The sequence below is a fragment of the Kogia breviceps genome, chromosome 8, assembly GCF_026419965.1.
Source record: "Kogia breviceps isolate mKogBre1 chromosome 8, mKogBre1 haplotype 1, whole genome shotgun sequence".
Lineage (NCBI taxonomy): Eukaryota > Metazoa > Chordata > Mammalia > Artiodactyla > Physeteridae > Kogia > Kogia breviceps.
This window is the reverse complement of record NC_081317.1, coordinates 33208837-33315665: the sequence shown is the minus strand read 5'-3', so window position 1 is coordinate 33315665 and position 106829 is coordinate 33208837. Positions and strand designations below refer to the sequence as shown.

General features: G+C 45.2%; 1 protein-coding gene and 1 pseudogene across 2 annotated transcripts; both read left to right on the top strand.

Annotated features, from left to right (window-relative positions):
* Positions 1-27535: 27535 nt before the first annotated feature.
* Positions 27536-28126, top strand: LOC131761034 (protein TEX261 pseudogene; annotated as a pseudogene).
* A 9499-nt stretch (positions 28127-37625) lies between these two features.
* BICD2 (BICD cargo adaptor 2) lies at positions 37626-94037 on the top strand. Of its 2 annotated transcripts, XM_059071273.2 has the most exons (8): positions 37626-37995; positions 77271-77483; positions 83993-84145; positions 85970-86404; positions 87045-88052; positions 88306-88457; positions 89817-90027; positions 91927-94037. In XM_059071273.2, the coding sequence occupies exons 1-8, from the start codon at positions 37756-37758 to the stop codon at positions 91930-91932; spliced, it is 2418 nt and encodes an 805-aa protein (XP_058927256.1). In that variant the 5' UTR covers positions 37626-37755; the 3' UTR covers positions 91933-94037. The 2 variants fall into 2 exon arrangements, with proteins under 2 accessions (XP_058927256.1, XP_058927255.1); XM_059071272.2 differs by lacking the exon at positions 91927-94037 and having other exon boundaries at positions 37627-37995; positions 89817-90215.
* The last annotated feature ends 12792 nt before the right edge of the window (positions 94038-106829 follow it).

Below are 106829 nucleotides of genomic sequence, written 5' to 3'. Positions count from 1 at the left end.
ATTATGTTTGACATGCTTTCCACAGGTGGCTTCATTTAATCATCCAAATCCAGGTCTTTTCACCCAAAGCTAGCACTCAGATGTCTCTCAGAGAAAGGCTTCTTCGCAATCTAAAATATCGAAGGGGGCCAGCCCTGCAACATTTCTGGGGTTCAACCCCAAGTCTTTCCCTGGGAAGAACCACTCACCCCACCAAGAAAGGCTGACCTCGTGCAAGCCTGTCCCGGTGTCATCTGATAACTCAGTCCCAACGGGCCTGGACACATGGTTGCCTTTTTAATTTTATTTATTTATTTTTTTTGCGACACGCAGGCCTCTCACTGTTGTGGCCTCTCCCGTTGTGGAGCACAGGCTCTGGACACGCAGGCTCAGCAGTCATGGCTCACGGGTCCAGCCGCTCCGCGGCACGTGGGATCCTCCCAGACCGGGGCACGAACCCACGTCCCCTGCATCGTCAGGCGGACTCTCAACCACTGCGCCACCAGGGAAGCCCAAGGTTGACTTGTTTGTTAAAAAAAACTTCAGCAAAAAAAAGGTGTCTTTATGTGAGGTTTGAGCAGTGTGATTTTCCTGTGGCATGTAGAAAAAATGGCAGAAATACCATAGTTCCAAGCATTTATCTGCTGGGTTTAAAAATATCCAAGCAGCTGTCCCATCAATGGAATGTTTCTCCTTTGCTAACCAGGAGAATAAAGGGCAGAAATGCTTTGTCCCCAGAAAGTATTTTCCCTTGACATGCTTTCTTTTCTTTGCAGCATTTGCCTGTAAGCTTTTGACATTTCATAGAAGCACAAATCAAAGCTTCCTATCACTCAGCAGACTCAGTCTCCTACCCACTCCTGCCAGTCCCCACCCCATGGGTCTGATCCTGGAGGAGAAAGAACAGGTGGTGGCATCAGTGCATTCCAAACTCCTGTGCTAGTGGGATGAGCTAGCACAACGCACACCTTCAGCATGGGGTGTGTGTCAGACTTGCCGGGCCAACAGCCCAGAAATCAGCCTCCCTTGGACATGCTGAATCAACCACCCAGACACACAGGAACTCTGCATAAACTATTACTGTATATCAAATATAAATGAAATAAGAACTGTTTGCTAAATATTTACATTCTGAATACGTAACGAATCCGTCGTTTTGAACACTTGGTGCGTGTCAGGCCCTCACATGAGGATATCATCATTTGCCCCCAGAGAGGTGGGCATCATTAATTCCATTCATAGATGAAGATGTGGCAAAGCATGTAGAATGCCTCAGGAAGAGCAGTTCTGGGTGAGATAGAGGTAAGTGCCTCCTGACTCAACAGTTCAGCCCTCCTTCCTGAGTTCCTGATCTCACCAACCTCGGCAGGGGCACGAAGGCTGGCCCACCTGGGTCCTATCCTGACAGCAGGTGAGCGGGAGCCATATGCACACCCCCACACATGCACACATGCACACACATGCACACACATGCACATGTGTGCTGCCACTCCATGTGCCACAGCACCCTCCTCAATCTATCGGTTCCACCACAACAAACCCAGAATTCTCTGAAGGATGGTAACTAAGAAAATAGGAGACAAACTGCGCCAGGCCTGTTTTAGGCTCGGAAGGAAGTGGTGAGCGAAACTGACACAGAAAACCTAGAAGCAGCAGGACAGACACATCCTGTGCCATCTGATCCTAACAGCCCTGATGTAAAGCCAGTCTCCCAGCACGGCTGCCGGAGGCCAGCGCCTGGCTCCCCTCCTGCCCTGGGCCACATAACTTAAGGCTGGCCAGTCCCCGGTGGGCAGGACCTGGTGAGTCCCTCTCTCCCAGGGAGGCCCAGGCCCAGCTGCTCAACCCATCAGCCTGGGGACACCAGGGTTTCTAAGAAGCCCTTCCCCAGGTGACTTCAGGAGTGCCCCCACACCTGGTAGCATGGACCCCCTCCCCTTGATGCCCTTCCAATCCATCTGGTGACAGTGGTCCCTGGAGCATGGTGCCGAGGCCTGAGGATGGATGGATAGATGGAGGTGGCCACCACAGCCCAGATGAGGGAAGCCTGTTATGTTTGCTAAGGCCTCATCCATAACATGGGAAAGACAGACACTCTGCGTTGCTCCAGACAGGGCCTCAGTGGGAACAACATGCACAACTTCACAGGAATTTTGAAGTTCAGATCTGTGCTTCACTGTCCCAGGCCCTCCTGCTCCCTTCCCAGCTCTGGCCTCAGCTCCAAGCTCTTGGGTTTTGCATCCCAGATCTCTGATCCTCTCATTACTGTCTGTGCCGCCGAAACACACAGAGCACACAGAGTTTGCTCCGGGCTGGTGGTCCTCTGCCACCACCGCTGACATGTTTTCACCACGAACTTAAACGATGGCAAGTGCAACTTCAGCCACTGAAGTTTAATGCTCCAAGAATATGGTGTTTAAAACCCGGACCAACTCTTCCTTGGAAAAAACAGCATATTCCAAATCTCAATTTTGGATACTTCCTTCACTTAGCCAAGAAGAGCACCAGTGGACAAAGAAGCCCATTTAGACCCTGCTCTGATGTCCACAAGCTTCAGATTCCATCTGTACCTGCAGGGGGGCTGGGGGCTTGAACCTGAGGGCAGCCAATCCCACCTGGCTTCCAGCTGCCAGCCTTCCACCCTGCAGCCCAGTGCAGCTCAGCCCAGTGCAGACCACCTGAGCTCAAACAAACAAACAAGATGGGGCTTGTCAATAGAATTCAGGACCTGACCTGGAGGAGCTCCTACTTGCCAAAGCTGGAATAATTCGAGCAACAAAATTAATGACGGTGTCAGATTTAAACCCCCAGAATAAAATAAATATCCATGAATCTGTACTGATGTTAAAAACTGATGAAGTCAATAAACAAATGCAGGAGAAGAGGCAGATCTTCCTTCTAGAATTTCAAGCCACAAATGGAGATGGAAAGAGGGACATGAGAATCCCCATCAGGCAAACGCTAGGAACAAATGCTGTGGACAACCTGTCCCAGTGGAGGCAAAAGGCAAATGGGGAAAATGTGAAGAGAAACAGGATTTGCACCGTCACCCCCAATATACTCATCAACTACGAAGGCAAGGGAGGAACATTACAGCAGAGAAATTTAACCAATTTAACCAAGTGACCAAGCTAAGGTAACCAGGGATATGCTGAGTCACAGATGCCCTAATAGGATGCACTAAGGGACCTTCAAGATGGCAGAGGAGTAAGACATGGACATCACCTTCCCTCCTGGGGCCACTCTGGTTTCCACCCATCCAGAACTCCCTACGCTATCACCTCTTTTATTCCCAGCACTCATCACCATCTGATCTAATCTTGTTTATTTGCTTCCTTTACAACCTATACCCAGCCATGTGGGCAGCTGAGCTGGATCCTCCACAGGGCCCCCGTCACACCCAATTGTCCTTGTCACTGTCTGCTTCCACTGACCTTAATCTTACCCAAACCAACCAGCTCTTCCCTGCCACTGAGCAGGGAGATCCTTCTGACCGCTCGTCTCCCCTAGCCATTGCTCCCATCCAGGGCCTTGTTTCATTTCCGCACAAGCTCTTCAAAGCCAGCCTTATCTTGTCTACTTGTTTCCCACCTCTTCCAAAATGTAAGTTCTGTGGCATCCCAGGGCCTGAGCAGCAGGCTGAGAGTTCAATGATCAGGTATGGCCACTGCTGCTCCCCGCCAGCCTAGAAGACCTAGTGATTCTGATTGTGTCCAGCTGGACAGCCAGTGTGGACGTGTGACTGTTTCCTGAACTTAGAGGCCTTCCCAGCCCCAGAACCAGAGGTGATCCACCAGGGATGCTCTCCTCAGTGGTGGCAGGGTCATTGATGATGTGACCTCCCACATGTCCCCACCTGGGGACCCTCACAACATCCAGAGGCTGAATGGCTCTCAGACAAGTCACAGATTGTGCCAGGTCACTGAGTCCAAGATGGGTGGCCCACTGGGGTCCAAATCCAACCCCCTCCACCACCTCCCAGCCAGGTTCTAGGGTTCTTAGGTGGGGCCAGGGGTTTTGCTGACCTACTCTGACCCCTCTCCCTTCTCAGTTTCTCTGGGCCTCTCCCCGCCTCAACTTCACAGGGACTCAGCCCTCCTCCTCAGCCCTCTTGCTGTCGGGGGAGGGAGCAGGAGGTTGGAGGAGGGGAGGAGAGGGTGAGAAGGGCCTTGGGAGGAAACTCCTGCCAGACCCTCTCCCATTCCTCCCCCAGAGCCCCATCCCTTGCCTGGGCTGTCCTCTGCTGTCCCACCTTCTCTCATCTCCCCACCTCTGTGGACAGATCACATCAGCAGCCAGCACAGGGCATTATGGGACTAAAGGAGAGTGCTGAGCACAAGCCTGTCCTGAGAGGGACTCCTACTCTTGTCATCACCACCATTACCATCAACCATCAACCCTTACCTCCACCATCACCACCACCACCACCACCATCATCATCACCATCATCAATGCCAGGCCAGGGTGAGGGGTGTGACTTTGCTGAGCTCTCAGGAGAGGAGGGAGAGTGTGGGGAGAAAGGAGGTGCCCCCAGGAGGATGGTGCATGGGATGTGCAATGCAGGGAGGACTGAAATGTGCAGGCTGGGCCGAGAGCAGGCCATACACTTATCAGTGCCCCTGCCCTTGGCAGGATGGGGTTTCTTGTCACTTGGTGTTTTGCTTTCCAGAGCCCATACCCTAGCAGTGATGTGCCCTGCAAGCATGCAGGCAGATATATGTAAAACTAGCCACTGCACCAGTGAGCTCAGAGCTCCAGGCTGTACACACCACCAAAAACTCCACACAGCAAGAGTCTCTGCTTCTAGAATGATGTTCCAGGGTCAGCAGAGGCCATCATGACAATGTGCAGCTTCAAGGTCAGAGGTCATCACAGCACCCTGGAAGGGGGCTGGCAAAAGAGGTCAGGGAGGCTTTCAGAAATCATTACTCCCACACTCATCCCCCATCTCAGCCAGCCTGTGCCAGGAAATGGGGCCACAGAAGAATGAGGAACCAGACAGATGAGGTTCCCGTCCTCGAACATGGGGCTCATGTTCTTGCAAGGGAGACAGAATAAACAAATGAAACAGAATGGTTCTGGACACAGGTACTAGTCCCCTCCACCAGGAAGCCTACACAATCCACTGATCCAACCTTAGCCACTGGGAACAGACACCAAAAACAACGGGAACTACGAACCAGCAGCCCGTGAAAAGGAGACCCCGAACACAGTAAGTTAAGCAAAATGAGAAGACAGAAAAACACACAGCAGATGAAGGAGCAAGGTAAAAACCCACCAGGCCAAACAAATGAAGAGGAAATAGGCAGTCTACCTGAAAAAGAATTCAGAATAATGATAGTAAAGATGATCCAAAATATTGGAAATAGAATAGATAAAATGCAAGAAACATTTAACAAGGACCTAAAAGAACTAAAGAGGAAGCAAGCAAAGATGAACAACACAATAAATGAAATTAAAAATACTCTGGATGGGATCAATAGTAGAATAACTGAGGCAGAAGAACGGATAAGTGACCTGGAAGATAAAATAGTGGAAATAACTACTGCAGAGCAGAATAGACAAAAAAGAATGAAAAGAAATGAGGACAGTCTCAGAGACCTCTGGGACGACATTAAATGCACCAACATTCGAATTATAGGGGTCCCAGAAGAAGAAGAGAAAAAGAAAAGGACTGAGAAAATATTTGAAGAGATTATAGTTGAAAACTTCCCTAATATGGGAAAGGAAATAGTTAATCAAGTCCTGGAAGCACAGAGAGTCCCATACAGGATAAATCCAAGGAGAAACACGCCAAGACACATATTAATCAAACTGTCAAAAATTAAATACAAAGAAAACATATTAAAAGCAGCAAGGGAAAAACAACAAATAACACACAAGGGAATCCCAATAAGGTTAACAGCTGATCTTTCAGCAGAAACTCTGAAATCCAGAAGGGACTGGCAGGACATATTTAAAGTGATGAAGGAGAAAAGCAAACAACCAAGATTACTCTACCCAGCAAGGATCTCATTCAGATTTGATGGAGAAATTAAAACCTTTACAGATAAGCAAAAGCTGAGAGAGTTCAGCACCACCAAACCAGCTTTACAACAAATGCTAAAGGAACTTCTCTAGGCAAGAAACACAAGAGAAGAAAAGACCTACAATAACAAACCCAAAACAATTGAGAAAATTTTAATAGGAACATACATATCGATAATTACCTTAAATGTAAATGGATTAAATGCTCCCACCAAAAGACACAGGCTGGCTGAATGGATACAAAAACAAGACCCATATATATGCTCTCTACAAGAGACCCACTTCAGACCTAGGGACACATACAAACTGAAAGTGAGGGGATGGAAAAAGATATTCCATGCAAATGGAAACCAAAAGAAAGCTGGAGTAGCAATTCTCATATCAGACAAAATAGACTTTAAAATAAAGACTATTACAAGAGACAAAGAAGGACACTACATAATGATCAAGGGATCGATCCAAGAAGAAGATGTAACAATTGTAAATATTTATGCACCCAACATAGGAGCACCTCAATACATAAGGCAAATACTAACAGCCATAAAAGGGGAAATTGACAGTAACACATTCATAGCAGGGTACTTTAACACCCCACTTTCACCAATGGACAGGTCATCCAAAATGAAAATAAATAAGGAAACACAAGCTTTGAATGATACATTAAACAAGATGGACTTAATTGATATTTATAGGACATTCCATCCAAAAACAACAGAATACACACTTTTCACAAGTGCTCTTGGAACATTCTCCAGGATAGATCATATCTTGGGTCACAAATCAAGCCTTGGTGAATTTAAGAAAATTGGAATTGTATCTAGTATCATTTCCGACCACAACGCTATGAGACTAGACATCAATTACAGGAAGAGATCTGTAAAAAATACAAATACATGGAGGCTAAACAATACACTACTAAATAACCAAGAGATCAGTGAAGAAATCAAAGAGGAAATCAAAAAATACCTGGAAACAAATGACAATGGAGACACGATGACCCCAAACCTATGGGATGCAGCAAAAGCAGTTCTAAGAGGAAAGTTTATAGCAATACAATCCTACCTTAAGAAACAGGAAACATCTCGAATAAGCAACCTAACCTTGCACTTAAAGCAATTAGAGAAAGAAGAACAAAAACCCCCCAAAGTTAGCAGAAGGAAAGAAATCATAAAGATCAGATCAGAAATAAATGAAAAAGATATGAAGGAAACGATAGCAAAGATCAATAAAATTAAAAGGTGGTTCTTTGAGAAGGTAAGCAAAATTGATAAACCATTAGCCAGACTCATCAAGAAAAAAAGGGAGAAGACTCAAATCAATAGAATTAGAAATGAAAAAGGAGAAGTAACAACTGACACTGCAGAAATACAAACGGTCATGAGAGATTACTACAAGCAACTCTATGTCAATAAAATGGACAACCTGGAAGAAATGGACAAATTCTTAGAAATGCACAACCTGCCAAGAGTGAATCAGGAAGAAATAGAAAATATGAACAGACCAATCACAAGCACTGAAATTGAAACTGTGATTAAAAATCTTCCAACACACAAAAGCCCAGGACCGGATGGCTTCACAGGCAAATTCTATCAAACATTTAGAGAAGAGCTAACACCTATCCTTCTCAAACTCTTCCAAAATATAGCAGAGGGAGGAACACTCCCAAACTCATTCTACGAGGTCACCATCACCCTGATACCAAAACCAGACAAAGACGTCACAAAGAAAGAAAACTACAGGCCAATATCACTGATGAACATAGATGCAAAAATCCTCAACAAACTACTAGCAAACAGAATCCAACAGCACATTAAAAGGATCATACACCATGATCAAGTGGGGTTTATTCCAGGAATGCAAGGATTCTTCAATATATGCAAATAAATCAACATGATACAGCATATTAACCAATTGAAGGAGAAAAACCATATGATCATTCAATAGATGCAGAGAAAGCTTTTGACAAAATTCAACACCAATTTATGATAAAAACCATGCAGAAAGTAGGCATAGAGGGAACTTTCCTCAACATAATAAAGGCCATATGTGACAAACCCACAGCCAACATCATCCTCAATGGTGAAAAACTGAAACCATTTCCACTAAGATCAGGAACAAGACAAGGTTACCCACTCTTACCACTCTTATTCAACATAGTCTTGGAAATTTTAGCCACAGCAATCAGAGAAGAAAAGAAAATAAAAGGAATCCAAATCAGAAAAGAAGAAGTAAAGCTGTCACTGCTTGCAGATGACCTGATACTCTACATAGAGAATCCTAAAGATGCTACCAGAAAACTACTAGAACTAATCAATTAATTTGGAAAAGTAGCAGGATACAAAATTAATGCACAGAAATCTCTGGCATTCCTATACAATAAAGATGAAAAATCTGAAAGTGAAATTAAGAAAACACTCCCATTTACCATTGCAACAAAAAGAATAAAATATCTAGGAATAAACCAACCTAAGGAGGCAAAAGACCTGTATACAGAAAATTATAAGACACTGATGAAAGAAATTAAAGATGATACAAACAGATGGAGAGATATACCATGTTCCTGGATTGGAAGAATCAACAGTGTGAAAATGACTCTACTACCCAAAGCAATCTACAGATTCAATGCAATCCCTATCAAACTACCACTGGCATTTTTCAGAGAAAAAGAACAAAAAATTTCACAATTTGTATGGAAACACAAAAGACCCCAAATAGCCAAAGGAATCTTGAGAACGAAAAACGGAGCTGGAGGATTCAGGCTCCCTGACTTCAGCATACTACAAAGCTACAGTAATCAAGACAGTATGGTACTGGCACAAAAACAGAACTATAGATCAATGGAACAGGATAGAAAGCCCAGAGATAAACCCACGCACATATGGTCACCTTATCTTTGATAAAGGAGGCAGGAATGTACAGTGGAGAAAAGACAGCCTCTTCAATAAGTGGTGCTGGGAAAACTGGACTGGTACATGCAAAAGTATGAGATTAGAACACTCCCTAACACCATACACAAAAATAAGCTCAGAATGGATTAAAGACCTACATGTAAGGCCAGAAACTATCAAACTCTTAGAGGAAAACATAAGCAGAACACTCTATGACATAAATCACAACAAGATCCTTTTTGACCCACCTCCTAGAGAAATGGAAATAAAAACAAAAATAAACAAATGGGACCTAATGAAACTTAAAATCTTTTGCACAGCAAAGGAAACCATAAACAAGACCAAAAGGCAACCCTCAGAATGGGAGAAAATAGTTGCAAATGAAGCAACTGACAAAGGATTAATCTCCAAAATTTACAAGGAGCTCATGCAGCTCATTACCAAAAATCAAAAACTCAATCCAAAAATGGGCAGAAGACCTAAATAGACATTTCTCCAAAGAAGATATACAGATTGCCAACAAACACATGAAAGAATGCTCAACATCATTAATCACTAGAGAAATGCAAATCAAAACTACAGTGAGATATCATCTCACACAGGTCAGAATGGCCATCATCAAAAATCTAGAAACAATAAATGCTGGAGAGGGTGTGGAGAAAAGGGAACCCTCTTGCACTGCTGGTGGGAATGTGAATTGGTACAGCCACTATGGAGAACAGTATGGAGGTGCCTTAAAAAACTACAAATAGAACTACCATATGACCCAGCAATCCCACTACCGGGCATATACCCTGAGAAAACCATAATTCAAAACGAGTCATGTGCCAAAATGTTCATTGCAGCTCTATTTACAATAGCCAGGACATGGAAGCAACCTAAGTGTCCATCAACAGATGAATGGATAAAGAAGATGTGGCACATATATACAATGGAATATTACTCAGCCATAAAAAGAAACGAAATTGAGTTATTTGTAGTGAGATGATGGACCTGGAGTCTGTCATACAGAGTGAAGTAAGTCAGAAATAGAAAGACAAATACCATATGCTAACACATATATATGGAATCTAAGAAAAAAAATGTTATGCAGAACCTAGGGGTAAGACGGGAATAAAGACACAGACCTACTAGAGAATGGACTTGAGGATATGGGGAGGAGGAAGGGTAAGCTGTGACAAAGTGAGAGAGTGGCATGGACATATATACACTACTAAACGTAAAATAGATAGCTAGTGGGAAGCAGCCGCATAGCACAGGGATAGAAGCTCGGTGCTTTGTGACCACCTAGAGGGGTGGGATAGGGAGGGTGCGAGGGAGGGAGACGCAAGGGGGAAGAGATATGGGAACATATGTATATGTATAACTGATTCACTTTGTTATAAAGCAGAAACTAACACACCATTGTAAAACAATTATACTCCAAAAAAGATGTAAAAATTTAAAAATAAATAAAAATAAAATAAAATACACAGATGATTTGACCATGCCATCTGCATCCTCATCTCCTTCTCCAATGTCTTGGCTCACCCTTTTCCAGGAAATCAAATCATAGCCTTAGCCGGCCTCTATTTCTCTGGGCCTTTACATCTAAATAATACTCTTTTATGCTGTATCCTACATGTATTGCCAGAGCATCATTCTAAAACACAAGTCTGATTATGCTCCAAATTCTCTATTTCCTATGTAAAATTTAAATCTTAGCACAGTACTGAAGAACTTTACAACCCGACACTAGCTTTGTCCTATCCAGTACCTACTCTTATCATACAACCTACTCGATATTCCCCAAACATTTCATGCATGTTGCTATGGACTGGATTGTGCCCTCCCCCATATTCATATATTGAAACCCTAACCTCCAAAGTGATGTTTTTGGAGATGGGGCCTTTGGGAGATAATTAAATTTAGATGAGGTCATAAGTGTGACCCTTACAATGGGATTCGTGCTTTTACAAGAAGAGACACCAGAGCATTCTCTCTCTGTCTTCCATGTGAGGACACAGTGAAAAGACAGCCATCTATAAGCCAGGAACAAAGGCTTCACCAGAGAGTAACCATGCTAATACTTTGATCTTGGGCTTCTAGCCTTCACAACTGTGAAGAAATAAATTTCTGCTGTTTAAGTCACTTAGTCTATGGTATTTTTTAATGACAGCCTAACAATTCTCTACCAATTCCAATGTGTGTGTGTGGAGGGAGAAGAGTGGTTTCACCACCAACAACAAATCTTGGACACCAGCTGAAAGTCCTACAATTTAACCCAATTCTGACACTATTTACTTGGAGATAGCATCAGATTCCACAGGGTAAGAGCTCAGTCCCACATGACCGCCCTCTAGTTCAGGTGTCAATTGCAAGTCCGTGTTGTCACCTGTACTTCTAAACATCTGGCTACAGAATGGAGGTTCCCATGACTCCCTGCTAATATTTGATTAACTTGCTAGAGTGGCTCACAGAGCTCAAAAAAACTGCTTACTCACTGGATTACCAGTCTATTACAAAGGATATAAATCAACAGCCAAATGAAGAGATACATAATGTGAGGTCCTGAACAAGGAAGCTTCTGTCCCCGTGGAGTTTGGGATCCAGCATGGTGGTATGTGGAACCATTCTGGTTCTCCAACCCAGTTCTCCAAATCCCCTCCTTTTGGGTTTATATGGAGCCTTCATTATATAGGCATGATTGATTAAATTGTTGGCCATTGGTTTTTTCTTATAAATCACAATATTGCACAGCTGAAGCTGACCAAGAAACATGTTTATATCCCCAAGAAGGAGTGTTTGCTGTTCCTTCTGTTTATTACTGCCTGGAGGTCCCTACTCATTTTCAAGACCCAGGTCAAATGTTACCTCCACGATGTAGCTTTCCTGACTTTATTTTTCCTCCCGCACATACAGGACCTGCAACATAACTGTAGCCCAGTACAAATGAAAATTCATGACCTCTTATTCAGCAAGCAGCAAAAAAGTGCTGTGAAAGGTACCAATACAGAAAGTGCTTTTCTTTCTTCTGCTTTCTCTTGCTTGTTTTTATTTGCTACCTAATGTCATTCTAAGTAAAGAAAAAATAAATTTTAAAATTATAGTATAAATTTTACCATTTATCTTTATATTATGTGATGCCAGTTTTAAATGCAAATATAAGAACATTCAGCTCATATGTAGAATCACTGAAATTACACAATCCATTGCTCATATGTGCATACAGATTCCATTCTTACCTGGGCAGAGGAAATGCTGCACAAAGCTAGGTCAACTGTTTTTATTTCACTTCTTGATACACTCACATTCTGCCAAGTCTTTCATCTTTCTAGTGAGTGAGGGAAAACTAAAAAAAAAGCATCTGTGAGCAGCCCTGTCTTCCCCTTTCCTTCCATGTCATCATTTTCAGCTAAGTGGTTGGCCAACATGGGAGAAGTAACACAGATAAGAAAAAATAATGATAGGTCATTGATGTTTCCTTGAAGCCACTGTCTTCTTTCTGTGTTTGAAGCAAGTTCTGTGTTTAAAGCAAGTTCTGCTTGAAGTGGCTCTCAGGCAGTCCCCCCAAAGCCCAGTTCACCCAGCTGTAACCATCACAGGCTTACCTCATACGTCTCCACTTGGTTCCTTTGGATGTACACCCAAGCCCTCTCCATGCACGACTACACCATACTTGTTCTGCTGGGCAAGAGATGTGTCTCTAACTGGGCTTCTCTGAGGGCCTGGCCCTGTCCTTCTCTTCATGTGCCAGGCACTGCGCTAGGTATGGGCATACAGCTGTCAGCAACATGACCAAGGCCCTGCTCTCATGGGACTTGTGTTCTATAGGGACAAGCTGGAGGTCGATGAAAAGGAGAAGAGAGAGAAAATAGATAAACAAAAAAGCACGGTAAGTGCAGTGCCACTGCTCCCCAAACCATGCAGGGTGAGGGGAGGACAAGGCAGCAACAAGAGGTCCCATGAAGCTGGGACAGGAGGACAGAGAGGAGGAGCCATCAGAAAGGTTGGAATGAGCATCCTGCTGGAGGAACACAGCACCCGTATCCCTAAGTGAGTAGCAGCTGGTGAAGTGGAGCATGCAGGAGGAGAGGGGTCCATCCAGGCCAGGCAGGACCTCTGAATAAGGATAGGACCCTCGAACTCCTTCTCAGAGCAGTGAGGGCACTGAGGGATGTAAGGCTTCAGGCCTTCCACCTGCCTTATTTTTTGTGGATCACGGTAATTCCTGGTGGGGGAAGCATGGAGAGGCAGAGCAGGAGGTCTTGATGGTGAGCTGGCTGAGGAGGTGGCAGTGGAGATTAGAGAAGAGGAAGGAATCCTGTAGTCAGCACACTGTGGGCACCACAAATACTCTGAATGCATTGCAGTAAGGTCAGAGCTGTCAAGTACTTCTTTCTGGGTAGACTTTCTTTCGAAATTGGGCATGTAGTTATATACTCCTGTCTTCGGTCCTCCTTCAGATGCTTCTTCCTCCAAAATAGGGGTTGACAAAGCACAGCCCAGGGCCAGAGCCAGCCTGCCACCTGTTTTGGTTCTACCTGTGATGTAAAATGATTTTCACAGTTTAAACTGGTTGAAAAAAATTAAAAGAAGAATATTTCATGAGGTGGAAATTATATGAAATTTAAATTTCAGTGCCTTTAAACAGTTTTATTGGAACACAGTCACACCCATTCATGGACGTGTTGCCTATGCCGCTTCATGCTAAAAGGACAAGTTGAGTAGTTTGTGATCCACAAGGCCTAAATATTTACTACCTGGCTCTTTACAGAAAGTTTGTCAATGCCTCTCTAAAACCCTGGGAGAAGGCAAATCTTTCCTTCTCACCTAGTAATGACCAGAGATGAACATAAGGAAAGAACACAGTGGTACAGAGGACAGCATGCACTAAGGCATGGAGATAGGAATGAGGTCAGCATCCACACACACCAAGAGCCCACTCTGTAAGAAAGACCCTGTGGGGACTTCCCTGGTAGTCCAGTGGTTAAGACTCCATGCTTCCAATGCAGGGGGCACAGGTTCAATCCCTGGTCAGAGAACTAAGATCCCACATGCCACAGGGCATGGCAAAAAGAAAGAAAGAAAGAAAGAAAGAAAGAAAAAGAAGATAAGCCTTGTGGAGGAGGGAATGAGAGTAGATGGGGTGAGTGGGCCATGTCTTGTCAGGAAGGGGCAGAAGAAGGCAGTGTTGTGGTACCATTTGCAATCTGAACCATGGGCTTAATGTGGAAGCCAAGCCACAGAAGGTCTCATGAGGCCAGTATGTCATTCCAGCAAGATGTGAGATCCTAAAGGGGCAGATGAAAGATGTGTCCAAAAGTGGAAGCAATAAGAATTGGTTCATCTTCAAGGAATTCATGGAAAAGACTCTGACAAGTACAGGTTTCTGGTAACTGACTATACTGCTGAACTGAATGAATAAGCATTTTCAGATCTCTAATGGAAAACTGATGAATTCATAAAAGTGCTAACAAAAGATCAAGATTAAAAAAAATAATTACATGGGACTGAGTGAACTGATGAGGATGATTATAATTTTTGTGACTTTCTGTTTGAATAAAAAAAAAATCCCACAAGGACTCAGAGGCAAAAAATATACAAATCAATTTTCACTGCAAAGTAAAGGAGCTGTTACAGCGGAGGATTACTGGACTGGATGTCAATATTATGACATAGTATGAGTGTGTTTCATGTTTGGTAATTGTAATCATTGTTGTTTTTGTTGTGGTCATCCATTTACAATGTTTGGTGTCAGTTTATTTAACTCTTGTAATAATAAAATACAGTGTGTGTGTGTGTGTGTGTGTGTGAGTTGTGGAAAAAATTTTTATAAAGGTTAAAAAAAAAAGAATTGGCAACTGACTGTTTAAAGGGAAAGAAAGAATTGAGTCAAAATTGACTCCAGTTTCTAGCCAAGTTTGAACTGGGGAAAAAGGATTCGCCACAGAGAGAAGAAATAAAACTTGTTTAGATACAATGGAGGTGAGGTAACAGTGAGACAATTTAAAATATCCTTTAAGCAGACATGAACTAGAAGTCAGGACAAAGGGTCTAGAAAAAATGTTAGGCAGCCATCAATTCAGAAACAAATGTAGTCTCCAGGGCAAGAACTTGAAGCAAGGAAAGCCACAGAACAAGCCCTGGTTTCTATTAGGAGGTTAGAGGGGAAATCCATAGGAGGAAAGAGAAGCAGAGACCAGAGAATCTGGATATTATCACACCACAGAGGCAGAGGGAAAAGACCCTCAAGAAAGGGCCATCACTGTAGGGGCCAGAAGGCATCCTGCAAGGAAGACTTCCTTGCAGTCAACACCTTGCAGTTACGTGTGAGAAGGAAGGTGGAGCAGACAATATGGAAGTAGATAGTTGTGACCAATGATGGCACATGGAGGAGAATAAGGGGGAAATCACTAACACGAATGCATGTGTGTGAAAAGAATATTAAAGTTAAATTACTAAGTGAAAAGTTAAAATTGTAGTCTAATATCTCACATTAGAGGAGTAAAGCAAAACAGAAATTAGAGTTTTTGTTTTTTGTTACTAAGAAAAAGATTAAAGTCACACTATAACAAATTTTAGACTTCCATAAGAAAATAAGTGACAGAGATGAAGGTTGAATTGAACATTACATAATTAAGAATCCAATTTTACTGGACCTGAGATGAATAAATAAAACATATACCAGGTTTATTACTTTTTTCCCTTAAGTTTTCAAATTGAACAGGGTATTCTTAAATTATATCCCACATTAAACTAAAGAATGTAGGTTTAAAAGCTGGAAAATAAATTAACAAGTGATAAGGGATAGGACAGAGGTCAAAGACAGAGAACACTGATATCACATAGACAGATGGAGAGGGCTCACTCACATGGAAAGCAAAGTATCTGTATAATGCTTATTTGCTCTCAACACACATTCACTGAATGTGAACTACACACAATGTACAAAGTAAATGAGAAATTGCTCTTCCTTCAATAGATTTACTGTCTAAAATGCTGTATTTATAAAACAGAACCTATTTTCTTAGTGAATCTGAGAAAGAACTCTAGTAACCTGATTTACTTTATAATCATTCAACCTAGTTTTTTGTTGACTCCATAATAGCAAATCTACTGGTTGGAACTAAGGGGGTAAAAAAAGCACAGTCTAAAACGTAAATTCCATAATGACATTAACTCTCAGCAGTGTATGCAAAAAAAATCTTCATTTTGTGTCAGGAAAAGCCTAAACTCCTAAAGTTCTTACATCTGAACTGTGGAAGACAGAAGCCCTGATGTTATCCATATTCAGCAAGTGGAACATCTTGAGAGCTCCTTTCAATTAGAAGCTTTGCTCTTCTCTCTACTTCTCAAATACAGGCAGAAAAGATAACTTGTAAAATGTAAAAACAAAGTAATTGGAAGAGAGAGAGAGAGAGGAAGGGAAAAAGGAAAGAAGGGGGGGAGGAGGAAGAGAAGAAGAAAAGAAAAGAGAGAACACTACCTAACATCCTAAAATGATCTGACAAGGACTTTTCCTTAGATTTATTTTTGTTTCCTTACCATTTCTGTGGTCTTCAAAAATGAGTTATTTCAGCTTGAAAGTAGACATGTGGTGTGGAGTTTTAAAGTAATATAGAACCAAGTCATACTTTCTCCCTTCATGATCCACTTCAAAGCTATTTATGATGTGTCAGCTCTGGTGTGAGGTCAGCCATTTGCACTTCATATGAACCAAGTTTAATTATGGGAATGTTAGAGAAATATAAGTAAATTAAAGGTGTGCATCTCAGAAAGAAGGTGCATATTCCCACAGAATTCATTTATGATTCTTTTATGGAAGTTATGTCACTGAGTCCAAGCAAGCTCACTCTGCACGCCGCATGACAGGCCGATAAATCAGGAGATGAGGTGTTGAGGCAAGGAATACGACTTTATTCGGAAAGCCAGCAGACGGAGAAGATGGAAGACTAGGGTCTCCCCCCAAAAATCTTATGGGGTCTGGATGCCAGTTTCTTTTATAGAATCAGAGAGAGAGAGGCGGTGAAGAAGTAAAGTAAAAAGGGCCATCAGTCTTGCAAAACATCTCAAGGAAAGGCCAGCCTTGGGGAGGGGATATGTTAATTTCTTCCTTTCCGCAGCCATTCACAGGTGGGTAGGGTCAGATTGTCTCCCTGTGAGCTGAACAAAGGCACTTTAGTTTCATATTCAGGCAGAGGGGCAGGGTTACCTGAGACAGACCGTTATGTATGATTATAATTAAAGCAAAGGTTAAAGTCAAAGAAACAGATCCAAGATGGGGTTGAAATTGGCTCTTCCCTGTCACAGTTAGACACTGAAAATGGGATATATTAATCTGTAGAAAGATATTGTATAATCTATGAATAGTCACAATTTATTTCCTATACTAAGGAATGCCAAATCCTAATTAGATGCTCCCCTCTTGCTATTTTAGGCATTTATACAAAAATACTAAAACTGTCAGATTTTTTAAAATGGAACATAATTTTTAAACTGTGCTTAGCAGCTAGATCTCTGAAAACACCTTTCAAAATAGAAACAGGAAATTTTTGAAAAGTGATATAGAAATTAAAATTATGTGTTTAAAGAATTATTTCTGCTTCTAAGATAGAGTAACACAAAAACAGATGAAGTATATGAAACAATTATTTTTCTGACATTGGCTCTCAAAGGTGAAGGAAAATGACCCTGAGAGAGGGGAAGCAAATAAGGAGAGACCTATGACTGCCCACAGTTCACTTCCTGGAGAGAGCATCCAGTGTGCAGCAGGAGGAGGTGACTCCAGGGGGAACAGATGGTCCACCTGAGTTGAGGAGAAGGAACTGAGAGTCTTGGGAGAACCAAGCCACTAGAGTTTACAGAGCAGAGTGCACAAGAGGAGAGAACTACATGGAGAAAGAGCTCTGAAGAATTCCAGAAGGTCCCCTTAGAAAACAGAACTGAGTAGTGTGTGAGTGTGGGGATGCCACCCAAGGCTAGGGAAAGAACTACGAGTGAGGAGTGAGAGAAAAATCACCAGAGATTTACAAGGCTGGGAATAGTTCCTGCTCCACCAGTCAGAAGAGAAAACATTGCAATTCTCAAGCTTTTAGATAGGGTACTCAGCAGGTTACTTCCTTGGTGGTATAGTGGAATCAGCGCTAGAACAAAGGTTGCTCTGGTTGTTACCGAATGCAATTCATGTGCCTGACTCACAGTGAGGCCAAATATACCAAAACATCAGCATTTAGAGCAGAGAAAAGTTTATTGAAAGGCCAAGCAAGAAGATTGGGTGGCTCATGCTCAAAATCCCTGAACTCTCTGATGGTTTTTAGGGAGAAGTTTTTATAAGCAAAATTTGGAGTGAGGGCTGCAGGGTGTGTGACTTTCTTCTGACTGGCTGGTGGTGAGGTAACAGGGCAGTGTTCCAGGAATCTTATGTTTAGCCTGAAGTTACCATCCTCTACCTGGGTGAAGGACTTAGTTCCTACAGAAGAACTCAAAGATATTGTTATGTATATTCCTTGAGGAGGAACCAGGACACTTCCTCAAGGTTACACTATTGTTTCTTGACTGCTCCTCCTTTCTTTCTGCATTCCCTCCCTTCCCTAATTAGCAACTACTTGAATCTGCCCTTTGGAACTCAGGGAAGGTCAAGGAGGCTGAAGCCTTTTGCTTGCAAATAAGAAACAGGGGACACAGAAGGGATTTGTACCAGGGAAGGTCCCACAGGGTCTTGCTCCATTTCATGGTCTTACATAACATCTCTCAAGAGCAAACCTTGAAAGATCAAACTGTTACCAAGTGACTTAGCTGCATCTCTAAACAACGTTCACTAATGTTCACAGGAACCCAAAATTAGCCAGCATTCAGCAAGGTAAAACTCACAGTGTCTGTCATGCAAAGAGTTAGGAAAATATGACCCATAATGAGAAGAAAAAAATCAATTAATAAAAATAAGCCCAGAGATGATACAGTTATTAGGATTAGCAGATAAGGACATTGAAATAATTATCATAGCTGTATTCCATGTTCAATGTTCAAGAAAGATTGCACAGGTTATTAGGGATAGGAAAAATATGAAAAATCCCAAAATCAAGCTACCTAAAATGAAAATACAATCTCTGAGATGAAAAATACTGGATGGGACTAACAGCAGATTAGACAATAAAGAAGAAAAGATGGGTGAACTTGAAGAAATAGCAGCAGAAACTATCCAAAGTGAAACACAAAGAAAAAAGATTGAAAAAAATTAATGGAGCATCAGTGAGCTGTGGGACAAATTCAGTCAGATTAATACACATATAATCGGAATGAAACAGGAGGGAAGGGGGAAGGGCACAAACTTTAAAGGAATGACACAGCCCAAGGACATGACATAAACTGATTAGAACAAAATGGGTCTAAGATGGCCAACAAGTTGACTTCCATTAGGCCTTGAGCCTCAGTATATACTCACTGTTACACATCAGCAACCTAAATGACATACCCACAGGCACCATGACAGTTCCAAGGCCAACCATAAGGATAAAAAAGTGGGCAGTGCCCCATTTCCTGGAAATCCCCACCCCTTCCTGAAATAGCTGGAATATTCCTCCCATTTATTAGCCTATGAAATTACCCACCCCTATAAAAACTGAAAACCCCATACCGTGGTGCCTTTCTCACCTTCTGAGATGGCCCTCACTCTGTCTGTGGAGTGTGTTTCTCTCTAAATAAATCCACTTCTTACCTATCACTTTGTCTCTCACTGAATTCTTTCTGAGATGAGACATCAAGAACCTGAGCTTCATTAACTCCTGAAACCAGTTGTGTGATTTCAGTTGGAAGACTGTGGGTTTTGGCCGGGTTTGAGTTGCAGTCAGGCTTTTGGCCAGGTTTGAGTCCTGGCCACATGGGTTCGAGTCCCAATCAGGGTTCTGGCCAGGTTAGAGTCCTGGCCTCGTGGGTTCAAGTCCCAATCTGAGGTGCATGGTTTCAGGAGTCCCTGTAGGAGAAAAGAGGTAAGGGTAATATTATTGAAAAAAATAACATCCCCTAAATTTCCAAATCTGATAAAAACTCTAAACCAGTGGTGCTCAACTGGGGGTGACTTTGCCCTTGAGGACATTTGCAATGTCTGGATTCATTTTGGGTTGTCACAGAGGAGAATATTACTGGAATCTAGTGGGTAGAAGCCAGGAATGCTAAACATCCTATAATGCATAGACAGCCTCCACCAGGCCCCATAGTGCTGAGACTGAGAAACTCAGCTCTAAATCCGCAGGTCCAAGCAGCCCAATCAGCCTCAAGCACAGAGGGGCGGTGGGGTGGGGGGTGGGGGGGAGAGAAGAGAACAACATGAAGGCATGTCATAATTGGATTGCCTTAATCTGTGATAAAGAGAAATCTTAAAAGTAGCCAGAACAAAAAAAGGCATATTATGTCACAAAGTCAAAGATAAGAATGAAAATGAACTTCTCTTCAGAAACAATGAAAGCCAGAAGATAGTGCAGCAACGTCTTTAAAGGACTGGGCTCTAAATGTGGGGCTGTAAACCTTACATTTCTATAATCAGCAAAAATATTTAGAAAACTAAGGCAAAACAAAGACTTTTTATGATATAGTGAAACTGAAAGAATTCATCTCCAGCAGATTTGTAGTAAAGGACATAATATTTAAAGTTCTTCAGGAAGAAGAAAATCATACCAGGTTGAAATCTGTGAGGAGAAATAGACAAATCACAATTGTAACAAGAGATTCCAACACCCTTCTCTGAACAACTGAAAGAATGAGTAGGCAGAAAATCAGGAAAAGCATAGAAGACTTGAACAAGACTTGAACAATATTATCAATCAGCTTGACCTAATTGACATTTATAAAATACTCCACCCAACAACAGCAGAATACGTATTTTTCCAAGTGCACATGGGATGTTTACCAAGACAGACTACATCTGGGCTATAAAACAAGTCTTGATAAATTTAAAATAATTTAAATCATACAAAGTATGTTCTCTGATCACAATAGAATTACTTTAGAAATAAATATTAGAGAGATACCTAGAAAATCACCAAATACTTGTGAAACCAAGCAGGACCCTGTGGGACTCCTGGGCACAAAAGACTTTCTGTGTCCCCCGTTTCTTGTAGGGAATAGACTCCAGCCTCCACGACCTTCCCTGAGTTCCAAAGGGCAGATTTGAACAGTTGCTAATCTGGTAAGGGAGGGGATGCAGAGACAAGGGAGGAGCAGTCAAGAAACAATAGTGCAGCCTTGGGGCAGTGTCCTGGTTCTGCCTCAAGGGACACACATAACATCTTTGAGCTCTTTACAGAACTAAAACCCCCAACAAGTAAAAGATGTTAGCATTCTTCATTCCAAAGAAGACCACCTGAGGCCAGATTAAAGGAAGCAGAGAAGTTCATCAAGAGACTACCTGAGACCAGATTAAAGGAGTGCAGGCCCTGCACACACCCTAATCCTTATCAGCAAACTTGCCCTTGAACTCCTCACCAAAGCCTCCTGGGTTGGGACACACAGTTTTGAGAGGCATGAACCCACTGTGTCCCCCTTTTCCTGGCAAAGCAATAAAGCCATTCTTTTATACTTCACCCAAAACTCTGTCTCTGAGATTTGATTCGGCACTGGTGCACAGATGCCGAGTTTTCAGCAGCAGTTTTAAGTCAAGGTTAACTTTTTTCCTATGGATATCTGGTTGCTCTAACACCATTTGTTGGAAAGACTATTTTTCCTTCATTGAATTGCCTTTGAATCTATATTAAGAATCAGCTACCCATACTTGTGGGGTTATTTCTGGAGAATCTCTTCTGTTCCATTGACCTATGTGTTTATCCTTGCACCAGTGCCACAGTCTTGGTTACCATAGCTATGTAAAAAGTCTTGAGATTGCTTCCCAATTTATTCTCCTTTTTCAAAATTTTATTAGATATTCTAGTTCCTTTGATTTTCCAAATACATTTAGAATAATATCATCTATATTGACAAAAAACTCTTGCTGGGATTTTGATAGAAATTGCCATAAATCTGTATATCACTTTAGAGGCAATTGACATCTTTATTATGTTGTCTTCCATACATGAACATATTATATCTCCATTAATTTAGATGTTGTTTGATTTCTTTCTTCAGAATTTTGTAGTTTTGAGCATTGAAGTTCTGTGCATGTTTTCTTATATTTACATCTAAATATTTCACCTCATCTTGAGCTATTGTAAATGCATCCTTAAGTATGATGCTGTCTGTAGGTTTTGTAGATACCTTTTATGAGGTTGAAGAAGTTCCTTTTACTCCTGCATTGCTGAAAGTTTTCATCATGAATCTGTATTGGGTTTTCTCAAATGTTTTATTTCTTTCATGAATTGAGATGAACTTATGATTATATATTATTCTATTACTATGTATTACATGAATTTATTTTTAGATATTAAAATCACTTTAGAATAAATCTCCCTTGGTCATGGTATATAATCCTTTTTATGTATTGCTGAATTTGACTTGGGAATATTTTGTAAAGAAATCTTGTGACTGTGATAAGACTGGATATTGTACTAATTTTTTTTTTCTTGTGATGTCTTTGTCTGGCTTTGGTATCAGGGTAATAATGGCCTCATTGAAGAAGTAGGGAGTCTCCCTCCTCCTCAACTCTCTAAAGAATTTGTGATATATTATTATTATTTCTTCTTTAAGTATTTGATAAAATTCATCAGTGATGCCATCTGGGCCATGCTTTTCTTTTTGGAATTTTTTTATACCTTATTAAACTACTTTCCTTGTTATACGTCTATTCAGATATTCTATTTATTCTTTTTTAAAAAATATTTTTCACCTCCTTTATTTTAGCATTGGTGTTTTGACTGTAGATTTTTTTCTTTTTTTAAGAATTAGGGACTTCCTTAGTGGTCCAATGGTTAAAAATCTGCCTTCCAATGCAGGGGACATGGGTTCAATACCTGGTCGAAGAACTAAGATTCTACATGCCATGTGGCAACTAAGCCCATGTGCCACAACTAGAGAGCCTGCATGCCGCAACTACTGAGCTCATGCACTCTGGAGCCAGTGAGCCACAACTAGAGAGAAGCCCATGAGCCACAATGAAGGGCCCACACGCCACAGAGAAGAGACTGTGTGCCATGATGAAAGATCCCACATGCTGCAACAAAGATCCTGCACACCACAACTAAGACCCAATGCAGTCAAATAAATAAATACTTGAAGTATAGTTGAATTACAATGTTGTGTTAATTTCTGCTGTACAGCAAAGTGATTCAGTCATATATATATATTCTTTTTCATATTCTTTTCCATTATGGTTTATCACAGGATATTGAATATAGTTCCCTGTGCTATACAGTAGGACCTTGTTGTTTATCCATCCTATATATAATGGTTTGCATCTACTAACCCCAACCTCCCACTCCATCCCTCCCCACTGCCATTGGCAAGGACAGGTCGGTTCTCTATGTCTGTGAGTCTGTTTCTGTTTCATAGGTAGGTTCATTTGTGTCATATTTTAGATTCCACATATAAGTGATATCATATGGTATTTATCTCTCTCTTTCTGACTTACTTCACTTAGTATGATAATCTCTAGTTCCATCCATGTTGCTGCAAATGGCATTATTTCATTTTCTTTTAATGGCTGAGTAGTACTGCATTGTATATATATGTACCACATTTTCTTTATCCATTTTTCTGTCAATGGACATTTAGGTCTTTCAGATATTCTATTTCTTCTTGACTCAATTTTGGTTATTTGCATCTTTCTAGGAATTTGTCTATTTTAACAAAGTTGTCTATTTGTTGCTATAATTAGTTCAGAATATTCTCTCATAATCATTTTGATTTCTGTAAGGTCAGTTGTGAAGTCCACTCTTTCATTTCTGGTTTTGGTAATTTGTGTCTTGTCTCTTATTTTTTTGGTTAATATTGCTAAGTTTTGTCAATTTTGTTGGCCTTTTCCTAGAATCAAATTTGGTTTCGTTGATTATCTCTATTAATTTTTTTCTGTGTCATTGATTTCTGCTTTTAATATTTATCATTTATTTCCTTCTATTTGCTTTATAATTGTTTGCTCATTTTTTCTAGTTTCCTATGGTGAATGCTTGATTTGTTGGGTCGAGATACCTTTTTTCTTTTTTGACTTAAGGCAATAAATTCTCCTCTAAGCACTGCTTTTACTGAATACCCTATATTTTGATTTTTTGTGTTTCTGTTTTAACTGAGTTAAATCTTTAAATTTTAATCTTCTGCTATCTTGTTAGGGGCCATGATTATTTAGAAGCTTAATTTCCAAATACTTGAAGTTTTCCCAGATTCTTTCAGTTATTGATTTCCATTTTAATCCCATTGTGTTCAGAGAACATACTTTGCATAATCTTTATTTTTTTCAACTTCGTGAGGCTTGTTTTGTGTCTCAACATATGACCTATACGGGAGAATGTTCCATGAATTCTTGAAAAGAATATGTATTCAGCAGTCATTGGTGTATGTTCTGTAAACGTTACTTAAGTCAAGTTGCTTGATAGTGTTGTTAAAATCTTCTTCATCCTTTCTGATTTGCTGCCTGGTTGTTTTTTCAATTGCTGAGAGTAGAGTACTGAAATTTCCAACAATTATTTTTGAATTGTGTATTTCTCCTTTCAGTTCTGTCAAGATTTGATTCATGTAATTGGGGACTCTGTCATTAGGTGTGTGTATTTTTAAATTTTGTTATGTTCCTTGTGTATTGATAATGAATTTTTTGTCTCTAGTATCAGCTGTTTCCTTAAAGTCTACTTTATCTGATTTCAAGACAAACTAGAATATAGCCCTTCCAGTGTTCTTGTGGTTATTATATGCCTACTATATGTTTTCCACACAAATTTGTTTGAATTTAAGATGTGTCTATTGTAGAAAACAAAGTTATATCTTGATTCTTCATCCAGTCTCACTATCTGTGCCTTTTAAGTGGGATGTTTAACACATTCACATTTAATGTAATTATTGATATGCTTGGACTTAATCTACCAATTTGCTACCTTTTTTCTATATGTCTCATATCTCTTTTCTTCCTCCATTCCTCTTTTACTATCTTCTTTTTTTCTAAATGAAACTTTAGAGAGCACTATTTATTCCACTATTGACATTTTAACTATTTTTTAAGTTATTTTATTAATGATTGCTTTAGTGATTACAATATGCATCTTACCTTATCATGGTTTACTTTAGAATAATACTAACTGAAATTTGGCCAAATGGAGAACATCTGCTCAAATTTATCATTTCTTTCCCTGGCCTTTACACTATTATTGTGACATCTATTGCATTTATATATATATTATAAATCCAATAATATAGCTTTAAAATGTTATGCATTTTAATTAAGAGAAGAAATGAGAAAAAATACATATAAAACCTTTGATATTTACTTATGTACTCCTTCATTTCTTCCTGTGTATTTCAAGTTACTATCTGGTATCATTTTCTTTCAGTCTGAAGGACTTTCTCTTTGTATTTCTTGTTAGGCCAATATGCTAGCACCTCTTGATCTTTATTTATCTGGAAAAAACTTTTTCCATCTTCATTTTTAAAGGATAGTTTTGCTGGATATAGAATTCTTGTTTGGCAATCTTTCCTTTGGCACTTTAAATATGTCATTCTACACTTGTATGTTTTCCATTGTTTTTGATGAGAAGTCATTTTATCATTCAAGTGTATGTCCTTTTCCTCTTGCTTTCAAGATTTTCATTTTGTATTTGGCTTTAACAGTTTGGCTATGAAGAGCATGGTGTGGATCTCTTTGTGTTTATCCTTCTTGGATCTCTAGGTTAATGGTTTTCATAAAATTTTTGAAATTTGGCCCATTATATCTTCATATATTTTTCTGTCCCTTTCCCTTTCTCCTCTCCTCTGAGACTCCCATTACAATTATGTTGGTACACCTGATGTTGTCTCACACATGCCTGTGGTTGTCTTTAACTTTCTTCAAACTTTTTTTCCCTTTGTTTCCAGATTAGACAATTTTTATTGATCTATTATGTTTGCTATTTCTTCTTTTAGTCATCTTAATTCTGCTTTTGAGCCCCTTTATTAAAGGTTTCATTTCAGTTATTGTGTAATTTTCCATTCAAGAATTTCCATTTGGTTCTTTTGTATAACAACATCTTTATTGAGAGTCTCTATGTATTGAGTGATTGCTGTAATGCATTGCTTTAGTTATTTAAATATGGGTTCCTTTAGCTATTTCAATTTATTTACAATAGCTGTTTTGAAGGCTTTGTCTGCTATATCCAATATCTGGTGATAACCAGAGCCAATAGCTATTGGCTATTGGCTATTAGATATTGGCTATCTGGGTATGGGCCACACTTTGTTGTGCCTTTGCCTGTTTCATGATGTATTATTGAAAATATAATGTATTGTAGCAACTCTGGATTCCAATGCATTACTGTTGTTTTGTTTGTGTACTCTGTCTCCCCAACAGTGTATGGCGCCTGATTTATCTGCTCAGTTGTTTGTTCTTAGTTTTTGTTTAAGCCCTCATTCCCAGGTTTTGTCCTGGTGACTACATAGCTTAGCATTCAGGTAAAGGTTAATCAGATTATTCTCAGAGCTAATGAGGTTTCCACCTTCTGCTGATGGGTCTGTGTGTGGGCAGGGGAGCACCCTCTAAGCTCAAGTGACTTTCAAGTCTACCCTGGCTTTCACATTCCACTGAAATCTCTTGCATCTTCGTTCCATAAGAAGGCATACTGTGATGGCTGGAGATGTGCAAATGTCTTCAGTCTGCTCTAGTCTTTCTCATACATGTGCACACACTCTGGGATATGTTGAGAATTTATCAAGTCCCCATTGCTGTCTCACCTCCTGGAGCTCCATAGTAAATCCTCAGCTTTCCTTCTGGTCCATTGCTTGCTCAAAACAGTCCTGAACTGTTAGCAGAGCTTCAGGTCTTCCCTGATCAATTGCCAATGAGGTCTACTTTAACTGAAACAACTCCAGATCAAGTGAGATCTCTCTAGCAGTGGAATCAAAGGTGATAGTTTTCTTGCCCTGCCTCCATATTTAAAAAAATAAATTTATTTATTTTTGGCTGCATTGGGTCTTCATTGTTGTGCATGGGCTTTCTTTAGTTGCGGCAAGCTGGGGTTACTCTTTGTTGCGGTGCACGGTCTTCTCATTGCAGTGGCTTCTCTTGCTGTGGAGCATGGGCTCTAGGTGCGTGGGCTTCAGTAGTTGTGGCTTGTGGGCTCCAGAGCGCAGGCTCAGTAGTTGTGGCCCATGGGCTTAGTTGCTCCGCGACATGTGGGATCTTCCCAGACCAAGGCTCCAACCTGTGTCCCCTGCATTGGCAGGTGGATTCTTAGCCACTGCACCACCAGGGAAGCCCCTGCCTCCACATTTATTGAACTATGATGATGGGAGGTGACAGCAGCTTCCCCAAGAAAGAACGTCACACACTCTTGCTGTTTGTAATTGAATTTCAGTAGTTTTCATGAATAAAATTTTCTCAGTTTGATGTGTGAATTTCCAAGCACTGAAATAGTTGTTTGACAGTTTTGATAGTTTTCTCCAGCTTTGATAAATGATTTATGGGAAGAGGATGTGTGGACTTGCTAACAGGTCATGTCAAAAATCCAAATAGCAAGCGTGCAGGTCTATCCCAGCGGTCAGTGGGAAGGCAGGGCGTGGGCATCATGTGGCTCATGTACCTGCTGAGCTGGCTGTTGCTCTTCATCCAGGTGGCCTTCATCATGCTGGCCATCATAGCCAGATTCTATTACCTGGCAGAATTGATAGAAGAATACACAGTGGCCACTAGTAGGATCATAAAATACATAACCTGATTCTCCACAGCTGTATCGATTGGCCTCTACCTTTTTGAGTGCTTCCCTACCTGCATGATTGGCATGGGTCTCTGCACCAACCTTGTCTACTTTGGCCTCCTCCAGACCTTCGCCTTAGTCATGCTGACCTCGCTTAACTTCATCCTGTTGTGTGGGCTAGTGGTGGTGAATCATTACCTAGAGTTTCAATTTTTTGCAGAGGAGTATTATCCTTTCTCAGAGGTCCTGGCTTATTTCACTTTCTGCCTGTGGATAATCCCATTCGCATTCTTTGTGTCACTGTCGGCTGGAGAGAACGTCCTGCCCTCCACCATGCAGCCAGGAGACGACATGGTCTCCAATTACTTCACCAAAGGCAAGTGGAGCAAATGCTTAGGAATCCTGGTTTTCTTCTCCTTCATCAAAGAAGCCATTCTACCCAGTCGGCAGAAGATATACTGACCCCCTGGGGAGGGGATGCTGCGCCAAGATCAGGAGAGTCATGTCTCTGGGCCTCTGCACTAGGTGGGGGCCAGCAGCTAGAAAGCACCTTCCCCCAGCCCTGTACCTCCTTCCCTGACTCCCCCAGATGCCCCCATCCCCACCCTCCTCACGAGGTTCAGCTTGGCTCAGATCTGATGCTGCCAGAGGCTGAGACTTCAGAGGACACCAGGGAGGATTCTGTGCCTGCTTAGCCAGGAGGCCGTGGTCCACCTTTGGGGGGCAAAAGCTGAGCTCCTGTGGCCCTCCTGCCCCCTCCTGTGATGGGTCAGGAGTTCTGGCTCAGCCAGGGCAGGCAGAGCAGGGGCTGTGAAGCTGGAGAGCAGATGGTGATAATTGCTGTGGCAGATGGCTGTAGGGAGGGGCCGTGGCTTAGCACTTGTAAGAGAAAGTTTTTGCTGTTGAACTGCGATTTCTGTCCAAGTGCTGATTGCCATTTGAATAAAGATGCTAGATGGCACTATTTGCCTTAATACCCGGAAAAAAAAATCCAAAGAGTATTTTTGTTGCAAGAATTCTCTTGCAATGCTAGACATTGTTTATCTTTACTCACCATCCATTTCTACATTTATCCTTCTACTCCTTGTGAAGGGTGGGAAGGTTAAAAACTACATTTCCCAGAGACTTTTGCTCTTAAGAGTCTGGATTGATTGACTTGGGTTCTGCAAATGAGATGTGATTGCATGAGATATGGAAGGCAGAAGGGAGGAGGGTGCCATTCTCTTGGCAGAGATGGCACTGATGTGTAGATTCTGGCAGATGTGAACTTTTGCAATGGCCCAATTCCATGTCCCACTCACTTTCACCCAGTTTCATGGGTGTGGCAGCTGTCTGTGACCTTGGCAATGGTTTCGTGCAGCTTCTTGATCTCTGAATTACAGATGCTATGGCATGACTTAGAGGTCTAGTCATAGCCCCACTGACTTCAAACCTTAAAGTCCTTTCCATGATATTGCAAGCAACTGATTCCCTGTATTAAATCCCTGTTTGAAACATCTAGAGTGATTTCTATCTCCTGAACTACAACTTCATCTATACAATTATACTTTGGAGAATTTGGGATGATTAAACTCTTCTTTTAGGCAATGGTTACTGTCCCTTGAGGGGCTATTATCCAGGCCTGACTGAGAAAATCACAAATCACCCATAGTTCCTGGACTGGGATGTGGCAATTGTATGAGACTTGGATTGTCTTCATTGGGCAGGGTTGATATGTATTTTATGTAGGTGTGGGCATTATTTAAAGTGTGTATATGGGAAAGGGGTGGTGAGAAGAGTTGTTTGTTGGTGAAATCTCAAACATTTCAGTTCAGATACCCAGATCCCAGCTGCGTGGAGCCTGGGAGGTGAGGATCGGCCCCTTATTTGAGCTTCAATACTGGGAGGTTGGCTCGTCTTCCATCAAAACTCACACGATGGGGGCATTCTCCCAGCACAGGAAAGGGTTCTGATCCTAGGGGCCCAGAAATAACACAGATTTGTCACAGTGGTAGTTGGATGAGAGTCTGGAAAGATGGGGAGGCCACATGGGGGAGCTATGTTTAACACAGCCTTGGAAATTCATCTGGAAATGCCATGTTGGCTGGGGATCCTGGAGGACCCAGAGGTGGAGTAAGACATGAAGAACAGTTTAGGTGGCAGTCGGGTGATGATGATGAGTGAGAGTGTAGATTCCCCTCCTCATCTCCCAGAGCTCAGGGGTTCAAACCCATGTCCATATCATTCTCTGTTCCTCAATTTCCTCATCTGAAAAATGGGGATAATAGCTAGGCCATTAGGCTTTTGTAAGGATTAAATAAGATAAACCAGGCACATGAAAGCAACCAATGGATTCATTTAAAACAAGAAGTAGGTCGAAGCAGGAGGTCAGAATTCATGTCCATTAGCAGGGACAGTCACCTAGAAGTCAAGTGGCACTCAGATGATAGCCATTCAGAGACAGGTAAATGACCCTTTTTTTTTTTTTTTGTCTTCTCATGCTTTATGAAGAAAATATCATTACAACATTAAAACAGTTGAAATTTTTTATCTTAAAAATTTCAAAATAGACCCAAAAGTCAAGAGCATAATGTAGCACCCACCCAGCTTCAACTACCATCAACAACTTCTGCAATTTCATTATCCTCATCTCCCCTTTTCTCTGGAGTATTTGAAAACAAATGCTAAACATCATGTTCTCCACTTATACATACTTGCAGGTGTATTTACATCCAAACAGTCATTTTTCTACATAATCACACTTTAAATTAACAATAATTCCTTTATCAAAAAATGTTTAAAGAAAAATAATTCCCCATACTCCCATCACTATTTAAACCACAGTGATTCCACTTCTCTTCCAGTTCTGCAGGAAGTGTGCAAGGCCCAGCTCCAAAGTTTCAAGCACAGGAACTCTCTCTTCTGTTTCTTCCCCCTCTTAACATTGTATCATGTTCAGTTCCATGTAGCCCCACTATCTTAACCAGGGGAGCTGGGTGAGTTAATATACCTTTAAAAATACCTTACAGACCATTTAGCTCTTATGAATATTGATGCAAAAATCTTCAACGAAATACTAGCCAACCAAATTCTGCTGCATATTAAAAGGACTACACCATGACCAAATGGAATTTATTCCCAGAATGCAAGGATGATTCAACATATGAAAATCAACCAATATATCACATTAACAGAATGAACAGGAAAAAAAAACCCACACACATGATCATTTCAATTGATGCAGAAAACCTTTGACAAAGTCCAACACCCTTTAATGATTAAAACACTCAACAAACTAGGATAGAAGGGAACCTCCCCAATATGCTAAAGGTTATATATGAAAAAATCCACAGTGAACATCATACTCAATGATGAAAGACCTAAAGCTTTTCCCCCTAAGATAAGACAAGGATGCCTGCTTTTGCTACTTTTTTTCAACATAGTACTGGAAGTTCTGGCCAGAGCAATTAGGCAAGAAAAAGAAATAAAAGGCATCCAAATTGGAAAGGAACAAGTAAAATTATCTTTGTCCATATCTTATACATAGAAAATGCTAAAGATTCCACACCAAATAAACAAACCCCCAAACCTATTAGTGCTAATAAGCAAATTCAGAAAAGTTATAGGATACGAAATCAACACACAAAAATCAGTTGCATACACTAACAATGAACAATCTGAAAAAAATATTTAGAAATTAACTTAACCAAAGGGGGTAAAAACTTGCAGACTGAAAATTATAAAACACTTCTAAAAGAAATTAAAGAAGACACAAATATGGAAAGACATTCTGTGTTCATGGACTGGAAGACAATATTGTTAAGATGTCAGTGCTACTCAAAGCATTGTACAGATTCAATGCAATCCCTATCAAAATCACAATGTTTTTTTTGCAGAAATTTAAAAAAATCCTAAAACTCATATGGAATCTCAAGGGACCCCAAATAGCCAAAGCATGTTGAAAAAGAACAAAGTTGGAGGATTTACACTTCCCTATTTCAAAACTTACTTCAAAGCTACTGTAACCAAAACAGTGTGGTACTGGCATAAAGATAGACATACAGACGAGTAGAAAAGAAATTCCAGGGACTTCCCTGGTGACGCAGTGGTTAAGAATCTGCCTGCCAATGCAGGGGACATGGGTTTGATCCCTGGTCTGGGAAGATCCCACATGACACGGAGCAACTAAACTACTGAGCCTGTGCTCTAGAGTCCATGTGCCACAAATACTGAGCCCACACACCGCAACTACAGAAGCCCACACACTCTAGGGCCTGTGTGCTACAACTACTGAGGCTGTGTGCTGCAACTACTAAAGCCCATGCACCTAGAGCCCATGCACCGCAATGAAGAGTAGTCCCCGTTCGCCACAACTACAGAAAGCCCGTGTGCAGCAATGAGGACCCAATGCAGCCAAAAAAAAAAAAGTCCACATCAAAAAAATAAAATTAAATTAAAACAAAAAAATACTAAGAAGAGTGTAAAAAAAAAAGAAAGAAAGAAAAAAGAAAAGAAATTCCAGAAACAACCCCTTGCATATAAGGTTGATTGATTTTTGATGTGGGTGCCAAGACCATTTAACGGAGAAAGGACAGTCTTTTCAACAAATGGCAATGGAAAAACTGGATATGCAATATATGAACCCCTAAGGCCTGGCACAGAGTTTATCAAATGAATGACTAAACATCATATTCAAAGACTCATCCTACGTTACACAATATGAATACATGGGGGATGCCATGCCATTTACTCTGCTGTCAGCTGAGCTAAGTATGCCTAGGCAGGGAGTCACCAATAGGGGATGGCTTTGCTCCTTGGTCTACAACCAGATAGCCACAGGCAGAGAGGAGACAGGATTCCAGGAGGAGGAGGGGCTTTTGTGAGCACGAAGAGCTCCTGAGCAAATAGCAAACAAGGGAAGCTAATAGCAAATAGCTTTTGAGCAAATAGCTTTGGTAGCAAAAAAGGCTACCAAAGTGGCCACCTCTAGGCCAGGTCCCAGCCCGGACACTTGTGCGCATGAGCATCCTGCCCCTTTGCCCTGGATGGGAGGAGTGGGGGACCTGGAGCCTTTGCTTATGAAGGTAGAGCAGTTTTCTGAGAGGCTATCACTTACCTTTGCCCCCAGGCTAAGGGTTACCCAGTCATTCTTGGCAGGGGGGTGCACCATGGGCACCTAGCATCCCAGTCTGACAAAGGCCTCCATTCTCCCATGTCTTCCATCCTGGCGAAGGGGTATAGGGTCCAGGGAGGGGGGATAATAAGGACAGCCTAGTCTGCTGAGTCCTGAGCCCCTGCAGGACCCTGGCTGAAGGCACTGGTGTGTGGGTCAGGAGACTGCTGAGGCCTGGTCAAGGTCCCTGCCTCCTGGAGCTGACATTCCAGGGGGAGACAAAGGTGCAAACATGAATAAGCACAACATGCAGGATGCCATGGAGGAAGATAAAGCTAGGAAGGGAAACAAGTCAGGAGGGCAGAAGGGCCACTTTCCAGAATGTGAAGGGTCTCAGGGGGTGGCTGCCGTAATTAGGCTTTGCCTCTGGGACGGCGCTATGATCTGAAGTTTTGTGCCCCACTAAATTCACACATTAAATCCTACCCCCCAAGGTGATGGTGTTAGGATGGTGGGGTCTTTGTCGTGATTCGATCATGAGGGTGGAGCCCCCAAGATAAGTGGCCTTATAAAAGAGACCCCAGAGAGCTGCCTTATCCCTCCTGCCATGTGAGGACACAGTGAGAGAAGAGGAAGCCGGTTCTCACTAGATACTGAATCTACTGACACCATGGTCTTGGACTTCCAGCACCTTAAGAAATAAATGTCTTTTGCTTATAAGCTTCCCAACTGTGATATTGTTACAGCAGCCTGAATGTACTAAAGGAAAGAGTTTTGAGCTGAGGGGGTATGACTTGCCTTGGGTCTAAGGATCCTATTGCTGCTGTTAGAGAAAAGGTAGGGTGAGGGGGCTGGGGGAAGGCCAATAAGAAGATGACTACATAGTCCAGTTGGGAGGCAATTGGGTTTGAGCCAAATAGGGGGCAATCAGGAAGGCAGGAGGCCAAGGCTAGGTCTGGGTCTGTCGTTTGCTCACAGACTGACGAATCAGATGGAGGGTGTAAGAAGCCAAATGTGATAACTAAGGATTTTGCCCTGAGCCTGTTTTCTCATTTGTAAAAACATGTAGCATAAGCCCCATATCCTGGGGTATTGGGAGGACTCGATGAGATGATGGACGTGAAGTACCAGGCTACGTTGGAGGCCCAGTTGGAGCCCAAAATGCAGCAGCCCTGCTTCTCTTATCTTTGCCAATCCCCTATTCCAGCAGCCTGACTGGCCACTTCCTGTGCATCTTCTGGGTCTCCACTCAGGTGTCACATCCTCAGGGAATCTCTTCCTGATGACTATTCCCCCAACACTGTCACGCATCATGGCTCCTCCAGTGACAGGTCCTCTGTCCCCAGCACCTATAAGAGTCCTTGACTGTGCCCTTCCACCACCACCCTGTCTCCGTGGTCAATGCCTGCCTGCACCAGATTCCCACAGCCTTTTCTCTTCTCCCTCCTCAGGCCAGCCTCATATGAAGGCATGGAGTTGGGTGGGAGTTTGGAGTTTGGCCAGCTTGGGTCAGAAGGGGCCACCAATTCTCAGAGCATCTTCCTCTTATGTTTCTTCTCCCTTCTTTTCCCTGGCATCTCTCCCACTTAGACTGAATGGTGAGCCTAGGCCTGAGGGTTTCCTACGACTTGGGACTCTCAGTGCTAAGACAAGGACGGGGCATCTTACTCCTACTGTGATTGGATGCCCTAAAAATTATTTTTTAATTTCGCAAGTAAAATTATGACATATTCTCCTCATACAAATAAAACATTAAACCACTAAAAGGAATCAGGGCTCCTTGGAGAAATGGCTGATTCCAGGTCTGGGTCCAGAGTACAAGATGATCCTGGAAAAACTTTGCTAGAATGTAAGAAAATTCTCAAAAATCGTGACATGTTGAAAGGATATAAAGCCAGCTGGCGGAGCTCCCACTGGCCAAATCTGCCACATTTGAGCATCTAAGTGAATATGGAGAGTAATGGATTATAACTCATTAAGTAAAATAAGAATCCACAGATCCATACCACTAATGAATGTAATATCTTCCCTGGAGTACAAAGTTAGTAAGTGGAAAAGGAATGATGGAAATAGAATAGTCTGATATATACACTACCAAATATAAAATAGATAGCTAGTGGGAAGCAGCCATATATAGCACAAGGAGATCAGCTTGGTGCTTTGTGTCCACCTAGAAGACTGGGAGGGAGACGCAAGAGGGAGGAGATATGGGGATGTATGTATATGTATAGCTGATTCACTTTGTTATACAGCAGAAAATAACACACCATTGTAAAGCAATTATACTCCAATAAAGATGTTTAAAACTAATAATAATAAATAAACATATAGAAAAGAATAGTCTGGTAATAATTCTTTTAGGCAAGAAATATCAATGAAAACTACTGAGTTAAAAGTTTAAGGAGCTCAGCCTAAGCCATTTTGTGATCTAATCCTGGCTACAGTGCTTGTCCTTGAACAGGTCTCAGTAATTAATGATCTTAAGGGAACAAAAGAATGAAGAAACATTACCTGCTATCAGGCAAGAGAAGTAACAGTAGCAAAGATAATATATCAGTTGTGAAGACTGCCAGTTATCTTTCAGTGGTAAAGGTTAGCCTGAATCATTCAACCACCAGATCAACCAGAACCTAAGGGATGATGATGTTGACCTTTTCTGACCCTGGTGACTTCAATCAACTAAAGTTTGGATTCTGTCAACTGTCCAAGCCCCTTCATGAATATGCATGTACCCTCAGCTTAAAACTTCCCCAATTTTACTGTTCTGGGAGATGCTGCTTTAGGAAAGATCCCCGGTGTTCTCCTTACTTGCTGCAAGTAATAAATTCTTTCTTCTCCTGATTAAAAAAAAAAAGTCTGAGGAGCTCATATAACTCAATATCAAAAAAACAAACAACCCGATTAAAAAATGGGCTGGAAACTTGAATAGACATTTTTCCAAGGAAGACATATGGATGGCTAACAGGCACATGGAAAGATGTTCAACATTGCTAATTATCAGAGAAATACAAATCAAAACAACAGTGAGATATCATATCACCTCACACTTGTCAGAATGGCTAGCATCAAAAGATCACAAACAACAAATGTTGGTGAGGATGTAGAGAAGGGGGAACCCTTGTACACTGCTGGTGGGAATATAAATTGGTGCATCCACTGTGTAAAACAGTATGGATGTTCCTCAGAAAACTAAAAGTAGAACTACTATATGATCCATTAATTCTACTCCCGGGTATATATCTGAAGAAAATGAAAACACTAATTCGAAAAGATACAATGTGCCCCAATGTTCATAGCAGCATTATTTACAATGGCCAAGATATGGAAACAACCTAAATGTCCATCAACAGATGAATGGATAATGACAATGTGGTGTATACACACACACACACAAACACACACACACCCAATGGAATAGTATTCAGTCATAAAAAAGAATGAAATTTTGCCATCTGCAACATGATTGGACCTAGAGGATATCATGCTAAGTGAAATGAGACAGAGAAAGACAAATACTGTATGTTATCACTTTTATGTGGAAACTAAAAAACAAAACAAACTAGTGAACATAACAAAAAAGAAACAGACTCACAGATGTAGTGAACAATCTAATGGTTACCAGTGGGGAGAAGGAAGCGGGGAGGGGCAGGGCAGGGGTAAGGGATTAAGAGGTACAAACCACTACGTATAAAATAAAGCTACAAGGATATATTGTACAGCACAGGGAATATAATCAATATTTTATAATAACTATAAATGGAGTATAATCTTTAAAAATTGTGAATCACTACATTGTACACCTGAACTCATGTATTATAAATCAAGTATACTTTAATAAAAATTTTAAAAGCTTGAGGAATGACGGGATATTTGCAAAGTCTGAATTGTCTTCTCACAGGATAGTATCAATGATTACAAAGGAGCATCCAGCAGCATCCGGGCCATGGGTTTGCGAGTCTCCTAACAGGATTCTGTGAGAATATAGCACCACCTCGTTGATATTCCAGCCAAAGTGCATAACTTAATGTAACCGTGGGGGTGCATCGGTGTGTACATCTCTGGCCTGCACGCCTCAGAAAGGTCAAAGTCATAAAGACAAAGAGGGAGAAAGTCTCCCAGATTGAGGGGCAGTAAGGACACCTGACTGCCATTAGAGGCGTGACACAGGACCAGAACCATGCTACGAGGATAGCGCAGGGAAGCGATGTTGGATTCGAGGCCCCGTCAGTGTCAGCGGTCCTGAACTGGATCATCGTAGGCGCACGGAAATGCCTAATTCTTAGCAAACACGCACAAGGTTATTTCGTATTTAGCTGGGGCGAAGGCGTCTCTTCCGCTAGTGGTTTGACCATCCGTCCCACTGGATACGTCTTGGGCTCCGCAGGCCTCGCCCGTCTGAACCGTCGGGTTAATAGTCCCCACCGCCACCCAGCCCGCCGTTCCCCCAACGCTCCGAGCGCTCCACGTGGGATGGTTCAGACCGGTGGCCGGCTCCACCCAGGTCCTGCACAGCGCAGTCCGCGTCCTCCCAATGACCTACCGCACCACCGACCCACGCCTCGCAGGCCCGGGGGCGGGCACCGGAAAATACCAGTTTCCGGCTCCGCGACGGCGGATGCCCTGGCCAATCACGGACGGGGGCGGGCGGGCGTGTGGAACTAAGGGCCTTGTAGTCGGCGCACTGGTGGGCCTACGACCCCCACAATGCCCCGCGCGGCAGCAACGGAGGCTACAGCATTGGAAGGGGCCTACCGGCACGGGGCGCGGACCAATCACGGGAGGGGGAGGACGGGCGCTGGGCACGACGGGCCTTGTAGTTGCCGCGGGAGGGACTATGGCCCCCACAGTGCCCCGCGCGGCGGCGAGCTCACGGCGGCTGCGTGGCGGCGGCGGCCGGGGCGCCGTCGGGTTGGGCGGCGGCGGCGGTGGCAGCGGCGGCGGCGGTCGGGAACCCGGCCTGAGCCTCGGAGCGAGTGGCGTGACCCCAGCTGTGGTCACCATGTCCGCGCCGTCCGAGGAGGAGGAGTACGCGCGGCTAGTGATGGAGGCGCAGCCGGAGTGGCTGCGCGCGGAGGTGAAGCGGCTGTCGCACGAGCTGGCCGAGACCACGCGTGAAAAGATCCAGGCGGCCGAGTACGGGCTGGCAGTGCTCGAGGAGAAGCACCAACTCAAACTGCAGTTCGAGGAGCTCGAGGTGGACTACGAGGCCATTCGCGGCGAGATGGAGCAGCTCAAGGAGGTAAGGAGCAAGGGCCGCCGGCGCCACGCCCTCCGCGCCCCCGGCCAATCCCGACCCCGGACCCGGACTGACCTCAGCACTGACCCCAGAGCCGGCCCTTGACCCTGGCCAAGACTACCCCCGTGCGGACCCCCAACCGGCCTCCGACGCAGGCTAAACTGACCCCTGACCCCGGGCCAGGTCGACCCCCCAGCCGACCCCTGACTCCAGGCAGGCTGGACCAGCACTGGGGCGCCCAGGGTCAGTGTGCCTGGCCGGCCGGGAGGCGGCCCTGCGGTGGGTGACGGGTCCCAAGTGTGGTGGGCGATGCGCGTTCTAGAAACTCTGGCCTCCGCGGCAAGGGCTGCGGTGGAGCCGTGTGGTCAGCTTTTCTGCTGCTGATGGCAGGTCTCGGGCACGGTGGGATGGCGTCCTCTGCGGTGTTTGACTTTCCGAGTGCGGGGGATGGGGACGTGGGATGGGTGCAGGTGACCGTCTGGGAAAGACCGGGCGTGTGTCTCCATCGTCTCCAGGCACATCACCTCCTTTCTCTGGGCGCAGCTGTCTTCAGAGGTTTCCGCGCCGGGAGACCAGGAAAAGGCGAAGTCGGCTGTTTGCCTTGCATGTGTTCATCACAGCTGGCGGGGGTACTCCACAGCCCCTCCCCATGCTCAGCTCGCTGACCACCCCGCTAGTTACTTCTCTGTGTTACAGTGCTTTTGTCCACTTCCCGTCCTGGTTGCCCTCCCAGGCCCTTCCCTGAAGTTGGGGGACAGGTCTGTGGGTGTTTGTCAGGGAAAAGCCTTGTGTCTCCTGTGTGATTTTTACTCCGGGGTGAGCAGGTTGGACCCCCAGTCTGCCAAAGAGTCTTGCAGCGAGAGAGCTGCGCAGTCCTGCCGTGAAGTAATTCTCTTGGGTGATTTAAGCACCATTTTCTCTCAGTCCTTCTTGCCTCCCCAACCTTGTTGTGGTGGGGGGGAGGGAGAAGTTGCTTCCTGGGTGGAACACCCAGGTTTGGATCCAGGTCTTGCCCTTTGCTGGTGATGTGGCTATGAGCAGGGATCTTAGCTTCTCCCTCTGCAACATCCCACCCAGAAAGGGTTCGTCTGAGGCATATTTAAAGAGCCTGGACGAGGTGTTAGGTATCTAGCCTGTCAGTGCCTGAAATAGTCTGCCCCTTCCCTACTTGATTCTTACCTTGTTCAGGTAGGCTCCTGGCCCTTGGTCTCAGGATACACCATGCTCGCTGCTTCCCGGACTGCCCACCTCCCAGCACCCCACTCCCAGTGGCCTCAGGAAGGTGCCTGGGCTATTTCGAGCTTCCGTGTCTCACTGGGGAGACCAGTTGGGTCCCCTTCTGATAGTGCAGGGAATTAATTCATGAAGGTACTTAAATCTGTGCTTGGTGGAGCAGGTGCCCTGTAGAAGACAGATAGGGGTCCCAGGGAGGGTGGCGGTGGAGCTCATTCGACCCGAGGTCTTGTATCTGTCAGCATGTATTGGTGCCTACTCCAAGCCAGGCTTATCAGGCACTAGATCTACAAGACGGGTGACATGTGACCCCTCTGGCAAGGGCTTCATCTTAGTGTGTGGGTAGGGGAATGTGCCCAAGATGGAAGGATGCTGAGGGGGCCTTGAGAATATGGAGTGGGAGAACTTAGGCTCACCCTCTGCAGCTCAGAGGTGAGCCTGGTCTTCCCTAGCCTCTCCCCTCAGAGTTCATAGTGAGCCCCCACTGGCAGCATGTTCAGTCCCCTTCTGTGTTCACAAGCTCGAATTCACGTCCGATGTAAGAGCAGACCGAAGGGAAAGTTGCACAGGAATTAACCATTCCCTGCTTAGGGACCTTTCAGTTGTCAGCTCTTTACTGTCACAGACATTTGGCCAATGAAAGAATCTTGACTCAGTTTTGTGGCATGTGTCTGGAGGATGGGTCCCCAGGGGAATTGGGAAGAAGGTATATCGGTATTCACAGGTGTTCTTCAGGTGGCTCCTTGCTTAGTTTGATGTTACCGCCTGGCTCTTGCACACACTGGCCACATGGCCTTGGACACATTGTCCCACTGTCCTGAACTTCAGTTTCCCTCATTTTAGGTAGGATAAGAACAGTTCAGCTGGAAGTCTCAGCAGAACTAGAGGAAGGTGCATCAGAGCCTCAGTAGATGTTGTCAGAAAGCTCACACCAGTTTACTCAAAGCCATGTCAGCACAGGCTCTTGTCAACCTCTTAGTTCTTGTTATTGTTATACTTGGAAATATTAACTCTTATTTTAAAAATCAAGATTTAAGGAGACCATATCTGTTGGGTCTTTTTAAAATTTTATGTTTTCTCCTGTAGAGAGATAAGGCATCTTCATTCTTTTAAAACTTTATTTCTTTAACTAAAGTGGGTTCAGTTACTAACAAATTATGCTACAAACAGAGGGGCCTGTATTCCTGTTGAGCATTTGTGGATAATACTGTCTTAGAGGGAGAGAAGCTGGCTGGTCTGTCCCAGGTGACTGGGTTGTGACCAGACCTGAGGGAGGGTCCTCTGTGGGGCCAGTGGCAGTGGTGCTGGCCCTACAGCCTTTCTCACTTGGTGAGTGTATGTGTGTCTGCGTCCTACTGACACCATGGTGTGCGGGAGGAAGGGTACCCAGTTGCCCATTTTGCCTAACCATTTTGCTAGTGATTGAGCTTGGCTTAATAAGGGCCCTGTTTGTCCCAAGTTCTGCTGTGCCCCCTTCCCCACTGTGGTGACAGATTTTGGTCAGCCATGTGATGTTTCCTGTCCTCAGTAGCCATGGAACATCTCACTCTGTGTCCTTAGCTGCAGTTTGAAAAGGACAGGTGTGCTGCCCTTTTCAAGACAGTTCCTGTCTGCATGGCTCAGGCAGGTACCATGAGTGAGTGGTCCTTGTAGGTTGGGAATGTGAGGACTGGAGGGCATGCCCCAGGCAGGTGGTGGGGGTCCTGGTGCAGTCTCAGCCCCACCCTTGCTTGGCTCCCAGAGAGAGCAGGAAGACAAAGTCTGGATGCCCTTGCTGACTTATGTGCTACCTCAGGATCTTGTCTGTGCAGTATACTTATATCGCAGGAAAGCCGAGGGTGGAATTTGGTGAGCTGAAGCCTGTCACAGGCTGGGACTGGTGCCTGGCACACAATTAGTGCTTAAGCAATAAGTGTGTGTTGGCTGGTGTCATCAGCTCCTTCCTTCCCTCCACCTCACCCAGGCCTGGATCCCCTCCCTGCTGTCCCTGTAGTCACCTTGTCTCTGCTCCTTGTTCTTGCAAGGTCTGGAGTGGCCCCGCTGCATGTCCCAGAGGGCGGCCTGAGCCTGCTGCCTCGGGCCTCTGGCCTGGCTCAGCCTGCACTGCTCTCTGCATCCTGGTTGCCTTCACTGCCCTCACCATCCCTGCCTCTTCCCAGTCTTGGATCTTGGAAGCCCTGCCTGCCCTTCAAGGCCTGAACACTTTTCAGAGCCTCCTCTGGACTTGCCTGAGCCCAGCTCCCAATATCTGGATATCCCTCCCATCCTGCAGGTACAGTGGCTGCATGAACAACTGTGGCAGAGCTGATGGGAGCAGCTGCTCTGTCTTCTTCGCTTCCTCCTTCCCATCCCTCTTGTAATTTCCTCGCTCAGAGGATGGGGAAACCAAGGTAGGGATGGGTGTGAGTGATTGAGGAAGGTCCAGTAGCTCAGACCAAGTTGGAAGTTGTCTTTGGGCACCAGGTTCCTGTCCAAGTCTGTGTAGAAGTTCTGGCCATGAGCTGGCTTCACAAAGGAGGGTGGTGTGAGGGCTGCTGCTCAGGCCTCACCCCCGTTGGTGAGCTGTTCCTGCCATAGCCTCCGCATGCCCCACCAACTCCTGCAGTCCTTATGCCAGCCCTTGGGGTCACCACCCTGTTATGTCTGTTGTACTGCTGGGGAAACCGAGGCATAGAGAAGCTGAGTTTCACTCAAGGCTCTGAGCCTAGGAAGCCTGTCCCCAAGAGAGCAGGCACCTGTGGAGGAGGGAAGGGCAATTGGAGGCCTCTGTGCAAGGCGCATCCTCCTCAAGTGTTTGTTTTGAGACAGGAAAAGTCCTGATTTGGACAAAACCCTGTGAGGATTCTGCTCATCTGATACCACCCTAAAACTTGGAGCAGAGAGCCATTGCGTGTTGGGAGACTCTAGGAGACCTGTGGGCCTTTCAGGGCAAGCTGTGTGGTGGTCTGCTGTCAGCATGAAGAAGCCTGACTTGTGGTGGAAGTTGGGTTCCAGGGAATCTTGGAGGTGCTGAGACAGCCCTGCTCCCAGGGGTCTAACAGCTGGGAGAGGCAGCTACCAGCATCCAAAGGCAATGACCACACGCCCCACTGTGGCTGCATTGCTGGGCACTCCCCACTTTCCTGCCTGCAGAGCTTGTGTCTGGCAGGGTGTTGTGAAGCAATCTTGAGGGCTCTTCCATTTTTAAAAACTCCCAAGACTCCTGTGTCACCTGGCATTCTGTCTTCCTTCAGGGCCTGGGGGTTAAGCAGCTGTGTACCTCAATGTTCTCAGGGCGTGGCTTTGGACGGGTGGTTGGGCACACTGTGAAGGAGCTGCTTTTCCATAACGGGTGCAGGAGGGAGGCCAGGCCTAAGAGTGGCACTGCCTGGGCAGGTGAGGAGGTACTGCATGTGCTGTCCAGGGCTGTGGTTTCCACACTTTGGCTCCAAGGGAGCAACTGGACCCTTCCTGGGCCCTCAGGAGCTATGTGGCCCTGGAGGAATGGCTCTGCCCTCAGGATCAGGCTGGTGTACCTGGGGCACTTGGGCAGGTAGTGGCTGAGGCTCCTTAAGTTTGAGCAGCTGCCTCAGAGAGAGCCATGGCCAGGTAGACACAGACTCCTGCTGGGCCTTCCCACCTCAGGGACCCCAATCCCTTACTGTGAGGGAGGAGAGATCAGTTTACCCTTGTCAGTTTGGGGCATCCACCCCTCAGTCAGACCTACTTCTCCATATCCGTGCACTGGATAAAGGGCCACTACACACGCTGAAGGTAAAGAAAGATTTGGTTTCTTCTTAGACAGCCAAGTGAAGGTGGCTAGCAGGCAGGGGCTGGCCAGGACCCTGCAGGCTCTGATGGATGAGACCCTCCTGGGCCCCAGGCCCCATATTGTCCAGTGTTTGAAGTGTGGCCCCTCAAGCTGTCCCCCAGAGCCGGAGAGGGCCCCGTGTGACTGCCCAGCCGCTGTCCTGGGCATCAAATCTTTCTGTCCCAGCCCTGCTCTGCCATGGGAGGTGGACTGACAGATGGGGCTGCAGGGGCAGGGCGCGTCTCTGGGACATGTGGTGGAACAGGCAGTCCAGGCTCAGGCAGGTGATGGCATCAATGAGGATAGGGGCCTGGCTTCTTCTTTAGAGTTTAATATGTTTTAAAAAATTCTTCATTCACTTTAAGAAAGTCAAAATGTAGAAATGAGCATGTCTCTGTAGGAATCATGGAGTATGTTTGGGGAACTACCGGGTTTTTCTACTTGCCAGCTTTTTTTTCTTGTGTATGTATGTGAGATACATATGATCTATAAAAACTAGAAAGTGCTTTGAGCATCTATAACAGTTGTTTTTAAAAAGACACAGAGGGAGGGTGACGCAAGAGGGAAGAGATCTGGGAACATATGTATATGCATAACTGATTCACTTTGTTGTAAAGGAGAAACTAACACACTATTGTAAAACAGTTATACTCAAATAAACATGTTAAAAAAAAAAGACACAAGAGTTTGGTGTTACTCTTTGAGTGCAGAAAAGTAGGTTTCATTCAAGTGGTCGAAGACAAGGTTTCCAGGGGTTTGGAAGGTTCTGTGCACTTCCAGTCTATTGTTGTATCATGTGAGATAGTTGTCATAGTTTGAGTTTTATGGGTTTGCTCTTTTTTTTTTTAACATCTTTATTGGAATATAATTGTTTTACAATGGTGTGTTAGTTTCTGCTTTACAACAAAGTGAATCAGTTATACATATACATATGTTCCCATATCTCTTCCCTCTTGCGTCTCCCTCCCTCCCACCCTCCCTATCCCACCCCTCTAGGTGGTCACAAACCACCTAGCTGATCTCCCTGTGCCATGCATCTGCTTCCCACTAGCTATCCACCATATGTTTGGTAGTGTATATATGTCCATGCCACTCTCTCACTTTGTCACAGCTTACCCTTCCCCCTCCCCATATCCTCAAGTCCATGCTCTAGTAGGTCTGTGTTTTATTCCCATCCTACCCCTTGGCTCTTCATGACATTTTTTTTTGCTTAGATTCCATATATATGTGTTAGCATACGGTATTTGTTTTTCTCCTTCTGACTTACTTCACTCTGTATGACAGACTCCAGGTCCATCCACCTCACTACAAATAACTCAATTTCGTTTCTTTTTATGGCTGAGTAATATTCCATTGTATATATGTGCCACATCTTCTTTATCCATTCATCTGTTGATGGACACTTAGGTTGCTTCCATGTCCTGGCTATTGTAAATAGAGCTGCAATGAACATTTTGGCACATGACTCGTTTTGAATTATGGTTTTCTCAGGGTATATGCCCGGTAGTGGGATTGCTGGGTCGTATGGTAGTTCTATTTGTAGTTTTTTAAGGAACCTCCATACTGTTCTCCATAGTGGCTGTATCAGTTTACATTCCCACCAACAGTGCAAGAGTGTTCCCTTTTCTCCACACCCTCTCCAGCATTTATTGTTTCTAGATTTTTTGATGATGGCCTTTCTGACCAGTGTGAGATGATATCTCACTGTAGTTTTGATTTGCATTTCTCTAATGGTTAATGATGTTGAGCATTCTTTCATGTGTTTGTTGGCAATCTGTATATCTTCTTTGGAGAAATGTCTATTTAGGTCTTCCACCCATTTTTGGATTGGGTTGTTTGTTTTTTTGTTATTGAGCTGCATGGGTTGCTTGTAAATTTTGGGTATTAATCCTCTGTCAGTTGCTTCATTTGCAACTATTTTCTCCCATTCTGAGGATTGTCTTTTGATCTTGTTTATGGTTGCCTTTGCTGTGCGAATGCATTTAAGTTTCATTAGGTCTCATTTGTTTATTTTTGTTTTTATTTCCATTTCTCTAGGAGGTGGGTCAAAAAGGATCTTGCTGTGATTTATGTCATAGAGTGTTCTGCTTATGTTTTCCTCTAAGAGTTTGATGGTGTCTGGCCTTACATGTAGGTCTTTAACCCATTTTTAGTTTATTTTTGTGTGTGGTGTTAGGGAGTGTTCTAATTTCATACTTTTACATATAGCTGTCCAGTTTTCCCAGCACCACTTATTGAAGAGGCTGTCTTTTATCCACTGTATATTCTTGCCTCCTTTATCAAAGATAAGGTGACCATATGTGTGTGGGTTTATCTCTGGGCTTTCTATCCTGTTCCATTGATCAATATTTCTGTTTTTGTGCCAGTATCATACTGTCTTGATTACTGTAGCTTTGTAGTATAGTCTGAAGTCAGGGAGCCTGATTCTTCCACCTCCATTTTTCATTCTCAAGATTGCTTTGGCTATTCGGGGTCTTTTGTGTTTCCATACAAATTGTGAAATTTTCTTTTCTAGTTCAGTGAAAAATGCCAGTGGTAGTTTGATAGGGTTTGCATTGAATCTGTAGATTGCTTTGGATAGTGGAGTCATTTTCACAATGTTGAATCTTCCAATCCAAAATCATGGTATATCTCTCCATCTATTTGTATCATCTTTAATTTCTTTCATCAATGGGTTTGCTTTTTTAAGGCAGTTTTTCTGCACTGTTCCCCTTCTAAAGGTCTTCTATCTTTAGAAGTTTTAAGCATAACCAGAGCAGAGAGATTGGCCTGCATGTTTTCGCACCCACTTTGGCAGCTCCAGCTTTGGCATCCTCCATTCTGTGCCTCACTTCTACTGAAAGTACATTGGTGTGTTGTGTTGAGAAATTAATCTGTGATTCTGTTTTTTATAAAAACAGAATCACAGATTAATTTTCATACCTCACAAGATTAACAGTGACTCTTTAATGTCATCTTCTATCTGGTCAGCATCCAGATTTCCCTATTTGTCTTATAGTTGTTTTACAGTTGTTCTGTTTGCATTGGGAGCCAAGCAGGGTCCACTTGGTGTACCTGGCTGAGGGCACCACTGCTTACAGGGCCTCATGTGACCATCCTGAGGCTTCCTGTCCTGCTTCCACACTGGCAACCTGGAGTAGCTGTCCCTGCCCCTGTGCAGGCCAGGCACCTCACTCTTGTCTTGTCTTTCCTTTTTCTTTTTTAAGAAGTGGGCCATAGTGCTACCTTCAGCTGATACATGGCCTTGCCCTTGCACTGCTGGGTCATTGTTGCCCATCCAGTTCATTCATTAAACCAGCTTTTATTGTGCCACTGAGGCTCATGGTCACCTGTCAAGTGTATTCTGACTGTGATGCTGAGAGGTGTCCAGCTCTCTCTGAACCAGGAGGGAGGAGCACTCTTTGTCCCAGTTCCATAGGTGAGGATGCTGGGCTTCAGAGTGAGGGCTAACATCCCACACTGTGTGCTAGCAAGGCTTGACATGATCTTGAGTGGTCCTCTCCCTGGGCCTTGGTTTCCTTGTTTTAGGCCAGCACATCCCTGAAGCCCTGGCAGTGGACCAGATTCTCCCTCAGTGATGGTGTCAGGGCAGGCCTGGGACCTCACCTTTCTAGCTCCTGGCGTCCCCTGGGCATTCTCCTCCCACCTTCCCCCTCACATCCTGCCCCAAATGCTCTGCAGGGGTCCAGGCTTGTCCACCAACCTGAGAGATTGCCTGGGTGTTGTGGAACTGTGACCCAGGATGATCAGAGGGGATGTAGGCCCCTGGAAGTTGCTGCGTCCAACAGTCATGAACCCAAGGCTGTACCTAATGTTGCCCTGTTGCTGGTTTGGAGAGGCTGGGATTGCAGTGAGTGCAGCAGCAGCTGACAAGCAAGTCTGCATTCTCATCAGCACTTAGTGTTGTCAGTTTTGTCATCGTGGCCAGCATGATGAGGGAGAAAGGGTGTCTCAGAGGGTTTGATTTATTTCTTATGGGAGCAGTCAGTTCTGCCATAACACTGATTTTGAAAATGCAAATTTTTTCCAGAGTGATTGATATTTGAGGGAATAATATGAGCATAATGAGAGTGTATGTGTGATTTTGTCCTCAGAAAACACCAGGTGAACACAGAACCTGCACCCAGTGACCCACCCACCTGCATCTGGTGCAACTTTCCATCTCATTTCAGAAGGCCTGCTTTCCTCCTCTGGAAACATCATATCCACGGGCAAACCTCAGGGTTTTGTCCAGATAAAGTGCCATGTGTTGCAGCATTTGTGTTTTTAAACTACCTGACACTTCTAAAACTGTGCTGCCTTTTTTCATTAATTTTAAAAAATAAACTACTTTAGATCCCCTGGCTGAGGTGTTTGTCAGGCATCTCCACTTCAAGGTGCTCTTTCATCCTTTCCAAACTGCACAGCCGCCACCCTAAGGAGGGGGGGGGGGGGCGAGAGACGGTCATACTCACTGACTTGAGGGGAAGCATGTACATACATTGTTCTCAATTTTTCCCCATGGGAGACATGTCTTTTCCCAATTTATTTGTTTATTCATCTCATTCATTTATATTGGTATGGACTCACAGATATTTATTTTATATTTGGGCTTTATTTTGTTGCTCAGCTTGTTACAGCTTTGGCTCCTGGCAGCTCTTTCATTTGGCTCCTGTGCCCCTTCAACATACCCATCATTGTGATTGTTTCCTTCCTTCCTTCCTTCCTTCCTTCCTTCCTTCCTTCCTTCCTTCCTTCCTTCCTTCCTCCCTTCCTCCCTTCCTCCCTTCCTCCCTTCCTCCCTCCCTCCCTCCCTCCCTCCCTCCCTTCCTGAGAGCCTCTTTACTTTCTGGTGCTACAGGATTCTCCAGAGTCATCCTGTATGTTCCCTGCCCCAGTACAGGAGTAAGCATTCTCCAAGGAGTCCTGGTTCCTTTTATTGGAGAATGGTATTAGAAGCCAAGATCTGGGTGCTGGGTGTTTGTTGCTGCTGGAGTGTCCCTGCTTCTAGGCCCTCTCAGCCAACAGAGGCAGGAGATAGATGTGGCCCACATATACACACACATCTATAAACATTTCTAGATGTAGTCACAAGTATTTATATTAAGCTGAACATGAGTTCCTACTGATGTCTCCAACTCTGATCTATCACCACGTAGATCATTCCCACCACCTCCCCTTGCTTATCTGTATGTAACCTCTCTCCACCAGTGTGACACCTGGCTTCCCCATCCCCCACACAGCTACATAATTGTTCCATTCCAGCACACATCACAGTAGTGTCAGAACTGTTGACCTATACCCCTTTGTGAAATAATTTATCAACTAGAGTATAGTGCTCATGTGCCATTCTTTTTGACTTTGGTCTTATATACTCCACTGATTTCCAAATACATTACTTAAGCAAGCACCTTATTTGCTATCCCCTTCAGTGAGGTGGTTTCATCTATCTCTAACGCAGTTAGATTGTTTTACCACATTCTGTGTTCCAGCTAGGATCCCCATACCTCCTAAATGATTTTTTAAAAACTTTTTATACATTAAGGTTCAATCTTTGTGCGGCAGTTATATCTGGGTTTTGACAAACAAGTAGTGTCATTTATCTACTATTACAGTATCATACAGAATTGTTTCACTCTGTTAAAAAAATCCCCTGTGCTTAATTCAACACCACTCCACCCCAAAAAAAGAAACCCTGGCAACCGCTGATCTTTTACTTTCTCCATAGTTTTGCCTTTTCCAGAATGTCATATAACTGGAATCATATAGTATGTAGCCTTTTCAGATTGGCTTCTTTTACTTAGCAATATGTGTTTAAGATTGATCCATGTCTTTTCATTGCTTATTAGCTCTTTTTTTTTTTTTTAATCACAGAATGACATTTCATTGTTTAGATGTACCACAGTTTGTTTATCCATTCAAAGTGGGCATCTTGGTTACTTCCAGCTGGGAGCGATTATTAATAAAGCTGCTATAAAACATCCATGTGCAGGTTTTGTGTGGACATAAGTTTTCAGCTCCTTTAGGTGAACACCAAGGAGTGTGCGACTTGCTGGATCACAGGGTAAGAGTATGTTTAGTTTTGTAAGAAACCGCCAAACTGTCTTGCAAAGTGGCTACACCATTCTGTATTCCCACCAGAAATGAATGAGATTTCCTGTTGCTCCACCTCCTCACCTGCATTTGGCATTGTTACTAGAGTAGGTGTATAGGGGCATCTCATTGTTCTCATTTGCATTTCTCTGCTGACATAGGATGTGGAACATGTTTTCATGTGTTTGTTTGCTATCTGTATATTGTCTTTGGTGAGGTGTCTGTTCTGATCTCTTGCTCATTTTAAAATTGAATTGTCTCCTTATCTTAGAGTTTTAAGAGTCTTTTATCTATTTTAGAAACAGGTCCTACTTTGCAAATAAATAACCCAGTCTGTGGTTTGTCTTTTCATTCCTGTAATAGTGCCTTTCACAGAGCAGTTTTTAATTTTTTAAAATTTATTTATTTTTATTTTTGGCTGTGTTGGGTCTTCGTTACTGCGAGTGGACTTCTTCATCGTGGTGGCTTCTCTTGTTGTGGAGCACAGCCTGTAGGCATGCGGGCTTCAGTAGTTGTGGTTCGCAGGCTCTAGAGCGCAGGCTCAGTAGCTGTAGCTCACGGGCTTAGTTGCTCCATGGCATGTGGGATCTTCCCGGACCAGGGCTCGAACCCGTGTCCCCTGCATTGGCAGGTGGATTCCCAACCACTGCGCCATTAGGGAAGCCTGAGAAGTTTTTAATTTTAATGTCATTTTGCTTTCATGTTAAGATTGTCCTCACCAAACCCAAGGTCATGTAGATTTTTTGCCTATGTTTTTATCTAGAGGTTTTATTAGTTTTGCATTTTATACTTAGATCTGTGGTTCATTTCAGGTTGGTTTTTGTGAGAGGTATAAGGTCTTTGTCCAGATTCATTTTTTCATACATGGATGTACAGTTGTTCAGCGTCATTTGTTGAAGAGACTGTACTTTCTTTATGAACTTGCTTTGCTCCTTTGTCAAAGATCAGTTGGCTATATGTGTGTGGGTCTACTCCTGGGAGTTCTGTTCTGTTCCAGTCATCTGTGCAATTATACTTTTTCCAACACCCCGCCCTCTTGAATGTATCTTGCTGATTTTTTTAGGTTTCTGTCTTTTTATGTGTTAATGGTGAATCTTTCCCTTAAGCCCTGTGATTTTTGTTATGTGACTTGGCACACCTGACTGGGATCTGCTGGCCTAGGTCTTCAGCCCTGGGTTGGCAGGGTTGGTCCTGGTCATAATCAATTGATAGTCCTTTTTTTTTTTTTTTTGAATCTTGAGAAAAAGTAATAGAATGCAAATTGTTAAAAACAAAAATCACTAGTACAGTTGGTTAGATTTTTGATAGATGAGTGTGATACTTCTCTGTGTCTTTGTGTCACTGTTATCAAGGTGGTCCATGGGACCTTCTGTTTGCGCAGCTCAGTCAGGGTTGACTTTACTCCTGGGAAACCACCCAGAAAGCTGCTTAACTTACTAGCCTTATGCATTTGACCCAGGCAGTAGTTAGGGGAGGGGTGTGGACTCAGCCACTGCTCAGATCTGGGATTGAGTCCCACTTGTGCATTTACTAGCTGCTTGCCCCACAGGCAGAAGCTGGTGGCTAGGTCCCTCCAAAACTGTGACAGACGCATCCTCATCTTGGTTTCAGGTACCTTCACTATTATTTAAGGTGCTCACCACCCTATGTGAGCCCCTTTCCAGCCTGCCAGGCCTCTAGGTCTGGCCCTCTTCTTTGGTGCTAGGGTCAGACTCCACCCCAGAGATGCTTTCCCAGCCTTTCCCTATGCCAGCTCTGACTCTTCACTACCTTTGGAACAGGTCTGTAGGGACCCACAATGGATTTATGGTTGGTGTGGGTGGTGTATGCATGCCAGGCAGCCAAGTCTGCATCTCTCACAGACTCTCACTACCAAGCACACCTCTTTTTCCTCATGCTCGCTCATCAGTGTCTCACCTCCACTGTGGGATGCCCCTTTGTGCCTGTACTGGTTGAAGTCTGGAACACATCTCTGTTTTCAGGACCCACAGGAGCCTGTGAGGCTTTGGGGAGAGGTAGCGTGCCTGGGCCGAAGGCACAGGGCGGAGGGTCAGTTCCTGACGTGGCACTTTCTTTGGCTGCGATTTGCACGGTGGCTGCTGCAACTTAAAGCAATGTTGATGCTGTTGTGATTGGGCTGAGAAATGGCCCTGGGCAGCCTACTGGAGGGTGTCCAGGATGAGTCAGGAGTGTTAGGCTTTCATGCCCGAGCTATGATGAAGTGAACCATATGTGCATGTGTGTGCATGTATTCACATGTGTGTGTGTCACAGACAGCACAGGAAGGATCCTTGCAGGTCTCACTCTTCTGGGTGACCCCGATGTGTGCAGGTTGGAGGGGCGAGGCAGGGAGACCAGGTACCTGGCTTCACTACAGGGTCTCAGCCGCCCACCCTGAGCCTCAGTTTCTCACCTCTTTTCATGAGCAGTGCAGCATCCTTGGTTCCTCGGGGTGTGGGAGTCCTTCATGACAGGGACTTACCCTGCCAGGGTGGCTGACAGAATGCCAGACTTGGGGGACACTTGGCTCCTGAGACCCTTTATCTCATCATGGCTACAGCTGCTGACAGGCCCGTCTGCCTTCCAGAGCCTCTTAGGGCAGATGTGAGAATTGAATCATCATTGCAACCCATGCCCATACATAGTTCCATTGGCTCCACTCTTGTCTCTAAAGCTGCAGACCTCTGGGTTCTTGAAGGGACATGGCCTGAGTTACAGAGTCTCTGGTCACTTGCTGACTGTGAGACTTGCTGGATGTCCCTTCCTAAATGGGGCTAATAACGTGAGGACATGTGTTGAGATTAGAGATGAGGTGAGAAACCACAATCCACTCTCCTGGTGTTTCTAGCCGGGTATAGTCCCGGCTGCTCTACCTACCAGATGTCTTCTGAGGCTTGGGATAGATGGGAGCTGGACAGCTCCCTCGACTGCAGGCCATTGAATAGAGGTTTGTGTCCGGTAGCCAGCTGCCTCAGAAGACAAGGGCTTGTCCCCAGGCCCCAGGATTGACAGAGGAGCCAGGGTCTGTGGGGAGTGCCACGAGCTACAGGGCTCAGCTGGCCAGAAGCCGGTCTGCTGACACTGGGGCAATTAGAGTGTAATCTTCTCTAAATGGCACCGATTCTGGCTAAATCCCTCCTGCTCAGGAGTGGATTCCGTTTTCTAAAAGCAGCTTAGTGTTTGGACATTGCCCAGGGCAGCTGGGGTTTGTGGTTGGTGATGGGATAGATGTGGACCTGTGGGACGCATGTGGGGGTTGGGGGTGATCCCTGTGTGAGTACCACCCCTTGGGGCCAGTTCTTCTGATCCCTACAGCCAGTGCACAGGTGTTCTGATGGGAAACTGAGACAGGAAGCCACACAGTGGGAAGGGCAGGCCAGTGGAGAACAGCTATCACACACGTGCCCCTCCTGGGCCTTTGGAGGGAGTCTGGGACAGGGTTGGGCCCTTGGCATGCTCATCTGATGGATGAGGCTTGTTTGCTTGGGCAGGGTGTATGCAGGTGTGCTTGTAGCCTGTGTTCTGCTCCAGTTCCCAGGTGGAACCCTCATCCCTAGGAGGCCCCCATCCTATCCTGCAGGGGATATCTGTGCAGCCTTCCCCAGCTCCTCCCTGCCCTCCTACCAGGTGAGGCTGCTGGGGGCTCTTTGGAGCGCAGCTCCACCCTCATCCCACCCCGCCCTTCCCAGCTCCGGGAATTACTTTGCTGCAAAGAAGAAAAGTTGTTTTTGGAGTGGGAAGCCCTGTGGTGCCATTCGGGGGAATCATCTGACCTCGCTGAACCTTGGTTTGCTCACTTTTGAAATGGGAGTGATAAGTTTGTACTTTGAGTGGCTGTTGTGAAGATCCCAGGCCTTCCCAGGCTGCCTTCAAAAATGTCTAGGGGCCTGGGGCCATGCCTGCCACCACCTGTCTGTTCAGGAAACGTGTGAGACAGGGAAGAGGGAATGGGTCTGGGGTAGGGTGAGAGCAGATGAGAAGAGCTGGCTGAGGGTGGTGAGCTGAGTTCTCCCATGGAGTGCATGGGGGTCCTTTTGTGTGGGTTTGCATGTCTCTTGAGGGCCTGCGTAGGGAATGGGTCTGTTTCTGGTTTGTCAGCTGGCTTGGGTTCCCTGGGAAGCTCATGCAGAGCCAGTGTGGTGTATTGAATTTCCTGCACGCCAGGGTCACCTGGGAGCTTTCAGAAATTCCAAAACATTGGCCACACCCAGAAGGATCAAACAGTTTCAGGGTGCGACATGGGCATCAGGAGATTTCATGTTTCTGGAAGGATCCCAGTGGGAAGATGCATTTGGGAAACCTATCATGTTACTGCAGCTTATGCTAGGGATCTGAACCCTCCCTGGCCACATGGGTGGACTGTCGTTCTGTACTTCTGCACAGCTACAGGATTTATCTGCATCTCTCCACCTTGGTGCACAGTGGGGGCCCAGGAATGCCCTTGGCTGTGTCCACGTGCTGGTGGGAGGGCCTGCCTCTTTGTCTGCTTCCCACGGCCAGGTCATGGGCCACTGGCTACCCTGGGCTGGCCCTGGAAAGGACCCCTCTCTGGAGGTGTGCATGAGCCACAGGCAGACCCAGGTAGAGGGGTGAGCCTAGGAGCCATTCCTGCTGCCAAGTCACTGGGGGTGTGTCTCCTGCTGGCTGGGGAGGAGCGGTAAAGAGGAGATGCCTGCAGGGCCTGCTTCCCAGCTCCCGCAAGCATCAAGCCTCATCCCGCACCCCTACCACCTGTCTGTCCATTCACTGGACCTTCTGTCCCTGTCCACCCACTTCTGGTGTGGGCCTGTCACCCCATTGCGGTGTCCCCACATCCTCCCTATTCTCCTGTCAGTCCGCGTATGTTTACTGAGTGCCATTCTCTTGCCGGGAGTGGACTTGCCCACTCCAGGCCTGTACCCCACTTAGGAGGCACAGACTCCTTGGGCACAGGACAGGCATGGGGTGCCGTAAGGTGCACCACTGCTTGCATTCCCACAGTCCAGGCCCACCTGCCTGTGTGAGAAGCCACCTCACCCCCACTGCCCTGGCCTGTACTATGTGTCTAAAGAGTTTGAAGCCTGCCTCCCCCCAGCCCAGCTCTGCATCTGTGAACTCAAATGGTAGAGCACCAGCCCTAGGATGGCTTTCTGTAGGGAAGGTGGAAGGTCCCAGGGTAGCCCCTGACACTTTTTTTTTGCCTGTCCCCTGCTGTCCCTGGGGCTGACTGCCCTGAGTGCCCCCCCAACCCAGGCTCCCTTGACCCCTGGTGACACCCACCCTAGGTCTGAGATATAGCCTGATGGGGACCCAGTGGGGATGTCACTGGGCTCTCTTCAGCCCTCCAGAAGGTTCTGTCCTTGTGTGTGAGCTTGGCATGTCAACCTCCCTCCCCACCTTGGTTTCTCTTCCTGGAAGCTGCTTCTGGCCAGTTTGGTCTCACCCACTTGTCGGAATTTGGGTGATTCACTGCGAGGCGAAACTGAGTCCCTCTTCCAGTGGCAGACTGCATTGTTCAGGTACACCTCTGACAGATGCTTCTGGAGTGACAGCTCTGGCTGCTGCCCAGATGATTCTATGTGTAATCAGCTCTCATTTTAAAATTGGGGCATAATTTACCTATTACAAGTCACAGAGTTGTTTGTGCTCCTGTGGCTGCCCTGCCTGAGGGTCGTCCTCACATGCCTTCCAGCCCACCCCATCCGAGACAGCCCTGCCGACCTTCTGCTGCAGTGATTAGGTTCTTTCCTAGACTTGCATATTGACGGGCTGCACCCAGGTGGCCTTTTTGTCTGGCTCCTCTGAAAGGCATCAGAGCTGTGAGTGAGTGTTGGTGGTTGCTGTCCTCTCTGAGCAGCAGTTCCTGAGTCACCAACACCTCCCCTTGGAGGACATCAGGGTCACCTGTGCAAGGCTCTGTGTGGACCTGCATTCTCAGTTTCCTCGGTGATACCCAAGGAACAGAACTCACCTCCTTTTGTCCAGGACAGATACATACAGTTGGCCACCTTGGTCCCTTGGCCAAAAGGTCAGCTCCTTTGCTGCCTCTGCCCCTTTATTTAGCTAGTGCTTGAGGGTGGCAGGGCTGTGCCAGGAAGGAGGTAATCTCCATAAGTCATGTGAAGTAGGACCAAGGACCATCACGACCAGCCTCAGCCAGATCTGGGGATTAACAAGCACTGCCCCAGTAAGCTGGAACATTCCAGATTCCAGGCTTGAGACTGGCAGGGCTGACTGACAGGTGGGCCTGTACTTGGGAAGGTACATTTCTGGCTCGTGGTGTGATTCTTAGGTGTGGGCAACTGAACAGCAGAGTCGTGGGTCCAGGTGCTGGTTCTGCTTTCCAATCTGTTATGCCTCCTTCCTGCCTTTTCTGGCAGTCCCACCTGGGAAATCATATGGAGTTGCTTGTTCTCAGAGTTCAGTTTCTTACCTGTGAAAGGAGATCCCTCCTGTGAGAGAACCTAATGGGCTCATGTTGACGCAGATTGTGAAGTGCACAGGCCTCGGGTTATTGCCCGCCCTCCTGGGCCTCTCCCAGCTGGTTCATCTCTTGCCTGGACTCCCATCAGAGCTGGAAGAGGGGCCCAGGAAAATGGGCCTTGGAGCCACTCTGTTTCTGTGTGCCGTGTGATTCTCAGGGTCTTTCTCAAGGACATCTGTCCTGGATGCATCCTCATTGATTGCCAGCTCTAGCCCTTTTTATGCCCCTCTCTCCCTACCCCATCTGGTCCTCCATCCAAGCTGGTACTTTGTAGCTGTTGTAACTTGTTTCTCTCCAGTGGCCAGCAAGATTGTGTTCCTGTGTGGGGCGATTGGAAGCATATGGCCCAGAGTGAGCATGCAGTCCATTTTTTTGTCCCATTTCCTGGCTGGGCCTTGCATTCTTATATCAGGTTTTTGCTGAAGTGCATTTATGGAAAGTTGATCTCTCATTGTCTCTCTGATACCTTCTGTTTCATTAGTAATGAGTAATTGGTCTCCCTGGGCTATATTCAGATCTGGGGTACATTTGGTTTGGGTTTTGTTAATCTTATAACTGTAATTACATACAGTAAAATGCACAGACTTTAAGTGCATGTACACACCAACCCTTGGCACATTTGCATCCTGCTTTCTCATCACCAGGAGTGGTGGTAGCTAAGGTTCTGAGCATCTCACCTCTAGCATTGTACATTTAGGTAACGTTGCAGATGTTGCATCCTTTTCAATGGTTTGATTCTATTTCAGTATGCAGTTTCATAAATCATTTTGTTTACTTTTTGAGATATAATTTACTTCCTATTTATTTTTAAGCCCTATTTATGATAGTTTTGACAATGGTTAAAGTTAGTTTTTATTGGAGTATAAAATATAGAAACTACACAGATCATACTTTTTACAGTTTGATGTTTCCAAGCAGCTCTGCAGATGGAGCAAGGAGCATGTTGTCAGCATCCCAGGGACTGTTCTCTAATGCTTGTCCAGGGTTAATAATTCAGACACTGCCCCATAAATTGACCTTACCCATTTTCAACTTACTATAGGCAGTCCTACAGACCTTGGGTTTTGTGTGTTCACCAGCATTTTCTATCTAGAGACACTGTTAACCTGAATTTGCAGATTGTCGGCACTCATCACTGGCAGGGTTCCATGTGGACACACCCTGCTTCCTTACCCAGGTTTGTGCTGTTGGACTTTGTGCCTCTGTGAGCATGCATGTAGATAGCACCCAGGGTGGGCATTGGCATTTTCCATGTTAAATTCTGGCCTTTCTGATCTTTGTGTCCTAGTCGCCATCCTGGTGCTAGTTTGCATTTCCCTGTGGACCTTTCCTGTGTTGACTGCCTATTTGGAAACCCTCTTTTGTGAGGAGCCTGTTCAGGACCTTTACCCTTTTTTCTGTGGGGTGTCCACTTTTTTCTTCCTGATGTGTCAGAGTTCTTGATATATTCTGGACATGGATCTTCCTGCCCTCCAGCAGTAGTTCTGACACTGGTGCAGCAGAAGGAGCTGGTGTGAGGGGGTAGGGATGACCCAGAGTCCCAGCTGTGCTTCTGCCCAGGATAGCTGAGCATGATAGCTGACAGCTTGACATGGCCCCAGCCTCTTGGACCCTTAGTTTCTTCCTCCATAAAATGGGAACCAGAATTCTCCTGAGAACTTTGAGCTAGGCATTAAGTGAAATAATAGATTTAAGGAAAATTATAAGAGTGGTAGCTATTATTGATACTAATATTAATCTTTTTTTAAATGGGAGGAGACCTTACATCTACTAGGACAGGTAAAATCAAAAGACCAACAATAACAAGTGTTGATGAGGCTGTGGAGAAATCAAAACCCGCACTGGAATGGAAAATGATATGCTGCTTTGGCAAACAGTTTGGCAGTTCCTCAATGTGTCAGACATAGAATTACCATGTATATGTACCATCGGTTCACTCCTACATATATACCCAGGGAAATGAAAATAGGTGTCCACACAACAACTTGTATGTAAGTGTTCACAGCAGCATTATTCATAACAACCCCAAAGTGGAAACAACACAAATGTCCATCAACTGATGAATGGATAAATAAATGTGGTCCATCCATACAACGGGTTAGTATTTGACAATAAAAAGAAGTGAAGTGCTGGTACACGCTACAACATGGATGAACCTTGAAAGCATTATGCTCAATGAGAGAAGCCAGTCACAGAAGATAACATGTTGTGTGGTTCCCTTTATATGAAATATCCTGAATAGTCTAAGCCTTAAAGACATAAAGTACATTGGTAGTTCTTAGGGTCTGGGTAGGGGAGCTGGGGAGTGAATGCTAATGGGGAATGAAAATGTGAAATTAGATGGTGGTGATGTTTGCTCAACCCTGTGAATCTACTAAAAACCACTGAATTGTACATGTTAAATGGGTGAATGTTATGGTATGTGAATTATATCTTAAATTTTTTTTTCATTGGAGGCAAAGGGGAGAGTCTCTTTGCTAAATCATCTGGATAAATTGCACTATTGCTCTCAAGTAATCCCAGAGGATTTGGGGCAGCTTCCTTCAGCCTTATAGCTGTGGTGTCCCAGACACATGAGTTCCAAGTGACAACACAGGCACCTTACCCTTTTAGGTTCAGCTCTTCTTGTGAGTGTATTTGTCATTTTCTTTGAATATCATTTTCTGGTTAAATTAATATTCAAGGTTAATGTTTTTTGATGTTGAGATTACAAATGTAATTTTTTTTTTTAAGTATGTTTTCCTAATTTAACTTGGGAGGATTGGAGATTTCTAAATGACCTTTTGGAGGTGTTTCTTAGCGCATCTTCTGGAGAAAATCAGACAAATCAGACCTGCAGACAATATGGAATTAATATATCCTTTCTTCTGTTTCTTTCTTCCAGTCTCTGAAGTGTGGTGAGAGGTTATCTTGCCTTGTCCTTTTAAGTGGAGTGACTCTAGTGCTAGTCCATTATTTATTAACGTGTTCTGTTCCTTATTAAGTTGGCTCTCATTTTAAATCTGTCTAGGTAGATTTACTACAGCTGTAGGTGCTCTTTCTATGAAATTAATATCCATTTTTCTAAAACTTCAGTTGAGGAGTGAATTGAAAGCATCTTAGTGCAGATGACATTCTTACATCCTTTCTAAACGTTAGTTTGTCTGTGACAGGGATGTTGATAGTTCACCTTCTGACAGCACTGTATGGTTTACTTATGGTGCTTGCTTATCCTGATCCTGGACAGGTGCCAAAGCAATATTTTTAAATTGAATTAAATTAGTGCCACTGGTTTTGTGTTCCTGCGGCAGGTGAATGATTCTCAAGGTGAACTGTTGGCTTCTGTTTGCTGAGGTCTCACCCAAGTTTTTGCATGCACAGTCAGCCCAGGTGTCCTCGGACACCCCCCACCCCCGCCAGCTTTTGAAGGAAGGATTTGTGGAGCTCCTCTATGAGTTACAGGGTGTCCATTGAGCCTGTGATGACTGCCCCTCCTTCCCCTCCCCCCATCCTGTCTTGTGCTGTGAGTGGACATGGAAGTGGACAGAGAAGTCCCAGGTTCCAGTCCTGCAACACAGTTCAAAGTCCCAGGGAGTGGGGTGGCAGGGCGGAGGGGACTGGCTTGCAGCTCCCTGTTTTAGGGGGCATGTGCTTTTCCTATGGATATAATCATCACCAGCTTGAGAAAATACACTAACTTAGTGGCTTTTGTTTTTTTTTCTTTTGTTTTGGGTTTTTGTTGTGTCACTTCCCCTTTGTGAGACCTTTGCCTCATTACTTTGTTCAGTTTCTGTTTCTTTTTATCATTAATATGTATTTTTAGTGTAACCCATCCCACAGCACAGTACTACTTTGGCAGTGATCCCCAAGTTCTGTTATGAGATGTTTCTGTTTTTTGTTTTATTTGGTTTCCTGTTGTTTGTTCTGTATGCCCTCTCCGGTCCAGACATTATTTAAGAGATCAACTTCCATGTGTTTGGGTGTGAACTGATTTTATTTAATAGCTTTTATTTTCTAGAACAGTTTTAGATTTACAGAAAACTTTTTGAAATATATTTAAAAATGTTTCTTCTACAATGATGCACACGTATATGTAGTTATCTTCCCTTTGTCAGATTACTGTGATATCACTCTGTCCCATTGTGATACCATTTCCTTAGGAAAAAGCTTGAAAGGAAGCGTGTGCCCTTCATCCTTCTGTTGAGTCTTCTCTACGTTGATGCTAATTCTGACTCATTTGAACCCCAGTCAGGTTCTCTGCCAGCTGACACATTCTTGCATGTCTACCATTATACAGTGTTTTGTACCAGGCCGTTTTGGCCAGTGAATTAAGTGTTGATAGGTTTAATCAACCTTTGAGAGACTTTAATCTCCTAATGCTATAAACTCTTTATCTCATAATATTATAGAGCTTGTTATCTGTGTCCAGTTCATAAGCCTGAGTTCCATTTTGAGGTTAATGAGGCTCACGTGGTTTCTTGGGGCTGACAACCTCACACAGAGAGTGTGTGGCCCCATATCACAGGTCCCCCCATCATGTCTTCTTTCCATTTCTCAGAGTTGCCAGATCCCCCTTGACTCAAGCGAGTCGTGAAGCCCTGTGGTTTGTATGTACTAGTTTTGGGGTAGGGGGAAATCCATCAGCTGTCACTATCTGCTGAACAACTTCTGCGGCAGTCTGCACTGAACTTGAGTTACTGGTTCCTCTTCCTTGCCTAGCTCCCTGCATACGGATTGGGAGGGAGGCCAGCTCCCAAGGCTGCTCCTTCCTGCCTCAGAGCAGAAGCAGACAACTACAGCTTTCTACTGATTAGTAAGTGCTCTGTGCTCCAGGTGGGGCTGAGCCTGGGCCGCCAGGTCCAGCAGGCACAAGTGTGCCAGCAGATGGTGACCATGTGGAGTGATACTGGAGGGAGTCCTCCCTCCCTGAGCACCAGCTGCCATGTGGCCCAGCTCTGCCCCAGACTGGTGCCCTGCACCTTGGGGTTCTCAGCACACATTTGCTCTGAGGATCTGCTTCCCAGGGTGAGGTTCTGGTAGGGACACCACTTAGAACCAGAAAAGAAGTGAGGGACACTTTAGGGACTTCTCACTCTGGTTGGGGGATAGAGAGGCTGTGGTGCTGACTGGTTATAGTAATCAAGACCATTGGTGAGCTGAGGGTGGGCGGTGTTTCTGTCCTTTCAAGTGGTTCCCCAGGATGCTAGGCTTTGGAGTCCCAGCTGGGATAGAATTGGGTCCTGAGGGCCTGACAGTGTTGGCTGTCCTGGTACCACTGGCACCCACCTGAGGCCAGACACTCAGTAAGCATGCTCTCGCTAAAGGCGAGCTGAATGCTACCTGGAAAGGTCCTTGTGAAGCTAGCCGGTGGGGTTTCCTATAAGCCTGCACAGGAAGACCATGTGCGGTGGGTACATAATGACCATCCGCAGCCCCTGGTCCCAGGAACAGGATTAGGCAGGAAACCCAACAGAGGGGCCTGGATGGGCAGCTGATAGAACTCAGGAATTTCCGGGATGCCCACACCCTGTTTGGTAGCCCTTCAGGAAGAGGTGGGAACTGCTGTGAGTGGATGCGGCTGGGTCAGCCCAGGAATTCCAAAGAAGTTGAGAATCCCAACTCCCAAGCTTCATTGTGAAAACTGCTTCCTGGAAGCACGCCTTACCTCCTGGAAATGCTTATTAGTCCGGTTCTCCTTGTTTGGCATGTATTGTGCCTGCTGTATCAGATCATCACCTGAAAAACTGGTTCACCTCTTGGTGGATATCCAGCCAAAAGACACGACCAAGCCAAAGAGCAGGAGAAGGAAGGGTTTATTACTTGGCAGCAAGTAAAGAGAGCACCAGGGACCTTTCCCAAAGCAGTGTCTCCCTGAACATCAAAATTGGGCAAGTTTTTTTTTTGTTTTGTTTTGTTTTTGTTTTTTTTTTTCTGTACGCGGGCCTCTCACTGTTGTGGCCTCTCCCGTTGCGAGCACAGGCTCCGGAAGCGCACGCTCAGCAGCCATGGCTCACGGGCCCAGCCGCTCCACGACATGTGGGATCTTCCCAGACCGGGGCACAAACCCGTGTCCCCTGCATTGGCAGGCGGACTCTCAACCACTGTGCCACCAGGGAAGCCCTCTTTTCTTATTCAATATTTTTTCACTTTATTACTCAAGAATATTTCTGAGCTGGATAGTGTGGCAGAACCCCTATCAGATTTGTCAGTGAAAAGAGACGAGGAAATGTAATTCTGCAGGCAATATAATAAAGATACAGTTTTAAAGAAAAAGGGCAAAGAAAATGTAAATTTGGTCTGTCTTCTTACCTATAAAGAAGGTAGGCACAGGAGTAAATTATTTTTTATGTTACATTTATTTCTAAAGGTTTATAAGATATGATTTCAAAAGGGGTGTATTTTATGTTTTTTATATTAATTGATACAAACATAGCAAAATACCTATGTGTATAAATTATTTGGCCAGTATCCGCTCACTTCATACCTTTAAGAAAGAGAATATAAGGTCATTTGCAATAATATTTAACTAGTTAATAACATAAAGCAAGCTAAAATAATTTTTAAAGAATGTTGACCTGAAAAAGTGTAATGATTCTCAGTGTAGGCGTTCCTATGTGGAACAAATTAATGTGTGAATTACAATACAGTTTAAAAGTACACATGCATATAACTATCCTCTAAAGAGCCTTATAATTTTTGAAGATAAATCTACCACTTTTCTGAATAATGTGTTTCAGTCCATAATAATCATCAAAAAACGATCAAGGCTGCCTTCCGCATAAGGCGCCCTCTGCTGGACAATATGGGGAAATGAAGAGCTCCATCAAAATGACACTGCCATCTGCATTGTGAGATTATGCTGCACAGAAAAAAGTTCAATTCCTAAGTGATATTACATTGTATTGAACAAATATAGAGAATTCAACAATCATAAAATTCCCTCAAAAATTGGGGAAGTTTTGGGCTTCCCTGGTGGCGCAGTGGTTATGAATCTGCCTGCCAATGCAGGGGACACAGGTTCAAGCCCTGGTCCGGGAAGATCCCACATGCCGCAGAGTAGCTAAGCCCGTGCAGCACAACTACTGAACCTATGCTCTAGAGCTCGCGAGCCACAACTACTGAGCCCATGCGCCACATCTCCTGAAGCCCATGCACTCTAGAGCCCGTGCTCTACAACAAGAGAAGTCACCGCAGTGAGAAGCCCGCGCATTGCAAATGAAGAGTAGCCCCCGTTCGCCACAACTAGAGACAGCCCGCACGCAGCAACGAAGACCCAACACAGCCAAAAATCATAAACAAAAATAAATAAATTTATTTTTTTTTTAAATTGGGGAAATTTTAAGATAAGGGCACATGCATATTCATGAAGGGGCTTGGGCAGTGTATGCATATTCGTAAAGTGACCAGAGCAAAGGAGAAATCAGTGTAGAATTGGGGCAAAGGTCGTCAGAGTCCAAGCATTAGTTGCAAGTCACAAGGGTCAGAAAAGGTCCATATCATCATCCCTTAGGTTCCAGTTGATCCGTTGGTTGAGCACTTCAGGCCAATCTCTACCATTGAAACAGAACTGGGAGTCTTTACAAATATGTATTATCTTTGTTATTATTACTTCTCTTACTTGATAATAGGGAATAATTTGTTCCCGCATTCTTCTCTTCCTTTAAGATAATTACTGAGACCTGCTCAAGGACAAGTGCTGTGACCAGGCTTAGATCACAAAATGTCTTAGGCCAAAAGTGGCTTCTCTTATGTCAAGAAAGCCATGCCTGATTCTTTCTCCAGGGACCCCCTACCCTATCTGCTAACAAGATGGCCAGGCAGGGTCGGGAAGAAAGGTCCTCCAGAGCAGCCCTGCTTGCAGCTTGGTTCCCACTGCTCCTTCTGCCTTGCTAGGGTCAGGAGCCAGGCTTGTTCTCAGTCTCCTCATGCAGACTTGTTTCTGGCCCCTTGTAGGTGTGTCAGAGACTAAGGATCAACCTCTTTGAGCTAGGACTGGTAACCAGTGCTCATTGCAGAAATGCTCACATCGTTCTCTTAATGGGAAGGGGAGTGGGCAGTGAGGACACAGCAGAGCAGACGCTCACCCAGGGTCACTCTTCAAGCCCTGGCAGTCTTCATAAGTGGACTCAATGTGGCTTATTTTACCTGGGGCTCAGGGCCCATCAGCTGGCTTGGGACTGGGCATTCTACACACAGCCCAGTTTACAGTTGGGCTCAGCGAGGGGAGGCACTTGTCCAGACTCACAGCCAGGATGGAGCAAAGGCAGCAGACGCCACAGTGCGCATACCTTCTTTCCGGCCCGGTGAGTGCTAGGGTCTGCCATGGCCGAGGAGGAAGGGGCCTTCTTGTTCAGGGCTGAAAGGCATGGCATAAGGACCCAGCTCTCCTCCTAGCCCACCTTATCCTGCCTTGGGCTTTCGTCATGCCCATCCCTGCACCTGCAGCACCCCTCATCCTTCCAGGCTCTGATCCGATGCACATTTCCTCCTCTGCACCTGGCTTAGGGATGGGCCCCTTCAACATACACTTAATAGTTTTTCTATAGTGAGCCACAGAAAGTGGATGCCAGGTGATGACGAGGTGCTGGCCCAGACTAGGGGTCAGCAAACTGCTGCCTGAGGGCCTTATTTGGCTTTCAGTCTGGTCTTGTAAATAACATTTTACTCATTTTTGCCTCTGTTGTCTATAGCTGCTTTCATACCACAGCAACAGAGTTGAGGGTCATTGCAACAGACCCCATGCCTATGTGATGGTTAATTTTGTGTGTCAACTTGGCTGGACTAAGGGGTGTCCACATAGCTGGTGAAACATCATTTCTGGTTGTGTCTGTGAACATGTTTCTGGAAAAGATTAGCATTGATTCAATAGATGCCTCCCCAAGTGTAAGTGGGCATCATACAGTCCACTGGGGGCCTGATTGGAACAGAATGTGGAGGAAAGGTCAGTTCACTCTCCGCTTGAGCTAAGATGTCCATCTTCTGCCCTCAGGCATTGATGCTGCTAGTTCTCAGGGCTTTGTACTCAGACTGATTATGCCACAGGTCTACAACTTGCAAACAGTAGATTGTGTGACTTCTCAGCCTCTGTAACTGCCTAAGCCAACTCCTATAATAAGTCTCTTCTTACGTATATCTACGTATATTCTCTTGCTTTCATTTCTCTGGGCATCCCTGACTAATACAGATTTTGGTGCTGGGAGTATGGAGCTGTTTCAGCTCTCTTCCTTTTTGACTCCCTGTTCCCTCCCTTCTGTCCTTGTCTCTGCCCTGGGTGCCCCACCCAGAGAGCCTGTGTGGCAGCCAGGGCTTCTCTGGAGGGACCTTCTGTGTCCAAGGGTTCCTGAGGTCTGTGCCCTGAGCCAGGCAAGTTAGGGAGAGGCAGATGGGGCCTTTTACCTGGAAAGTCCACAAACTCCCTGTGGACACCAGGCTCTTGGTCCCTGTCCAGTCACTGACCCCCGTGTGGGCTATGTGGTCCCTGTGCGGGCCATTTGGGCCACTGGCCATGTGTGGGCCTCACACCCATGGACTGAAGGCAGAAGCCCCAGCATCATGCTAGCCTGCTTCAGCTTTCCCATTTAGCTGTGCTCCAGTGCAACTTTAGTTGTAGAATGAGGCTTGGACCAGACATGGGCCACAGTGTGCCGACCTCCATTCTTCTCATTAGGTGGAAGAGGCAGGAGGGGGGCTGTTTGTCCACTGGTGGGTCCCAGCCCTTGGTGGAAGCAGAGGTTTGCTTTGTTGCATGAATATCCTCATGGGAGTCCCCTCCCTGCCAAGACCCCACCCTCATAAACGGTTGATGGTCTGCTAGTTGTCACCCTCCCTGCACTCACTCCATCCCCTCTGTGTCCTGCTCTCTGGGAGCCCTGTGCTCTGGACCATGCTGCCCTCGACACCTCACTGCCAACACACCGAGATTGGTGGCTGCACTGGGCAGCAAGGTGGGGCAATGCAGAGCCTGAACTTCGTGACAGGAACTCATCCTGCCTTGTCTCGAAGGGCTCCCGCAGTGAGACTTCAGGCTTGAGGGAGGGAGGGTCAGGGTGGTACTGGTCTCGTTTACCAAAGTGTGCAAGTGCCCTGGTCTCTGAGCCCTCACCACTGTTGCCACTCCACAGAAACTAGGCAGCATGCTAAGTTACTTGGGGAAGCCCCCAGGCCTGACTCCCATCCCCACCCAACCCCTCTGCTCCCCACTTGAGTCTTCCTGCCCCGGCTGTCCCTGTGGTCTCTGAGACACCCAACTCCTCCATTCTCAGAAAGCGGCTCCTGATACTTCCCAGAGAACCTGGGATCTCCTGCCTGGCATGTGCTCACACTGTTCCCTGGGCTTTGGCCCGTCTTCCCACCACATTTGCCTCTGAAATCTTACCCCTGGAACCCTGCAACTCCCCTTCCTGGGCTGAAGCTTGCCCTTGGCCCCCTCCCCATTTGGCACATGCATCCTCCCCCACCATGTCTGGTTCTGGCTCCAGGGGTCCACATGAATGTGGATGTACTTGAAGCGAGGCCCGGCGTGACCTCACAACTGAGCTCACTGGGCCTGGGAAGCTTTGGAGCAGTGGGCAGGGTATGGGCTGCAATCCTGTGTCAAGAGCAGCGTCAGCCTGCTCACAGCTGGAGCAGCCCTGAGGGGACATCACAAAGGCACTGCCACCGCTGCCTCAAAGTCCAGACAGGCACGCTGTGGTCCGAGAGGTCGTTGCCTTTCTTCCCCAGAGTGGCCAGGGAATTTCGTGGACAGACCTGGGATGGAGGTCAAAGCTGGGCCCCTGAGCTACCCAGGAACTTTTGGAGGCCCTCCAGTAGGCACTGGCCTGGGATGTGTGCAGTGAGACGAGGACAAGCATATCTGCAGCTGGACACCCCAGTCAGATGGTAAATGGTGCTTCTCTGAGTTCTTCCTGGGATAGGGAGGCAGGTTTTGAGATAGACTCAAGCCTGCACAGGATGGGGGCAAGGTGGGAGTAAGGATGTTTTGGTCAGAAGAAATTCAGACAGGTGGGCTGAGTGACCAGGGGCATAGATAGTCTCAACTCCTCCCAACTTCAGCCTCCTGGCCTGTGAGCTGGGGCAGTGAGCATAAGGGTGGAGTCTCCAGGTTGATGCTTCAAAGACATCCATGTTGTTATCTTAGCTTTATTGAAATATAAGTAAAATACAATAAATTGTATCTATTTAAAGTATTCAATTTGATAAGTTTTCATATAGGTGTATACCCATGAGGTCCACAGTGTGGTCAAGATAATGAAGGTATTCATCATCCCCACGTGTTTCCTCATCCCCATTTGTAATTTCTTTGCTCCTCATCCCCAGGCGACCATGACATATACATTTGTTTGCACTTTCTAGTTTTAAATAAATGGAATCATACAACACATACTGTTTTTTTGGGTCTGGCATAATTTTTAGATGTACCTTTGTTAATGTGCATATTAATAGCTGTTCCATTTTGATTGCTGAGTAGTATTCCATTGTGTGGCTGCTCCACACTTTTTAAAATCTATTTTCCTATTGGTGGTCATTGGGTTGTTTTGAGTTTTTTATTTTGTTTTGACTGTTACAGATATACACAATCCTATATGAGTCTTTGTATAGACATATGCTTTCATTGCTCTTGGGTAAATACCTAAGAGTGGATGGCTATGCCATATGTCAGATGTATGCTTAACTTTTTAGGAATCTGCCAGATTCTTTGCCAAAGTGGTTGTACCATTTTACTCTCCCCATCAGCAGTGTAGGAGAGTTCTAATTGCTCCACCCTCATGCCAACCTTGGTAGGGTCAGGTATTTTAATCTTCAGTGTTCTAGTAGATACGTAGTGGCAACTCATTGTAGTTACCATTTCCATTTCCCTTGTCACTTAATATGTTGAGCATCTTTTCATGTGATTCCTTCTCATATATATATCTTCTCAGGTGAAGTATCTGTTCAGTTCTTCTGCCCATTTTTTATTGGGTTATTTTTCTTACTGAGTTTTGAGAGTTCTTATATTCTGGATACAAATCCTTTATCAAATGTGTGATTTACAAACATTTTTTTTCCCAGTCTATGACTTGTCATTCTCTTAACTTGCCTAACAGCATAAATTCGTAGTTTTGGAGTCCAGATTACCAGTTTCTCCTTCTGTGGGTCATGTCCAAAGTCACAAACATTTTATCTTGTTTTCCCCTGGAAGTCTTATACTTTTAATGTTTAAGTCTATGATCCATTTTAAATTACTTTTCATATATGCTGTAAGGTATGGATTGAAGCTTTTTTATATATAAGGATATTCATTTATTCCATCATCATTTGTTAAAAGATTATCCCTTCTCTACCAAATTGCCTTTGTACCTTTGTCAAGTCAGTTGGCCATACGTATGGGTCTATTTCTGGATTCTCTATTCTGTTCAGTACCTCTGTCCATCTTTATGCCAATAGTATGCTCTCTTAATTACTATAGCTTTATAATATTGAAATAAGTTAGTGTTAGTCCTACTCCTTTGTTGTTCTTTTTCAAAGTCATTTTGATTGTTCTAGGTCCTTTGAATTTCCATATGAATTTTAGAATAAGATGTTCAATTTCTACCAAAAAAAAATACTGAGATTTTGATTGGCATTGTGATGAGTTAAAAGATCCCTTTGTGGGGCTTCCCTGGTGGCGCAGTGGTTGAGAGTCCGCCTGCCGATGCAGGGGACACGGGTTCGTGCCCGGGTCCGGGAGGATCCCACATGCCGCGGAGCGGCTGGGCCCGTGGGCCATGGCCGCTGAGCCTGCGCGTCCGGAACCTGTGCTCCGCAACGGGAGAGGCCACAACGGTGAGAGGCCCGCGTACCGCAAAAAAAAAAAAATCCATTTGTGGAGAATTGACATCTTAACAATATTCAGTCTTTTGGCCCATGAATAGATATATCTCTCCATTATTTAATTTCTCTCAGCAATATTCGGTGGCTTTTAATGTATAGCGCAGGCCCAGCGGCCATGGCTCACGGGCCCAGCCGCTCCGCGGCATGTGGGATCCTCCCAGACTGGGGCACGAACCTGTGTCCCCTGCATTGGCAGGCGGACCCTCAACCACTGCGCCACCAGGGAAGCCCCCTAATATTTTTAATGCTATTGTAAATAACAAAAATTTTTTCACTTTCTGATTGTTCAATCCTAGCATACAGAAATAAGCTTGATTTTTGTATGTTAATCTTGTGTCTTGCAGCCTAGCTGAACTCACTTATTAGTTCCAGTGGCTTCTTTGTAGATTTCTTTGGATTTTCTATACAGACTGTTATGTGATGTGTACATAAAGGCAGTTTTACTTCCTCCTTTCCAATCTAGATGCCTTTGGTCTTTCTTGTTTCATCGCACTGTAGGCTGGGAGCTCCAGTGCGAGGTTGAACAGAAGTAGGGAGACTCAGTTTTTCATCATTAAATAATATTAGCTGACAGGTGTTTGGAAGATGCCCTTTATCAGGTTGAGGATGCTCCCTTCTGTTTGCTGAGAGTGCTTATCAGGGATGAAAGTTGAATTTTGTCAGGTTTTTTTGCATCTTTTGAGATGATCCCATAGATTTTCTTTTTTTGTCTTAATATACTGAATTACATTGATTTTTTTTCTAGTGATTGCTAATCAACACTACATTCTTTGGATAAGCCCCTCTGGATCATGGTTCCTTATCCTTTTTATATATTGGTAGATTTTTGTACTGTCTTTGGTTTTGGTTACAGGGTAATGCTGGTCTCATAAAATCAGGTGGAAAGTATTCCCTGCTTTTCAGTTTTCTGGAAGAATCTGTGTACAGTTGGATTTATGTCTTTCTTAAATGTTTGGTAGAATTCACCAGTGAAGCCATCTGAGCCCAGAATGTTCTCTTTGAGGATTTTAACTACACATTCAATTGCTTTAGTAGATATGGGACTATTCAGATAATCTGTTTCTTCTTGAGTGGGCATTGGTAGTTGTCTTTCAAGGAATTTGTCCATTTTGTCTAAGTTGTCATGTTTGTTGGCATAAAGCTGCTCATGATATTCCCTTATTATGCTTTTTACTGTTTGTGGTGCTCCTTACTCCCACCCCAGTTATTCTGGCTAGAGATTTATCAATTTGATTAATCTTTTCAAAGCACTTGCTTTTGAATTAATTTATTTTATCTATATTTTTTCTATTTCATTCATTTCTACTCTGATCATTACTTCCTTTTTTTCTTTGAATTTCATGTGCTCTTCTAGTTTTTTGTTTCTGTTTTTACTTTTTATTGAGGAAAAACATATAGAGCACAAAGCATAAGTGTGAACTTCCAGATGCTGAACACACCCATATAACGAGCACCCAGATCAAGAATCAGAACACCTCCAGCCCCAGAAGCCTCTTTCAAGGGCCCTCCCCCAACCCAGTGGTCACCACTGCCCTAATACCAGCAGAGATTAGTTTTACTTATTCTTGGAACTGTATATATAAATGGAATCATACAGTATATCTCTTTTGTGTCTGGCTTCTTTCACCCAATATTATATGAGATTCGTCTCTGTTGTCTAAATAGCAGTAATTTACTCATTTTCATTTCTGTGTAGTATTTCATCATGTGACTATATCATAATTTTTCCATCTGTTGACAAAACTTGGGAACTTTCTGGGTTTTTTGTAAATAATGCTCCTATAAACATGCAGGGTCAGAGAACAGGTGTGTGCTTAGTGTTAGTAGATAATAGTTTTCCTAAGTGGTTGTACTAGTTACACTCCCACTACCAGAGGATAAGAGGTCGTGAGGGCTTTAGGCAGGGCATAACAATATGTGTCCTAGTCCACCAGCCTGCTGTCCAGTGTTTGTTGAGCAACTGAGTGAATACACAAGCACACAGCTGAAAAGAGAGACAGTTCTGACTGGGGCTGGCTGAACTCTCATCACATACCATGTGGGCCCAAAGACTAGCTGTAAATAAGAAACAGCTCCTCCCCTAAGTAATAAACAGTCTATAAGGAGGGTTTAAAACTATGCTCCCAGTGGGGTTTATAGGATCTGTGTTCAGTACAGAATTTGTGTCTGGGACATAGAGGTGAGGAACGTGGCAGCCACCAGGCAGGACTTGAAGGCCTTCATCCCTCGGTCTGTAGAAGGCCCAGAGAACGTTTGGGCAAAGGCCTGGAGGAGTGTTGTCTGGAGAAGACCAAGCATGGTGAGCTGGGGCGAACGTGGGGCTCTTACAAGCTATGTACCTGGGGCCTAGGCTCTTAGCCTTGTGAGCCTCAGTTGTCTCATCTGTAAAAGGGCTTAACCCCACAGGGCTTTTAGCTGTACCTTGAGCTTTGTGTCCATTACCTGGTCTAGTTTTTAAAATGGAAGTGAGGTTATTGATTGGATTGGTGTTTGGTTTTTGTTTTGGGGGGTTTTTTTTCCTATAACATAGTCATTTAGTGCTATAAATATCCTCCTAAGTCCTTGCTATAGTGGCATCCCACAAATACTCACATTCATTTCATTTTCATTTAGTTAAAAATACTTTCTAGTTTCACTTTTGATTTCTTCTTTGACCCACGTATTGGTTAGGTGCCAAATATTTGAGGATTTTCTAGAGAGCTTTACATTATTGATTTCTCATTTAATTCCCTGTGGTTAGAGCAAATTCTCTGTATGGCCTGAATCCTTTTGGGGCATGTTTAATGGCCCAGAATATGGTTTGTCTGGGTAAGTGTGTCCTTGAAAAGAATGTGTGTGCTGCTGCTTTCGGGTGGGAGATTCTACACATGCCAATTAGGTTGACCTAGTTAATAGTGTTGTTCATATCTCCTGTGTCCTTACTGATGTTCTGTCTACTTGTCCTGTGAAATCTTGAGAGAAATATGAAGAGTTGGATGTTGAACTCTCCCAACTATAATTTTGGATTTATCTGTTTCTCCTTGCAGTTCTATCAGTTTTTGCTTCATAGAATTATAAGGTTCTCTTTTGTGACTTAGACTCCTTTTTTTGTTTTTTGGCTGTATTGGGTCTTTGTTGCTGCGCGCAGGCTCTCTCTAGTTGTGGCGAGCGAGGGCTACTCTTTGTTGTGGTGTATGGGCTTCTCATTGCAGTGGCTTCTCGTTGCAGAGCACGGGGTTTAGGTGCGTGGGCTTCAGTAGTTGTAGCACGTGGGCTCAGTAGTTGTGGCTTACGGGTTCTAGAGAGCAGGCTCAGTAGTTTAGTTGCTCCGCAGCATGTGGGATCTTCCCAGACCAGGGATCGAACCTGTGTCCCCTGCATTGGCAGGCAGATTCTTAACCACTGCGCCACCAGGGAAGTCCCTAGACTCATTATTATGAAATGACCCTCTTTGCCACTGGTGATATTCTTTGCTTTGAAATCTACTTTATCTGATATTAATAGAACCATTCCAGCTTTCTTTTTGTAAGTGTTAGTGTGGTTTATCTTTTTTCATTCTTTAACTTCTTGGAACAACTTTAACGGCTTTATTTATTAATGTAATTCACTTAACATACAATTCACTCATGTAAAATGTACGGTTCATTGGCTTTTATATTCAAAGTTGTGCATCTATCACCACAACCAGTTTTAGCACATTTTCATTAGCCCCAAAAGATACCCCCTTAACTGTCACCTACTCCAACCTCCCAACTCCACCCCCTGCCATGGGCAACCGCCATGGGCAACTTTGCCTGTTTTGGACATTTCATATAAATGGAATCATAAAATATGTGGCCCTTTGTGACTAGCTCTTTTCACATAGCAGAATATTTTCAAGGTTCATATATGTTGTACCATGTATCAGTAATTCATTTCTTTTTATTACCAAATAATACGCTACTGTACGGATAGACCACATTTTATTTATCCCTTCATCAATTGCTGGACATTTGGATTGTTTCCACTTACTGGCTGTTACGAACATTGGTGTACAAGTTTTAGCGTGGATATATATTTCCTTCTATTTTTTTTTTTTTGAGTCTGTACCTAGGAGTGGAATTGCAGAATCATATAGTAATTCTATGTAACTTTCTGAGGATCTGCCAGGCTGTTTTCCAGAACAGCTGCACCATTTTACATTCCTACTAGCAATGTATGTGGGTTCCAGTTTTTCCATACCTTCACCAGCACTTGTTATTTTTCTTTTTTTAAATTTTATTTTTCAATTTTATCCATCCTAGTGGGTGTGAGGTGCTATCTCATTGTGGTTTTGACTTGCATTTCCCTAATGTCTGCTGATGTTGAACATCTTTTTATGAGCTGATTGGCTTTTTTTTTTTAATCTTTGGAGAAATGTCTATTCAAGTCCTTTGTACACTTTTAAAATTGGGTTGTTTATCTTTTTATTGTTGAGTTATAGGATTTCTTTACATGTTCTGGATACTAGACTCTTATCAAATACAAAATTTAAAAATATTTTCTACTGCTGTGTAGATTGTTTTTTCACTTACTAGTATCCTTTAATACACAGATTTTTAAATTTTGATGAAGTACAATTTATCTATTTTTTTCTTTTGTTACTCATGCTTTTGGTGTCACATGGAAGAACCCATTGCCAACAAGGTCATGAGGATTTATCCCTATTTTCTTCTGAGAGTTGTAGTTTTAGGTCTTACATTTAGGTCTCTGATCCATTTTGAGTTAATTGTTATATATGATGTAAGGAAGAGATCCAGCTTCATTCTTTTGCATGTGGATTTCCATCTGTCCTAGCACCATTTGTTGAAAAACTATTCTTTCATCACTGAATTATTTTTATACCCTTCTCAAAAATCAATTGACCACATATGTGAGGGTTTATTTCTGGATTCTTCTGTTGGTCTATATTGTCTATCCTTATGCCAATACCACACTGTTTTGATCACTGTAGCCTCATATTAAGTTTTGAAATCTTAAATTTGAGAATTTAAAAACTTAATATGAGTCCTCTCACTGTGTTTTTTAAAATATTGTTTTAGCTGTTCTGGGCTCCTTTCAGTTCTGTATAAATTTTCATTTCTGCAAAAAAAGGTCATTGGAATTTTGATAAAGATTGCATTGAATCTCGTAATTATCTTTTAAAGGGATTTGCATAAGAAGAACAGGGGCTTCCCTGGTGGCGCATTGGTTGAGAGTCTGCCTGCCGATGCAGGGGACACGGGTTCGTGTCCCAGTCCGGGAAGATCCCACATGCCGCGGAGCGGCTAGGCCCGTGAGCCATGGCTGCTGAGCCTGTGCTCCACAACAGTGAGAGGCCCGCGTACCAAAAAAAAAAAAAAAAAAAAGAAGAAGAACAAGTCTTTTATATGTAGTCACCATTTCTGGTGCTTTTAACTCCTTGTAAATCTAGATTTCCATCTGGTATTGTTTTTCTTCTCCTGAAGGATTTTATTTAGCACTTTGTAATGCGTATCTGCTGGTGATAAATTCTTACAGCTTTTGTATGTCTGGAGTCTTTATTTCACCTCTATTTTTGAACAGTTCTCACTGGGTATGGCGCTACAGTTAATAAGTATTTTGTTTTGTTTTTTCAAGATGTTGCTCCACTGTCTCCAGGCTTGTCAGAGAAATCCTGTGTCATCCTTATGCTTCCTTCTCTATAAGTAGTGTGTCCTTTTTCCTCTGGCTGATTTTAGTATTTTTTTCCTGCATCACTGGTTTTAAACAAGTTTGTGATATGTTTAGTGCAGTTTTCTTATTTCTTGTGCTTGGAGGTTGATGAGCTGCTAAGATTTGTGCATTTATAGTTTCCATCAAATTTGGAAAAATTTCAGTCATTATTTCTTGAAGTTTTTTTTTTATCCTCATCTCTTCCTCTCCCGTAGGGACTCTTAACTACCTGTGTGTTGGGCTCCTTGAAGTTATCCCACAGCTCACTCACACTGTGTTTGGTGTTTTAGTCTTTTTTTTTTTTGTCTATGTGTTTTATTTTGAGTAGTCTTATTGCTGTTTCTTCAAGTTTACTAATCTGTGTTGTGCAATTTTCCGTTAATCCCATCCAGTGCCCCTTTCATCTCACACCTTGTAATTCCATCTTCTCTATCTTCTCTGGTTGCTGCTTGGCATGGCTCAGTGTTCCTGAGCCTGTAGAAATCAGTCCTGCCCCGTCTCCCGGCTCTGTCATTGTGTCACTCTGTCCTCTCCTTTCCTCGTGGACTGGCTTTTCAGGCCCAGTCACCAGTGATTGGGTGCCAGGTTCTGGCTTTCACTGTGTTGGGAGATGGTGCGGTTATTCCTTTGTGTGTTAGTGTGCTTTATTCTGGGATATAGTTTGATTCTTTCGGGTTTTGCCCTTAAGCTTTGTTGGTCGGGACCAGAGAGCATTTCCCCAACTCCACTTTGTCCTGACCTGCAAGGGCTCTACCTGCTGCCTGTGGGTTAGGGCTTCCCTCTTGCTGGTAGGAACAAGTGCTGCTTATAGCCTGTGTAGGCAGTGGAATTGTTTCCTCTGTCCCTATGGGTGGCCGTTTCCTGGCTTTGGTGGCTTCCTCACAGGCTTGCACTGACTGTCCCCTGCGAGGACTGAGGGCCCCTCTGTTCAAAGGTCTACTGCCTTCACTGCCTTGTCCACTCATTGTCTTCCAGTACCACCTCCTTCTCTCAGGCCTGCCAGGCCTCAGTTTCTTTCTGCACCATGGCTGAAGTTCCTTCTGGGAGGAGTGGGGGGTGTCACGGAGCTTACCTGTGCCCTGCCTCTCACTATCTGGTGTTCAGTGACTTGAAAACTATTGCTTAGTCACAAAAACTTCCCAGTTGTTTTTAGTTTTCCACATGGGAGGGAGTTCCAGACTCTGTGAGTGTCTTGTCTTGGCAGGAGGTGTAAGTCTCCAGCTCCATTGTCTTTGAAAAGCTGCCTGGGTGCTCATGGGCCCCAGGCTGGGAGCTGGGTGGAGGTGAAGATTCAGGCCAAGGTGTGAATGTGTGTGTGTTTGTGTGCACACGCGTGTTTAGCCATCCCACCTCAGGATAGCCTCTGATGATGACATGGTGCCTCAGGAGATGTCGGTGCTCCAGCTCGAGATTCAAGGGCGTGTTCTACTCTGTTTACCCCGTTAGGCTTGTCTGGAGGTTTGGAGAGACACCCATGAACTGGCTGATGTTTTCCAGTACACCTGCTGCATGGGTTGGGTTCTTCCTGCACTTCTGGCAAGTTCTGGTTCGCCCAGGGCTGGTGTGCAGCTGAGGCTTGGGACTGCCACCCAGCATACGGCAGGTCCTCTGTAGACACAGATTTGTGCTTTAGTCTTTCCCTGGGACCAGGATGGAGGAGGTGGAGGACAGCAACAGAAATCATGGAGCTGAGCTGACTTGATTTTAAAAGGAGCCTGTGTCTTCACAGAGCAGGTTGTCAGTGGCTGAGAGCAGATGAACAAGACTCACTCCTGGGAGGGAGAGCAGTTACCCTGACCATACCCTACCCTACTTTATTTAGCCAGTCCCCTGCCGACAGAGACACAAGACACTTGCTACATTTTGATTTTTTATATTACAAACAGTCCTGCTCAGTAACATCTTTATACATGGTGTTGCACATTTTCCCAGTTGTTTTCTTGGACTAAATTCCTAGAATTCATATTAAATAATAAATGAATGAAAATGTTTCTATTTCTCTCAAGAGATAAAGGCATCACTTTCTTTGCTCTTTTTTTTTTTTTTTTTTTTTTTTTTTTTTGCGGTACGTGGGCCCCTCACTGGCCTCTCCTGTTGCGGAGCACAGGCTCCGGACGCGCAGGCCCAGCGGCCATGGCTCACGGGCCCAGCCACTCCGCGGCATGTGGGATCTTCCCGGACCGGAGCACGAACCCGTGTCCCCTGCATCGGCAGGCGGACTCTCAACCACTGCGCCACCAGGGAAACCCTTTCTTTGCTCTTTAGGAGCCCTCTCTCCTTTATTTTTCTTCTGTGAGCCAGGAGCCCTGTAAAGAGACAAGGTCTCCCCTCAGAGATCTGCATGGGGTGGCCAGTGGGAAGGGGGCCCCTGGGGAGGACACACACTACAAACCTTTGTGGGTCACGTTCTGGCTACTGTGATGGTGCAGGGTGGGAGGGAAAGAGAAGCAAAAGTGCTTACTAGGGGCTGTGACCCCTGGGGGGACACGACACGATGGCAGGTCCAAGCCGGCCGGGATCTGGGGCATGGACTTGGGCAGGCCAGCACCAATCCTGGTTGTACTTGCCCATGGGGGCTCCTCCCTGAGCCAGCCACATGCTCCTTTGCCTCTTACAGCCCAAAGCCCTTGCTGGGTCTGGGGATGGTGGGTCCTCTCCCCTTGTATTTTTATCTCTGTGCTCAGGTCCTGGACAGCTGGGCAGGGTCTCCTGACTAAGGCACACATGGGGACCTGTTGGCTGATTCTGAGTGTTCTGGTTCACACTCCTGTCTCCTCACTTGTGCCAGGCTTGGGCTTCCACCTTCCCAGGTCTCCCCAGGCACAGGTGTCTCCCAAGATGAGTGAATCAGGATTAGGCAGGGGAAGGGCACTTCCCCGAGCCTTGGTTTTCATATCTGGAGGGAGACTTCAGACACACCCTAGTTCTGGGAGCTTCCCTTCCTGGCCCCGGACTGGAGCCAGTCTCCTGATGGGGGCCACACTGGCAGAGATGGTGGCTGGGGCCTCCAATCTTTGCCTCTCCCCAGTTCCTTCAGCCCGTCCCTCTATACCATCCTACCAGGGCTCCTCATTAGCCCCAGTCCCAGCTCTTCTGTAACCTCACAGCCCTTGTGTAGCCCTTAGGTATCTTGCTCCTCCTGTGTCCCCCTCTTCCCCCACATGTCTGGCCACAGGGTTGCCTCCAGGCTCCCTCTCAAGAGCATCTCATCTCCTGCAGGCATTTGGACAGGCCCACACGAACCATAAGAAGGTGGCTGCAGACGGCGAGAGCCGGGAGGAGAGTCTGATCCAGGAGTCAGCTTCCAAGGAGCAGTACTATGTGCGCAAGGTGCTGGAGCTGCAGACAGAGCTGAAGCAGCTGCGCAACGTGCTTGCCAACACACAGTCAGAGAACGAGCGCCTGGCCTCAGTGGCCCAGGAGCTGAAGGAGGTAAGCAGCAGAACTAGGGTGGGCTGCTTGACTGTGGGTGGGTGGGCAAACAAGCCAGTGCTTCCTGGGGGCAGGGCCACCCACAAGTTGTTCCACTTCCAGCCCAGTTTTATGTGGTTCATGGTGGTCCAGGAAGGGCTGAGGGTGGCAGGATCCCAGCTCTGCCCTTAGGCTGATGTGAATCCTGGGTTCCTCGTGTGAACAACAGAATTATAGTGTCTACCTGCCAGCTCGTGACAACAAAATCAGAAGGGACCATCACAGACAGCTCCTAGGATCAGCTAGGCCCCTGAGAGGGGCCTGGCCATGAAAGGCCTGGGCAGGTGGAAAGGGGAGGGCAGGCATCCAGTGCCCTCTGAGAGTGGTGGGAGGGTGGGCCACCATTCAAAAGATGGGGTGGGACAGCATCAGGGGAGCAGGTATAACCAGAAGCCTACATGAGCTGCAGTCCTGGCTATGGCCTTGGGGGGGGGGTCCCTGGTTGTTAGAGCCCCACAAGTTCTCATTAGAAAGGGCAAGAAGTCTTGTTCTGGGCTGTGAGAAGACCCACTCTCTGGCCTCTATTCTCCTGGGGGAGGTGGGGGAGCAGTGACAGGTGACCAGAACAGCAGATGGTTCTGAGTGGTGGGCAGCTCTGAGGTCGACAACTCAGATGTGAGGGTATATGGCAGTCAAGGTCCCACAGGGCTGGGAGGGGACACTGTCAGGGTTTGGGGCAGAGCCCAGGATCCGGCAACAGTGGGGAGTAGTCACCCACCCTGGTTTGGGATCAGAGATCACCAAGGCTTGTGGGCCTGGGAGGAACTTGGCTGGATCCAGGGGGAGTGCATGATCTCATTTCCTCCCACAGGAGCATTCTAGTCAGGGTGGGGAGAAGGGGCCATCGGAGCTGTAGATTTGACCACCCAAGTTGGAGACTAGACTCTTTGCTGGCTGAGCACCCTTTTCCGGAAGAGCCAGTAGAGGTGCTCTGGCCAGCTCAGACTCATTCTGCTCCTTCCCTCTTCCAGAAGGGGGCAGTCAGGAGCGTGGCAGGGGACTTGCTGATCACTGGCTTTGGCATCAGGAAATGAGCTCAGCCAGTCCAACACCCTGCTATTAAAGAACAGGTCTGCTTGGGTCAGGATTCCTGCTGTTCCTGTTAGTGCTTCAGGAGGAAGCCTTCTGCTCCCCACCCCCATACATCCTCAGTGCATCTTTCTCCTGAGGCCCCACCTGTGCCCCTGATCACTGTAGGAGCTATGTAGGATCACTTTGGAGCCATTCCGGGTTCTTGGTTGGAGTGGAGGCTCTCCACCACTGCCTACTCAGACTAGAGCCCTGGTCAGTATCCCCGTCATTGCTGGTTCCGTCTATACTCCGCTCCCATCCCACTCAAGTTACTCTTCTGCTGGTCCTGGCCCTGCCGCTTCTGCCTGAGCTGCTCTGCTAAGCTCCTCCATCATACAGAAGGCTTTCATCAAGGCTTGGGCCTGGCTGAGGAGCCTGGATCATGAGGACACAACACCAAGCACTGTCCCTGATAAGCACCAACCTGAACCTGTCTTGGTGTGACCCCGCTGAGGAGGCTTTGCGCAGTTGCCATAGGAGATGCCCCTTCCACATGAGGTCATTTCCCTTTCTGTGCCTGGTCCTGCTGCCGTCCATGTTCAGTGACTGATGGGCCAGCTGTGCTGTGCCCTCTGACCCCCACCCCCATCCCCATCCTTCCACCCTGCGATGACTGGCTTAGGGGTTCATTCCCCCATGCCCAACTCTCCAAGAGGAACTCGTGGCCTCCATCATGTAACACGTGTAGCAAACATGCTCAGCATGTGGGACAATTCCAACTACCCTATAACTTGTCCTCTCAGTGACCCTGTGGGCATCCAGTTACTTCCCTCATCTCACAAATCGGGAAACCAAGGTGCAGAAGGTGTGGCTGCATGCCTAAAGTCAGTGGGTCCTGACCTCTGCACTGTGAATGGACGGACCCCGCTGACTTCTATCCTGAGACATGGCCTTGGGCCCCATTTTGCAGATGGAGAAGCAGAGACCCAAGGAGCTGGGCACAGCCACACATGGCTGGAGGCAGAGTCAGGTCCTTTGCACGTGCCAAGGCTTTCCACGGATTTGCCTTGGGAATGGAGGGGTGAGGGCTTCCTGGTGAAGCAGGACTGTGAGTTGTTAGAGGGTTCAGCAGCATCTGCCCAGTGGGACCCCCCCCCCTAGGAAAAATCTTTCTGTCCCATTGGATCCTGGCCTTGCTGTCCTGGTGGACTCTGCACATGTCAGGCCCTGCACAGGCCCAGGAGTGAGTGACAAAGATGTCCCAGCAGAAGTCATGTCGGTTGTCATCTCCCCTGTCCTGGCTAGGAGCCAGGAAAAGGCTTATTTCCTGCTGTGGTGGCATCTGGGCCACCAGGAGCTGTTGGACGAAAGCAAGGTGTTTGGTCACAAAGTTAAGTGGTGGGTATTGGGTCAGGAGCAGCAGCCCCATGCTCCAGCGTGGAGTGGACAGGCTTGGACAGAAGGACGCCTGGCTCCAGAGCCAGGGCATGGAGTTGTCACATGGGCAGACAACCCAGAGGTTGCTAATCATCCAAATTCCTCACTTATTAATTCTGCTTTTCCACCCCGCCCTGGTATACAGCTCAGCCTGGTTTTCTACCACTTTACAGCAAGGACAGCCTTTCCACTGTTTCTTGTTCCCTCCTAAGGCCTTACTGGGAGCACTTCTAACTAACATTCATACCTCTTCTAGTGTTATTTTGTGATGGTATATGCATTCCCTAAGGCAAATGAAGATTTCTCTGTGACTCTTCTCTGAGCCTCACCAGAGTCACCTGAAACAATTATATTTCTACCAGTAGTCTCAAGGCAGTCTGGCCTTTTCCTGTCCTCCTCAAAGCTCTTCCAGGTTCTGGCCATCCCCACCTCCACGGCCACTTCCACATATTCAGGTATTTGTTACAGCAATGTCTTTTTCCTGGTATTAAACCTATATTTGTTTTTTCGGGCCACCATAATAGATTGCCACAAACTACTGGCTTAAAACCACAGAATTTTATTCTCTAAGATTTTCTGTATCTGAAATGAAGGTGCTGGCAGGACTGTGTTCCATGTGGAGCCTCTCCACTTTTTGGGTGCCGGCATCCCTCAGTGTTCCTTGTCTTGTGTTCACATTGCTCCGGTCTCTGCCTCTGTCTTCACCTCCTCCCTGTGCAGGCTCCACAGCTCTGACGGGGCTGGGGCATCCCTCCCACCTCCACCCTGGCCTTACATGGGGCCACAGGCCTTTCTTGGGGCTTGGGCTATGGCCTCCTGGCTAAACATCTTGCCCTTTCCTCTGAGGTAAAATACTGACCAGCTCTGGAGCGCTCCTGTGCAGGGTGGTGCTCCCTCCCTGTGCCTTAGCTCCAGCTGTGCTGTGATTGGGCCTCTGCAACATGGGGTACTGGCTGCTCTGCATTCCAGACTCCCAGACCTGACTTCAGTACAACACCCCTCCTCACCTACTCAGAGCCTCCCTCAGCAGCAGCTGACACCAGTTGGCAATGTGTGTGCTGTGCGTGGGCGACTGTACACGTGCCTCAGTGAACAAGACAGAGCCTAGAGCAGCACCTAGCACAGTTGGTACTCAGTAGTGAAGGAGTGGGTGATGCCCCTTGGGGCGGTCGAGCACCAAGTGCAGTGCCAGTATGGAGACAGCGCGAGTGAAAGGTTTTCTGAGCCACACAGAGAGGCCACATGTTGTCCAGGTCCGTTTCTGTGAACGTCAAGAAAAGGCAAATCCACAGACTGAAAGCAGATTGGTGGTTGCTAATTGGTGTGTAGTTTCTTTTTAGGGTGATGAAAATGTTCCGGAACAGGTAATGGTGCACAACTCTGAATAAGCTACAACCACTGAATTATATACTTTCAGTGGGTGAACTTCATGGTATATGAATCATATCTCAATTAAAAGAACAAAGATGATTCCTGTGCAGGAAGACTGAGCTCAGCAGAGGTTTCTGGTGCAGCCTGGGCACATAGGTTCTGGGGTGCAGAGGGCTTCAGCCTAGGCAATCAGGCTGGCCCGTGGTCTTATCTCTTTCTGTCTTCTTTCTGTCCACCTCAGGACCACTTGTTTTATTGAGGGGAGTTGTTAAGTTTTAAATAAAGCCCATTTACATTGTTCGTGACCAACAGCTCCCACCCGCTGCCGCCCCTGTCTCACCATCTTACCTCCTGTGTCCTCCCATACTGAGAGTGGACAGGTGGTCTCAGCAGGTGCATCAGGCCCAGAGTGTGCTGAACCACAACAGGTGGGGAGCAACCAGCTTGCCTTATGCAAAGTGAATGCAGCAAGCATGGTTCTTATATAGCAAGCATTATGTTAGTGAGGACTCTCCAGAGAAGCAAACCAACAGGGGTGTGTGTGTGGAGAGAGAGAGGTTTATTGTAAGGAATTGGCTCACTCAGTTGTGGGAGCTGGCAGATCCAAAATCTGCGGGTTGTGCCAGCTGGCTGGAGACCCAGGGAAGAACTGATGTTGCAGCTTGAGTCTGAAGGCTTTTTTTTTTTTCCTCAGGACCTTCAACTGACTGGATAAGGCCAACCCACATTATGGCACGTGATGTGCTTTACTCAGTGGGTCTACTAATTTAAATGTTAATCTCATCTAAAAGATACCTGAATGGCGACATCTAGACTGGTGTTTGACCAAATATCTGGTTGCCAGGACCTAGACAAGTTGACACTAAAATTAACCATAACAGTCAGTTGGGTGGTAAACAAGGGAAATGGCCAGAGTCGAGGTGTATGCAGAACTTTGTTAGGAAGCAAGTAAGTATATGTTTCCTCCCATTGCCGCTCACACTGTTATTTTGTTTATTTTTGCCTAATAGGAGTTTTGCTTTCCGGGGGCCTTGCATTTCTCCAGTCAGTAACTTGGTGTCTGTTTTTTCTAGTGTTGACTCTTGGGCACCTCCTTGGGTCACTTATTGAGAAGACTGCATCAGTCCATTTATTGGAGATTTTGGTAGTGAGCATTTGTCAGGACTGCTTGATACATATAATGACTCACACTCCCTTCTCTGTTGCTTTTTTGAACTTTTTTTCTTATTGGTCCTATTTCATTTTACCAATCCAACATTGCTGTTCTGTGTGTACCTATATGGAATCTTACTGTATGCACGGGTGTGATCACAAGAAACCTCAGCACCAGCAGAGAGGCCAGTGTGCTGGGTGAGGAGGACAGAGTGAGCTATGGGGCCTAGTGGGTGATGGCGCTTCTAGCCGAGGGTCCAGATGGGGTGGTGTTGCCCTGAGGGGGGGTGTTAGATCTTTGCAGGCATGTGGGGGAAGCTGCTTGGAGCATTGGGAACAGGGATGTGGGGAGAGATGGAGAGTTTGTCTAGGGGATGATTCTGCCCCCATGGGACACTGGCCACAGCCAGTGTCTGGATGCAGTTTCAATGGTCACAACAGGGGTAGGGGTTGCATCCAGTAGGCAGGGCTCAGGTTGCTGCTAAGCATCCTACAGTATACAAGATGGCCCCAGAATGTGGGCCAAGGGACCCAGGTCCTGGCACATGGCGCATAGTAGCAGCCAGTTGAGAATTCCCAACAGTCCTGATTGCACAGTTCATGCCAGGTCTGCACTCACCTCTCTCCATGCATGATATTTGAATCCTCAAGGCACTTCGGAGGCAGGAACTCTTTTTTTAACAACTTCATTGAGATAATTCATATCCCTTACAACTCACCCACTTAAAGCGTACAGTCAGTGGATTTTAGTATATTTACAGATTTATGCACCATCCCAAATCAATTCTAGAATATTACATCATTCCAAGAAGAAACCCCATTAGCAGTCACTCTCCATCCCATCTTCTCCTTGCCCCCCAGCGACCACCCATCTGCTTTCTATCTCTGTGGATTTGCCTATTCTGTACATTTCATGTAAGTGGAGTCATACAATACAATACATCACCACTAACACCTTCTTTTACTCATGTTGTTTTCAAGATTTATTTGTGTTACAGCATGTTTATCTCATCAGTTGGTAGACATTTGAGTTGTTTCCACCTTTGCTATTGTGAATAGTGTCTGAACATTTGTGCACAAGATTTTGGTGGACATGTGTTTTCCTTTCTCTAGATTGTATGCCGAGGAGGGGCATTGATGGGTCAGATGTTAACTCTGTGCTGAACTGTTCGAGTAGCTGCAGACTGTTTCCACAGCACTGCACCATTGTATGTGCTACCAGCAGCATGTGACGGAGGAACTACTTTGAACCCCATTTTACAGATAAAGAAACCAAGGGTCAGAGCAGGCTGAGATCCTGCATTGTTCACTGCCATACCTCACAGCCCAGGGCCGCAGCTCCTCGCCAGGTGGCCACATCGGGCACCATAGCAGTCCTGGGATTCCAAGCCCCAGCTGCATGGCCACTGTGGTGGGCCTGGCTGCGCTGAGCTCCTTCTGCCCCAGGGGTGGTGAGACCAGCTAGAGCAGGCTCCTCACACCTGCCTTCCTCCTGGCAGATCAACCAAAATGTAGAGATTCAGCGTGGCCGCCTGCGGGATGACATCAAGGAGTACAAGTTCCGGGAGGCCCGCCTGCTGCAGGACTACTCGGAGTTGGAGGAGGAGAACATCAGTCTGCAAAAGCAGGTGTCTGTTCTCAGGCAGAACCAGGCAAGTATCTGGGCTGGGCAGGTGGGACAGGTAGGTTGGCTCTGGGCTACGGCCCTGGCCTAACCCTCACTTTGCTGTCTCCGTGGTCTGAAGGCATTTCACCCTCCTTCCACACACTCAAGCTGAGGGCCACATGCCACTGTGGACCAGGGGTGTGGCAGCATGGCCCAGCCCCTCCAAGATCAGAAAAACAAGGCCTTTGGCTGTATTGTTGGCTGGCAGTTGGGCTAGACAAGGTGTTCCAGCCAGCAAAGATGGGGGAAAAAAAAAAATGGAGGTGATACAGAACCCCAGAGTCTGGGTGTCCAGCTTTGTCTCCTCTCAGGTGCTGACAGGAGACCAGAGATGTCCCTATGCCCTGTGGGACCCTGGAGCTGTCAGGGCACCCACTTCTCCCACTGTCTCAGGTTTGCCAGCCCCCTTTGACCCCCATGTGGTCCTGGACCTTGGGGTGAAGCCAGGTGAGCCTTGAACAGTGTGGAGATGTCCAAGCTGTCATATCGTGCCCTCGAGTAACACCGCAATGGGTAGGATGAGTAGGATCACTTCCACCTGGGACAGCACAGGGCAAGAGGGTGACCTCTACCCACCTGTGACAGGATGGGGACAGAAGAATCATCTCCACCTATGAGAGGACAGGGGCAAGAGGGTCACCTCCACCAGTGAGAGGACAGAGACAGGAAGGTCACCTCCACTTGTGATGGGACAAGTGGGTCACTTCCATCTGTGACAGGACACCCAGGGGGTCTTGGGCACTCAGGCCCCTCAAGACCTGACCCTACCACCTAACTCTCCAAGAACCACAGCTCTACAGGGTGGAGACTGGGGGGACCTTTATTCCAGGAACCCCAAACATCAGGGACCTGAGTATTTAAATCCTGCATAGGAAAGTGTGGGCCCATGTGTTTATGCTGACAGCAGAACCTCTGTGACTGTTACAACCAGCAGGGAGTGGATCTCCTCCCAAGAACATAGGCACAGGAGCTCCTTCTCTAGCTGCATAGCAGGCCCTCTGTGATGCTGTGCTCATCTGCAGTCACACACAAGCGTCCTGAGGAGGGGGAAACCAGGCCCTGGGTGGCACGTGGTAGAGTCTGGCCCCTCCCTGGGGTTCCCCTACCCCAGGCCTTGACCCACAGAGACCCTCTTGGTCCTGCCTCTGAGTGGTTTGTTCCTTGTTTCTTGCACACATATTGCAGAATAATAAAATTTTTTAAAAGTTGCCCATAGATCCTGAGTACCCACATCAAGCATTGGTTTCTGTCTGCTCTTTCCTTGTCCACCTGCAAATATTGTTTCAACAGGCGTGACCTTGGATTCTGCCTCTCTCACTCCCACTCCCACTCGGGCCTCTCTCAGTCTGGGTGGTGTGTACAGCTGAGGCACATCCCACTTCAGTGGGAGTTTTAGTTTCTTCATTTTGAAATATGATTAGAAGTAGTGATCATATTGCACATCTAGATAACATGTTTTACATATCTTAAAATATTTAATCAACTCTTAGTGCTGTTTAAGTAGTTTTAGAATTTAAAGTCAGTATACACTTGGCAACATTTTAAGTCACCTGACAAATTGGCAGTGTGGATGTGTTCTGATTTCCATGGCATCTCTGGTGATGAGCAAGTCTCATGCTTCTGCACTGTTCATACCATGTGCACATGTGTCCCAGGTATGGGCTGACCATTTCCTGTGTGCACCTCATGCCTCTAAGCATGAGCACCTCTAACCCTCTAAGCATCCATGTCTTCCCAGCTGTGTAGTCAGCACAATGATGCTTCTTCCCCATTCCTCAGGCATAGAAGAGTGTTGACCTCTCTTTCACAGGTGGAGTTTGAGGGCCTCAAGCATGAGATCAAGCGTCTGGAGGAGGAGACTGAATATCTCAACAGCCAGCTGGAGGACGCCATTCGGCTCAAGGAGATCTCGGAGCGGCAGCTGGAGGAGGCGCTGGAGACGCTGAAGACAGAGCGGGAGCAGAAGAACAGTCTGCGCAAGGAGCTGTCGCACTACATGAGCATCAATGACTCCCTCTACACCAGCCACCTGCACGTCTCCCTGGACGGCCTTAAGCTCGGTGATGACGCCGAAGCCCTGGCCAACGGCTTCGAGCACGGTGGCCTGGCCAAGCTGCTGCTGGATAACAAAACCTCCACGCCCACCAAGGACGGCCTCACTCCACCTTCCCCCAGCCTCGTTTCTGACCTCCTCAGTGAACTCAACATCTCTGAGATCCAGAAGCTTAAGCAGCAGCTAATGCAGGTGAGCGGGTGGGTAGCCCCACCCCACCGGGGTCTTGTCACAGCCCCGGGCCTTGGGCCCACGTGCACCATTCCCACCTCCACGCCTGTTCCCCCATGGTGTTGGCCAGACCTGCTGGTCACCAGGACAGTGCTTTCCTGACACTTTGTCAATGCTATGCACCTTCTTTTACTTACATTTATTTTACATAGGTAATTCTGTATTGTTAACCTACATGGAATTGCAGCATTATAGGTGGAAGGTGCCCAGAGAATTAGGTTTCTGGTTACAAGTTTGGGCACCACCAGAGGTTTTCTTATGTCCCTCTGAGGTCCCTGCGTGTAGTTTCCCATGCTGTGTCCTGTAGACACGTCACGTCGGGGTTTCCTGCCCCGACTGAACAGAATCCCAGGGTCTGCACCACAGCCCCTTGGTTTGCTGCATGTCTCTGAGGAGGGACTCACCCAGCGCCGCAGGCATCTGGGCAGGGGGAAGAGCCATTCATAGCCCCACACATGACACCTCCACCCGAATTTATCACAGAGAGTCTGGCAGGGTGATGGTCATGGCATGGATGGGGTCACTACTGGGACTGTCCAGGGGTCCTCTGAGCGCAAGTACTCCTGTGGGCTGTTGACGGGCCCTTTCTGTGCCTTCGCAGATGGAGCGGGAGAAGGTGGGCCTGCTGGCCACACTGCAGGACACACAGAAGCAGCTGGAGCAGGCGCGAGGGGCCCTGTCGGAGCAACACGAGGAGGTGAGCCGCCTCACAGAGAACCTGAGTGCTCTGCGGCGCCTGCAGGCCAGCAAGGAGCGGCGGACGGCCCTGGACAGTGAGAAGGAGCGAGACAGCCATGAGGATGGTGACTACTATGAGGTGGACATCAATGGGCCTGAGATCCTGGCCTGCAAGTACCGTGTGGCCCTGGCAGAGGCTGGTGAGCTTCGGGAGCAGCTAAAGGCGCTGCGCAGTGCACATGAGGCCAGCGAGGCCCAGCACACCGAGGAGAAGGGCCAGCATGAGGCCGAAAGCCAGGCGCTCACTGAGAAGGTCTCCCTGTTGGAGAAGGCCAGCCGTCAGGACCGTGAGCTCCTGTCCCGGCTGCAGATGGAGCTGAAGAAGGTGAGCGATGTCGCAGGCGAGACACAGGGCAGCCTGAGCGTGGCCCAGGACGAGCTGGTGACCTTCAGTGAGGAGCTGGCTAACCTCTACCACCACGTGTGTATGTGCAACAACGAGACACCCACCCGTGTGGTGCTGGACTACTACCGAGAGGGCCCGGCTGGCGCCGGCAGCTGCAGCCCTGAGGCCCGTGGGCGTCGCTCACCTGTCCTGCCCAAGGGGCCGCCTGCCGCAGAGGGTAGGGCCAGGGACAGCAGCCCCTCACCTGGCTCCTCACTGCCCTCGCCCCTGAGTGACCCACGCCGGGAGCCCATGAACATCTACAACCTGATCGCCATCATCCGTGACCAGATCAGGCACCTGCAGGCAGCCGTGGACCGCACCACAGAGCTGTCACGGCAGCGTCTGGCCTCACAGGAGCTGGGCCCAGCTGCGGACAAGGACCGGGAGGCACTCATGGAGGAGATCCTGAAGCTGAAGTCACTGCTCAGCACCAAGCGGGAGCAGATCACCACGCTGCGCACGGTGCTCAAGGCCAACAAGCAGGTGTGCATGGCGCTCGGGTCCAGCAGGGGTGGGCACGTGGGTGGGGGGTTTCTCACCCTCCCTGGCCTCCTGTCCCGTGCTGTTCCTGCTACTGAAGGAGAGATGTGAGAAAACCTCACCTCAATGCTGTGGGGAGGGGCTGAGGCCTTTGAGAGGCCCCAGGGCTGGCTAGGGCCTTGGTCTGTGGCACTGAGGCAGCAGACCCCTCCTGACACCCCTCACCTGCCCGTCTTTTGCATCTCTGACCCCCTAGACGGCAGAGGTGGCCCTCGCCAACCTAAAGAGCAAGTACGAGAACGAGAAGGCCATGGTGACCGAGACCATGATGAAGCTGCGCAATGAGCTCAAGGCCCTCAAGGAGGACGCGGCCACCTTCTCCTCACTGCGTGCCATGTTCGCCACCAGGTAACGCTTAATTGTTCCTTTCGCTACGCAGCAGCCCAGGAGCCTGGCCCTGTGGGTAATTCCATTTCTGCTGTGTGAAAACCCAGGGGCCCAATTTTGTTTCCACTTTACACCTCAGATGAGAAAGTTGGAAGCAGAAAGCTAAAAGAGTGGGTCCTTATGGCCGGGCTGGAGGCATGAGCTTCGAAGGAGAAACAGGCAAGTGGGCAAGCCACTGATAACAAATGAGTTTGCCCCCAGAACTTGGTGGGAAGTTCATGTATTTAGAAGGAAGGTTCCCCTCCCAGCAGGGGCGGGGTCCCAGTGCTGCCCCTCTGACCCTACCAGTTAGAGTTTGTGGGGGTGGCGGGCAGTGTCTCTCTTTAGGCCAGTCTTGTGGTCAGGAAGCCGGGCAGGTGCAGAGCTGGAGGCTGCTTTGGGGGCCTGCTTCTGGGTGTTTCCCTATTCAGAGAGGCATGGTGCCATCTGCTGGCCAGTGTCAGTCAGGGTTGGGAGGCTGAGGCTCTGGGTTAAACAGGGTTGAAACTGAGCTTAGGGCCTACTTTGCCTTGTGCCAGGGTGCTGGGCACTCCCTGCATTTCAGCGATGTGGAAGGAGGGGGCAAAGACAAAGAAAGAAGCTTCCAGGCCTCTCTGGAAGCTTTCTTTCCTCCTGGGCAAAGTGCTTGGGAAAGATCTCACAGTTAGTCCTCAGCACATAGTATGTTGACCCTTGCTTCCTCAACTTGTTTTATTTAAAAGCCTGACTTCTCAGATGGTGCCAAGATCACAAACCTCGGGGCAAGGGTTAAAACTTGCTGATGGTCCTTGGCCTTGGTGGATGGGGGTGTAGGGTGGGTGTGCCCACCATCCCCTTCACCCAGGCCGCACTCCCTCCCTCAGGGACAGACCCAGGGTGGGCATTTCTCTCCCAGCTCCTTACCTAGGTGGGGAGCATGTGTCACAGCTCAGCAGATACTAAAATAGGGCTGTTTATGACATCCACAAGTGCTTTTCCCAGGCTCTGGTTAGCCATTTGCTCTAGACTTACTAAGCATCTACTATGTGCCTGGGCTATTCCGGGAACAAGCCAATTCCTGCCTTTGGGTTTATCCCCACATCCTGAGAGCCAAGTGATATCACACCTCCAGCCCGCTGCCCCTGAGCCACCTGGAGGCCTTGAAGGGCAGCCACCACTTCCTTTAGTGAAAACTGGCTTCAGGGAGCCCCTCCCAGAGGGGCACATCCTCTTCGTTTCTAGCCCAGTGAGCAGATGAGGTCTGCTCACCTTCTGGAGCCCTCAGTACGGGAGCCGTGATCACACATGCCTCTGGCTCTCCCAGGTCCTTCAGCCATGCTCTCGCCTCTTGCATACCCACAGGTGTGACGAGTACATCACACAGTTGGATGAGATGCAGCGGCAGCTGGCAGCTGCTGAGGATGAGAAGAAGACACTCAACTCGCTGCTGCGCATGGCCATCCAGCAGAAGCTGGCACTGACCCAGCGGCTGGAGCTGCTTGAGCTGGACCATGAGCAGACCCGGCGAAGCCGCACCAAGGCCACCCCCAAGGCCAAGCCTGGCACCCCGAGCGTAAGTCACACCTGCGCCTGCGCTAGTGACAGGGCTGAGGGTGCTGGGCTTGCTGCCCAGGTGCTCTGTGGCGAGAAATATAACGTTTACTGCGATTAGGGCCGCAAGGGTACACGCTGCAGCTAACCTGCCGCATATCACCTGTCCGCTTCACCTCAACTAACCTGGCAGCAGCGGGACCATGGTGCTAGGCTGGTCTTAACTGTGACTAATGCACAGAGGGAAGAATTTAGCAGAGGCAGCCTGCTGCTCCACCTGGACAGTGCAAGCTTTGTGTCTGTTTCTCACCCCTCGGGACCACCCTTCACAGCAGCTGCTCTCTTGGAGGGGTGGGGTGGTCAAGGTGGGGTTGGAGCCACGTGTCCTTGCAAAAATGTGGCTTCCCAGGGCCTGGGTGCCATTGGCTCTCACTGGGAGGGGCAGAACTTGCATTGAAACTTGCATGTTCCCTGCATGTGTCTAATGCAGTTGTACTGCCCCGGCACCCAGAAACCAGTGTTAGAGGTTCCAGCCTGAATCCCAGGTGCAGCCTCGGAGGACACTCTGTGCTTGGTACAGGTTACGGAGAGAATTATTTTGTAGTTTGTGTGGCATCTTGTTACAGTTTATATTTGGGACAGAATTACAGAATTCCTTCCCCTAAACCCAGAGGAAGAGCAGCCCTGTGGCCCATGTCCTCCAGCCCAGGTGTACACATGCACTGGGCACCAGTCATGCTCAAGAGGCACAGGCATACCTAGCCACACCCCAGACCAGAGCTCAGCAGCCTCAGCTTCTCTTTTTGAGATTTGTATGCTTGTCTGGTGGCCTGCAAGGTGACAAATCAGCAGGCCAAAGGCTTGGGTTTTTTCCAATGAGAAAAACTTCCCAAGTGCCTGGCCAGACCGCTGTCCTCACAGGAAGCCCATCCTTTTGTACTTAGAATGTCCCCAGCTTCCATTTGGATTTTTTCACTCTCTGCCCATTATCAGGCCTTCCTCTCAGGGGGCTTCAGACTACAAGAAACAGGGCTGTGGAAACCCCCAACCTGAGCTTGAGTTACCAGTGGGCCAGGCTGAAATGAGGGACTGGGTCCCACAGCTATTAACTGAAGCCTGGCCTGGTGTGGGAAGGGAGCCCTGAATGGACCCAGGGCTAGTTTCAGGATTCACGGTAGGAGGAATATGGTTCTTGATCATCAGTGCAATTCCAGAGGTGGTGACATGCAGGAAAGGCAGCCATAGTACTCCCCTATGCTCAGAAGCTGCACCCACACCAAGAGTTTTGGCAGTCGAACTTCTTTCAGTATTTCTCGCCATGTCATCCATGGGGCCCACCAGCCATGAAGCTGCAGTCTCCCTGAATAGCTCTTTGCCTCCTCTCTCTGGAGCCCAGAGGGGGAATTTTCATTGTCCCTGCACACAGGTATCTGCCCCCATTCCACTCTTTCCCTTAGTTCCCAAGCATGCTCAATTCCCACCAGATGCCAGGTGCTACCCAGACCAACTTGGGTTTGGCAAACCTCAGAGTGAAGATATACAGGATGGACCATACCTGTCCCTTCTGTGTGCCTATACCCAGTTCCAGGCTGTTTTGCAGATGGGATGTCATGTCTTGGATTCCCCTCCCACTTGAGAAGATGTCAGGCCATCTCCCCTCTGCAAGCAGGACTTCCAGGGGCATGGCTGCCTGCTGGCGCCGCATACTGCTTCTGCCTCTTTGCCAAGCCTGGCACAGCTTCTCTCCATACTTGTAAAGTAAAGGGTCTTCATGAGGTACTCGGGGCCAGCGGCGCCCCCTAACACATGCAGGTCTTCTTTGCTGCCAACTAACACACCCATGCCCTCACAGCTCGGTGAGAGCTTTAGTTGTCTGACGGGTGACCGGTTCTAACGTTGTCTTGTTTTCTCCCATTTTCAGCTGTAGAGTAGCTGCTGGGAGGACTCGGCCGCCGGCCCTGTCACACTGCAGCCCCCTCCCCTCCTCTCCCATGGGCCCACGCAGAGGAAGGAAGGGCAGCCTAAAAGTCCACTTAGAAACGTTTTTGGATATGCTACTGCAATTCTTTTCAAAATAGCATTCCCCAAGTTTTTAATGGCAGAGGAAATAAAAGCTTTAATGTTGAGAATGCCGCCAGCTGCTGCTTGGAAAGGCCTTTGTACAGGCACTGAAGAACCTGCTTGGACAGCGACCACCAGGCTTGCTTAGGAACCCTCTAGAAACACTCACCACTGGGGTCTCCCTATTACAGATACTCCTTTTTTACCCAATCCACCTGTGCACTTTTGATATTTTGATATTATATTTGCTTCCTTCATCCCTGGCGTAGAGACGGTCTCAGATGCCGTAGTCTGTCTCGTGGTCCTGTAGCTCCCAATGGTGTGTTGATCTGTTATCAGCACATGGCACAGATGTGTCCTCCTAGCGTGTAGCTCTAGACTGTTTAGGTGAAGGCTTCAACTTGGTAAGGAGCCCGGCTAAATGTATCCACGCTGTGGTTCAGCAGCCTTTTAATTATACGGCATTGTGGTTCATGTTTGAAATTACAGATTTTAAATGCCATGTTCATTAAGAAATCCAGGGTATTCGGATTCTGGGGTTTTTCATATTGTATTATTATTATTCTTAGGAATAGTTCAATGTAACAAGAAGAAAACTTGACCTTTGCTCTGGTTAAACAGTAAAAGGCACTTGAAAACAAAAAGATAAATTATTGAATGAGTAGTATTACCTACAAATTCCAGAATTTTCTGGGTTTTAGGACATTGTGAAGCATGACTGATTAACAGAATTTTATACAACTGTACCAGTGAAATTCCAAATTGGAATTGTTTTGTTACTCCGGTTGTTGTGCCAAATTGTGGTACACTTAGAAAATTCTACAGTCGTCGATTTTTAGGGTGTTATATTTCAACGCCTTTTTGTTAGTAATCATTGCCAGTAGTGCCTTCATCAGTTTAGGGAGGTGTCCCAGCGTAGTTTATTCTCTAAAGTGGACAGTGAAGAGCTAGTTGGGAATGTTGAAGGCCAGTGTGGACCAATCAGTGTGAACAGGTGCACACCTTCTAACCTGACCCTGGGCATCTTCATTGAGGGAAAGAAAACAGCAATTGTGCAAAATTCTGTTAGTCAGTGATTCTTTACTGTGCAGATCCTTGCAAATTCAGGGGCTGAGAAAATGAAAGTGAACACAAACCTTGAGTGTGCTTTGGGAACCAAATGGACTTTATGGGACAAGCTAAGCAAGCTATGTGAACAACACGCCACGTTTGTGAAGAGTGGGGCGGGTGGCAGGGGAGCCGGCAGTGTCGGCCTCGTGCATTGGGGTGAGGGCTAGCCATAGTATTCTTTGCAAATGTGAGAGAGAGACATTATATATTCTCTTGCTTGGTGTAACTAATCACTGTTAATTTCAGGAAACAGAAGTCACTAAAGCTCCTTAGCAAACCAGAGCTGTGTCCTGTCCTGATTTGCTGAGTGAGGTTGTGCAAGTGGTCAAATTGGTACTCAAGGAGGAGGAAGAAGAAAAAGTGTCCTCTCCTCCAAAATACAGGACAAATTATAATAATATAAGTAGCAAGAATAGAAGAATTCTGTTTCCTGGAATAAGCATTTTTATTCCTAGTTGTAGGGACCCCTATTTTTACCTTCTCTTACAGTGTTGATTCATAAGAAATAATGTTACATTTACAAAAACTTCATCTGTACGGGGTATTTATTTGCAATGATGTCTGTGTACTGTATTTTTTCTGTGCATTACCTTAGTGTCAGAATGTTGTCTTTATTTTAAGATCATATGCATGTTCTCCTGCCAAGGAACCTTTACACAGACCCAAACAAACAAAAATGCCTTCAGATTCTGAGAAAATGAGAGACAGCATGGAAAAGGAATAGGAAGGAGAAATCAGTCACAACTTGGGACACAGACATATGGCGCAAATGTCTGTAAAGCCAGTGCACATAGGAACAGTGGGCCTGGGTAAAGGGTCACATTGGTAGGACCAGTAAATAAAGAATAATAAAAAGACAAAGCACAAGACTTGTTCTCTGTGGCTGCTCTGACCCCTTGCTCCAGATGACTGTGGGTCCAGCAATGTACTATAATTCCAGCACCTAAAACAAGAAAACCAGCCTATCATTAACCTTGGTGGTGGAAACTGGAAGCGACCTTTGGCCCATCTCAGGAGGCGTGGGGGGAAGGGGAAACAGGGGGTGCCTCCCGTGACGGGCGTCAGGTGTCGTGAGCACCCAGCAGCGTGGCAGTGAGAGCACATTGCCTTTGCATTGTACCGACCAGGAAGCAAAGAGATTTGCATGACGAGGGATCCTTTGCCCTCCAAACTCTTGCTCTTTGTACCCAGGAATGAATAGGTGCAGGCAACAAGAGTTACTTGTTTGTCAACACAAAACCATGTTCACCTGCAGGAATGTGTGTTCAAGTCACACTGAGCCTGTCCCAGTGATTGCTTGTGAGTGTGAGCATAGGGTACAAATCATGTCTGAGGGAATAGGAAGTCTTAGGGACAGTTTGCCACCTCTCCTTCTGATGGTCTCAGTCAGGCCTGAGTGATTTCACCCAAATCTCAGGGTTTCCCTTGGGGAGGCTGTCTGAGGTCAGGATCCTGCTACCCTGACATCTCCCCAGGACCCCTCCCTCCACCTGGAGTCTCCCTTGGCTTCATGGTCACTGAGAGGCCCCTCCTTCTGACGATTCCCACACATCGCATTTTAGTAGTGTGGACCCATGTTCAGTTTGAAACTTTCTTTCCAAAGAGAATTGTTTTTCTAACTCAGGAGCTAGAAAGAGTCTTCTTTCCCTACTGGCCTGTCATCCCAACAGGCCCCTGGAAGAGGTTGGGAAGAGAGCCTGCAACAGATCTGGAGGAGACCCCCAGGAGGAGGGGGCATTGGCAGTGAGCTGAGCAGGGCAGGCTCTTTTTCAGGTGGGGATACCACCTGGTCCTTGGCCCAGTCCTGCTTTTTGGGGTGTTTGATTTGCACAAGCGTATATGCTGAGGCCTTCCCTACCCCTCAGTGTGCCTCAGGTCCTTGAACATGTGCTTCTTCAGGAGTGGCAGGCTCCTGAGTGGGTGGGGTCCTGGGGAGCCTGTGGGAGGAGGCAGTTGGAGCTGAAAGGCTTTCCACTCGGTCTTCCTTTCCGGGAGGGAATGTCCCCATTCCTGCCGCCTCCTCCATCTCCCTGCAGTGGTTTTCACCCACACACACCCAAGCAGGTTACCAGAGCTGGAAACAACAGTGCCAGCTTGGAGACACTGCCTCCTGCCTTTGGGAGCCTCCTGGGAAAACAGATATGCTTTCAGTTTGACATCACCTGGTGTGGAATTTTGGCAGGGATCAGATGCCATCAGGTTTGCCTCTGTGCTCACCTTTCATTTGTGCCCAAACAGAGCTGGAAGAGCGATGTGTTATCATTTTGTCAGATTTCTGTGGGAAAGCACACTGGCTATTGTGAGTTCACCTCAGTCATCCGTGAACTTGCCTTGGTAAGCCTAGGTCCCTGGAGCGGAGGCTCCCTCCTCCCTGCCACCCACCCCCCACCACACACAGAGCTCCTCCTCCTAAGCAAATGGCAATGCCACAGTACCTCACTCACAGAAAAGGCCTCCCTGCCTGGATAGTATGAGCACACCCCTTCGTGGGCCTCCATGAGAACAATAGGAATCAGTGGTCTCTCACACACACACACACACACACACACACACACGCGCGCACACACACACACACACACACACACACACACACACACACACACCAGGATCCATTTTGTTCGTCTCTTAAGGAATCAAGATTTGTTTTATTTACCCTAAAATATTTGTGAAGTATAGCACACATACATAGGAGTGCAAGCAAGTGTCCAGTGGCTGTATATTTGCAAAATGGACACACTCTGCAGCCACCATCCAGATGAGAAAGCAAATGAAGGCAGGTAGCCCCCCAAAGCCCTTGTGCTTTCTGCACCCACTCCGAGTCTGTCAGTTCAGGCCACTTGTGCCTTTTAATGTAGTTTATATAAATGGAAGCATACAGTAGAGACCCAGACCTATAATAGATTTGCTTACCAAACTGCATTGATTTCTCACACCATCGTCGAACTATGGGTGTCTCACTTTTGGTTCAAAGACATAAATCAATTGAATGTAAAATAACGGGAAAAGATATTCCATGCAAACAGTATCCAAAAGAGAACAGGAGTGACTCTACTAATATTAGACCAAATAGACTAATTAAGACAAAATTGTTACAAGAGACAAAGAGGAACATTATATAATGATAAAAAAGTCAATTCACCAATAAGATATAACAATTATAAACATATGCAACAGACAACCGAGCCCCCAAATACAGTGATAATACAAATTACTGAATACAAAAGAATAGACAAATAGATCTATGGAACAGATTAAAGAATGGTACTGGAACACCTGGACATCCACACGCAAAAATTAATCTAGACTCTGACCGTAAACCCTTCACAAAAATTAACTAAAATGGATTGTAGGCTTATACGTAAAACTCAAAATTGTAAAACTTCTAGAAGATAACATAGGAGAAAATCTAATTGATAAGGTAGGCTTCATTGCAATTAGAAACTTCTCTGCAAAAGACATTGTCAAGAGAATGAGAAGACGGCTGTCTTCTGGAAAGAAGCTATTTGCAAAAAACAAAAACGTTTTATTTTGGATAAAATAAAAGGGAATACTCTTACACTGTTGATGAGAATGTAAATTGGTGCAGCCACTATAGAAAACAGTTTGGAGGTTCCTTAAAAAACTAAATATAGAGTTACCATATGATCCAGCAATCCCACTCCTGGGTATATATCTGGAAAAGACAAAGCTCTAATTTGAAAAGATACATGCATCCCAGTGTTCACAGCAGGACAACAGTAGCCAAGACATGGAAGCAGCCTAAGTGTTCATAAACAGATGAATGGATAAAGAAGATGTGGTGTATGTATATGCAATGGGCTATTACTCACCATAAAAAAGAATGAAATAATGCCAGTTGCAGCAACATGGATGGACCTAGAGATTATCATACTAAGTAAAGTAAGAGAAAGATAAATATTATGATATCACTTATATGTGGAATCTAAAAATTAGTATAAATAAACTTATTTACAAAACAGAAACAGACAGACATAGAAAACAAGCTTATGGTTACCAAAGGGATAGGGGAGTGTGTGTGTGTATTCTAATCACTTTGCTGTAAAACCTGAAACTAACATGATATTGTAGGTCAGCTATACTTCAATAAAAATAAATTCAAAAACATTTCAGAATACCTTAATACTGTAATGGTAGTGTGTAAAATCACTTAACTCTAGTATAAAAGCTAAAAGACAAAATTTAGCCACAATAATTTGTTAATGGTACACAATATAAAAATATGTAAATTGTGATATCAAAAACATAAAATAGGGGGTGTAAAGCAGTACAGTTTTTGTATGTGATCAAAGTTAAATTGTTATCAATTTAAAATAACTATGTTTTATGTAAGCCTCATGGAAACCACAAAGCAAAAACCTATAGTAGATACACAAAAGATAAAGAGAAAGGAATCAAAGCACAACATTATAGACATTATCAAATCACAAATGAAAATAGGAAGAAAGGAACAGGAATTACAAAACAATTAGAAAACATTTAGCAACATGGAAATAGTAAGTCCTTACCTATTAATAATTACTAAGTGTAAATGGATTAAGTTTTTTAATCAAAAGATACAGAGAGGCTGACTGGGTTAAAATTGAAGGAAAAAAAAGACCGAACACCCTACAAGATCCTGCCTATAATCAGTCCAGCTTTAATGACAGTTGTAGGCTGAAAGCAAAGGTATGGAAAAAGATATTCTACGCAAACGGAAACCAAAAGAGAGCAGGGATAGATTTACTTCTAGTGGACAATATAGACTTTAAGTAAGAAAATGTGACAAGAGACAAGGTCATAAATCATGAAATAATGATAAAGGGGTCACTAAGAAGATATAACAATTGTAAATATGTATGCACCCAACATTGCAGCACCTAAAAATATATAAAGCAAACATTAACATGTGAAGGGAGAAATAGATAGCAATGCAATAATAATTGGAGACTTTAATAGCCCACTTTCAACAATAGGGCATCCAGACAGGAAATCAGTAAGAAACATTGGACTTGAACTGCACTTCAGACCAAATGGACCTAACAGATATATGTGAAACATTCCATCCAACAACAGAAGATATACGTTGTTCTTAAACACACATGGAACATTCTCTAGAATATATTATACATTTGGTTACAAAACATAACAAATTTAGGAAAACTGAAATCATAACAAGTATCATTTCTGACTGTAATGGTATGAAGCCGGAAATGATTGACAGGAAATTTTACACACAAAAAAAGGGAAATTAACACACAAGTGAACAATCAATAGGTCAAAGAAGAAATCAGAAGGAACATCAAAAAGTGTCTTGAAACAAATGGGAAAAAAACATACCAAACTTATGGGATGCAGAAAAAGCAGTTATGAATAGGAAGTTTGTAGTGATAAGTGTGTACATTAAATAAACAACCTAGGACTTCCCTGGTGGTCCAGTGGGTCAGACCCTGTGCTTCCAATGCAGGGGGCCCAGGTTGGATCCCTGGTCAGGGAACTAGATCCTGCATGCATGCTGCAACTAAGAAGTCTACATGCTGCAACTAAAACCCAGTGTGGCCTAAATAAATATTTTTAAAAAATAACCTAAGCTTACATGTCAAGGAATTAGAAAAAGAAGAGCAAAGCCCAGCATTAACAGAAGGAAGGAAATAGCAATTATAAGAGTAAAAATAAATGAAATGGAGATTAGAAAACAATAGAAAAGGTGAACAAAACCAAGAGCTGTTTTTTGAAAAAATTGACAAACCTTTAGCAAGACTTTTTTTAAAAAGAGAGAAGATGCAAACAAAGTCAGGAATGAAAGAGGAGGCATTACAACTGATACCACAGAAGTACAAGAATCATAAAATACTACTCTGAACAATTATATGCCAACAAATTGGATAGCCTAGAAGACAGATAGAAATTTCTAGAAACACAACCTACCAAGACTGAATTGTGAAGAAATATAAAATCTGAACAGACCAGTAATAAATAAGGAGATTGAATCATAATGAAAAAAACCCCAACAAAGTTCTGTACCTGAGGTTTCACTGGTGAATTCTACCAAAGCTGTCAAGAATTAATACCAATCTGTCTCTAGCTCTTTCAAAAAAATTGAAGAGAAGGGAACACTCCCTAACTCATTCTATAAAGCCAGCATTACGGCTGATACCAAAGTCCAACAGGGACACTATAAAAGAAAATTACAAGCCAATACCTCTGATGAACATAGATGCAAAAATCCTCAACAAAGTCCTAGCAAACCAAATTCAACAGCACATTAAAAGTTCATCAAATTGAATTGGGATTTATCCCTGGGATGCAAGAACAGTTCAACTTACATAATAAATGTAATATACCACATTAACAGAATGAAGGAAAACACATGATCATCTCAATTGAGGCAGAAAAAGGGACTTCCCTGGCAGTCCAGTGGTTAAGACTCTGCGCTTCCACTGCAAGGGACGTGGGTTCAACCCCTGGTTGGAGAACTAAGATCCCACATGCTGCACAGCGTGGCCAAAAAATAAATAATGAAGATAGAGGCAGAAAAGGCATTTGACAAAATTCAATATCCTTTCACAATAAAAATAGCCAACTAAGAACAGGAGGAAACTACCTCACCATAATAAAAGCCATATGTGAAAAAGCGACAGCAAATATCACACTCAGTGGTGTAAGACTTGAAAGCTTTTCCTCTGAGAGCAGGAACAAAGCAAGGATGCCCACTTTCACCACTTCTATTCAACAGAATTGGAAGTTCTAGCCAGAGTAATTAGGCAAGAAAAAAATAAAAGTCATCCAAATTGGAAAGGATGGATTAAAATTTTCTCTCTTTGCAGATGATATAATCTCATATGTAAAAAAACTGAAACGTTTGCACAGAAAATACTGTTATAATTAATAAATGTATTCAGCAAAGTAGAATACAAAGTCAATACACAAAAATCAGTTTTATTTCTATACACTAACAATGAATAATCTGAAAAGGAAATTGAGAAAGCAATCCCATTTACAATAGCATCAAAAATAATAAATGCTTAGGAATAAATTTAACCAAGGAGATGAAAGACCTGTACACTGAAAATTATAAATCACTGATGAAAGAAGTTGAAGAAGGCACAAATAAATGGAAGGAAAATCCTGTGTTTATGATTGCAATAATTATTATTCTTAAAGTATCCATACTACCCAAAGCAACCTATAGATTCAGTGAATTCTCTTATGAAAATTCTAATCCATTTTTCACTGAAAAATAAAATCCTAAAATTTGTATTGAACCACAATAGACCTTGTGTACCCAAAGCATTTTTGAGAAAGAACAAAGCTGGAGGACTAACACTTCCTAATTACAAAGATATAATAAAATAATATACTGGGACTTACCTGGCAGTTCAGTGGTTAAGACTCCACGCTTCCACTATGGTGGGGCACAGGTTCAATCCCTGGTCAGGGAACTAAGATCCTGCATGCCACATGGTGCAGCCAAAGACAAAAAACAAAAAGCAATATGATACTATCATAAAAAGACACACTGACCAGAGGAACTCTGTTCCATTAGAAAGTCCATAAACCCACACATAGATTGTCAACTAACCTTTAACAAGGGTGCCACGAACACACAATGGGGAAGCGGTAGTCTCTTCAATAAATGGTGGTGGGAAAACTGGATACTCACTACAAAAGAATGAAACAGGACAAATATCTTTCATTATTTGAAAAAATCAGCTTGCGAGAGATTAAAGACTTAAATGTATGTAAGTCCTGAAACCATAAAACCATAAAAAAAGCTCCTTGACATTCATCTTGGCAGTCATTTCTTGGATATGACACCAAAAGAACAGACAACAGAAACAAGTGGGATTACATTAACTAAAAACCTTCTTCACGGCAAAGGAAATGGTCAACAAAATAAAAAGGCAACCTACATAATGGGAGAGAATATTTGCAAACTATATATCTGATAAGGAGTAATATTCAAAATAGGTAAGGAATTCAATGGGGAAAAAAAGTAACCTGATTAAAAAGTGGGCAAAGGAACTGAATAGACACTTTTCCAGGGAAGACATACGAATGCCATTAGGTACATGAAAAGTTGCTCAACATCACTAGTCATTAGGGAAATTCAAATCAAAACCACAATGAGATATCACCTCATACCCATTAGTATAGCTATTATAAAAAGACAATAGATAACAAGTGTTGAGGATGTAGAAAAAAGGAAACCTTTGTACACTGTTGATAGGAATGTAAATTGGTACAGCCATTAGGGAAAATGGTACGAAAATCCCATAAAATTAAAAACAAAACTGCCATGTGATCCAGTAATCTGTCTTCTGGGCTTTTATCCAAGGGAAACAAAATCAGTATCACATAGAGATTTGCAGTCCTGTGTTTATTACAGTATTTTTCACAATAGCCAAGATATGGATACAAGTGTACCTTGACAGATGAATGACGGTAATGTGGTATATACATACAATGGAATATTATTAAGCCATAAAAAGAAGGAAAGCCTGCCATTTGCAATGAGATGGATGAACCTGGCAGGCATTATACTAAGTGAAATAAGCCAGGTAGAGAAAGATAAATGCTGTGTGCTGTCATTCGTATGTGGAATCTTAAAAAAAAAAATCTCATAGAAGCAGAGTAGAATGGTGGTTGCCAGGGGCTGGGGCTGGGGAAAATGGGGGAGATATTGGATAAAGGGTACAAACTTTCATTTATAAGATGAATAAATTCTGGAGATCTAATGTACAGCATGCAAATTAAATATGTAAAGCTGTATATAATTGGATCAGCATATAGTATAGATTATGACAGTTAGGAATATTGTATATATATAATTTGCTAAGACAGTAGATTTTAAGCTTTCTCACCACACAAACACACACACAGAGGCACAAAAGGCAACTATGTGAGGTAATGGATGTGTTAATGGTAATCTTTTTACAATATATATGTATATCGAATCATTGCATTGTCACTTTAGATATATACAACTTTACTTGTCAATTATACCTCAGTAAAGCTGGAAATTACTGAAAGGGGAGAGGATAGAGGTGTAAAAGGAGCAGACTTTTTTATGTTATTGCAATTAAGATGGTATAAATTCAAATTAGAATGGTATAACTTTAGGATGTTAAGTGTGATCCTCTGGTAAACATAAAACAAAATATAGAGTATACACAAAAGGAAATTAGAATGAAATTTAAAGATTTTACTACCAAAAAATCAACTAAACACAAAATAAGACAAAAACACAGAAAATGAGGACGAAAAGATTATAGGGCATAAAAACAAACAAACCAAAAAAACCCGCAATGACAGAAGGAAGTCCCTCTTTAATTACTCATTAATTACACTTAATGAGTAATTAAGTGTAAATGGATTAAACTCTCCAATCAAAAGACAGATATTGGCAGAATGGATTTTTAAAATGATCTGACTATATGCTGTCTATGAACAACTCAATTGAGATCTAAAGACACAAAAAGAAAAGGATATAGGCAACAACATAGAAGGATCTTGAAGTCATTATACTAAGTAAAATAAGCCAGTTACAAAACGATAAAAATACTGTATGATTCTGCTTACATGAGGTATTTAGAGTAATCAAAATCATAGAGATAGAAAGTAGAATGGTATTGCTAGGGATTGGGAGGTGGGAGCAAAGGGGAGTTATTGTTTAATGGGTACAAAGGTTAAATTTTATGAGATGAAAAGAGTTCTGGAGATGGATGGTGTTGATGGTTGCAAAACATGAATGTACTTAATGCCTCTACTGCACACTTAAAAAGGTTAAGATGGTAAATTTTAGGTTATGTGTATTTTACCACATTTTTTAAATTGGGGGAAAAAATGCTCAACATCACTAATCTTGGGAAAATGCAAATCAAAATTACAGTGAGATACCATCTCATACCCATTATGATGCCTACTATCAAAAAAAAGGAAAATAATATATTGATAAGGATGTGGAGAAATTGGAACCCTTGTGTACAGTTGGTGGGAATGTAAAATGGTATAATAAAAGAAAAACAGTATGGTGGATACTCAAAAAATTAAAAATAGAAATATCACATGATCCGGAAATTTCACTTCTGGGTGTATATACTCAGAATAATTGAAAGCAATATCTTATGAAGATATTTGCACACCAGTGTTCGTTATTTGCAGTAGCTAAAATGTGGAAGCAACTCATGTCCCTTGATGGATGAATGGTTATGCAAAATGTGGTTTATGCATACAATGGAATACTATTCAGCCTTAAAGGTAAGGACACTCTGACATGATACAACATGGATGAAACTTAAGGACATTATACTAAGTGAAATAAGCCAATCACAAAAAGACAAATACTGTATGATTCCACTTGTAAGGTATTCAGAGGAATCAAAATCATAGAGACAAATAGAATGGTGGTTGCCAGGAGGCTGTGGGTTGGGAAGGATGGGGAATTCTTGTTTAATAGGTATAGAATTTCAATTTTACAAGATGAAAAGAGGTCTGGAGGTGGGTGATGGTGTGGTACATAACAGTCTTAATATACTTAATACCACTGAATTGTACAATTAAAAATAGTTAAGATAGTAAATTTAATGTTATGTGTATCTTACCACAATAAACCACTTTCAGTAATTGAAAGAACAACTAGGCAGCTAATTAGAAAGGATAAAGAAGATTTGTACAACACTTACCAAGCAATTTGACCCTAGCTGACACTTATAAAACACCCAACTGTAGAGTACATATTCTTTTCAAGTATTCATGGAACATTCTTCAGCATAGTCCGTATTTTGAGACACAAAACAAGTGTTATAAGGTTGAAAAAGATAGAAATTATATAAGGTATGCTCTCTGACACAATAGAATTTAAGTAGAGGTCCATAATTGACAGTAATATGAGAAAGCTCAGAATATTTGGAAGTCAAAAAACACACTTCTTAATACCCTGTGTCCAAAGAAGAAATTAGAAGGAAATTTTAAAAATATTTTTAACTGAAAGAAAAGAAAAATGCAACAAATCAAGATATAGGGAATGCATCTAAAGAAGTGCTTAGGGAAGTGCTTTAAACACTTAAAAAGAAAAAAACGTATGTCAAACTAACCATTGCTTAGGTTGTTAAGAAAGTATAAAAAGAAGTATAGAGAATTCCCTGGAGGTCCAGTGGTTAGGACTCTGCGCTTTCACTGACGTTCAATACCAGGTTGGGGGGACTAAGATCCCACAAGCTGCATGGCCAAAAAAAAAAAAAAAAAAAGTTATAATGCAAATAGAAGGAAAGAAATTATAAAGGTCAAAAGCATAGGGAGAGATCAAGATAGTGGAATACAAGGACATGGAGCTCACCTCCTTCCATAAGCACATCAAAAATATATCTACATGTGGAACAATTCTTACAGAATACTGGATGCTGGCAGAACTCATACAACCAAAGCTGCAAGAAGGATCACCACATAATCAGGTAGAGCAAAAGAAAAAAGGAATCTGGAGGAGACCTGCACCCCTGGGAGGGAGCTGTGAAAGTGGAAACATTCCCTCACCCTGGGAACACCCTTCCCCTGCTGGGAGGTCAGCTGGGACAAAAAGGGAGCTTCAGAGGCTCAGAGGAGAGTGCAGCAACTGGCTTGTGGCAGGCAGAACAGAAAGAGACCAGCACAGACGGTCCTGGCCACCTGGCTGCACCTCCCAGCCTGAGACATGCATCTGCTGTTGCATGCAGGGGCTGGTTCCTGAAACTTAGGCTTCAACAGACAAACCTGGAGAAAAGACTGGAGTTGGCTGCATGGAGACAGCCTGAAGGGGCTGGAGTGTGGCTCAGGCCATAACTGGGGGTGTGTGCAGGATGAAGCCCAAATCCCCCATAGAAACCCCATTGTTAACATGCATGAAGAGAGGGGCAGGGCCCCACCATAGCAGTCTCATTTTCTGCGTGCTCACAGCAGGCACAGCTCCACCCCTATGAGCTCTGGGAGTGTGCCCATGGTTGCCCACACATGGAAGTGGGGCTGAAATCAGCCATGTCTGGTGGCTTTGCAACTTTGACTGATTTATGCTGCTGGTGCCTTTGTAAGCTCAGTGCCTGCGGGACATCTTAGTGAATTACTGGTGCTCCCATGGCTGTGGGAAGTCCAGAGTTAGCAGCTGCAGGCTTTGCAGGTGTACACACGCAGAGGCGGGGCCAAGGTCTATGCTGATTCTGTAGCACCTGTGGTGGGTCCAGATGTGTGACTATGCATGACTACAGTGGGTCCCAGTGCCTGACTTCAGTTCTGCGCTGGTGGATTTAAGAGCACAGTGCCTGAGAGACATCTGGTCAATTGCCTGCATTCCCACGGCTGAGGTGGGGCCAGGGGCAGTGCCAAAAACAGTGTACTTTGTGAACGTGCACAATGGGTAACAGATGACACAACAGAGCGCACTTCCCAGTGGAAACTCTTGTGGAGGAATGCTCAGTGGCTTCTCTCCCAGCGGAAGTGCTCCAGTTCCACCTACTTCACACTGCAGCTCAGAAACAGATCTGGGGCTTCTACTCCAACAATTAGGGAGCAGACCCTGCTCCTGACAAGGCTATAACAGCCAAAGAGCAAAGAGGAGGCCCCACTCAACATCCCCCCTATCAGGGGGATAATGGCCAGCACACACTGAGGAAAGATGTGGCAGGCAACCATACTAAAAACAGCCCTCACACCAAAAATGTTAGATTCATGCAGCCTGCACAGACAGGGACAGTCCCACTTAAAAAGAGCCCTTCAAGACCACAGTGGATAATTGTTTCTCCTAAACTCAGAGAATCAGAGAAATATAAGTAAAATGAAGAAGCAAAGGAGCCACTCCCAATTAAAAGAACAGGAGAAATCCCCTGAGAGAACAAAGAAAGAGACCTTTCCAGTCTACTAGATCCCAAGTTCAAAAAGGAAGTAATAAAAATACTGAAGGAATTAAGAAAGGCTATCAGTAGAAATGTAGATCACTGTAAGAAGGAACTAGAAAGTATAAAGAGGAACTAAGTACAATTAGAAAACTCATTTGCTGAGATGAAAGCCGAGCTAAGGACAATAAATAGCAAACTAAATAATGTCAAAGAATGAATAAGTGATCTGGAAGATGGAATAATAGAAATCGCCCAATCAGAGCAGCAGACAAACAAATGAAAAAAAAGAAAGAAAGCAATATATGAGATCTATGGTATAATATAAAGTGAGCCAATCTATGCATTATAGGGATCCCAGAAGAAGAAAGAGAATAGGGGATCGAAAAGTATTTGAAGAAATTATAGCTGAAAACTTCCCAAACCTAAGGAAGGAAATAGATATCTGGGTACTGGAAGCAGAGGGTCCCAAACAAGATGAACCCAAACAGACATACTCCAAAACATTATAATTAAAATGGCAAAAGTTTAAGATAAAGAGAGGATTCTAAAGGGAGCAAGAGAAAAATAAATAGTTAGTTACAAGGGAACCCCCATAAGGCTATTAACTGATTTTGCTACAGAAATGTTGCAGGCCAGCAGGGAGTGGTGAGATATATTCAAAGTCCTGAAAAGGAAAAAACATGCAACCTAGGATACTCTACAAAGCAAGATTATCACTTAGAATAGAAAGGGAGATAAAGAATTTCTCAGACAAGCAAAAACTAAAAGAATACAGCAATACTAACCCTATCTT

What these genes read in the sequence shown, in the direction of transcription:
- BICD2 (XM_059071272.2), top strand. Translation starts at nt 37,756, where the DNA reads ATGTCCGCGCCGTCCGAGGAGGAGGAGTACGCGCGGCTAGTGATGGAG. An exon ending in CTGTTCTCAGGCAGAACCAG is followed by an intron (nt 84,146 to 85,969) that starts GCAAGTATCTGG and finishes TCTCTTTCACAG; the next exon opens with GTGGAGTTTGAGGGCCTCAA. An exon ending in CGTGCCATGTTCGCCACCAG is followed by an intron (nt 88,458 to 89,816) that starts GTAACGCTTAAT and finishes GCATACCCACAG; the next exon opens with GTGTGACGAGTACATCACAC.